A 130858-nucleotide genomic window follows, 5' to 3' on the forward strand; every position below is an offset into this window, starting at 1 on the left:
TCTTCCAAGAATTCTAAATAATTATATTAGCAAGGGTATAGATGTGTTTCCACAAAATTAGCAGCTCTTTTTGATGTGCAAACCATGTAGTTATTAACAGGTGCAGAAGATAGCATCAGGTCTCTTTCTTGTGTAAGCTATGTATAAAACACGTTTTTCAGTTTTTTTGTTTTTTCACAACATGATCTTTACGCAAAACAATGTGACAGTTTTAGGGGAGGAAGGTATATCATATTGTGCTGCCCCGTACGAGGTATATGATATTGTGATAATGTTGTGATGCTCTTCAGGTGCTGCCATTGTTCTCACAGGGGGCGAAGGATCCCTCAAGCGTGCATTACGGCTTTGCCCCCGCCTCCTGTTACACTGTACTGTGACAAATCAAATAAATCAAATCAAACAAATTTTCTGTGACTTGTTGAGAGAAGAGAAAGCAATTCTTAGCTGACTTTGATAATTTATTGTGAATTCCAGGCTACGTGCTGCGCTATAATATTTGGCTCGCGTATTGTCGGGAGCCTCTACTACCGATCGGCAGCATTTTCTGACCATCCTCGAAAAGTGTTGCAGAACCCCTTTAATACCCGTGCCACACAGGCAAAAAAAATGGCATTTACCTCATAATGCCTTCAGATTGAAGGTCATTCGCGCGGTGCCACACGGATGAACGAAATGGCATCCACCCAAATGCCATTTGTCACTTAATGCCATCGCCAGAACTCATTCGACTGAGAAATGCGTACTCTCAATGGCACAGCTGATGAAGTAATTGTATAAAACGACAATTGATTCGACTGGAAGGAAACTTTTTGTATATTTTATTTACACGGATCACTTAAACATGTCCCTAAAAACTTCTCTTCAGCTAATAAACACTGTAAAATAATTGCGCCAGGAGCCATATTGTTTTTACGCTGCACATCTGACTAGCTTCGGTTTACATTGCTACACGGACGGTTGCAACATTTTGAAACAAAGTAACGAACGAAATCTAATGGCAGCGTAATATGCTTATTTCTATAAATTATTATCGGATGTGTATGAAGCTTGTAAACGCTTGTTAATTTTTTTATTGCTGCTCACCAAATACTTACGAGGAAAGTGCTGCGATCGACATCATCAAGTCAAATGTCATTCGCTTTGGACATGTAGCAGCACCGCCAAAAAATGTCATTCCGGAATCGAATGCCTTCGCTATCGAATGTCATTTTTTATGCCTGTGTGGCACAGGTATAACAACGTAAACACCAAACATGCATTATTAAGTATGTGTAAACATTTTATTGATGTGTTTATACAAAAACAACAGACGCATGTGCACTTTCAGGTGCATTTATATGATTTCACTTTCGAAAACATGAAAACGAAACTAAGCATTTTTAGCACCACTCAAGTTTAGTAAGAATACCATAAGCACTCAACGGCCATTGAAAACTGCCATGTAGCAGCGCAACAACTCGATCGAGTTGATGGAGCTGGGGAATTTCAAGGACCAGCGAATCGATGGCCTTTCAGAAGTGTCTGTGTGACACCAGTATAAGAAAGCCACACGCTTGCCCAGCGAAACGTAGTCCTCCTCTGGCAGAAACAAAAAAGAAAATGAGTGTTGCAGTGAAAGACGCGAAGGAACGGGTCGACGGAGAAACAGACATACCAGAGTCGTGAACATCGTTAGAGAGAACCAGCCTCCAAGTGAAGTTATCCGCCTGCATGAGCTTATCCACCGAGTGGGCTTGGGCGTTGTGAGGGGCACCCTCTCCGCTGCTCGCAACGCTCGAGCCCACTCCTCACGTCGGCATCACCTCCTCACCCGTGCCAAACCGGTGTGGTGAAGCTTTGCAGCCTCAGAGATGGCAGACCACAAAAAAGACCGTCTCGAAGGCCATTTTGTAGCGACTAGGATCATTATACAGCCTTCGATACCACTTCTACGTGCATGCACATCTCTGAGGCCATACTTTAATTTTTAATTATTTTTTACCACGTCGTTTGCATGCATCGATGAGCTTCGTGTAAGTAGCATTCCTAGAGCTGCAAGCACACGATGCCAATGTGTGTCTATGCACACAATTTAATTTAGTTCTGGGCCTCCCTGAGGGAACACAATTGACGCCCTCTGCCCCCCCTCCCCAGAAAAAAATCCTGGCGCCATTCCGGCCGTGTGTTCCACAAGGGGCACTATTTTCGCAATTCCACAGCTGTACGAGTTCATCCTTCCCATTCTATGAACGTAGTGTCCCAAGTCGACACTATGTTCTGATGCCCTTTCGTGTACCAATCTCCTTTCTTTTGCATCATGCTCCCTGTAATGCTTTCGAGTGAGCCAAACAATGTTTTGTTTCCCAAACTGTGCAGGTCCTTATTAAGTAACTTTGTGAGACATTTGTGGCAGATTCGGATGGCAGGGGATGCATAGGGGGTAAACAAACAATTACGCTCTCAGGGCTGGCACTTTTTTATCAAATAAATACAATGTATATGCAAAGGTAAATGCAACAAAGGAAAAAAACAGTATTGATAATTTGATGTTGTCCGTTCACAGCAGAGTGGCGAGTCCAAGCTGAAGAACTATGGCTCCTGGTCCAGCCTAGCCCAGTCTTCAGCCAATAGCCCTGGCCAGGCACTGAAGACAGCCCAAGTGAAGGACAGCTTCCAGCAGTTCAAGAAGCAGGCCCGGGAGAAGATGGACAAGGTGAGCATATTCTCCAGGGAATGCATGAACCACTTTGTATGCAGCAGTCCCACGCCATGGTTCCTAAGCCTAAGAAAATCATATGACTTCAGGCCAGAAGGGAAAATGAAGTGGATTGATAATAAAGGGGACCTCAGCGACTTGATAAGAGGGAATAGAGGCATGCCATTTGAGGACTGATTTCATCTGAACTGAGACATCTGCAAAGAAATAAAGGGGTAAAAAAAAGTGAACTTTCACAGCTATGGCAGAGCAATGCATATGATAGCAACAAATTGTAAGGGTATACGAAGTGAGGCTAGCTAACTGTTTCTGATCCAACCTTTTGTAGCTCTACAAATTACCTGTGCAATAGGATATGGCAGCTCCATGGAGAGCAGCACTTTTTGCACAGTCTTGCCTTTTCAGTGCAGCATATAGTAGATGGGTGCACGAGCTGTCCACATATGCCTGCCGGGATAGTGCGCACACAACTACACCCAGAATCTAAGTTCAGTTGCTGCTCGAGTGACACCTCTCCCCCCCCCCTTTCCCACCTTGCATCCCTTCATGTTCGTTCAACACGGGCGGTGCATTTCCTCACTGCTTGAGCAGCATTCAACGACTGGTCTAACATATGGACGATGTTATAGCGTGCACCCGCAGAGTGATGGAGATGTACCGGCTCATTTGATCTCTGCTTCAGGCGCATTCATCGCCCTGGCTTGGGCACTTTTGTTTGCACACAGAACATACTATATGAGGGGGGGGGGTCTCAGTTTGGATTAAATATTGAATGATTTTGATGGCAACACTAGCAGCAATAAACCGTCGTGTGTGTCTTTATAATTACTAACACAATAAAAATTATGCCGTGTGAAGACTGATTATGTCAGTATTCAGACAGTAGCAAAAAACCCTCTTCTTTCTTTGCAACTTCTTCCCCACTATTTGAGCACTTAGATGAGGGCATGGGAGGGTTATGTGGGTAAACATGATTTGGTAACACCAGGGTCCTTCAATACTTTTTATTGGTGATGACACTCCCGCAAAAGTTTCATGTAGGGACAAAAGTGGCGACCGTCAGTTGAATGGCATTGATCTGCTGCACTTGCTATGGTATTAGCATGTTTGTGGAAGCGTTTGCCATCAAATATTGTTCCTAAGATAGTTTCCTTTTTCGCGTTATTGCTAACGAATTATAGCCGGGATCAGTATTGTCAGAATGGTACATCATGTGCGTTGTGCAATTGCCCAAGTCATTGATTGTTAGCAATATTCTGACTAAGGGTGTCTGTCAAGTCTCCAAATAATTTAATACAGCCAAACTCTTTTATAAAAGGCACTGATGTGAGTCAAATGGATCTAAGAGGCACCAGTGTGTACCTGAAAATTGGGGTTGATGAGAAGACTCGTACGTGGTACCCTTCCTACAAAAAACACATCATATAAAAGACAAGAATAGCAGTAGGTATTCTTGTTTGCACTAAAGGACAGGAAAAAATTAAGGCACATAGACAGAGTGCAGATTTCTTTCTGGACTGTTGAACAGGAGTACCTGGGTTAACGTCGCTGTTTTGGCACTGTAATTTAGGAGTGGTCCTGCATATTTACAATAGCCCAGAGGAGAAAACAAATAAAGGATGATTTTCTCCCCCCTTTTTGCAAGTACGACTGTGACATTCATTGCCTGGTGCCAGAATCTACGTGAAAGATAGTATGGTAGTAGGTAGTGATAGATAGTCCACGTAGATCCTAGCATATTTTGTGCTGCAATGGCTTGTCTTGCGTTGTACAAGCCATTGTTCTATGAAGCCAACGTGCATAGCTTGACCTGCAGCACTTGTAGAGCTACGGATGCTCAGTGGTGCGTGCCACTGTTGTGCAATTCACAGCAGCGGCAGCTATTTGAGGCCCAGGAGCAGCGGCGGCAGCGTGAGCTGGCCGAGAAAGAGCGCCTGCGGCAGGAGCAGGAGAAGCAGCGCTCGGTGCCGCCCCGCCTGGCCCCTTCCACCAGTGTGACTGCCGACGAGGACGAGGGCCGTCGGGCTGCCCCTGCGGCTCCACCGCCTGCCAGCCCGACTGAGAACGCTGTCAGCGAGCGGGAACGGCAGCGCCTGCGGGAGCAAGAGCGGCGGCGCCGTGAGGCGGTCAGTGCTTCTTGCATAGGAATGCTTCCGTCCCTAGGGCATGAAATATGTGAACTTGCATAGGAAACTGTTGTCCAGGCTTGACAGGTTATACAGTCAAAACCCGCTACTATGAACGCCGCTACAACGAAATTTCCGCTACAACGAAAAATTCACGGTTCCTCGTCAGCATAGGAGTCAATGCATGAATATTGTCGCCACAACGAACTTTTTTTTTCTTTTGCTGTCCTGCTTCAACGAAATTTCACGATGTGATTCCAGGCTCAGATATTTATTGCTGTACAGGAAACCCTATCTTTAACATTTTGGAGCATTTTCAGAACCTTAATGTACGTCGATGAAGTCTAAAACACGTGTTAGCACCACCAGAAACCGCCGCTGTTCAGCAAGCATGGGCGCCACTATTGCTCGATAACGATGGCAATGAGACTGCCCTGCCAGGCCCTGCTTTTGCCACTGGTTTGCTTTTGAGCCGAAGACGATCTGAAGCTGAAGCTCAGTCGCTCAGTTCGTAGTTTCCGTCATGCAGCTGCAGCAGCTGCTGGGTGCAACCACGGAGGGATGTCTTTTCCGATTCCAATGCTTATCATTTTATTCGCGCTTAGCAAATGTGGTACGTAATCAGAGCGGATGTTCATCCGTATTATCGACTAAATCAGCTAGCCGCGAGGGATAAATGATAAGAATGGCATAGAATAAGGCAAAGGTCACCGCTCCACGATACCCTGCCTCCATCTTGGCGTTGTCGGATACACTTTGATGGCGGACAGCTGCTGGTGCTAACGTGTTTATGCGAATGTTTGGTACGTTCACAAAAACTGTTGTAGGCGTTGTTTCAGCGGGGTTTTCACCATGGCCTTGCTATGCATAACTGTGAATCGCGTCGTGACGCTGCTGGGATAGAATAGGAAGCAGCAGACACTTCTTTAATTTTAAAAATAAACGTTCCTTTGTTTTGCTAGCTCAGATCAGCTATATTTTTTCTATTTCACTACAACAAAATTCTCGCTTCAACAAAATATTTTACGTGCCCCGTGAGTTTCGTTGTAGCGAGGTTCAACTGTAGTACTGTGGTTCACATTTGCTCAAAAGTTCTCCGCATACGAAGAATTTTCTTGTTAGTTCCAGATAGATCATTCTAATTTTGACGCTACAAGAATGCATGCTATGTTTTAAATGTTGCTTTATATTACGAGCTCTCAAATTACGGATCTGGGTGTTGTATGGTATCCATTCACTAAACCCTGAATATCTTGAAACAAATTGACCTCAGCTACAAAGAAAGTTGAAGTGAATTGAATCTTTATTTCAGAAGTGTATAAATCGAAACATGGCTGCGAAGAAGGGGAAGAAAAGTCCCTCAGTTCCCCCCATACATATTGGTAGAGCGGTATACACTGTGCAAAAATAGCACAGACATGAAAACTAGAAACTAAAAATGTAGAGCAAACAAGCAAGCAAACACGGTGCACAATAAAATGGGCTCTTATACAAGTGCACTATCTTTCACGGTACATTCAAAGAATGTTCTGGTCACAGAAAGAATTGAAAGTGGTGGGCAATGCAAACATTGAATAAATAGGTTTTGAAGGGAGTTGAAAGAAATTTTGCGCCAGAGTTGCTAGTCCAGACACAACACAGTAGCATCCCATTGATATATAGTTAAGGGGACCATATGACAAGCATTGCCTTAGTGCAAAACACTCGAATATATTCGGCACTTTTTCACAGTTCATGCTTGTACCCTGATATGATACTGGATGCTACTATTTGCGCAAGGAAAAAGCGTTGTCGTATTCCCCATCTGAACATGACAATTGCTTAGACAAGTGAAAGCGTTCAATCCTGTGGAAGGGGTCGGCATGGATGCACTGATAATGTTGCTAGTAGATCAGTCTACGCACACGAGCTTTCCACAACAAGGGTGGCTCTCGGTGGCTTCGTTTTGACTGTGTGCACCCTATTTCGCTCAACTCATACATGGAAAAGTTCTTGAGGATGAAGAGCTTCTTAGCAGCTGTTTGCTTGCTTGCATGAAACTTTCCTGGTATGTCAGTTTTTTATTTATTTACAGTACCTACAGCGCCCGCGAGGGGCATTAGTGTAGGGGGGAGATAACGATTTCGAAATGCAGAAAGGCGACAGTCCATTAACACTGAGCTGAGCATAAAAGAATACAGATACATAATAAAGCATCCAATGGTGACACATAATAAACATTGACGTGTGTGAAGGTAAAAAAAAAAAAAGCTGAAGCGTAGATCGCTAGAGAGATAAAACGAAAGTGTAGGCAAATTTAATGTGTGTTCAGGCTACGATAAAATATGATGTTCCAGCGCAGTGGCGAATGTTTCCCCTCCCGCCGCATCTTCCCCTCTCTTTATCGCAACTCCTTGCCCTTCTCTCGCAAGTCTGCTCTGCTCTCTTGATCACAACCCCTTTGCCCGTCTCCACCGCTCCCCAACGCCACCACGCTTGCTCGAATCAGTTTCGTTTTCTGACTGGAAACAGGCCCAAAGCTGTTCCGTGCGTTTTGGAATGTGTGTCGCGTGCGCGCGTCTTGCTCGCTCTTGGTGTGCGTGTGTGGTCATGATGGCCGATGGGAGGACTAGCACGCTTTTTTCTGCCGCTCAACAAAACGTCGAAAGTGTGACCGCTTAGCTTGAGCATAATCCGGGCTTTAGGTGCCGCATTGCGGAGCGCTTGCTTATTGCTTTTGACCACCTGATAGCCAACTTGCCGCTTCGGGCGTCCCGGTATTCAGCTGTGGAGATGGTGAATATTTCGTGGGTGGTGGTGACGGCTACATGCGCGCGAAACTGTTTTTGCGAGGCAAACTTCCTCGACGTCGGGCCCGATGCCGCGCCTGAAACTTCCGAACTGCGGCGGCGATTTGTGGCAGCGCGTCGTCGACTCCGACCTGGGAGAGTGGGTGGGACATCTGTGCGGATGGTGTAATTACGGCCGATGATGATGCCGACACTGCGGAGCCGTGCATGGATTGGGGCATTGTGAATGATGTACGGGGTGAGAGCGATTTGGAGGAATCGGATTGCAAGAACGACAAAAGTTTGGAGCCAGTGCCTCATGCAGCTTGTGCCACGGGCCTCGGCGAACGAGCACTCTGCTGTTTTAAATGAACTCTAGACCACCCTTATCGCTTCTGCTCTTCGAAACACGTGCATCACGAACTTTCTGTGGCAAAAAAGTTTGTGTTTTCACTCGCAACTCTTTTTAAAAGCTGTGCTTCATTTACTACGAACTTCGGGATACAGCGAACAGATGCCGCGTCACGCTCAAGTTCGTTATAAGCGGGCTCGACTGTATACAAATGAGACTTTTGCAGAAAATTTGTGTGGTCTTCTTGATTGTTGACGTTTGGTTAATTTGGACATTTTATTGTGATAGCAATTATATGGACACTCTCGGCTGTATTCTGCCGCCAGCGTCGGCGTCGATGTCATGCGCCACATATGTCTACATACCTATATATATGAAAACGCAAAGGAAAAAAAAAATTCAGAAAAAAACACTCTAGCGCGCGGAATCTAACATGGGGCCTCTGCGTCATGAAAGCGAGGCGTTAAACACTAAGCCAACCCGGAGCACATCCTTCACTGTTCAAACGGCAATCTACATATATCTACTACTTACTGCTGCTCACGAGGATCTCAGGGGGGAATTGTGTTTTCAGCATTACTAGCAAGATGGCGCAATGAGCGCGTCGCCTCATCGTGCGGTGGCACTTGCTCTAATCTCCCACGCGTACCTCAAGGGCCCTTATCTCGCGGCGGCGAGGATGAGAAGGTCGTATGCCTTGGCTGGCCTCGGGCTTTACCTGGAACGATTCTGTTGTAGTTACCGGGTGCACAAAGGTCACTACAATCATTTGAGTCTCCGCTTGCGAAAAGCTTGCGCTTTTCAGACACAGCAAAGTAACCAATGAGACACTTATTCGTGTGCATTCGTACCTGTGAGTACGTTTTGTGTGTCATTTGTGCGTGAGGAACGTGGGGCATGTTTCGATCTCCTTTCCATTCTGCGCGTGACCTTTCAATTTGTTGCTATCGCATTCATTGCTTCGCCTTTCCGGTAAAGCTGTGCCATTTTTTTTTTAGTTACGCTGAAATCCGAAATGATGAGACTTTGCTGCATTTAGAACGATGGCATGTGCTGCAAAATGTGTGTTCTCTCTCTTCAGATGGCTGGTCAGATTGACATGAACCGCCAGAGTGACATTATGGCAACTTTCGAGGAGATGCTGTGATTCCTGCCGCATGGCCAGGAAGCACCACCGAGCATAGCTGGTCCAAACCATTACGACTGTGCCTCGCTAGTGCTGGTGACTTGTGATATAAGACTGCTGCACTCATGTTTCCTAGCATCCTGCTGTGCACTGGTGGGGACACATTTGCCAACCTTCGCCCAGTTCTGGGGGTGCCTCTTTTTGCCAACCACTTCAGTGGCAAATGCAATGGGACAGTCCTCCCTCATTGTGTACATAGGGACTCCACAATCACCATGTGTGTGGCCAAGCTGTTATTTGTTTGTGCATGCCATTGAGGTGTTAGCTTGCGGTTGGCTTGGAGGGGACAGTTGGAACTTGGCTGCATGGTTCATGCGCATTTGAGTTTGCAGTGGCTACATGGCCATGTAGCCTCTAACACACCCTTCATTCTTTCTTTTTTAACAGAAAAGTGGCAGGGTTCACTTGTCAAGATCTTTTTTTCCCTATCCCTTGCATCCCCCCCCCCCCCCCCACTTGTGTTGTCAGATGAATTTCCCATTTGTTGCAATGTAGCCTCTAACACACCCTTCTTTCTTTCTTTCTTTAACAGAAAAGTGGCAGGGGTCACTTGACAAGCTTGTCATTTCTTTATTTTTTTCTTTAATAGAAAAGTGGCAGGGGTCACTTGACAAGCTTGTCACTTCAGTTATTTTTTTATAGAAAAGTAGTAGGGTTCACTTGTCGAGCTTCCCCCCCCCCCCCCGTGTTGTCTGATGAATTTCCTGTTTTTTGCAATGTAACCTCTAACACACCCTCCTTTCTTTCTTTTTTTTAATAAAAAAGTGGCAGGGTTCACTCGTCAAGCTTTATTTTCCCGCTATCTCTCTCCCCCCCCCCCCCCCTTCGTGTTATCTGATGAATTTCCCATTTGTTGCAATGTAGCCTCTAACACATCCTTCTTTCTTTCTTTTTTAGTTGAAAAGTGGCAGAGTTCACTTGTCAAACCTCCCCCCTCCCTTCCCCCCTTTTGGTGGCTACATGGTCATGTTGCCTTTTTCTTTTAAAGAGTGGCACATGGCCGGTGATTTTTGTCAGTATATTTTACATTTGTTTCTTGTTTCTATCAGTGGACACTGATTTTACATTTGTTTTTTGTTTCTATCGGTGGACACTGATTTTACATTTGTTTTTGTTTCTATCAGTCAACAATTTTTGCACACATTCAAAGGCTGTGTGTTCAGATCGATTTTTTGCACAATTGGTATTATGTGGACATTTTCCAAATGAATTTTTTTTTGTTTGACTGTGCCAGTGATGTCACGCTTGTGTGGAAATTGTGGTTTAGAAATTTTGTTGACTGGCCTTGTTGTTTTTGTTTATTTACACACAGGTGGGCACAATTGGTAATAGATGGACATTTTTATTTATTTTCCAAATGAATTTCTTTGTTTGATTGTGCCATTGATGCTGCACTTGTATAGAAATTGTGGTTTAGAAATTTTGTTGACTGGCCTTGTTGTTTTTGTTTATTTACACACAGGTGGGCACAATTGGTAATAGATGGACATTTTTATTTATTTTCCAAATGAATTTCTTTGATTGTGCCAGTGATGCTGCACTTGTATAGAAATTGTGGTGTAGAAATTTTGTTGACTGGCCTTGTTGCTTTTGTTTATTTGCACACAGGTGGGCACAATTGGTAATAGGTGGACATTTTTATTTATTTTCCAAATGAATTTCTTTGATTGTGCCACTGATGCTGCGCTCATATGGAAATTGTGGTTTAGAAATTTTGTTGACTGGCCTTGCTGTTTGTGCTTATTTACACACAGGTAAGCACAATTGGTAATATGTGTACATTTTTATTTATTTTCCAAATAAATTTTTTGTTTGATTGGGCCAGTGATGCTGCGCTTGTATGGAAATCATGGTTTAGAAATTTTGTGGACTGGCCTTGCTGTTTGTGTTTATTTACGCACAGGTGGCTCCTCCGATCAAAGCACTTCACTTAAAATGGCTGCCAAGATAATCAGCATTTTAGTTTCATCCCACAATACTATCTCTGGTGGGGTGCTGCAAGTCCCGAGATAGTGTGTGTGTGTCAATAATGGCTTGCATGTGTGGTGAGGCACATTTCCAGCCTTTTTGTGGTCTAACCCCTTCATCCCAATTTTTACTGCTCATATGCATCATCTTGACAAGGTCTTAACATGCACTCATTGCCATGCCTGCAGCATGTGTGAAATTTGATGACAGCCTGTGGCTACAAGTCAAGCTTTCCAGAGCATATCAGTAGCAAATGTGTGGTATGGCCACAGCATTTAATTATGGTGCGCAGATGTATTTGCAGACCGATTTCATCAAAGCGGGGGCGGGGGGGGGGGGGGGTTGTCATGTGTGCCTGGCATGTATGTAGGAGCTTCCTAGGTGTGACCAGCTGTAGGGTTATAAGAACAGATTTGTACATAGACTGTGTGCATGCTCTTTGTGTTTTTTTTTTCAGGACCTATTTATTTTGCTGTGGTTGTAACAACCTAGAGGATATATATAAATATGTTTCTATTTGCTTCGTCCCTTGTAAATATGAGTGTTGAGGCAATGGAGGCGCAATTTTTTTGCTCTTCTGATGTCTATAAGACGTGTGGAAAGTTTTTAATATACAAAGTAAGCCTCGACTTTTGTTGCACTGTCTTTTTTCATCTGGCCTGACTGTTTGAAGCAAAAGGGCCTGAGCCATCGCTACATGTGTTGTGTCGAAGCAGCAGGTGGGTCTACTTCAGTTCATCACTCTTGCCTGCTAACTCTCCCGAATAATCAGGGAGACTCCTGAATTTGGACCTAATCTCTGTATTGTACGAGCGCTATTTTTAATCTTCTGACAAGTGGCCAAATTTGAACAGCATTCGTCGCGTGGATGTTATTTTAATTCAATGTCAAATAGCATAGAAAAGCTCAGGAGAAAAAACGGAAAATAGACTGCCCTGCGACATCGACACTAGTGCTACATGTTCGGTGTGATACATTCCACAAATACCATCCTGAGTGACGATGCCCTAGTAGCGATGACGTGTACAATCCGAGTGTTCTTATTGTAGCGCCGACTGGCGCTGAAGTGCAGAAACGCACTAGCTCGCCTACGGCCGGGCTACCGCGCGCAGGTGCAGTCTAACCCGGCCGTGGCTCGTCAGGTCTGATCTTCATCGCACCGGTTTGAATGATTATGTGAAATTATCAAGATAAAAACCAGCTTTAAAAGAATATCGAAAGAAAGGAGCATGATTAAACGTGTGCTTGTCCGTCAGCATGTCGGGGAATCGTTGTTATTTACAGGCAAGTTGCAGTCGTCTAGTTTGAAGCACGGAAAAACCGCAATCGGGGTGTGTTTTCATATCACGTATGTGTTGCACATCAACACGACCGCAAGCTATCAAACGTGGAAGAGCGTGTAGTCGGATATCATCGCTAACAAGTAACACGCAGGTATCGTTGAAGTTTAGTTCATCTGTAAAATCTGCGTCCACGTAAAAGTGGTAATACCGTGTTAACCGCGGGAAGCTGGATAGGTGGAGCCATCTAGAGGCGCAATAAAGAACCTGCAAGCAGCAAACGTATTCTATTTCTCCGCCGATGCTCATTCGCGGTAGCTATATTGCATTGACCCCTGTGTGTATACCGGAATGCTTTGAACGAAAAAACACACCAATATAGCTAACTGAGACACACGAGTGAACATGGCTGAAGAGTGCATCCTCGGGCACCTCTGCAGTGCTGCTTGGAACGGCGTCTATTTCAGAATTGCTGCTCTGCAAAAAGTCGATCGAAGAAAAAATAATTCGCGACATTGCGAATCGCGGGGATTCCAAGCTTCAGACTTTCGTATTGAACACGAGTCGACACTTTGTGCGGTGACGACAGCAATGCAGGTGACAAGGCATGACTGAATGTGTCCGCCTAGCAGACGAAATGTTTGCGGAGCAGCTGAGCCTGACGTCACTCTTTTCTGTGGAAAAGTGGTCAGCTGTGTTGTGATCTGGAGGTGACCGCGAGGTAGCGCCACTGCTGGTGCTCCAAGCGCTAAAAATGGTGGGGTTGCCGGCCGTTTTTTAATAGTGCTAGGTCCCAGTGATATAAATCAATAAAAATGATAGTTTTTCATCCCTCAGTTGCGTTTTAGGTCGTGAATCGCTGCTACAGGTTCTATAGCTACTCGCTGACGCAAAAATCTTGGCATGAGTAAATTTGATGTCAGTGCTCCTTTAAACATTTTATTTCATGAAATCGCAAGGGTAAGCGGTCATCACATTGGGGGGGGGGGGAAGGGTTGGGCATGTCGTATCACAGTGTTTTATACAAAATAACCTATAAAAAAGCATTATATAGGCCGAAGAAGGGATAAATTATCAGAATAATATTTAAGAACACTGCTAGCTGATCAATGCAAAACACAAATCTTACACTACAATACAGTAACTGTGCACTTGTAAAGGCATGCAAGTTAAGTAATAATAATATTAATAATAATAATAACCAGAAGAGCATAAAGTGCAGTACGTGAAATATACCGGCGAGCAAGCATAAAAAAATCTATTCTGTTGTTTTGCAACTCTCCTGCAGAAAATGCTTGGTGGTGTTCATATGAAACATGAAGTCATGCACGCTTACATAACTAATAAACAATGTCCTGAAAAACATACTCTCAAGCTTTGTCATAATATCTGATACAAGATATTGTGACGAAAAAATAGTTTAACCATGAAAGCATAAAATATGCCAGTCGGCAGTTCCTCTCTCGCAACCTGCTGAATGGTTTCGAAAAAATGTTTAATTCAAATGTTGACTGCCATATATTCGTTTCAAATATATCCTTCCAGTCTTCCACCAGCCACTTTTTTCTCAACTTTTTTTCCACTTTTTTTTTTAGCTGTGCAAATAACCGCATGTACATGCAGCCTACTGCTCTGGCTGCGCTTTTCACAGAAACCTTGGTGACCTTGGTGGAATCGCGTGGCTCCACGGGCCAGACGATAGTTATAGCGCGAGAACAAAACGACGACACCGAGACAAGAAAGAGACAGCTCACTAGCAGCGTGACAGCGTCCACAAAAAAGGGAAAACCGATAAAAAAAAAACGAAAGAAATAACGCCGCGGGTGAAATGCGAGAAAATGGTAGGTCGGTCTAAAGGAAAACATATACTTGGCGGACTCGAGTGAGGGCACTTTTTGATTGGTTCGAACCGGGATTCAGGCAATCGACGTCGAACACGGACGGCACAGAATGAACCACAATGAAGTGGGGGAGAGGAGAGCGCTCACACCATGCAGGAAAGAGCCTGACACCGTTGGGGGCGGAGACCGGCCCTGTCGCCCCTTTGCACCCCTCGGAACTGCTACTGGGCATGGCACAGCGCTTTTGGGTGATTGAAGAGGGGGTGTAAAAGAGGAAAAGTGGAAGAAGGAACAAGATTCTGGGCGGGAGGTCCCCCCGTCGATCAGCTTGCTTCACGTGGAAGCGAGAAATTTCCCTAGATGTTGACAAATTTCCCTTTAAGTACAAGCAAAATTCCTTAGATCTCACGGAGGGAGGAAAGGTAAGGATAGCTCCCCCTGACGTCACTCATTGTGAAGCCGCGATGAAGCCGGAAGTCGGCCATATTGGCTAGGCAAATTCTCTCTTGTTTACATGTGAATGCGAAGCAGAAGGCGCGACTCCCTCTCTGTCTCAAAAAGCACGTGGCCTGCGCGCCGCGTGCGTCGGTGCTAACCGAAACCAACGGAACGGATTTCAACACGCTGTATTGCCGCGATACGGTTGACGAAATCTCTGCGTATGGCTGTTGTACTCTTGCACTGCCGGCATTAACAATAAACACGGCAAGTTGCTCGTTAAGTTTTTTTTTTTATTTGATGTGTTCTTTGTGAAAATAAAGATTATATTTCGGACATTGCCGCGCGACGAATCAGGCACCGAAATTTGTACAGCTACTTTCAGATCACTTTTTCCCTTTTTGCGCTTCTCTTTGGGTTTTATGAAATTTTTGGTCAGGCTGTAGACTAGACACAACGATAAAAAAAAAGGAAAAAAATGTCTTCCCTGCAACAAACCCGGAGGTCCGTAATTATGCCAGTAAAGTCGGCGTCCTGGGAGCTTGTGTGCGTGGCAGCCCGTTGAGTTTGCGCCGGCCTCTTTGTTTTCGCCCCTCTTTTGTCCGACGCGCACTGGTTCCTACGGATACCCCAAAGGCCATGATTTCATTAGGACGAAAGCAGCGAGGACCACCCGAAAGTGCGTGGGAACACGTCTCCAGTGTGATTCACGCGCACTAGTAGCTACGGAGAACAGAGACCAGGATCGCGTTAGGGCGAAAGGTGGGAAAGTTAGCCGAAGGAATGCGTGAGAAAAGGTCTGCGGGAAGCTTCACGCGTCGACACAGCCGCCAAGGACGGCAGGGAAAACCAGTCAAATGCGAGGGAAGGTGCCTCCGGGATAAGTGGCTAGTCATTAGAGGAAAATAAAGAAGGCGCTTGTTTCTGTCTTCCTTATCTGGAACAGAGCTCAGCGCCAACCGGTAACTGTACAGGAACATGAAAAGCAAGATTAGATTACAGTCTTAATAAGGGCCTGTGGACCGCAAATGCATCGTCCGTTGTCATAAAAAGCAACACCGCATAACTGTCACTAACCTGCAAGGCATTCATTGAACGAATTCTTGAGCATAGTCGTTTTCTATGATGGCTTTTCAGCATAATTTTGACGGACGCTGCAAATTCGGAGTACGTATACGCGCGCTCGTTCCGTGGTTTCTAGTTCAGACACCTGGTTACAACCACCACCGGAGGAAAATCGCGTAGCTAACAATGCGGCACAAAGAATGGATGCTGTCGAACACCTGCAGTACGCCACGGTTAGGTGCGAGGCCCATGAAAATGCGCACACCGCCGCTGGACTGCCTGAACGGTGCCGCACCGCACTACATCAATAAAAACAAAACGCCGCCATTGTGCCTAGTGAATATGACCGCGCGTGACGTAATTTCCGCCACATTGTTTACGCCCTCCGCCGGCTGGGCATGCCCTCTCCTTACCTTTCCTTCCTCCGTGTTAGAACTAGAGAAATTTCTCTAGAGTTGGCAGCACCTGGTGGTCACTGAATGGATGGATGGATGAAAAACTTTATTATACATATTGCTGAATGGGTGGAGTCCCTAGTCCGGGATCCCATTGGCTTTCGCCCCGGTCCTTGCGCGGGCCACCAGGGCCTCTTGGACCAGTGCCGCCTCCCATCCATCTCTACTGAAATCCCTAAAGACATCCGTTTTTGATGTGTTGCACTGGCACTCCCATGCCATGTGATAAAGTGTAGCTATATTAGTGTTGCATAGCCTGCATGTTGGTGAGGGGTACTTATCAGGGTCGATTTTGGAGAGTACGTGTGGGTTCAAATACGATAACGTTTGTAAGCGGCGCCAGGCTACCTGTGCGGCTTTACTGAGTTGAGGATGTGGTGGAGGATATTTCCTCCGCGCAAGCCTTTGGTTTTGTAATATTTCAGTGTATGTGGTCAGGTGGGCCGCCTGATCTGGAGGAGCTGGAGTCCCTACGCTGAAGTTAGAGTCCCGGGGTAAGAGAGCTCGGGCGGTGGCATGAGCTAGCTCGTTGCCTTGAACTCCCCAGTGGCCAGGTATCCATATGACTTGTTTCCAGTCTCCCTCAGTACGGCCAGAGTTCTTCAAAGCATTGAAGGACTCTGGTACGGCCTTCTGCTGCTTGTGAAAGTATTCTGCGTGCTAGAGGACTGATTTTGCCTTTAAGGTAGTTGCGATAGGCCGTCATTCAGTCCGGAAGGACGAAGGTTGACGCTGGGTTTCTGAGCGCGAGGGTGATAGCGACCTCCTCCGTGCTTGTAACATCATCCTGTATGGTAGATACGCAGTTGACACATTGCCCTTGGTTTACTACTGCCACCGTGCACTGTCCTGTGGGTGACAAGGCGGCGTCCACGAAAAAGGCGCTCTCGTCATCTCAGTATTTATCATGGACTTTGGCTCTGGCTTTGCGTCTATCTGCATGGAATGTGGGGTTCATATTCCGAGAAAGAGGCTTGATGATGATGCCTGTCCGCCATGCCTCCGGCAGCCTATGTTTGTTCTTAACATGCGTTGGTGGTGTGATGTTTAGTTTAGAAAGCACCGCCATGCCAGTTCTGGAGAGGGCTAGCATGATTATTTGATTGTCGAGATGGGCTTTGAATAGTTCTGCTGCGGTGTTGTGAAGTCCCAGTTGTTGGAGTCGTTCTGTGGACGTCCATCTAGGGAAGTTCAGTGCCTTTTTGAGGGTGTCGCGCAATATGGCGTCGATCTTTTGTTCATATGTCCTGGATATTTGTAGGTAGGGATAGCTGTATGTTACAAGGCTGACTACAAAAGCTTGAAAGAGGCGTAGGAGGTCGTGTTCCTTCAGCCCTCTGTGCTTAGCGGCAATCCGGCTAACCATAAGGGAAATTTTGAGCCACCTGTTTCTGTATTGGGATCCCGTTGTTTCCCTTGTTGCTAAAGTATGCTCCTAAGATTCTGATGTTTCTGACTACCTGGACGTAGGTGTCTTCTATCTTGATTTTGAGGGGTGTGGTTTTCGAATATCTGTGCCGGAAAACAAGCAATTCTGACTTAGAGGGTGAGCATTCCAGACCCGCTGCGTTACCGATTAACTGGACTGTCGAGGCTGCTTTTTGGAGGTTGCTCTCCATGAGTTGCAGTGAGCCCTTGGACCATATGGTGACATCATCTGCGTACAGGGCGTGGTGGATTCCCGGAATTTATTGTAAGGCATGCGGCAGTTTAAGGAGGGCAATATTAAATAAGAGTGGGGATATCACTGCGCCATGGGAGGTGCCGCAGTTACCCATGGTGATAGGTTGTGAAGATAGATCACCTATACGTATTGTGGCCGTCCGTCCTTCTAAGAAAGCTTTCACGTATGCTTACATTCTTGGTCCACAGCCGAGTTCTATCAAGTTAGCCATGATGGTGTAGTGCCTTACGTTATCGAAGGCCTTTTTAAAACCTATTGCTAGGGTGGCTCTTTCTTGTCGTCGGGCACCTGGGGTAGGTAGGTCGATTATCTCATGTTTGAGCTGTAAAAGGACGTCTTGAGCTGAAAGAAGCGGGCGAAAGCCAAACATTGTGTCAGGAAGGATGTGATGTTCTTTAAGTAGTCCGTAAAGCGAAGCTGTATGGCTTTTTCCATGACTTTGCCTGCGCATGACGTAAGGGATATCGGACGTAGATTATCTATGTTAACGGGTTTGTCTGGCTTGGGTAGGAAGATCATGTCTGCGGTTTTCTATTCTGCTATACTGCGTTCCATACATCGTGTGCAACGCTGTCAAAGCTAGCGCTCTTGTTTGCGCTGTGTACTGCCGTGACCAAAAAGTAGTGCGTCGCTTGGGGTGTACGAGAATCAATAAATGCTTCTCGGGAAACTTCTAAGCATACATATTTGTAATCAGGTTAAAAAACAAACGCCTGTGTTGTCGGATAAACAATCCAAATATGCGAGTTGGTAATTTATGTTTGTCGCTTTCGTATCAGGTTTTCGCTCTCCGCGCGACCCGCGCCGCCGTTTTTTTTTTACTTGTTGTGGCAGCTTCGAAAAAATGGCGTCCAGCTCTGCGTCCTCGACCACCTCTCCTGCGCGAATTTTTTCGAAGCTTCGCACATCAAAGCTGTCAGTGAGTAAGTTGAAGTTACTGAAAAAAAAAACAAGATTTCGAATTGAACTCGCAAAAATTATAAAAAAATGGCACCACGTGGATTCGAACCCATGCACTTCAAAACTACGGTGAACTCTCCGGAGCGACGCGTCAGACCACTGGGCTTGCCTAGCCTTCACAGCGTTGCACCTGATGTATGAAACGGAGTATAGTAGAGTGCCAGTTTCCCAGTGCCTATTAATTTGATCTGTGAGGAGCTGGGTCATGTCATCACTCAGATTGGCTAGCAGATTTGTTTACACTTGATCAGCACCAGGCGCCGTGCCTTTCCACATACAGTGAATGGCTGTTTTGATTTCTTCAAGTGAGAACTGTTTAGACAGGCTTGGGTTATCGGTCCGTTGTAAGCTGGTATTGGGGTGGGGTCTACTGCTGTGTTAACGTATTTATATGCAAGGGCCTGAAGAAGGTCGTCATTTGTGCCTTGGAAGCTATGTACTGATCGAGCAATGCTTGTAAGCCATGCGCACGCATGCACCACCGTCAACGAAACTAATCTTAGATAATGACCACACGTGGTTATCATGCTGCATACTTTATATACGCATTCCTTGTTTGAATAAACCTCTTTTGTTACTGGCTTCCACTCGTCACAGATTTGATACATGGTGTCAGAAGTGGGCACGTCGCTCTGCGGTGTAGATGAAACGGCCCACAAGCTGCAAGCAGTAACCGGTCTATGCAATTAGAAGCCACGACGGCCCGGCGAAATTGAGCATTAGCAATGGAACTTCTCAAGGCACCAGAACCCTTGCTGCTATCCGGAAACACGGCAAAGAACTGGGAGAGATTCAAACAGAAGCTTGAGCTGTTCTTGGAGGCGGCATCACCAGCGAAGGAACCCAGGACTCCAGCTGTCAAGACCGCGCTCCTGCTGAGCTTTGCGGGAGACGAAGCACTCAAGGTATTCAACAATTTCTATTTTTCTGAGAGTGAAAGCAAGCAAGATTACAAGACGGTTGTGAAGAAGTTCGATGAATATTGCCAAGGGCAGCGAAATGAGGTTTTTTGAGAGATATCTGTTCCTCATTAGGACACAAGCAGAAGGCGAACCCTTTGAGCATTTTCTACGTGACCTCAAGGGACAGGCACGCAGCTGCAACTTCTATTCCTTGACAGAATCTTTGATACGGGACCAGATAGTCTTCGGCACAAACAACGCTAAGCTGCGCGAAAAAATGTTCAAGGAGAAGGGCTTGACACTCGACAAAGCAGGACAAATATGTCGAGCTGCGGAAGTATCCGCCCAATGGAATGAAGCGTGGTCCCATGCATACAACCCGATAGACGTGGTTGAAAAATTGCAACAGCACCTTTGTGCCAAATGCAGTCGCTCTCACGCGCGTGCTAGGCGTCCAGCCTTTGGAAAAATTCGCTTCGAGTGTAAAGGAAGAAATCACTTTGCTGGGCGCTGCACGAAACGTCAAGTAGACGAGGTTAACAAAGAAAGCGATGACTTTAGCGTTTTGGATGTAAAAATTTGCAACGTCAACAGCAGGGAAGATTGGACAGTCAAAGCGCAGGTTGCGGGTGAAAAGGTGGTGCTTAAGGACACAGGCTCTCAGGCAAATCTACTGCCTCACTCTATCTACCGAAGGTGCTGTTATGCCAGCGAGTCCTCGTCAAACGTCCGTGCCTCTGAAACAGGCAATCTGGGTCACGGCCAGCCCGCAGTCCGCCGGGCGCGAACAACTCCACGGCGTGAACACGCGCGGCGCATCTCTGGCCCACGTGCATTGAGTCAGTTGCGCACGTGACAGCGAGCCGGCGGCCTCATGTCTGGTGGTCTGACGCATCGCGCGGCGAACCCCATTGGAGGAGTCGGGTCTGACGGCCAGCGGCGCTTCTGATTGGACGTTTTGGTTGGACCCGGTGCAAATAAAAGAAGCCCTGCGGCGTGTCGCGATCAGCGGTCTTAGGCGAAAGGCTGAACTATGTGTTAGAGAGAAGAGCTCGGCTCTTCGAGTCTCTGTCGGCCCCAGTGCCGAAATTGTAACGCCTCTGTATATATGCTGTACATAAACCTTGTTTGACTCACCGTCGTCTCGTCCGCTCGTCTGATCAGCTCTGCGCAGAAGCAGTCGCGAGCTGAGAAACATACGCTACCAAACGGCTGGTGACCTTCCCGGCGGAGTCGGAAGCAGTGGCGCCTTCGGCACCGTGTTGGCGTCGCCGTCTTTCGCAACAGTGGTGGCAGCGGTGGGATTCGGAGGTGGCTTCGCAACAGTGGTTGGCAGCTGCGGGATCGGCCGGCGTCAGCGACATCGATGCGGTGAGTGCCTGATGTTTTCCCCTCAGTTCACCAGACTACTCTAGCTCAGGTTGTAGTAGTTTAGAGAAGGGCTGTGTGAAGCATTAGAGTGAGCTTTGATCGTTTCAAGCAAAGTCGAAGTGCTTTGAAACCAAAGTTAATGCGGAGGGGGTAAACACGGGAGAGTGAAAAATTGCTTGCGCGTCTTGCTAGTTGACTTATAGTGGGTACGGCAAGTAAATTGTTAACAGGGGCAAACAGCAAGAGGCTAGTGTGAACGATGGAGAACCTTAAAGTGAAGGAACTCATCGAAATTTGTGAGGAACTCGGCATTACTTTGGGCCGTGCGAAACGAAAGCAAGCGATCCTTGAGATCATGAAGGATGAGGGAGTGTCGGCTGAGGAAGTCGATGAGGCCTGGGTGGATATTAAAGCACGCCGTGAGGAGGCTGAAAGGCGAGAAGTAGAAGCTCGCGAAGAAGCTGAAAGGCGCGAAGCTCGCGAACGTGAAGAAGCTGAAAGGCGCGAACGTCGCGAGGAGGCCGAGAGACAAGAGCGCCTTGAGATCAAACGACTAGAATTGGCAATCCTACAGTGTTCGCAGGCGCCTAGCGTAGCTTCTCCGACGATTCAGGTCAGCGGTTTTAGAATTCGGGACCAACTGCCACCGTTCGTAGTAGGCGAGGACATGGCGAAGTATCTCGTCAAGTTTGAACACGTCTGTGAGCGAAACGCTTTGGAGCGGCCTCTTTGGGCGCGGAACCTGCTAGCTCTTCTTCCCGGCGAAGTGTCCGACGCGATAACTTGCTTGTCGAGGGAAGCGTTTGAGAGCTATGACGAGGTTAAGGAAGTGCTCTTGAGACGTTATAAGTTGTCACCCGAGGCTTTCAGGCAAAGGTTCCGGTATGCTAAAAAGGGGAATGAGTCACACGTTGACTTCGCGTTTCGTCTTAAAGCCGATTTGATTGAATGGCTCAAGGGCGAAGGTGTTTATGACGACCGCGATAAAGTGGTGGAATGCGTTGCATTGGAGCAATTCTACCGCTGCATCGAGGAGGATGTCAAACTTTGGCTGCAGGACAGACTTGGAGACGTACAGTTAAACAAGGCAGCTGAGTTAGCTGAGGAGTATTATACTCGCCGAAAGTTGCATAGCAGGGCAGCGCGCGTTGAAAAGGATGAAAGGAAAGAGGGCTTTTCAAGGAAACCTGATCAACGGAAACCCGCTCCGCACCGTAATTTCAAGAAGGACCCGTCTCTTACGAAGGACAGTGTAGGGGAAGGGCAAACAGAAGCGGAGAAATCGAGTGAGGTTTCTACCACACATGCATTTGAATCGGAAAACAAACGGAAGCCGCTAATCTGCTACAACTGTAAAAAGGAAGGGCACATCGCGAGAAACTGTCAGGAAAAGTTTGCCTTCGCAACGATCCGAGAATCAGAAAAAAACATTCGGTTGTTGGAGCCGTATCTCCAAGAAATTAGGGTCAATGAGAAAACGTGCCGAGCACTTAGAGACTCAGCGGCAACCATGGACGTTGTCCATCCTTCATTGGTGTCTCCGGATGACTTCACAGGAGAATGCGCGTGGATCAGGCAAGTCGCCGAGGAGCAGAGTGTTCGCTTACCAATCGCCACCGTTGTCATTGAAGGCCCGTTCGGTAAGCTTTGCACCGAAGCGGCTGTGTCTGCCGCGCTAAATGATCGTTTTCCTTATCTCTTCTCCAACAACTCAGAGCAGCTTCTCAGAGAGCAGGGTAAATCGTTCTTCCCCAACTTAGCGTGCATGGCTCTCACGCGATCGCAAGCGCGAAAGCTTTCGCGAAAGCTTGACTTGGTTCCATGCGGTGAACTCTCAAGTGACCCTGTCGGCGGGTCGACGGAACCCCAGAAAGGAAAGTTTCCGCATGAGTCATGTGAGCAGTCACGCGAGCGGCCCGTCGCCGAACCTAGCTGCGCGGTTTCCGGAGAAAGGGGAGACGACATGGCGCCATTGAGTCAGAGCGAGAGGGTTGCAACGCTCTCGCCTGTAGCGGAAAGTTGGAGCGAGCTGCCGAGAGTTGATCGAGAGACGCTCATTCGAGGGCAGCGTGAGGATCTCTCGATTGAAGCGCTAGTGGAAAGCCAAATTGAAGCGCGAGTGGAAAGCCAGAAAAACGCGGCAAAAGTGCTGTCGAAGGAGCACTACGAGAAATCGGGGAAGAAGCGCACTTTTGAAGTTGATAATCAGGTAATGCGGCTGCAGCCATCCAAAAGGGACAAGCTTGAGGTTGATTGGGAAGGGCCCGCCAAAGTATTATCGAAGGCTTGCGATACAAATCATGAGGTGCAAGTAGGAAGGCGGCAGAACAAAATTTACAACTTGATGAAACCCAATGTTCAACATCAAGCGGTCGTAAATCAGCTGTTGAAGGCTTCAGTGGAAGAGGAAGCAGAAAATTTGGGTTCTAGTGAGGTGATCGAAGGGAGATCGAAAGTAATTTGGGAGCAGATAAACCTAGAGCCTAGCTTAAGTGAAGGAGGACCTGAGAAAGAGGACCTGAGAAAGATTGGTTCCGAGTTTGAAGACGTGTTTTCGGACCGCCCCGGAAACATGAGGGTGATCGAACACGATATCGAGCTAAGCGGTGAGGAGTCAATCAGTAGCAAGCCGTATCGTTGTTCCCCTGTGCAACGTCGCAAGTGTGAGCCGCTCTTGGTGCCGCATAGGTATCGTCGCCTAAAAGTGGCCGGTTACTGAGGTGGAGCATGTTGCTCCACAGCGCAACTTTGACGTTCGCTAAAGGAAAAAAAAAAGGGAAAGGTAAACGCTAATGCAGGTGCATTGAGCAGTGCGTTCCAGCTAGTAACTTCTCAACCTTTCGGTTTCTCGCTGGCGATTCGGGGCAAAATTTTGACCTCATCACGACCTGGGCTGAGCGCTCTCGTTCAGAGTGATCTCAAGGGGCCAACTTTATGTGGTATTCTAATTCGTTGCGGGGTTGTAATTGTGAAAAATTCAAGTTCTTACTTTAGGAGTCTTTTGTCCCACATGTGCCTCTTGATGTAGAGGGAACGAAATTCCGATAGACACGTAGATAGGTATATGTTGTTCTATACTTTGTCTGGTGTTCTGTTGGGTGACCGAGGACACTTGCTTGTGTCGTGTGTTGTCTGTTGTCGAACCGTTCTTAGCAAGTTGCAGAACCATCGACAAGTGCTGAAACCGAAGATGGTCGGAAGAGACGAGCGAAGTTGGCCAGCAAGTTGTGGCGACAAGCCCGTGGAGCTGGGATCCGTCGTCAAAATGGGAGGTGTTCCCGGAACAGTCTGGAGCTGTATTCTCCCCATGGCCCTGGAGGCGAACCTGGAGGGACCGGGCGAACGAGCGCACCTGACATCCGAGCCCCGTGGAAGCAGCTCGTCTTTCCGGTGCATTGTCTGGCGGCGGGGGTGCTGTTATGCCAGCGAGTCCTCGTCAAACGTCCGTGCCTCTGAAACAGGCAATCTGGGTCACGGCCAGCCCGCAGTCCGCCGGGCGCGAACAACTCCACGGCGTGAACACGCGCGGCGCATCTCTGGCCCACGTGCATTGAGTCAGTTGCGCACGTGACAGCGAGCCGGCGGCCTCATGTCTGGTGGTCTGACGCATCGCGCGGCGAACCCCATTGGAGGAGTCGGGTCTGACGGCCAGCGGCGCTTCTGATTGGACGTTTTGGTTGGACCCGGTGCAAATAAAAGAAGCCCTGTGGCGTGTCGCGATCAGCGGTCTTAGGCGAAAGGCTGAACTATGTGTTAGAGAGAAGAGCTCGGCTCTTCGAGTCTCTGTCGGCCCCAGTGCCGAAATTGTAACGCCTCTGTATATATGCTGTACATAAACCTTGTTTGACTCACCGTCGTCTCGTCCGCTCGTCTGATCAGCTCTGCGCAGAAGCAGTCGCGAGCTGAGAAACATACGCTACCAAACGGCTGGTGACCTTCCCGGCGGAGTCGGAAGCAGTGGCGCCTTCGGCACCGTGTTGGCGTCGCCGTCTTTCGCAACAGTGCAAGGGGGACCTTAGGCTTCACCCAAGCTGTGTCGTACTTCGGTCCTACAGCGGAGGTGTTATCAAACACGTCGGCGTGGCAACAGTGCAAGTTGAGACGAATGATCGGTCCTGTAGCATCCCCTTTTTCGTTGTGAAAAAGAGCAGCCCCGCTATTCTGGGATTAGCCGCAAGTGAAACTCGGGGTCTGGTGTCGCGCAACGTAAACATGGTCAGAAAAGATGGCACCAGTGACATTGTCAAAGAATTCCCGGATTTATTTCAGGAAACTGGCTGCTTGCATCAACAGTACCACATGGTTTTGCGCAAGGATTCAGCACCAGTAGTAATGCCAGCGCGGCGCGTACCATTGGCACTGCGAGGACCACTACGAGATGAGCTCGACCGGATGGAAAGAGGCAGCATCATAGAGAAGGTCAACGCGCCAACCGACTGGGTGAGCCCTCCAGTAATTGTAAGAAAGAAAAACGGAAAGCTGCGTTTGTGCATGGATCCTAGGAACATCAATCAGTGTCTAAAGCGAGAACATTATCAAATGCCAAAGCGAGAAGATATTGAGGCTGAGTTAGCAGGGGCCAAATATTTCTCGCGCCTTGATGCAAACTCCGGCTTTCACCTAATCCCTTTAGACAATGCAACGTCCAATATCTGCACGTTCAGCACACCGTTCGAGCACTACCGTTTTCTCAGGCTCCCATTTGGTATAGCTTCCGCTCCAGAAGTTTTCCAGAAGGCGATGAGCGAAATCTTCGACCGCGCAGCAGGAGTGCACGTGTATGTTGACGATGTCCTAATATATGGAAATACTAAAGATGAACACGATGCGCGCCTCCATCATGCTTTGCAATTAGCCAGACAGGCTGGTTTGACGTTCAATGCTGATAAATGCAAGTTCAGGCTGACTGAAATTCATTTCTTGGGTGACGTCATATCTAAAGAGGGAATAAAACCAAACCCTTTGTTGAGCGCATCACTGGGCGATTTACCTCACCCGGCTGACAAGGCAGCCGTACACCGGATGCTAGGCGTGGTTAATTTGGCAAATTCATACCCAACCTGGCTGATAAGACGAACCTGCTGCGCAGCCTTTTAAAGAAGCACACCATTTTTGAATGGACAAAGAACCATGCGCGTGAGTGGGCAGTTATTTGCGAGCATCTCATCAAACCACCACTGCTCGCAATCTTTAACGCGTCTAGAGAAACTAAAATATCTGCAGATGCTTTGAAAATTCGTGCTAGGATCAGCTCTTCTACAGTGTTACGGTGACGCTTGGCGGCCAGTTGCCTATGCATCTCGCGCTATGAGCGATGCAGAACAGATATTCTCAGATGGAAAAAGAGGCGATGGCAATTACCTACGGATGCGAAAAGTTTAACCAGTTTGTTTATGGACGCAAGATTGTGATTGAAACTGACCATCGTCCGTTGATTGCCATTGCTACAAAACCTATTGGTAACATGCCTCCACGACTTCAGCGTTTCTTTCTGTGTTTGTTCACCTATGACTTTGATCTTTACTTAGTGCCAGGCCTGTTGTAAGCCCGTGTGCTCAGATTTGGGTGCACGTTAAAGAACCCCAGGTGGTCGAAATTTGCGGAGCCCTCCTCTACGGCGTCTCTCATAATCATATAGTGGTTTTGGGACGTTAAAACCCACAAATTAATCAATCAATCAATTACTTCGTGCCCGGCAAGCAGCTGCTCCAGGCGGACATGCTGTCCAGGGCGTCACCAAGTGCCGCAGGAGACGTTGGATTCAACGAGGACGTGAAAGTCCATGCAACGATAATTGTGTCCGAGTTGGTAAGCAAAAAGACCATGGATCGCCTAGAAAAGGAAACTGCAGCCGATCACGAGTTTCAAGCTCTTATCGACTACTTGTGCGGCAAGGGAAAGCTCGAGGGCGCATTGAAACCGTTCGCATCCGAGTTATCACTCGTACAGGGCATTTTATTTAAGGGATGCAAAGTGGTTATCCCAAAGTCATTGAGGCGAGAAATACTCGACCGCATTCATGAAGGCCACTTGGGTATGAACAAGGTCAAAGCAAAAGCTCGACGTCTGGTTTTCTGGCCAGGGCTTAACGTGGACATCGAGAAGATGCTACAGGGCTGTACAGCCTGCCGCAAGTACGCTTATGCGCAGCAAAGTGAGCCGCTAGTATTGAGGCCGACACCGCAATACGCGTGGTACAGAGTTGGAGTCGACATTTTCCAGCAAGGTGGAAGTTCATACCTCTGCGTCTTCAATGCTTTGTCCAATTTCCCAGAAGTCGAAAAACTAACGGACTTGACCACTATATCTGTAATAGAAAAGCTGGGCGCCATTTTTGCTAGATATGGCATCCCAGTAGAAGTTTGCAGCGATAATGGTCCTCAGTTCTCATCCTATGAATTTACACGTTTTGCCTCCAGATACGACTTCCAGCATATGAGATCTAGCCCCGGATTCCCTCAGTCCAACGGACTCGCTGAAAAAGGCGTTCAAATTGTCAAACGAATCATGAAGAAGACTGCAGAAACAAAACAGGACTTCTGGCTTGGGCTATCGTTCGTCACCCCTCGAAGATGGTCGTTCCCCTGGTGAACTCCTCCAAGGCAGACGCCTACGCACGAGACTTCCAGACTTCAGCCACCACTCAAGCGTTCCCGTGACTAAGCACAAACAGTCCGATGATCGGGGCAGATGCTTGCCAGCGCTCAAGAAAGGCGAAGTTGTACGCGTAAAAGACAAGGCATGGACCAGAAAGGCGCAAGTGCTAAAACGAGTCGCACCGAGATCTTACGAGGTGGCCACGGAGGACGGCAGAAGGTTTCGACGTAACCGGCGCCACCTACTGAGGACAGGTGAGTAGTATTGGGAAGACTATGAAAGTGAGTCCTCATCGAGCGATGAACGTGATGGCCTCGATGAGCCAGGACAGGCTCGGCTTGAGCACAGTGACGAACATCGAAGACCCGGTAACAGATCATCCGAGCAGCCGCCCGCACAAGTTTCAGTTTCTCAGCAAGGCGTACTTCCTCCCCTACGCAGGTCTGTTCGGGAGACACGACCATCGGATCGACTACGCTATGATAGTAACTTTAATCAAGTTACTTAAGTTGTTTTGTTTTCCCGCGGGAAGGTGTATCGATCGAGCAATGCTTGTAAGCCATGCGCACGCATGCACCACCGTCAACGAAACTAATCTTAGATAATGACCACACGTGGTTATCATGCTGCATACTATATATACGCATTCCTTGTTCGAATAAACTTCTTTTGTTACTGGCTTCTACTCGTCACAGATCTGATACAGTTGAGAGTTCGGGGAGTGGCACCCCTGGTAGATGCTGGCTCTATGAGGTGGCGCAAAATGTGCCATGTGGCCTTCGTGTGAAGTGTGCCCCTGAGAGAGTCAGACTTAGTTAACCAGTTTTCCTTGGACAAGTGTGCAGCATACTGCTCTGCTGTGTTTGTTATGGTGGCGATGCGATTCCTATGTTTGCGGTTGTGTTTTTGCCGCTTCCAACGCCTAGTGAGTTGCCGTCGTGCTTCCCACAAATGGAGCAAGTGTGGGTTGACTGCCGGAGTTTCTGGTGTCGTCTGGATCGTTCGGGTCAGTTCTGCCTTCAGCCGTAGTATCGCGGTCGCCCACGAGCCGGGAGTGTTTTGAAATGGAAAATTTTACGCTTTTCTGAAGGAGGTCCAGTCCACTAGTTTCGCGGCTTTGAGATGTCTTTTATGCTTCCTGTATTCTACGGAAACGGGAAGGATGTAGTGGTCGCTGCCGAGGTTTTCTTGCGAGTTCCACCATTGTGTTCCCGGGAGGTTATGGCCTAAGGTTAAGTCTGGGCAGGTGTCCCGAGTGACGCTGTTGCCTGTGCGAGTCGGGTAAGCCGGTTCTGTAAGGAGTGTGAGGGGCTCCTTGGTAATGTCGTTATGTAGCTTCCTGCCTTTCTTATCCTCTTTGTGATATCCCCACGTGGAATGGTGGGCGTTGAAATCCCCTATGATTAATAGCGGGGTCTGTTGGGCTACTGTTTTGGCTTTCTTTATAATGTCTCGGAAAGATTGTTGCGTGGTTTGGGGTCTACTGTATATGTTGAGTACATATACGGACGGTTGTGATATCTTATTAGGAAGAAGCTGGATGAAGATATACTGTAGGTTGGTGTCCTCAGGCTTTAGGTCGACGGTGATTGCAGTGCATGTGTTATGTACTAATGTGCAGACTGATGTGTTATGTTCGTTGGTGTGCGTGGTATATCTAGGTATTCTTGCATCTGCGTTTGCTGTATCTTGCAGTGGTATGATATCTGGTGGTCTGGGCAGTGTATTGATGTATTGTTGAAGTGATGCTGCTTTCTTGCGAAGGCTTCTGCAGTTCCACTGTATTATTTCGAGAGTCGGATGTGTTGTCATTATATAGTTAGGGTGGAGAAAGATGTCAACGACGCAGACGAGGATGAGGAGGAGTCGTCGGTATCGCCTACGTTATATGCAATGCTTGGTGTATCTTTGCGGCCTGTGAGTTGTTTGATCGGTAGCCGGGCCTTGCTCATATCCAATTGGGACGAGTTGCGCTGATATTTGATTATTAATGCATCGAGTTCAAGTAGTTTAGGTTGTACTGCTTCTTTGACCACAATGAGGCCTTGTTCTTTGATTTGTTGAAGAGAAGTCAGTTGGAGCTCTTTTATCGCCTGTATTTCGTCATTTTGTTTCTGGATGAGCGGCATGAGTGTTTTGATGACGAGGTCGGAAATCTGTTCGACCTGAGAAGGATTCGCTGTAGCGCTAGGCAGTGGTTTGTGCGTTGTAGGATGCTCTAGTGTATCGGTTTCCATGGAGTTAGGTTCCGTAGTGCGAATTTCTTTGGCGCTCTTAGGTGTGGGGCTAGGTGTTCTAGATTTCAATGCTCTCTCGAGCTGTTCGATCTTTCGTTGCTGTTTTTCTAGGAGTAGTTGCTTCGAGGAGATGGTTTTGTGTAGTTGAGTTATGGTTTGGTTGTAATCCTGGTTAGTGGGTTGAGTGGGAGTTACGGGCTCTGCCCAGTATACCTGGGGGTTTTTGCTGGCTTGCTTTGGGCCACGGCTGCGGCTGCGGTGTTTCCTGGTAGTAGCTGCCGGAGACGCAGGTCTGGATTCCGGGTTTGGCCCCGGGGATTGTCCTTCACTATTCTGATGTTCGGCAGTCTTCGTGGCTCCGCGTTGTCGGGATGGAGACCGTGATCGAGAAGCTCGCTGATTTAGGTTCTCTTGCGTGGGTGAGGTTGAGGGGTTGCCTTCGTTGCCGTAGCGGGGGCTTTTGCTGGCTGGCCGGAAGCGTTTGGGGCACTCCCGTGCTCCTGTCGTGTGTGGTCCGTTGCATAGAAGGCACCCCGTCGGGCACTCGTGGTCCGCAAGGTTTACGTTGCTTTTCCCGCAGCTGGGACAGCTGTTTGGTGGGGCTGATGGGTTAGGGCAGACGTCGTTCCGATGTCCGATGGTACCACAGCGAGAGCATGTGGGAACTGTTTTACGATATTTCTGAACAGGGTTGTTTTCTCCGAAGATGAGCACGTTTCTTGGGATGTTCGCGTGTTCGAAGGTAAGTACCACTACGTTGGTTGTGCCGAGGCGCTTTGCCCCAATGACTTTGTTGGCAGGAGAAACGGTGCGTTCCACTATGTAGTCCGTTGAGATGTGGTTGGCGATTCTGATGACGCCCCTACCCATTTTGTCGGTAGGCTTCAGGTAACTGAACTGGCACGGACTTGTCTAGAAAGACCAGCGTTGTAATCTTCAGTATCCTGTGTATGAGGACTTCGCGTGGAGTGCTGATCACAATGATGCTTTGATCCCAGATAGGGTAGAGGCCGTATTGGGTGAAGTCGATGTGCGGTTCTGTTACTTCTGTCGCTTGAAGGAGCGCCTTGTGTATGGCTTCGGCGAAGATGCACTGCCCTTTGTACTTTGCTAGGTGACATGTGACTTTGGGTTTGATGACGGCGACGAATTCGTCCGGGTTCAGTCGGGGCGCATAGCGTGGGTGCCAGGTCTCCTGTTGGTTTGTGTTGATCGGTCGCTTATTGTTGCGGTTGGTGACCATAGTCCAGTCTTGATCTTGGGCGCTACCTTCACTTGGTGCCGTTTCTTCTGTGGTCGCGCTCCTGCGCTTGTTGATGTCTTGGATAACCCAATTTGTGTATGGCGTGAAGGTTGACGTGCTTGGGGTGCTATTTTGAGGGAACTGCATGATTTCCGGATCATAGCCTTGTGTTACATAGCCGGTCGCTGAGGTGGATGACAAGCCGGCTGCTTGGTGGCTGCGCGCTACCTAACTAGGCCTTAGGCCTAGTTAGCGTCCGCCGTGACAGTCACTATTGTCACTAGATATCTGGTGAACGAAAGGTCCCACCTGGTTGGTATGAGGATCCAATAAAAGCCCGGAGTTTGATGGATCCGACAGCGGTTTTCGCAGGGGTCTAGTCCTGGTAGTTGCGGCAAAATAATTTCCCGAAGACAGAGTGAGCGAGCGAAACATGCGTCCGCTCTCGACGCTGTCCCGAGTTTCGTGGTCACTGAAGGGTGGAGAATGATGCACTTCCTGTTGTCGCCAACAGGTGGCGCGGCTCGCAGCGTCACTTGTGACAGGGTGACAGAAAAATTTCAACAAAGAAGTGCCTTATGCACCACAATAGACAGGGGTGGATCAAGTGGCACAATGGCTCCATTTTCACAACGAGAGTGGGAAAAGGCTGAGAAGAGGGTTCCTAGTAGTACATCAACAAGCCCAGATGGCATTCAAATTATGCTGATAAAGACATTGGGTCCGAAGTCTAAACAGACTTTGAGAGAGGCAGTGATCAGAACAATAACCGATGGTGAAGTCCCTGATGGATGGAAACTTAGCAGGATGGGCATGATCTAAAAAGGAAAGGGGGACAAAGCTGACATAAACAAATATACCGTCCTATAACAGTGACATCAGTGGTCTGCAGGCTGGCGATGCAGGTTATAAAGGAAAGACTGCAGGCATGGATAGAGGATGAGGGGGTGCTGGGGGAACTTCAGAATGGGTTTCGGAAACACAGGAGGTTGGAAGACAATCTGTTCTCACTGATGCAGGGCATTGAAATAGCAGAAAAGGAACTCAGGCCTCTGTGGCTAGCATTTTTGGATATCAAGGGAGCACACGATAGTGTAGTTTAAGAGGACTTGTGGGGAATACTGGACACTCTAGGTGTGGAAGACGGAGTCACTAATCTTTTAAAGGAAATCTATAAAAGTAATAAGGTAGTTATAAAGAAGGAAAAAGAGGTATCCAAGCCCACAGAGGTGAAACCGGGGCTTAGGCAGGGGTGTTCTTTGTCACCCTTGTTATTCATGATGAACCTACAAGGATTAAAGGTCAAATTAGAGAGAAGTGGACTTGACTTCAACCTCTCTTTCGTCAAACAAGGAAAACTCAATGATCAGGCACTACCATCAATAATGTACGCAGATGATATAGTGCTAATGGCCGATAACAAGGAAGATTTGCAGAGATTGGTGGATATCTGCGGTAATTAGGGAGCTAGATTAGATTTCAGATTCAGTAAGGAAAAATCAGCAGTCATGATTTTTAATGATAATGAATGTAGTGAGCTTAAAATACAGGAAGTCACGCTAGAGATAACCGATAAATACAAATGTCTGGGCGTATGGGTAAGGAATGGGACCGAGTACCTAAGGGAACACGAAATATACGTGACGACTAAAGGTAACAGGAATGCAGCAGTGATGAAAAACAGGGCACTGTGGAATTACAATAGGTATGATGTTGCTAGAGGAACACAGAAAGGGGTCATGGTTCCTGGTCTGACGTTCGGCAATGCGGTCATGTGCATGAGATCACAAGTTCAAGCAAGATTAGAAATTAAACAACGTAGAATAGGTAGGCTTGCCTTAGGAGCTCACGGGAATACACCAAATCAGGGAGTACAAGGTGATATCGGATGGACATCATTTGAGGGCAGGGAAGCTAGCAGCAAGATAAAATTTGAGAAGCGATTGAGAGAAATGGGGGAGGAGCGTTGGGCTAGGAAGGTTTTCAGCTACTTGTACATGAAGAATGTCGATACAAAATGGAGGAAGCAAACCAGGAAATCGACTGGTAAATACTTAGAAAACAGCAGGTGGCCAAACCAAAAAGAACTATCGGTTAAGAAGAAAGTGAAGGAAACGGAGACTGACATGTGAAGAATTGGTATGATTAACAAGTCCGCACTAGAGATCTATCAAACTTTTAAGCAGGAAATTGCCAAGGAAAGGATCTATGATAATAGCCGGGGTAGTTCTCTACTGTTTGCGGCCAGGACGGGAGTATTGCGAACCAAGACATATCGGGCTAAATACAAAGGGGTAGACACGGTGTGCAGTGCATGTGGAGAGGAGGAGGAAACTGCCGAACACTTGATAATGTTCTGTAAAGGGCTTCACCCTATAGTTCAGGATGATGGCACAGAGTTTTTCAAAGCACTGGGATTTAGGGAAAGGGGGGGGGGCAAAATAGAAGTTGTCTGATTGGTGGCTAAAGTCAAGGCATGAGTGAAAATTAAACCCTTCACTTCAAAGTACCAGTCCTCAACTTCACTATTTAAAGGAAAAAAAGATAAATCTAGTGGTTAGTTCACTAAATATTATGGCTAGGTGGCGTTAGCCGCCGCCCGATCTAAAAGATACAGCCATATCCATCCATCCATCGATCCTGAAGCTTTCTGGTGCGTTCAAAGGTGCGGCTACTACACGTGGCCGTTTTGCATATAAGAAAAGTTATGCGGCTTGTGCGAAATAAATTACTCCATTTTTACTGATTTACGAAAGGTGGGTGATGTTTTAAGCGGCTACTGAATGGATGAATGCTCCTCCTTACAGCCGCTTGCTGCAGTAACAGTGCACGTATAGTTAATTGGAAGCAGTGAAGTTTTTTTATCTGCTAATTGATACGACGTTCAATGCTGTTTCACCACTGTAGTAATAACAGCAACTTCACTCCCGCCTTTCGAGCCCCACTGTGTAAATAGGAACAACGCCTCATTTTTCTTTCTTTTTTTCACATATGAGCGGGTCTAATTGGAACTAACTGAATGCTTTTTTCGCGAATCACTCATGGGAGGAATCACTTGGCTTTGTGATAAATGTATCCGCATCGTAATCTTAAGCTTTTTAATTACACATAAGAGGTTATCAAGACCAGTTGGACTCGTAGGCAAATGTGGTACTAACAGATACAATGAAAAAATATCTATGAATAATTTTAATGAGTACATAACAAGTAATATACAACATGTGCGTCCCCGTATTTTTACTACACCATAGAAATAGATTCCACCAGTTATTCAGCAGCGTGAATAGAACAGGGCATGAAGAAACACGCGAAAGCATCTCGTGCCGACAAATTTATTTTATTTACGCAATACCCTGTCAACGTATGCGCAAATGCTTGCTATATCACAATATAAATTAAAAACACAGGAAAAATTGTCAGTCGTGGTCAAAGAATAAGCAGATTCAACAAACATGAATGAGCATCTGCTACTCGACCACAAAAATGAAAAAAAATATGCAAGGAATGCTTAATGTAATTCCAAAGCCTATCAGTACAGCCTAAAGCCGTAGACAGAAATGTCGTTACTGTGACCCCAACAAAAAGCGATCGATGCTCGCGCAAAAAAGAATCTACCGCACAGGAAAGCCAATTTTTCGTCGTTTAATATGACTGGTTGGTATAGTTATCAGACAAAAGTTTCAATACAAAAAGGCCAGTCTCGAAATCTCCTACTGGCAGATTTGATTGATTGATATGTGGGGTTTAACGTCCCAAAACCACTATATGATTATGAGAGACGCCGTAGCAGAGGGCTCCGGAAATTTAGTCCACCTGGGGTTCTTTAACGTGCACCCAAATCTGAGCACACGGGCCTACAACATTTCCGCCTCCATCGGAAATGCAGCCGCCGCAGCCGGGATTCGAACCCGCGCCCTGCGGGTCAGCAGCCGAGTACCTTAGCCACTAGACCACCGCGGCGGGGCACTGGCAGATTTCTCAAGCTAAACCAAAGCATAATTATGGCTTTCCGGTCACGATCATCATGCTTTATTTTTTTCTTTTCCTTTTATTTATTTTTTATGTACTTGACACTGCAGTCACTCCCAGATTGGCCCAGCTCTTTTTCTCGTTAAACACTGCCCCGAAAATTTCTCTGCGCGTACACGACATGCTTTGTGTGCGCGACCACCGGAGGCAGTAAAAAGGGTACCCTTCCCACAGTCCAGATGTAGCGGCAGACCGTTTTTTAGACAGTTGCAATTCGCGGATAGACATAGATGCCGATACTTCAGAGAAACATACAGAAGTGCAGCGAATCGGCACGTGTGGTAATGACAAAGGTCCTTCAAACGAATGAATGGCGTGAACATGCACTGCAGCTGGACACAGTCGAATAAAAACAGCTGCTTAAACAACTTAGGCAAGTTTAAAGATAAAAAATGATAAAGACCGCTGACCCTTCTATATATGTTGTAACAAGCGTGTTCTTCGGGGTAATTCAGCAAGAGACTGGCCAGGGCAAGCAAGACAGCTGCAGCACAGAAAACAGGAGGCCGAGAGCGCGACACACGAACGTCTTCGTCTTTTCTCTCACTGGCACAGAGCTAGTGCCAATGTACACCGGTACAATTTCCTCTCCGAACAAAGAAGAACCATCCTGGCGACGGCAATTAAGGTAAAATACGCTATAGGTGAGTCATAGCAGGGTTTAGGTCGCGTGACGTGAACTGTTTCGCGGCCTCGGCGGCGATGATCGAGCGACGGGTCGACCGGCTCGACGACGTAGTTTACGGGAGATGTCTGCTCCAGTATGCGGTAAGGACCGTGGTACCGTGACAAAATCTTGATGGAAAGTCCAGGAGTTGTGGACGGGACCCAAAGCCAAACCAGCTTTCCCGGGGAGTAATGAACATCAGACGCAGAGGTGTCATTACGGAATTTTCGATGCGACTGATCTTGCGTGGTGTACGAGCGAGCCAGTTTAGGGCATTCTTCAGCGTAAGCAGCAGCTTCAAAGATGGGTTTGCCCTCAGAAACGTCCGGTTGGTATGGCAGAATGGTGTCCATATAACATGAAGGTTCACGTTCATACAGGAAAAAAGAAGGGGGAGAAGCCAGTGCATGGTAATTTGAGAAACAGAGTTGTAAGCGTAGGTGACGAAAGGGAGTACGCGGTCTCAGTTTGTGTGGTCTTCCGACATGTACATCGCCAGCATGTCGGCAAGGGTTGGATTTAAGCGTTCCATAACGCCGTTAGTCTGAGGATGGTATGCCGAAGTGGTGCAGTGTACAATGCGGCATTATTTGAGCAGAACCTCGATGGCATTTGAGGGTAAGCCGCGGCCACGGTCACTAAGTAATTCACGCGGGGCCCCATGGCGCAGAATGAGATGACAAAGAAGGAACCACGCGACGTCTTTCGCGGTGGCGGCTGGTAGCGCAGATGTTTGTGAGTACCGAGTGAGGTAGCCGATGGTGACTATTATCCTGCGGTTGCCGTCAATAGTGGTCGGGAGTGGACCGAAGAGATCAACTCCGATGCGGTCGAATGGTCGGGCAGGGCAGGGCAATGGCTGTAGAGGACCAGCCGTGCTGTTAGTAGGAACCTTGCGACGTTGGAACGCAGGGCACGACTGAACGTACCGGCGAACATATCGATACATGCCTCATCAGTAGTACCTCAGGCGAAGACGTGAGTATGTCTTGAACGAGCCAGCGGGACCGCACTGAGGGTCGTCGTGGAAGGCACTGCAAATGTCCGCGCACAAAGGACGGGGGATCACGAGGAGCCACCTGCGGCCGTTGGTCAGGTAATTGCGACAATACAGCAAGCATTCACGAAGTGCGAAGTGTTGTATTTGACGACGTAAGATGCGTTAGGCGGCGTTTTGGGCCCCTTGAGACAAAATGTCAAGCAGGGAAGCGATCCAGGGATCTTTGCGCTCTTCTGCCGGCATGTCAGTGGTGGTTAGAGATGATGAATAACAAGTGGAAGCTGGTGAGCCGGCAGAGTCGGAAGGCAGTGGCGATCGAGATAGGGCGTTAGCGTCCGAGTGTTTTCGTCCAAAGCGATAAACCACGCGTATATCATACTCCTGTCACGGCCGCTTGATCTCACCCAAAGGGAGAGATCGAGCGGCCGTGCTCCTGCATGATCGTAAAGCTCAGCGAGCCAGGCGTCCAGTCGGGTCTTTCAAGGACGACAGCCAGCATAGCGCGTGGTGGTCGGTAACATCAAACTGACGGCCATAGAGGTAGGTGCGAAATTTACCACTTGCCCAAACAGTTGCCGAACACTCCTTTTCTGCGACGGAGTAATTTGACTCCGCCTTTGTGAGGGTACGACTGGCATACACAACAACGTACTCGTCCAAGTCTGGTTTTCGCTGAGCGAGTACCGTGCCAAGGCCGACACCGCTAGCGTCCGTGTGTATTTCTGTAGGCGTGTTGGGATCATAGTGGCGCAGAATTGGAGGAGACGTGAGGAGTAGGCGAAGCGTCGTAAATGACTCGGTCATCGCAATCGGCATTACAAGCTGGGAGGTCCTTGCTGCCGGTGAGAAGCTGTGTCAAGGGGGATATAATGGAGGTGAAATTGTGGATGAAGCGCCGAAAATATGAACACAGCCCAATAAAGCTTCGGAGTTCCTTTAGAGTGCCATGGTCTTAGGATATTCGGCAACCGCTCGAAGTTTGTCAGGATCTGGCGAAATTTCTTCTTTGGTGACGCAGTGGCCTAGGATAGTAAGCTGACGGGCGCCAAAATGACATTTCTTTAGGTTTAACTGCAAGTCGGCATTAGTGAGGTACTCGAGAACTAGTTCAAAGCGAACGATATAAGATGGAAAATCTGCAGAAAAAAACACTATGTCATCTAAGTAGCATAAGCAGGTCTGCCATTTGATGCCTCTGTGAATGGTGTCCATCATCCTTTCGAAGGTAGCAGGCGCGTTGCAAAGGCCGAAAGGCATAACGTCAAATTCGTGTAAACCGTCAAGGGTGACGAACACTGTTTTCGGACGGTCGGCTCCAGCCATGGGCACTTGCCAGTAGCTTGAGCGCAGATCCACTGATGAGAAATATTCGGCTCCTTGAAGGCAGTCCAGGGCGTCGTCGATGCGGGGTAGGGGATAAACATTCTTCCGCGTAAATCTTGTTCAGGCGGCGATGTCAATGCAAAATCTTATCGAGCCGTATTTTTTCCCGCACCAGCACGACAGGAGAGGCCCAGGGACTGTTCGATTCCTGAATCATGCCACGTTTCAGCATGTCATCAACGTTGTCGCTAATAATGCGGCGTTCGGCCTGCGATACTTGGAAAGGACACTGTCGCAGGGGAGCATGATGACCGGTGTCAATAAGATGAACCCCTGCAGACGTGCGCCCCAATAATGGCTGGCCAACGTCGAAAGAGGCACGAAATCGTTCAAGCAGTTGAACAACCTTTGTGCGTGGGACTAGCGTAAGTGCGTTATCGATGCTGAACAGGAGGGTGTGTTGAATATGGGAGGTGGTAGCCGCGGCGGATGTGACGGCATTTATCGTCAATGGTGTCTTATCGCGCGTTGGATCCAAAGAGAAGATGGCGTCAAAACTATCTAAATGCACAACATATTTGCCGCGTAACAGAGTTACCGAGCAAGGAAAGGGATTGCACGCGTAGACCACACCGCCACCGTTCACAAGGGTAACAACACCGCCACCGTTCACAAGGGTAACAACGGCAAATGGGAGTATGAGGTTCCGGCGGCGTGCACTGTTTTTAGACAGTGTAAACAGGGCGGTCCAATCATGAACAGAGTCAAAGGAAACGGACACCAGGGTGGCAGAGAACGTAGAAATGATAGCGTCAGCAGCGAACACCAACTTAGGCACCGGGCTCGGAGCGTCGATGTTTGTTGTACTGAAAGGCGACAAATCGAGTCGAGCTCCACCGCAGTCAACGACCGCATCATGTGCAGAGAAGAAGTTCGATTATTTGGGACCACTAACACGCTCAAACTTTTCCAGCCAGTCTTCGACGTCAAGTTCGTGGGTGCCATTGAATATCGGAGCGTCATGTTGACGAAGCGTCCCAGCACACATAACCGTAGGTGGTGCTTGAGAAGGAGCGGCGTCCTCGGCCATTTCAGGGGCAGATGGTAAAGTCCGGTTGCGGAGCTCCAGGACGAAAACGGGAACTACCCAGCAGCGCTCCACAAATTGTAACAAGCGTGTTCTTCGGAAGAGTTTCAGCAAGAAACTCGTCAGGGCAAACAAGACAGCTGCAGCACAGAAAACAGGAGGCCGAGAGCGCACACGAACATCGTCGTTTTTTCTCTCACTGGCACAAAGCTAGCACCGATGTGCACCGGTACAATGTATACATAAACTTTTTACTCGCCTAATTGTGGGGGCCCTCTCCCCGCCTCCAATCCCGCGTTTAATACCCCGCAAACTGCAGCGTAACCGGCGACACCCCGGGGACGTGCGAACGCATTTCACACAGCGCCACAGAAGTTTTCAGGATGGATGGATGAATGGATGGATGGATGGATGGATGGATGGATGGATGGATGGATGGATGGATGGATGGATGGATGGATGGATGGATGAATGGATGGATGGATGGATGGATGGATGGATGGATGGATGGATGGATGGATGGATGGATGGATGGATGGATGGATGGATGGATGGATGGATTAATATGGCTGTACCCTTTTGATCGGGTGGTGGCTAACGCTAACAAGCCGTAATACTTAGTGAACCAAAAACTATATTTACTTTTTTCCCTTTTAAATGGTGAGGTTGAGGACTGGTACTTTGCAGTGAAAGGTTTAATTTTCACTCCTGCCTTGACTTTAGCCACCAATCAGATTACCTCCTTCTAGTTAATTATATCCGCTTAAAGTCTATTTCGACCTCCCTGTCCCTAAACCCCAGTGCTTTGAAAAACTCTGCGCCATCATCCTGAACTCTAGGGTGAAGCCCTTTACAAAACATTATCAAAAGTTCGGCAGTTTCCTCCTCCTCTACACACGCACTACATACCGTGTCTACCCCTTCGTATTTGGCCCGATATGTCTTGATTCGCAATACTCCCGTCCTCGCCTCAAACAGTAGAGAACTACCCCGAGTATTATCATAGATCCTTTCCTTGGCAATTTCCTGCTTAAAAGTTCGATAGATCTCTAGTGCGGACTTCTTAATCATACCGATTCTCCACATATCAGCCTCAGCTTCATTCACCTTCTTAACGAATAATTATTTTTGGTTTGGCCCCCTGCCGTTTTCTAAGTATTTACGCGTCAATTTTCTGGTTTGCTTCCTCCATTTTGAATCGACGTTCTTCATGTACAAGTAGCTGAAAACCTTCTTAGCCCAACGCTCCTCCCCCATTTCTCTCAATCGCGTCTCAAATTTTATCTTGCTGCTAGCTTCCCTGCCCTCAAATGATGTCCATCCGATATCACCTTGTACTCCCTGATTTGGTGTATTCCCGTGAGCTCCTAAGGCAAGCCTACCTATTCTACGTTGTTTAATTTCTAATCTTGCTTGAACTTGTGATCTCATGCACATGACCGCATTGCCGAACGTCAGACCAGGAACCATGACTCCTTTCTGTGTTCCTCTAGCAACATCATACCTATTGTAATTCCACAGTGCCCTGTTTTTCATCACTGCTGCATTCCTGTTACCTTTAGTCGTCCCGTATATTTCGTGTTCCCTTAGGTACTCGGTCCCATTGCTTACCCATACGCCCAGATATTTGTATTTATCTGTTATCTCTAGCGTGACCTCCTGTATTCTAAGCTCACTACCTTCATTATCATTAAAAATCATGACTGCTGATTCTTCCTTACTGAATCTGAAACCTAACCTATCTCCCTCATTACTGCAGATGTCCATCAATATCTGCAAATATTCCTTGTGGTCGGCCATTAGCACTATATCATCTGCGTACATCAATGCTGGTAGTGCCTGTTCAATGAGTTTTCCTTGTTTGGCGAAAGATACGTTGAAGCTAAGTCAACTTCCCTCTAATTTGGCCTCTAATCCTTGTAGGTACATCATGAACAAGAAGGGTGACAGAGGACACTCCTGCATAAGCCCTCGTTTTACCTCTGTGGGCTTGGATACCTGTTTTTCCCACTTTATAACTACCTTGTTACCTTTATAGATATCCTTTAAAAGATTAGTGACTACATGTTTCAAGCCTAGTGTGTCCAGTATTCCCCACAATTCCTCTTGAACCACGCTATCGTATGCTCCCTTGATATCCAAAAATGCCTGTGTTCCTTTTCTGCTATTTTGATGCACTGAGTCAGTGAGAACAGATTGTCTTCCAACCTCCTGTGTTTCCGAAACCCATTCTGCAGTTCCCCCAGCACCCCGTCATCCTCTATCCATGCCTGCAGTTTTTCCTTTATAATCTGCATCGCCAGCCTGTAGACCACTGATGTCACTGTTATAGGACGGTAGTTGTTTATGTCAGCTTTGTCCCCCTTTCTTTCATAGATCATGCTCATCCTGCTAAGTTTCCATCCATCGGGGACTTCACCATCGATTATTATTTTGTTCACTGCCTCTCTCAAAGTCTGCCTAGACTTCGGACCCAATGTCTTTATCAGCATAATTAGAATGCCATCTCGGCCTGTTGATGCACTACTAGGAACCCTCTTCTCAGCCCTTTCCTACTCTCGTTGTGAAAATGGAGCCATTTCACCACTTCATTCATCCTTGTCTATTGTGGTGCATAAGGCATTTTTTGTTGAAATTTTTTTTGTCACCCTTGTTCTTATATATTCAATAGCTTCGTACCTTTCTAGCCTAGCGCCTTCAGCTGTAGTTATAAACTTCTGCTCTAGGCTCGTCTCATTTTGGGGGGAATTTAGATGCTTCCGAAATTTCGCAACTACCTTTCTATCCTTTTTATGTACTTCTGCACCACTGGGCCCCCTTTTAATCTTTTCATTGATCAGAAGGGATGCTTCCCGTCTACAGTTTAGAAAGATGTCCAATTTTCTTTCAACATCATTTGTTGGTTCCCCCCGCTGCTTAGCATGTCTTTTTTCCCTGAAGGCTTCCTGACGTTTTGCTATGGTTCTCTTAACTTCCTCATCCTACCAATTCTTGGGTTTATGTCTTCATTTACGGAGTGACTTGTCACGTGCCTTAGCAAGCTCTATCTCAAACCATCTAATTAGATTCATGTATGTCCACACTGTTTTATTGTCCTCAGTGATTACTTTCTCAATTTCTTTAGTGGCTGTTTCAATTTGCCTTTCTGAATAAAAATTTTCCGGTAGTTGCTCATCTTGTCTCCTTCCCATTTTCACTGCTCTTCCAAAACTTAGCTTGATACGTTTCTGATCACTACCCAGACTTCTGGAGCCACCTTCATCTATGTGCATTCCCCTGAGCTTATCATACATCCTATGTGACATCAGTGCGTAATCTATCGTCGACTGCAGCCTTCCTACCTCCCATGTCATTTGCCCTTCACACTTCTCGGTACTGTTGCGAATGATCAAATCAAGCCTTTCACACATACCCATGATAATTTTGCCTGTCGGGTCGGTATACCCATCTATATTTTCTATGTGCGCATTCATATCTCCTAGTATAATTATCTCGCACTCTCCTCCTAACTCCTGAATGTCCTTTCATATAAACTCTACCATTGCCTAGTTTTCCTCTCTGCCCTTTGCTACCGTCCACAAGTACACGAAACCAAGGAGTGTCATTTGCCCTGCCACTTTTCCTTTTAGTCATAAATGTTCGTTGCACTCCTGCTTGGCCCTTTGCCAGTCTGTACTTTTATGAATGAATGCCGCAATACCACTCCCCTTTCTGCTACCTTCTGTTCTTTTACAATATTCCCACGTGTAGTCCGGATTGTTAGGAGGTTGTTCCATGTCCCTGAGATGTGTTTCTACAAAACCGTATACCATCGACCTCTCCTCCCTTAGCTGTTCTTCTATCTCTTCTCACTTCAGCCTGTTCCTACCATCCTGCATGTTAATATACCCTATGTCTGAATTGGCTCGGCGCTCGTGGTGTCGTCTATTTCTGCCCCGGATTCTACCTATTTTAGATACTGGTGCCACTTTGGAATCGTATCTGTCCATACCACCTGTCAAAGATTCTCCCTGGTTGTTTTCCTTGTTACAAGATATCCTGCACCCCGAAGGGTCTGCTTGCCGCCCCCCCCCCAAAAAAAAAACTACTGCGCGTCCTGCAAGTCACCAACCCACCTCATGAACTAGCCGCCCATCGAAGTGAATTCTGTCTCGTTGAAAACCACCCCACCTATGCACCTCTCTGTTTATTTCCACCACCTCAAAGCTTTTCTCTCGACTCGATCATCCGCCATATCTCTTGGTTTGCGTTGACAACCACTCCTTGCAGGTTGCTATCACGCACCGGTACCTCTGGTATTGTGCATATCACTACCTGTACCTGAGGAGAACTGGCGCGCATGTCATCGACGCTTTTCGCCAGTGTGGTTGCTATTCCTGCAGTATCTTCACTTAAGACATCGTTTAAACCACCTGAAATTATCACGAGGTTTCGTCTATCAGCTGTGGTTTTGAGTTTTGTGCTCGCTTGCCTCATGACTGCTTCCAGCTTGCGTCCTGGGAACGCCCCTACTGCAACCCTCTTGTCACCTCTTACCCTCTTTTGATGGCTTCTGTGCATCAATTTAAATTCGAGTCCCCAGCGATTATCACATGCTGTGACTTTTTGGATGGAGCGTCCTGCACCTGGGGGTTACTTGCACCTGTGTCGCCAGCTGCTTTGTCACCTCCCAGCCCCACCACTACTTCGCTGAAGCCATGGGCCTTGCGACAATTGAACCGGCTGAAACCGCTTTTTCCAAACTTGCTTGCTCTTTCTTCTCCGCCGTTCTGGTTGCCGTTTCCTACTGTTCTCTCCGAAGGCCGCTCCTCTGTTCACCTTGCCTAGTGCTTCCTCGGCGGACTTCGGCCTTTCTCCCATTGCCCTCGTTTTCTCTTGCTTTGTCGCTAACGCAGTGTCGAGCTCGGTGATTCTCATGAGTAGTTCACTAGGGCAACCACCATTTTCTCCATTTTTTCCTCATCCTCACATTGCCTACACTTCGCGTCAGCCTCTTCTCCATCCGCTTTTACACTTGGGTTCACTTTCAAACCCACCCCGCATCCTGAACACTTTACAGTCTTTTTAACCATGTCTTTCTGACACCAATTGTCCCTATGACTTGTCTCACTCGATAATTACAAACTCGAGCCCTGCCCTACGAAAAAGAGAAAGTCTAAGCTCTACTGCAAAAATTTGCGTGTTCAGTGTACGTGCGCCTCCCCCACGGGGTGGCAAAAAGCCTACTTGTTCTCGCGCCATCTCGCGGCGTCTACGTCAGATGTCTCTCCGGCGCGCTCTCCCTGATCCCACTACCCCCTTCTAGATCACTGCACTTGACTTCCGTGTCGACGGGATTGACAGAAAAGTGGCCTGACGAAAAACTAGTATTGCACCAAAAACTGCCTTTGCCTAAACAAACATTTCTGTCGCTTACTTTTAGCTGCTTCTGCGCATACTGTTGTTGGTTTCTTGCAGTGACGCTAATTAATTTCTGCTCAAGGTAATTATTTTGCTGCAAAAATTTACCCACCGTCGCCTCCAGGGCCTATACTTGACGAGTTAAGGGCACTTTTCATAAGGCGCCCTTATGACAGGATAAGGGACGTTTCTGAAACCCACCTTGTACTTTTTTTATACTTAGACTTTTCTCGTCCTTTCGTAAGCTGCCTTGCCGCGATAAGTTAAGATCGGTTCATGAATACCGTGGTAAGTCAGAGTACGTAGATACTTTGCACGTGGTGAAGTAGCCGTGCCCAAGGGTATTCCCTAAGTCGCGTCTTATTGGGCCTGGGTGCTCAGAAAACAAACCATGACCGCAACGCGCTGGGCGCGTTGTGGTCATGGTTTGTCTTTTGGGCACTCGGTTCGTGACATGACACCTAATACCTCCATAGTGGGAAACCACTGTAAAGGCAACATCAGGCCAAGACGTTCGGCAGGGTTTCAATTGAAAAAAAAATACTGACTTTTTGGCAAGTTTTAACGAGCACCATAAATCAAACAACACTGCAAAATGGTATTCAGGACGTGCTGCCATGACTGTTCGTTGTGTATGTACAGAGTAATATCATCGGCATAGGCAGTTATTTCAACATCACAGCAACCAGGGAGGGGTAAGCCACGAATATGTGGATCTCCTTCGATAGGCCTAAAAATGGTTCTAAGGCTACGGCAAACAGGATGGGAGATAGAGGACAATCTTGACGGACTCCTCGTGTAACCTGTAATGGGCGGCTCTCACGCGAATCTGCGAAAAGGGTACTCTCAGAGTTGGCGTACACAGAATGAATAAGGCGGGTGAATTTGTCAGGGAAACCGAATGATATTAAGACTTTGAATAAATAGCCATGTTCAACAAAGTCAAAGGCTTTTCTTGATCTAAAAAAAAACAGTAACCCTTCCGCGTAACCGTCCAGTGGTATACTGTATTATGTCATACGTGAGCCAAGTGTGACTATGAATGTCCCTGCCCGGAATCGAGCAGACTTGGTGGGGAGCTATGAGTGATGGAAGAGACGGACTGATTCGGCGTACCCGAATGTTAGCAAGGATTTTATAATCAACATTTAGAAGTGTGATGGGTGCCAATCTTTGGGTAATTTAAGATAATTTTATTTATGAAAGAAACATACAGAAAATATTGATCTGTTAAACTTTTTGTTCTCAAGACATTCCAATATATCATAATATACATTCAAATGTACACTGGCAACTGTTTGTACCTGCAAACAAAAATGCTAACGGGCACAAAGAAACTACGCGCAGGCTTACGTATACACCTCGTGAAGAGGAACAAAAAAACAATAAAATAAAATAAGTATATAAATAAGTACATATACCATACCAACTGCGAGTTCCAGTGAAATCACAAACACTAGCCTCCCTACTGACTTGAAACATGCGGGTTACCAGAAAGTACGTGCCACAGGACACTCGTGAAGAACGTGATTTAGGGTTTCCGTCCGGCCACATTGCGGACATGAGGTGGAGGGCGCCACAACCCTCGCAACAAGGCGGTCAGCCGCCGGCAACGATTGCCATTTTCTTAATCAAGTGAAATCTCGGACTTCAGGTGGTAGGGTTGTGGTTTTCATGAACCAGCGTTGACTTTTGCGGCATTTCTTGCGCTGATAATCACTGAAATTTTTCACTGCAATACATGCCGTTGTCAGATAGGAAGGAAACGTGGTACCGAAGGCGTTTTTACATATTTCACCGAAAATTGGGAGCTGGAGATAGTGGTGAACACCGCGACAATGCTGTCATTATGTCCTCGAATGTCACCGCACAAGTCCACTTTTGTTAAGCTGGTTTTATTATTATAATTTAAACATGCTGACAATTTTGGTTTGCGATTTTGGCAAGGACCTTCCACATGCGATAATAAATATGTCGAAAAAGACGAGCTTTTACTTTTAAATGCTCCTGGTACTTACGTTAAGCGTGCCATTAGGTATGTCACCACTTGTAAAAAACTTAAAAAAAAAACCTTCCATTTCATCGAGTCCTGGCATGACGAGCATCTCGTGTTTTGTGCTCAGAGAAACTGATGAGCTAACAAAAATGAACAACAAATGTTGTAGTCTGTTTGTTATGATTTAATTTAATAATATAAACTTATTTGAAAACAATTTGTAAGGCTTTTTTTTTCAAACGTGGTTTTAGGGGTGAAGCTCCTCAAAGGGAACTCTGGCGTTTTTTTTTTTTTTTTGATATTCACTGATTTCAACAAAACTTTGAACATGTGTTCGCCGTGGTACAGAGGGGATACGTGTCAAATTATATATAATTTGGCACATACCACCACGGTATACAAGCATAAGTCGTTTAGTTTTTCAGAAAAGAAATTTAAAATTTTGTAACTGATTTTGGAATCACTTGTAAACGCGGGCCACCCTGTGTATATGATATCAGGGCCTACTCTTGTTGCAAAAACCCCGCCTTTCCCAGCAGACGGGTGCCGCGCATGCTTTCTTTGACGAGGTGACGACAACGCGAGCACAGTTCAATTTTGTCAGCTCCATCGCCAACTTGCTTTTCGCCCATCAGAAGATCGAGGCACCTGAGCTATTGTTTACACCCTGGTCATGCGGGGTGTGATGTAGCGAATCTTGTGACGTCATCGGCGACGTCATTTTGTGACGTCATTGTATACCCACCATGGACGACAGAGCCGCTCCCTGTTTCGGTTTCCGTTTTGACTCGTCGTTTTTTGCTTAATTAAAATCATTGACAAGTGCCTGGGCAAAATGAACCACCCGAGCATTTTCAGGACTGTCAATACTACTAGAAAACAGCATTACCTCAATATGGATGAAAATACACCGGAGTTCCCCTTTAAGCCGCGAGTCGTGCATCCACGATGTATGTCAGTAGTAGGTAGCCACCTCTCGTTAAGTCCTTGGAATGTCCGCTGGATGGAGATACTTCTATATGATGAACATATGATGAAAAGATGCGAGATGGTGAGACTTGGAGTGTTCACTAGATGAACGCACGGACGCATGGACAGACAAATAAGCACATGGACGGACGGATGGAGGCGCGGACGGGCGCACAGACGGATGGACAGGTGGACGCACAGTCAGATGGACGGACAGACGTACGCACAGACGAACGCATGGATGGACATACAGACAGACGGATGCAAGGACTAGTGCACGGACAGATGCACGCACGGACAGGACGCACAGGCGGACAGGCGGACGGAAATAAGAACGAACGAATGGACGTGTGGATGGATGGATGGTCGCACGGGTGGACGGAAGCAAGAACGAACGGACGGAAGGAGCACGACAGACTGACGGATGCTTCACATGCTTTTCGCCGGAGTCTCGACTCTGTCGCAAACAATAGATGACGTCACTGCCACGTCACTCGCATGTGACGTCACTTGAAGACTTTTTTTCCCCGTAAGTTAGTTTTGACTTTCCTCCGTTTTGTCACGAAGTGCCTAGTATGTCACGTGCTTGATGAATTACGTCCCTAGTGTCATCCTCGCTACTCACGGGGCAACAATCATAGAGTTTCTCAAAATTAACTAGCGGGCACTCTGGCGCTGTGGTCGTTCAGCGACCATGGGAATGATAGGTAGACTCAGAGGTAGAGTGTACTAGAAGCTTTTGAGTGGCGCGAGTCACTGAGTGGCCTGGGAGTGGCCGTTTTGGCGTGGAATGATGCGGTGGCGCTGGCGTCGACCAATCTACCCGGACGGATGGCTGGCAGGCGTTCCGCGTACGTGTTGGTACCTCTCTGTCGCGCCTAGTGTGAAGATGATCTCCCTCTTTTTTTTTCTTATTCACATACCTCCCCTTTTTCGCGCAAAGAAAGGTTATTTGACATTATTGTTATTGAAGCTGCTGCTGACCGCACTGCAACCCGAAGCAGCATAGCACATTGTACAATATAACGAGCGCGTTTTTTTTTAATTTTGAAAGTGTACACATTTTAGACGAGAAACCAGCAGGCTGGTACACACCGGAAGCGCCCCCCCCCCAAAAAAAAAAGGAATATGGTGCACACAAAACGAAGAACTCTTGGTCCATTCCACATAAAACACCAAAGCTGGACTCAAATAAAAGGCTCATTGCTTGTGGCTGCGTGCACACACGACAAAAAAGTAGGCTTTATTGATATTATTTGAAGAACAGCAGAGTTTTTCCAAACCTCCCTTTGGTTTTGAAATATGGGAATATATTCATTGTTGTAGGACCCACAGAAATGCAAATACGTAATACTGCAAAAGAATGTCTTAGGTGAAACATAGTAGTGGAAGATTTTGAGAGTTTAAAAAACGGAACAACACTGCAAAGCAGAGTCGTAACTAATGTTAATCATAATTGATAACATAAAATGCAAGGTTTACATATTTATAAAACAATACATTTGCAATTAGGTAAATTGTAAAAAACGTAAAATATAGAGCCAGGATACAAAAGATAACATAAAGCAAAGCAAACAGAACGACAGAGTTAAGGTTGTCTTTACAAAATGCATTTAAAAAAAAGATGTTATGGTCGAAAGATCTTTTGAAGGGACACTGAAGTGCAACAATGAATTGGCTTAGATCGATGAATTATGCACCGAGATCCCTAATGCTGCTAAATTTACCATCACAGGTTTAATACAAAAAGATTCAAGATCAAAGATTTATTTTGAGATTTCGCGTCATTATTTGCACGTACTCTCGCTTACAAGCCTCTTCTAGGAAAAATTGGTTTTCTTCTTGGTGTACCGTCAAAAAATTAAGAGTGTAAGAAAATATGCACGAAAAATGACATCCTTTTTACGCCACTGTAGCAATTTATAGCCTACTCAGTTTTAGTTGAAAAAACAGGTCACTGACCAATGTCAAATAAAAACAAAGACGTTTCGGGATCCGTACGGATCCCTTGTTCACAATGGGATGACGGCTGAGCACCAGGTTCTTATGTAACGCTGAGCGCGAATCGATGCATCGATTCCTTATATTCGAAATATAAGCGAAGCCCTAGCCCGTCTATTCAGAAAACGTGGTGTACAGATCGCGCATGTTCCAGCAAGCAGACTTAAGGCTGAGTTGCTAAATGTGAAGGATCCTCTCCCTCGGCAACACTTTCCTGGTGTTGTCTACAAGATACCATGCGCCGATTGCGAATCGGTGTACATTGGCACGAGTGGAAATTACTGCAGACGTCTGATGCAACACAAGAATGACGTCGCCAAGGGCCACACAGTGACAAATGCACTCGCAGAGCATGCCGAGAAGACGGGCCACGAGATAAGCTGGGACAACGCACGCATCATGGCCACGGAGAAGAATTTTACAACCAGACTGAACCTCGAATCACTAATCATTCAAACGACAAGTAACACAATCAATAGATCATCTGGCACACTAAACCACGTGTACTCCCGGACTTTGCGTCATGCGCTCAGCGTTACATAAGAACCTGGTGCTCAGCCGTCATCCCATTGTGAACAAGGGATCCGTACGGATCCCGAAACGTCTTTGTTTTTATTTGACATTGGTCAGTGACCTGTTTTTTCAACAATGCCTTTACCTGACCAGACGGCATTCCGTCGAACTCTCGACTACTCAGTTTTAGGTGCTTCTGTGCGCTTTTGACACTGTAGAAGATTTCTCATCTTGACTTCATTTGCGCATGTAGACCGTGGGTAAGGTCCGATGGTGGCAAAAATGAAGTTTCTGCTGCTCCACAACAGAGAGACGCTTGCAACAAGCTGCAGAGCATCTGAGGCTTCTCGAACAGTTACTAAACTGGACTTGCAGAATAGTTTCTCTTGCACGAATGCTTCACATTGCACGATTCCATTGTCTGCACAGGTGAAGTATACGTCTCGTTGAATGCAAAGTTCACGAGTGCTAGGATTCAGTGAGCACGCTACGTACGACACGCCGGCAAATCCAAGAAACCCGTGCAGCGCCCATGACTTTGATGGTAGGACAAGACCACGAAGGTCACCGAGAGTGACAACCACGTCAGACGAGGGACTTGAGCTTGCCTCGTCAGCTTCGTCGCCATCTGCAGAAGTTGCACCGTTGGTATCCACAAGGAGCTGTGCAGCAGTGCTAATGCGTCGCCGTTTTCTGTTGTCATTCTCAGCCGGCACACACTGATGACGCCGCTTTGTTTGGGTCCGCGGAGCCGGAGTTTTGAGCGTCAAATATGCAGGCAGGTTGGGCAAGATCGTCAGGACTGCATCAGGGGCAAGTGTCGGCGTTCCCCTAGGAATTCGGACTTGAACACCATTGATAACGTGTACGTAGTCTCTAACAATAAAATGCGGTTTGAAATGTAACTCGAACACAGCACAATCGGCGTCAAGCGGCTTGTCAAGCCGATGGAGGTTCCGCTCCCAAAGAAGTCGTCGTTCTGCGTCTTTCGGGGCCTTGAAAAGTGATAACTTCCGACTTTGTTGCACACGCGGATATCCAGTTGTGCAACCTAGCGCGTAACAATGGTTTAGACGCTACTTCTTCGTCATTTCGCGACTAAAACCGAGATGCCGGCCATGCCGCCGAGCCAGCCGATTAAACCAAGTGGGAAGATTGGGCGATGGCAGCGCCGCCGCTACTTTCGCCACAAGTTAGGGATGGAGAAAGCAAGGGGAAAGCGTTTCGGTCGCGCCACTCAAAAGTTCTAGTACCTCTATCAGAGGTGTGCGCCGAGGAGATTTCGACCGGTGGCGGCGTGGGGGTCGTCCGGAGTCGGCGGCGGCGGCGTCGTCGGCGCGCGCCGGTTATTTCATCGGCGGCGGCGTGCGGTCAACTTTCGTCGGCGGTGGCGGCGCCGGCGGCGCGGAAACCGAAACTAAAAATTCAAAAGGGTGTTCTGGCACAGGTTACTGAATTAGTTGGAATTCAGAGATGTTCATTCAAATAGCATAAAGGACACTACACAGATGTGTCAAAATCACGACGAATGCAAAGCGTTTTGTAAAATAGTTTTGATTTCGCTTTCATAAAAAAATAACGCGCATTTCAATCTATGTCCATGTTCTACCACGAGTGTGCAGCACTTCGCTTGTTTGTTTTTTTTTAATTTAGGATGCCACAGTTTGTTGCTGTTGTTCGCTAAGTCATACTTCATACTTGCTAAGTCATACTTGCTTGTTATTCAGGTGCTGCTTCATGCTCGTGCCATCTGCGCATCGGCGTTCCCTTGTACCGAGACGCAACCAGCAAGATATGCTGCCTGGGGCACGTATCCGCCCGTGTACAGGATCGACACCAATTCTTCAAGCCTGCGCACTACTACTCCGTCCCTGGCGGCGCATCAAGTACCACCATCAGCCACGTCATCGACACCAACGGATATAAGAAGAAGCGCTCGGCCGGTACCGACCAGTGGGCACGACAGAGGCGCCGAGAGCATGATTCTCAGGAACCCCTTCTTGCTTGTTATTCAGGTGAGAGACGTACTACCGTCCGGAGCTTGAATATCGTAGTGATGATGTATGCCTTGTGCTTCTGCCGTGCCCACGGTCGCTACTACTTGTTCTTTCTGCAGTGTATGACTGTTTTGTAGACCTGCTACCTCAATGTGGGGACGTTGAGTCGAACCCTGGCCCCACAGAACCTATGTTTCAGAAGATTTTAGATGAAATTCGTCTACTCAAAGAAAGTTCAGGTACCGCCACACAACGCTTGAGTGAAACTTGTGATAAGCTCTCAGCAATTGAGAGAAAGCTAGATGAACTATCTGGCACCGCAACAAGTTACACCACTAAAGTAGACAAACTACAACAACAAGTAGACAGCCTCGTTTATAAAATCGACGACGTGGAAAACCGCAGTCGGAGGGGTAATTTGATAGTGTACGGTATCAAAGAGATGAAGGATGAAAAGGTGGAGTTGCTAGAGCAGATAGTATCGAACGACATTCTTGGTGAAATACTAAAAGTGAAGAACGTCGGAATAGAGTGTATTCACAGGATAGGTAGAAAAAAGGAAAACAAATGTAGACCAGTAATTTTCAAGCTGGTGGACGGTAGAGACAAGGCGAGGATACTAAAAAACTGTAAAAACTTGAAAGACACGGAATATGGCATATCAGAAGACTTTTCGTCTCGCGTCCAGGCTGTCCGGAAAAAACTTTGGGATAGCACTGCTGAACTAAGAAAGAAGGGGATAAAAGTGACGCAGTCGTTCGACAAGATCAAAGTCGATGGTAAGCTTTTTGTGTGGGACGACACTCTTGGAGCGAGAGTCCCTTTCGCTCCGCAGTGACGATTGCCACCAAACCACGACCGAGCTGATAGCAAAGGAAAGAGCGACTCTGATGTGCCTTCACTCACGAATTCCAAGCCCTTTTTTGTTTTGAATATAAATGCACGAAGTATTTTAAACAAGTCTGATGATCTGGAAAGCGTTCTCGCCGTATACGATCCCAACGTCACGGCTGTAACAGAAACGTGGCTAAGTGACGAAATTCCAGACACGGTAGTGATACCGAGCTCCCACGAAATCTATCGCTGTGACCGGGCTTCAAAAGGTGGGGGTGTGGCACTAATAATAAAAAAAGACCTGGACTATACCCCCCTTCCCCAACACAAAAACATTGAAATGGCTTGCATTGTTCTTCACCATCCGCAACTCAACAACTTTATCGGTGTATTTTACAGACCACCAAATTCCAACATTACAGTACTTGAAGCATTTGCAGATTATGTAGGCGTGTATGCCAAGCGCTACACGCATATGGTACTCTGCGGTGATTTTAATCTGCCCCGAATCGACTGGGATTCGATGCACGCCGTTCCTACCTGCGATCATTCCGAACTACTGCTTGATGTTGTTTTTTCTTGTAAATTAGGCCAAATTGTGCATGAACCTACTCGTGTTTCGACAAACTCAAGGTCACTACTTGACCTTGTCTTTCTTTCTGAATCCGTTCAACAGCTCAGTTTTGATGTCAATGTTCTGCCCGGGATTTCAGATCACGAAATAGTACAGTTTAAAAGTCATATGTTGCCCTCAACTTCGCGGGCAATCATTAAGCCATTTAGAGATTTTAACAGTGATGATAATGAAAGTATTTTGGACTTCCTCGAACTAGATTTCGACACCTTTAAGAGCAAATACAATAACGGGTATCTCGACGTAAACGGACTATGGTTGCACTTCAAGACGGCCGTGCATACTTGTATTAACAAATATGTCCCACAAAAACAAAGAAAGATTAACCGCCAAAGCCCGTGGATTACGCGTGACATAATTCACTTAAAACGTCGTGTTAAGCGTCTCTCCCGAGCGCCCAAAACGCCTAACGTGTTACCTTCCCCAAGGGCTGACCTACGGAAAAAAATCAAAGAATCAAAGTATCACTTTTTTAATGTTAAGATGCACGGCTTTCTTGTCACCAACCCTAAGAAGTTCCGGACTCACATCACCCAAAAGAAAGACCCAGTCGGCAAAATTAAAATAAACGACAGGGAAGTGTCCGATGCCTGCTCGATAGCTAGGGCTTTTAATGCTCTTTTTCTCGTCTGTATTTGTACGTGCAACCCAGTGCTGCACTAATTTCAATATTCCTGGCTTTGACATTCCCGATATAACTATTACCGAGCCGGGAATATTTTCGACTTTGCTCAACCTTGACCCTAAAAAGTCCGCAGGTCCCGACCGAATACAAAATGCATTCCTTTACCGGTATGCGGGGTGGTGCTCGAAATACCTTTACATTATATTTAACGAAAGTCTACTAAGCGGTGTGGTTCCAGACGATTGGAAAACTGCAAAAGTTACTCCTGTGCATAAATCCGGCGATAAACTTTCTGTAAAAAACTACCGCCCCATATCCCTTTTGTGTACAGCCGGTAAAGTTTTGGAGCAATTTATATTTAAACACCTAGTAACGTATCTTGAGAGCAACATGTTTTTTACGAGCAATCAACATGGTTTTTGGCGTGGATTTTCCACGGTTACACAACTAATACACACGACTAACGACATCTCAAAAGTTTTAGATAAGGGGGGGGCAAATTGACGCTATATTCTTGGATTTCGAAAAAGCTTTCGATCGAGTACCCCATAGCAACCTGATGTTAAAAATTCGAAACTTGGTCAAAAAATGAGAAAATAACTCAGTGGTTGGACTCCTACTTATCAAGCCGGTATCAGTACGTTCAGATAGGTGACTCTGCCTCTCACTTGTCATCAGTTGTTTCTGGAGTCCCACAGGGCTCCGTCTTAGGTCCGTTGCTTTTCATTATCTATTTAAACGATTTACAGTTCGACTGTCCGGTGCGTTTCCGTTTCTTTGCCGATGACTGCGTTGTTTATCTCCCTATTGAATCGGTAAATAACCAGAAAGTTCTCAACAAATACTTAACAGCTGTTAGTAATTGGTGTGCCGATTGGAACATGAGCCTCAACACAACAAAGTGCCGCCAAATTACAATAACGTGCAAAAAGTTTCCATTTCAATATGCTTATCAAATTAACAATGTTGAATTAGAGGTTGTTAACGAGTTCAAATATTTGGGTGTAACCATGACATCAAACCTCACCTGGAACAAACACATACAAAATATTACATCATCAGCACTGCGCAGACTTTGGCTTCTAAGACACCGACTTCAGCACTGTACAAGCAGAACGAAGACCGTTGCGTACACTACGCTGGTCCGCCCCTTGCTCGAATATGCAGACGTTGTTTGGGACCCACACACAAAGACGGATTCAGCGATGCTCGAACGGGTACAAAAGAAAGCGCTGCGATTTATTCACAACGCATACAGCAGGCGAGTATCCGTGACAGAACTGCGCAGGCGTTCTGACCTACCAACACTAGAGTCCCGCCGTAAATTACATCGACTTAAAATATTACACAGCATAGTCAATGGTTATTCAAAGCTTGACTTCAATACTTATCTCGAAATCAACATGTCATGCCCCACCCGGAACAAGCACAACAAAACAATTCTAATGCCTTTCACGAGAACAAACGCTCACCGTCTATCCTTTTTCCCGAGAACGATAGCAGAATGGAACACTTTGCCACGCGACGTTACTAACTTAACTAATCAAAATGCTTTTTCAACGGCTATTCAAAATTGTGTATGATTGGAAGTGCTGGCCTTGTTCCCCTGTCCTATTGAACTAACGTATTTCACGTGTTATCTTGCTACTATGCCACAACGCACACTGCTTGTGTTTTTTTTTTCACGCTTCCCGTCAATGCGTGTAGTGTACTTTGTGTGTTTTGCATTAGACTAGCATTGCCGGTTTTATTGTATATTCATGTAGCTATTTGTAACGAGAATTACTGCCACTTTGTGAATCGTGGGCCGTGTTACTGATTGCGTGCGCTTGTGTGTCGTGACAATCTGTAAGCTCACTGCATTGCTTCCCTGTGTACCGCGGACCGTGTTACTGGTCGCGTGTAAACTTTGTGTACAAACTCTGCACTGTACCACTCTGGCCCTGGCTGCCAAAGGGTGGCTGGCAGTATTGAATAAATAAAATAAAAATAAAAATGAAGCCTTCTTGCATTGAACAGTGAGCAAGCACCGATGCACGTCACTCGGTTAGGTATACGTTCGCTAGTTCCGAATCAGATCTTACTTTTACAATATATGCTGCACGAAAAAAGAAGCTCCTCTGCTACGAGCTTTCTTATTGCGATTGCATGAAATAGCTTTTTTGAGTACCTGTCGTTTTTTGAATGTAACTTTCCTTCAAACGGATCAAAATACCTACTTTTCATAATGTGAGAATGTTTTATGCAGCGGAAGAAAACAAATCTGCGCATATTTAGTGAACTAGTCATCAGCACAGTGTTCAATAAATGAAGCGTAGACATGGGCGTGGGCGAGGCGGGTGGTGCAAAAGGGTCACTTGACCCCCTCAAGCCACGCCAGCACTTGCTACTTGCTCTAGCGACAACAACACGACCCCCTCTCTCTTAGCCGTGATGCAAGTTGAAAGAAGGGTTTGTATACCCCCTCAAGACAAAAGACAAAATCCTGTCGATGGTCATTTGTGCAGATGAGAGCAAATGTACAGTTAGCGGGTGCGAATTGGCTCTTCGAGATCAAAGGACAAGACCAGCCACAGAAAAGACTCTTTCACTTGGGGTGCTCGTGGCGTGGGCTGCACAGCATTTTCTTAGCCAGGCACGAGAGCCACAGCAGCTCGTTCTGAGTGTCTTTCCAAAACTTCAGCACGTCGTTTACTTGGGCGCAAGGCTTACTTAACAGTGCATGACATTCTGAGTTGATCTCATTTGTCCAATGCTGTGGCGTATTGGAATGACGCCGGGCTAAGGACGTCAAAGCGTCACTGTTAGGGCGCATGTCACGTTCAGTTGTTCTTATGACATCGCATCCTTTGATATGGCGACGCACCTGCTTCGCTAGAAATTCAAGCTTTGATGTGTTCTTCTGTGCTAGGTACTCTTCAACGGCATGTAGGTTTTGGAATCTGGGATCAAGAAGTGATGCCGTGACCATAGCATCGGTAAGGGGAAACCTGTGTTCAAACCTCTGCAACATCTCTCTCTTCATTTTTTGCACGTCGCTGCTTTCTGATGTGTCCTTCAATGAAGTGAGAAGCTCGCTTCTAATGACTATGTGCAAATTAAACGTGCTGAATTTTTGCTGCGAAAACAGCTCTACTGCGCACTTAAATTGGCTCAGAAATTTTACAACTTCTTTAATTATACACCAGTCTTCAATGCCCGGGAATGGGTGCCCTAGGCCTAGCCAGCAACCTTCTAAGCGCAGCCTTATTGGCTTGGAGGCTCTCGAACATCGCCAATATGCTATGCCACCTGGTAGGCGTGTCAAGCTTCATGGTGACTGCTCCTCCCCGTGCCACTGGAGTGGCATTGTACGAGTGTTCGCTGTTTTGATAGCCTTCGTCAAGTACTGGATCGTTTTCGTCGTGTTCGAGCGTTTACGCAGTGCCTACCAACGATTGTACCGTGGCATTCAGTTCAGAGTCCGCAATCTCTTGAAGCTCCGAAACTTGATAATGCAGTCTTCACAATTTCACGACAGTTGATCAACAAGCTGTGAAGTTCTGGGACGCTTCCGAATCCGTCCTTGATGACCAAATTATGCAAGGCATGGCCTAAACATAAGTGGTGTTCTGTGCGAGCGAGAGCCGCTGCACGCCTCATGTTGGAACCAGCGTCGGTAACTGCGTACACTTCTTTTTCTTCCATACCAAACTCTTCTATGCACCATTGAAATTCATTCATTATTGCAGTGCCTGTGTGCCTTTCATTCATATGCCTGGTTCTCAGAGTCAACGATACAAGTTCGAAGTTCTCTGAAATAAAAACAGCAACCATGCCTAAAACCTGGTGAAAATAACCTAAATGAAGATTATCACAAGAAATATTCTGTTATCATTTAATGATTCATGATTCACACCTCTTTCCACAACCAAGTTAGGCACATTTTCGTGTTCAGTGCGTCCAGTATAAATTCTAAATCTCATGCTTGTTTCAAGGCATGGTATGGGCGGAACACAAACACTCAGGCACCAGCTTTCCACTCGTGACGTTGCAGCACTACGAAATCTTCAATCGTATATTGAGCAAATTTTTTGCTTTTTTATAGTGCTGAGGTGTACAGCCACATGCGAGTAAATGTTTACACTCTTCGTATTTTATCATCTCATGCCGCCACGGGCCAGTTTCGTAATAATTAAAATGAAATTGGGTCGTACAAGCCAAAGTAAATGAAATATCAAGGAAAGGTCTTTGTCATGATGCATAGAAATAGACTGTAGAAGATTAAGTTAAATAACTAGGAGCTTACTAGAATATTAAAGGATTCGTAACCACAAGAGATAAACGGAAAGATAAAATGGCCATGATCAACGAAACATGGGCAACGTGTTATTCCACGTAAAATGTAACGACCTGGTCATGGCCTGGTCACGACCGGGATGTTAATATACCACGCACAAAAACTAAAGGAAGCATTCAATACTGGCAAGGCATTCTTCGACGAAAAAAAATATATATCAAGGCTGTTCTTGTGAATTCATATGCAGGTGCATTGAAAAAGCTGGTACGCGATACCAAAAGTGCTTACAAGAAAAGCGAAGAAAAGTACGACCCATACAGCTTTTACAAACGAAACTACTTTTCTGCACGGCATATTGTCCTTCGTGAACACCTCTCGCACATATGTGTTGATACACGTGCTCATATATATTGCAGCATAAGCAAAAAACTTATGGTTAACAAGGTGACAAGTGAATGTGATGTAGGCTCGCCGCCTGTAGCTGTCGGTCCACAGGTCGTACGTGACGGCACAGAACCTCGGCCCCTGAACCAGCGTCTTCTTCACCTGCCCGTGCATTGACCGGTACACGTCATCCAGCGCTGACCTCGACAAGGTGGTCCGGTCAGGAAGCTCTTGGAGCTCCTTTATCACCCCATGTTTCATGAAGAAGTCCTATAGAGGAGAGATCACTCTTTGTTCACACCTATCCCGACATTAAGAAAAACGAAATGCAGCCACGGCGCTATTGTCTATACACCCACCTGTAGTTCTTCACCGTTGACCAAGTTAAAAGGCAGCAGGTCTCTGGCAATCAAACGAACCAGGTCCCTGGCGAGCAAATTCTTCCTAGACGATGATGTCGTGTTACGCCTCGGAATCACTTGGAAGTAATTTTTTACTGTCACCCTAGATGCACCCTTGCTGTCATCCTGCAGTTTGTGCTCATCCACCAAGTGTCTCTGCATGTTCGACGTGCTCACTGTTGACGCGTAGCGTTTTATCTTGCATCTGCAGCAGAACCAGAAGAATAATGAACTCTCACTATGAAATTATCAAAGGCCTAAGCCCAAACATTTTAGCAAAATAAATAACCAAAGACGCTTTACTCACGATTCAAATGGCTTTGAGTCGTCGTCATTTGATGATTTCGTCAAGCACTTCTCACAATAATAGTCGGTTTTGATTTTCTTCAGCTTTCCTCTGGTGATATACGTCAGGTGCCCAAAATGTTGTCAGACATAGCTAGTCTTCACTTTCGAGTGTAACGGCATAATGCGGAAATTACCAACCGGCATCTTAAATATACTGGGGCCGGCAATTTCCATCTTGTCATTAGCTTCATCTCTTGGGACGGATGCGGTTTCAGACATATCGGATGTATTATCCACACAGGCAGTGCTTTCGAGACTGCAGAAATCGCGATTACTCCCACGCTGCGAGTTCACGGTTCTTGCTGTGCCATACTGCGTTTTTAAAGCCTAAGGCCATCGACTGAGAGAGAGAGAGAGAGAGAAAGCTTGTTGAGCTGATTATTACTTTCGATGGTGTCCAATGAGTGAAGCGGATGCTCGTTCGTCTTTCCTCAACCAGCTAATCAGCGCGAACTGGGAGTGACAATAGGGTCTTTTAGCAGTAACACCTGTATGGTATTACTGCACCACTCCTCCTTTCTCACTCACTAGACTTTAGTTGCACCCTTTACCAGTCAGTGGCGTTTCCTCCTCAAAGGCGGATGCACACACGCCTGCACCAATGGGTGTATACTCCAGAGTCCATACTGGTCACGCCCGTTGACCACGCCTGCAGAGAACGTTGACTCCCTGACCCCTTTGTTCTTGGTTAGGGGAGAGGGACACCCCTTGCAAGTGCGCTCCCTTAAAATTTCTCTTACAAAACGTCACAAATAAGGATGTTTGATAAGTGTGTATAAAACATTCAACTTTTTAATGTTTTTTTGTAGCGTGTACCCGCGCTGAATACTCATCAGCTGTGTGAGACAATTAAAATCGCAACTGCCACTCTCGACTGGTTCCGGAAAAGACTCAATAGAAGAATGCAATTACGTGTGCTGGAAACCTATGTTCGTTTGTCAATTTGATTACTAGGCATGATTTTAATTCCTATATAAACAAAAATAAAACCTGCAACATATTAAAACAAAATGGCTGCTATTGCAAAACGTGTGTCCCCCTTCGTGATTTTTTTTAGACTTACGCCTTGCAAGCCACATCTGGTGTCACAAACTTGCAAGTGTACCCTCTCCACCCCACGACATTTCCCGATCTCCCCCCCCCCCCCCTTCAATAAAAAGGCACCAATAGGCCTCCATGATTGCCTACTGGCGCGTGGCGGGCCATTTTGGAGGCAATAGGGCCAACAGTACCGATTTCGACATGCCTTATTGGAGGTGCTGAAGGATCAAGAAAAGGCCGATCGTCGTAAATTTCTTCAAAGTTCAGTAATAGTTTATTTGTGGATACCATGGATTATTGAACCTGACTTTGTGTATAATGCTCCAATGAAAAAAGAATGGTTTCACCCTGTGGCACTGCAGAGTCAGAAGCCATCACATGTGCAGGCATCATTAAGCTTCTACATAACATTGCTAATGTTCTGTACATTTGTACAAATAATTGTCGTTAAGTGAACATTTTGAGTATAATGTTTGCCTGGGTTAATATGTGTAAAACAGGAATTTGAGATATAAAAATTCTCATAGTGGGTTTCTGCAGCAAAGACACATTGGTTAAAACTGATGGTTCCGGAGTTAGGGCAAAGGCAACCTACGTTATATTTTTTTCGGTTAATGTAACGGCAATGCGTTAGCTTATTTATATATATATATATATATATATATATATATATATATATATATATATATATATATATATATATATATATATATATATATATATATATATATATATATAACGTAGAGCCGTGAAGCGTTCCCCCTTTTTATTAGAGTAACAAGTAACGTATTTAGTTACTTTTTACTGTAACAAATACAACACTAAATAGACCTACTAGAGTGATGTCAGCCCACACCGCCAGTTGTGGTTGCGGTCTATAGGCTGGCTGTTAACATTACATGGATATATTCCTTTGACCCAGCACGCTATAGTGAAGGGTTGCTCGACCATTGGGGATCTCGACCTTTGAGGAATACACAACAGCTTCTTTATGCATATTATCCCACCGAAGCATGCACTTTGTTTCGCTAAAATTTACAGCCAACGTGAGTGCTGTCGTCACGCCGTATGTTTTAGGTAGAAATTTAGCCTACGGAAATTACCCAAAGACGTCGATCCACCTTGCAACGCGTGGTTATACTCGCTGACTGTTCTGTATGAAAATGGCATCCACAGTGAAAGCTGTTGCATCTGCTGTAATTTTATTGCAACATTATTATACTGCAACGCTCGCTTGTATTTTTATGTCACTGTCTTGCGCAAAGGCACCGCCGTAGCGGTTCAGTGGCTAAGGTACTCGGCTGCTGACCCGCAGGTCACGGGATTTAATCCTGGCTGCGGCGGCTGCACTTTCGATAGAGGCGAAAATGCTGTATGCCCATGCGCTCAGATTTGGGTGCATGTTAGAGAATCCCGGGTGGTCAATATTTCTGGAGTCCTCCACTATGGTATATCTCTCATAATCATATGGTGGTGTTGGGACGTTAAACACTACATATTAACAATTGCCTTGCGCAAAGCACGCTCGGCTGCCTGCGAAAATTCTAGATTATTTTATAGTCTTCATATAAGCTTGAGATACCTACGATATGGATGATGTTCGATGCCATGTGTAGAAATGGCGACGTACCTTCGCGCAGATCCTATTACCGACGACCAATTCTCTGATTACCGCTATCTGCGTAAAGCGCGAATTTCTAGTACTTTGTACTTTCCTACGCACATGTTCACTCAAGAAAAAGTGTCGTCTTGGGCAACCCAAGTACCATATTTTTTTGCCGTCGCAAGTACGTGACAATACCGTAAGAGAAATGAGAACGGTGAAATGATTGATACAAAACAGTGAGATTGGGCGTAAGTGCACGCCCAAGTTTTGTTTAATATGCGTATACCACAAGCCATTTTCTTCTATAGAACCAATATGATGCGGACTTGTTAAAATACTGTGAAGTTGAATGTCAAGAAAGGAAGAACATGAACTTATAGAGAGACAGTGGAGACGAAAAGTGATAGGCATCGACGTAAAGTTTGAGCGGTCGTTCTCCGCCAAACGTCCAAAACGTTTTGTCGACTATCTCAGGTGCATTAAAAAAAAGTCGGGCTGATTTACTCCATTGAAATCAGTCTATCGCGAAAATTCTTTCCAGAGAAAAATATTTTTGGTGACATATATGTGACTGAAATTTCAGCTATAGGCTGGGCCCTATATTGAGTCTTAAGATAAAAGCATATTTACTGAGAGAGTCTATGTATAGGCTCTATTTATTTTGCCGACCTATGGTTTCGAATGTTTAAAACCTCCCAGTATGGCGTGCCTTGGTGTCGTATTGACGTTCTGACTTGTAAAGCCGAAAATTTTATTTTTCAAATTATAAACTGTTCATATCTTCCCCCCTCCCCTATCCGGCACTCGTTCTAGAGTTGGTCCTTTGATAAACACCAGTCAGATATCTTTAAAAAAATGCTTGGATATCAACTATTCATAACTCTCATTTAAGGATGTGGAAATGAAATGACGTCACTAAATTACCGATGAGGTGAAATATTAACTTTAAAAGCACAGTAAACGTGACTAAAAAGCTAATTCAATGCTAAAACAATGTAACCTGAACTAATAATGTCACCACACTTCTAAAACATCATGCAATGTATATTGAATACCTGCAAGGTGCAGTTATTCGAGCGCTTTTTTGCAGTAAAATTTGACCATGGAGTTAATCCCGTTCATGGCGGTGCTATTTCTAAGTTTGACGTTTGAATATCTAACGAGGCATTAGGAGTTTCTTTCGGTGAAACCCGTGTTTTTTTTTTTTTTTTGCGATGTAATTGAGGATTTTATGCATTGTGCTGGCACGAAGTTTATTGTAGCCCCGCCGCGGTGGTCTAGTGGCTAAGGTACTCGGCTGCTGACCCGAAGGGCGCGGGTTCGAATCCCGGCTGCGGCGGCTGCATTTCCGATGGAGGCGGAAATGTTGTAGGCCCGTGTGCTCAGATTTGGGTGCACGTTAAAGAACCCCAGGTGGTCTAAATTTCCGGAGCCCTCCACTACGGCGTCTCTCATAATCATATAGTGGTTTTGGGACGTTAAACCCCACATATCAATCAATCAATCAAATCAACGAAGTTTATTGTAGATGGTGTGTTTACAGAGTACACCGTTCAATGACTGTGGTGAAATAGAAACAGCAATTTATGTTAATCCATGCTACACAACTCTCGTGATATGCTCCCAGATAACAGAAAACCGCAAAACGAAGTACATTACTAACGAACGGAAAAATTGAATATTTCTCGGTCTTTTCATGTTGTTTCTGTAGTCCAATCTACAAACGTTCGTATTAAACGAGCATGACGGTACGAAGGCATGGAATTGGGTTCTGCAGCATGTTGTGACACATGTGCCACTCCAGGTCACCTTTATTACATGACATCGGAATCCACACTGAGCTTGATCTATGAATATGTACCTAATACACGGAGAATAAGAGGTAAGCTCCGGATTCATTATTAACGTGGCTTCAAAGACGAGAAAACAGCGCGATTCGCGAGCAATCGAGCGCCCGTTCTCTCTCTCTATTTCGTTGAACTGCTTGTGCCCTGAGATGCCACTTCAATTTCTTTTTGAATACATATGGCGATCTGGAAAGTTGTGAGCGCCAAACAAGGCGCTAACAAGAATGAGAGAGACAGGACGGGTGCTTGTGAACGTCGTGTGGAGGCATTAGTTAGCGCTCGAAATTTCCCGATAGCAATGCGCCATCTGGCAGGATTTCAAGTTTTGTTAAAATGTAGCGATGACACAGATCATGGGTTTTTGTCATGTCATTTGCTACCAATTAAACAGTGGCTGCGTAATTTAGGCTACCATGAAAATTGTCTCGGCTATTTAAAGAAGGAAGGAGGCAGAAACGCACCGTTCATGCCATACGTGATCCTTCATCACTCGCGGAAATAGATTTATTCAAGCTGTAACGTGATTGCAGAATTCTGTTACTTCTCGGCAATCAGAGTGGCTTTTAATTCTCCAGTCTCTTTATGAGATATTGCTGCCATATTTTTCCAACAGGCCTGCAGTTCTGTTGTACCGACATAGCAACACCCATGTTTTTGAAGATTTTTTTTCATTCCCATTCAAAAACGTTTCCATTCATAGTCATTTCTGAAGCGCATAAGAACTGAATTCCTGTCGTTCGTCACCCGTCGCTGCGTTCGTCCAGTACACACTGCAAAAGGCTTGATGGCAAAGTCGTTTTCTATGTTCAAGTTCCTCGTACCCAACCTTTCGCGCTCTTTGTGCACTTCAAGGAATTCAGAAAGACTACAATACAACCCAACAGGCTGTACACCATGCCGTCGGGACTGGTATGCATGGCGCGAACATGTTGCGAGTGGTCTCGCAGTGTTCTGCCATTGCGCTCCATTCGCTGTTCCCAGAGCTCAAGTTGGGTCGACACGCGCCGTCGTTGCGGCGCCATTGGTGTCATGTTTCCCGCGTCTTTTCTTATACACAGTGTTCTGCGAATAAATGCCACTGTGTAGCCGCTGGTGCCGAGGTCACGGATTACATTTTTCCTTCCTTCCCCAGCTGTGGTGACAATTGGTGGTTGGATTATCGGTTATTTCTTTATTTATTTTAGTTTTCTCGTTTGGCTAGTTTTCTGTATTCTTGCCCAAGAAAGGTGATCTAGAACATTTTTTTTCGTAGGCATGTGCGTATGTGGTTGCAGCTCCACATTTCCAAGTCATGCGATTCGGACTGTCCTGCCAACGGCCCCTGTTTTTTTATTTTTTTTATTTATTTATTTATACTGTCAACCTTCACTTGAGGGTCATTACAGGGAGGGAAGCATAGGATATGGAAAGTAAATACAGACATTGATAATTTCAGCAACTTTGAACAATAACACAATAGCATATTCATTGCTCGGCAAAGTAAACATCAAGAGCACATTCAAATTTTTTAACGTCAGAATTTTCAACAATATGTCGCGGCAATTTGTTCCACGCTTCTATAACATCAGGGAAAAAAGATTTGCGAAAGACGTCCGTGCGAGAACCGAAGGGGCGAACTGCCGCGTCATGATTGATCCGGCTGCTGAGCTTATGCGGGGGGGGGGGGGGGTACGTAAATTGTTTTATCTATTTTTATTTGACCATGCAATATGTGAAAAAATACTTTTAGGCGCTGCTTTTGTCGTCTAATTTCTAGAGATTCCAAACCACTTAGTTTTAACATCTCGGTAACCGAATCAGTCCTTTTATACTTCGAACATATAAATCGCGCGGAAAGTCTCTGAATTCGTTCCAGTTTATCTATTAAATCCTTTTGGTGGGGGCTCCAGGCAGCACAAGCATATTCTAAAACAGGGCGCACAAATGTTTTATATGCAAGCAGCTTGACGTCTTTCGTAGCATTCGGTAATTTAGCACGCAAGAAACGCAGTTTTCTGTAAGAGGCACAGCATACATTCTCGACATGTGCACGCCATTTCAAATCATTCGTAATATGCACTCCCAAATATTTAAATGCACACACCTGCAGTAAATAATTAGGTCCAATGCTGTACGTAAATGGTAAAACGTGTTTCTTGGTAGTTATATGCGTATATGTTGTCTTAGAATAATTTATTTTCATCTCCCATTTATCGCACCATGTTTGAAAATCATCAAGACAATCATTAATTACAATTTGGTCATTCGCACACGTCACTGGGGCATAGATTAAACAATCATCAGCAAACAATTTAATTTTTACAGGAGGGTTAACAATGTCAACAACATCATTTATATACACCAAGAACAGCAATGGGCCCAACACGGAGCCTTGGGGCACACCGGAATAAACATCAAGTGATTCAGACTCAAACCCATCAATTCGTACCAACTGCTTGCGGTTCGTTAAGTATGCTTCAATCCACTTCAGGATATTTTCATTTACGCCTGTTCGTTTGAGCTTGAAGAGCAATTTATGGTGGGAGACCTTATCGAAGGCTTTTGCAAAGTTTATGCATATCACGTCGACTTGTTCTCTGTTATCTACGGCAGCGGCAAAATCGTGGAGAGTTTCAATCAGTTGGGATAACGTGGAAAGCCCTTGCCTAAACCCGTGCTGTTGCCTACATATCAGCCCATTTGTCTCCAAGAAAATAGCCATCTGTTTGGCAATGGCGTGTTCAAAAACCTTACAGCAAACACACGTCAGAGACACTGGCCTGTAGTTGGTAAAAAGCACCCTGTCGCCACTTTTAAATACCGGTTTCACAATGGCGCTCAGCCAGTCTTTTGGAAGCGAATGTGTCAAGAGTGATTTTTCGAAGATAATGACTAAGTAAAACGACATCCACTCCGCATACCGCCTCAAAAACACAGTTGGTATTCCATCCGGTCCATTAGCCTTCTTTTCGTTCAAATTAAGTAGCTGCTGAAACACGCCCGCTTGATCAAATGAAACTGGATCCATGGCGCATGTGCAAGTATCGGCCATTTCCTTATCTTCATCCGTGAATGCCATCTTTGTAAATACAGATTGGAAAAAGCGATTGAAACCATAAGCTATATCTTGTTTCTGGGTTACAACATCAGAGCCAACCGCGATATGTTCAATCGCTTCTTTCCGATCGCTCAAGTATAGCCAAAATTTTCTAGGCGAAGTGCGCAAGAACCCAGAAAGCGTTTCATTGAATAACTTTTTTTTGGACTTGGAGATTTGGATTTTTAACGCTGCTCGTAGTTGGGAAATCTGCTCAGAGTGGCCTTGTCTTTTGCGTAATCTCTTTATTTTGCGTTTAGTGTGGATAACATCTCTAGGGATCCACTGGTTAGTCTTCCTTGTTTTTTTCAATCGAATGGGAACAAACCTTTCTATACAGCTGTTAATTATTGATTTCAATTTCTGCCACAAACAATCAACTGGCTCGCTATCAGAGGCTTGCTTGAAATCATCAAAAGCAGTTTCCAAAAAGTCTAATATTGACGTGTCATCTGCCCGGCCGTAGTCACTAACAGGCACCCGAACGAAGGGTCGTATTCCAGGTTTTGTACCACATAGAATATCAACCGAAATCAGTTTGTGGTCAGATATGCCGTCTTTGACCGTAACACTGAAGTACTCCATAGTGCCCGAAAGGAATACCAGGTCTAGCAGTGACTGAGAACCCGATGTTACTCTAGTGGCCTGTTGAACAATTTGGGTTAGGTTATGGCTGATCATTATTTCAAATAACTTTTCGCTGCTAGTAGCATCCTTATTACCGGCCGATAAAGAAATCCAGTTTATATTTGGTAGGTTAAAGTCTCCGGCCAGGACTAATTTTGTTGCCTTGTTTACATTTGAGTTCAAAAACGTCTGAAGGTCTTCCAGGAACTCGGGCGAAGTGGCAGGTGGTCTGTATACGGCTCCGATAAGGTAATTGGTGTTCGCGTACGTAAATTTACACCATACAGATTCCGATAAATTGCAATTAATTGGAACTGCTGAGATACATTTTTTTATGACAATTGCAACGCCCCCACCACGGGAATTTCTGTCCCAGCGAAACACTCGTACCCAGGAGGAACAACCACATCATTCGGAATATCGTTGTTTAGCCAAGTCTCTGTTACGATCACCACAGAGGGAGATCTCGACAGCAATAAATGTTCGAGTTCAGTTACCTTATTAACAAGACTACGAGCATTGAACAGGAGAAGCACTAGCTACGCATGTGACGGTGCAGCCACAGCCCCTCCCACCGGGGCGCCGCCAACGCTGTCAGAGTTGCGCGTTACTGCTGGCGATCCTTTAGCATATCGCTCCTTACGACATGGTTGGCGTTCATCTCGGTTGTAGTCCCAAGTAAATAAGCTTTCGCCTACCTTCAATTTGTCATAAACTAGCGATACCTTCTTTCCGCTGCCCCTGTCCGCAGCTGCGCTGTCCCACAACTTTTTCCGCACCGCGACCGTCTCCTTCGAATAATCATTGCTCACGCTAATAGAAGTTCCCTTTAGTTTGCTGCAGTTTCGGAGTATAGCATCTTTCTTTAGCATTTTCTTTCTGCTCTAGCAGCCATGGCCGTCACGTTCTTCCAAATCTTCTCCTCCTACCTACTTCTAAACTCTTTTCTCCTCCCCCCCCTCCTCCCTTCAACGCGCTGAGCAGTGCTTTCGCAAGGAAAGATAGTGTCTCTTTCCTTTTCTTCAATCACAGAGTCATCCATTCAGGGGAAGCTTGCTTGCCTTGACTGGTTTGTAAGGCAGGTATAGTTCGCGGAAACTCACCTCACCCTGAGCTGCCGAGCACAAAACAAAGCTTATCCGAGAGTCATGAGAAGGCAAGGAGATTCCACAGCAAGAACAAAAAGAGATGATATTTTGCCTAATGAAGTATTGCGAAAGCCACTACGGCAACCCTTTCCTTTACCACCATCCCCACTTCTAGTCGTACATTGAAGTAATGAGAAAACTCCAGCTAAAATATATTAAAAAAAACCGACGTTTTGAAGCCAATCTCTCACCCCTGAGGAAGAAGCCAAACCAGCTTCGAAACATCGGGTTTTTTTTCCTAAATTTATTTTAGTTGGAGTTCTCATTCCTTCAGTTTCTATCCAAAACAGGCAGACTTATGTCGAACGTTCACCTTTGATTCCAGTCGTACGTGATATCCTCGCAGCTCCGACAAACCCCCTCACACTGAAACATTTAGAGAAAGAATGACAAGTGCACAACCATAAACAGCCCCTATTCCTTCTTGGACGCTTATAGCTCTGGTGTGCGTGTGTGCGCGGGGAGGGGGGGGGGGTAGAAAGAGGAGTACTGACGGAAAAAAATGTTGCATCTTGTTTTTTCGTCTCAGCAGGTAGCTAATATTCTAGTCATTATTTTCTTTTTGAGAAAGCAGCACACAATACAACACAATCATGCCCGTCTAAAAAGACGCAAACACAGGTGCTGTATTGCAACTGACGTGTTATTGTCGCAAGACTAAGCTTATGTAGGATAACGCGTACACGTGCACTAACACCAGTGCATACAATGAAGATAGTTTTTCTTGCAGTGTTTTGCAGGAAGACTTGATGAATGATGAACCATGAATGTACCTTACCTGATTCAAAACTTGGGACAGGTAACAAACCTATTACAGAATGCAACCCTGTCAAGTCATGGTTCTCAGATTTTCTGCTGACAAAAATTTTATAGTACAGAATTCCGCACAATGACCAAATTACAAGCGTGGACGAATGTATTGACCAGCATAGTATCACCAAATTTCTAAATAGCACAGGTATTTACAGCAGCCAATTCATGTCGTACTCATTGTATTTAGTTTTATCAGCGCGCATGTGCCTGTTGCGGAAATTGCCTGTAATGTTAAGTTTCTCTTTATATAATATTTAGAGGCACGGGAAATAACTTGTTTTTGCATGTTGAAAGCTATCATGTATATTTTTTTCTAGGTTGCTCTGCAATTGCAATTTTTTCACATGTGTTTTTGAATGGTGCTTTTTCGATGTTTATTGTACGAGCCGGAACAAGTCAAATATCGCTCATTTTTGGTCTGAGTGCGTCTGTTTTAGAAACATTTGGAGAGTCTATGAGTCCGAGCGAGTCCTTTTCAGGGAAATTTTGGTGAGTATGAGTCTGCCAGAGTTATATTTTTGTTTTATTTTGGTGAGTTTAAGTCCGAGTGAGTCCGCTGGAGGAACGTTTTGATGAGTCTGAGTATGAGTGGGTATATTTGAGAAAAGTATTAGTGGATCCGGCTGACAAAAACATCGGTGAGTCTGAGTCCGAGTGAGTTTATTTAGAGTGAAATTTCGATAGTCTCAGTCCGAGTGGGTCCAGAGCAAAGTATTTTTATACATGGTTATTGAGTTAGTCTGAGTGAGTTCCATTTATTTTGCCAACCTATGCCGTACGTGGGATGTTTCCGTTTTTGCAGAGTGTAGTGTGAATGTTGTTTGCAAAATTTATTATAACCTTGCTCGTTTGAATGGCGAATTCGGTTTTCATGTTAAGCAAAATTGTTTGTGCCTGGTGCTGAAAGCTGAACTTTATGTGGCAAGTGTTATCACTAGGCTATTCCACGCCATCTCTCCAAACCTTGGTGCTCGACCATTAGAGATTAGCTTTAAAAAACGGAGGATCATCTATTTATAGAGCAAGGGGTTTTCCCGTGAAATGTTTCTTGACATACATTTTTCAGTACCGTAAGACGCATGCGAACTGTTTTCGCGAAGCTTGAAGCTTGACTCGTAAAGTGTATTGCCAAAAAATCTGTTCCACATTCTCAACAAAATTTTTACTAACTCACTCCTATATTAAAATGGAGAAAAGTTTGTCCAATTGCCCAGGGGTGTCCTTTTAACTTGAAATAATTTTCACGAACCCTTACATGGGTGTTTCTTGCTGCCTTAAGGAAGAGAAATATGGCCCATATTGGAGATTTTTTCCATAGACAGATAATAGTGAAAAGAAATAGATTGTATTAAAGAATTGTCGAGTAGTTTTCCTGTAGGCGAAAAATAATTTTAAACGTACGTAATGCAAAATAGTGAATACAACTGGCGACAAAATTTGCTAAAAAATCTTTTCTTTGCTCATAAGTAACATTGACGTGGTCCAAGTAAAAATATACTGAACAGTTCATTTAGTAGTGATTTTCATTGCGTACTGACTGAAAGCTTTTGTTTACGTTTTGCTTTAGGTGAGAAAATTAAGCACTAGTTATCTTCGGCTTATCTAAGTTATCTGTGTGCTTGCACGTGTCCATGCCTTGTAACAATGGATCTTAGCATGAAGTACACGCTGCGTGGACATGAGGGCTGATTGGAGTGATTTATTAGAGAGTATAAGCTTGGGTCTCTATCAAAATGCCGAAAATCAAGACGCCGATTTATTAAAAGGTCGAATGTCAGAAAGCTGAAAAATTTAAATGCCATAAAATTGAAACACCCAAAACAACGAATGCTGGAAAATAAAAGTGCTCGAAAGACATATCGCCGAAAATTCCTTGAACCATGCACGTGAATACCCCAGATTTGAAGGGAACTGGACGAAGATGTGGCGGGATGTGTTCCCAAAAAGGAAAACCAATACTTCGTTGCAGTTGTGGTTATGTTTATGTGTTTGACAAGAAGGTGTATTATAGGCACTATTGAAGGTGCGAAAAGTGAGGAAACTGCAACTCCAGAGTGGCTACCGACCTTCCTGTAGAAGGTACTCGCAAGGCAATCTCGAAGAAAGTGATCTACGACAGCCATGCACTTTCGGCTTATTGCTACCATGAAGAGGAAGCAAGCCAGACTCGACGACATCGTCAAGGGAGTGACAACCCCACCGTTTACAGAGGAAGAATCAAGGGTTACGCAAAATCGCTTGATGCTGCTCTGGGCGACCCGGACAATGACGTTTAAAGTTTTCGACAACGAATTGCACACAAGCTGTTTGCGATAAGCAAGGAATCACTATGATGTGCGATTGGAGGTGAAAAAGTATATAGTTTGCTATTTGTATGAAGGCTTGAGATAAATGTAAAAGGACAACTGGAAATGAGGGCGAAAGAGTGGGCTGGCGTAACCTCTAATTTAGCTAGATACTTCATCTTCCAGTGTAGCTAGGTGACGCAGACATTTTGATATTTCGGCTCTTGGATGGTTCGGTGTTTTGATTTTTTGACATTTTATACTTTCAGTGTCTTGTATAATCGGCTTTTTGATTTTTTGGTGTTCTAAATTTCGGCATTTCAATAGTTCGTCCTTTTGATTTTCGGCGTTTCTAGCGCCACATTATCCTAGCTTTAGTCATAAAAATACGAACCCTGCCCGGGTGTATTTAAACCACGCGCAACTCTCCGCTTACTGGGAAGTGATACCAACCTGTGCGACAAAAGCAAAGAATCCATGAAAATAAAAAAAAAAGTGTTGCATGGCAGAGAAGCCGCAGTTATGAAATAACTCAATAGTATATGAGTGACCATGTTTAATTACCCAGTAATCATGTGTTGGTTTATTATTGCAACTTATCCGTCGCGAAGCATACCTTTTTTATTTTCGTGGATTCCTTGATTGATCGTTGTGCTCTATGAATTTATAAATCTTCGGGTGTAATTAATGAGGTGCTTGACACGTCGGTATCCTTTCACAGTGTCACGAGAGGTCCACGTGGCGCACTCTAAATGTATTCGGATTTCTCATTGACTAAAACTAATACTTGCACGGAAATAATTGGAATAAGTACTTAGAGAGCTAGATATGCTGTCTAAATGTTTCTCGCGTCCGCTCAGCTTGCACCTAATGCTAGGATGCATTGCTTAAAGTATAAACTAACCCCCTTTATGTAAACACATGCGAGGACTGGGATTAGTAAAACGCCAATTCAAAAGTATTTAACTCACTAAAAACAAAAAAAAAGTTTTTTTTTGAAACTTACAGCCGGTACACAGGGCAGGCTAATGCGCTGTTAGAATATTTCTGTCTGAATATCTGAAGATAGATATATCAGCACTAGCGAAGCTGAACAAAGAAGCGGCCTACGTAGAGAACAGTAGAGAACCGGCAACCAGAACGGTGGAGAAGGAAGAGCAAGCAAGTTTGGAAAAAACAGGTTTAGCCGGTTCAACTATCCCAAGGCCCAGCTTCAGCGAGGTAGTGGTGGGGCTGGGAGGGGACAAAGCAGCTGGCGTCACAGGGGCAAGTAGCCCCCAGGTGCAGGACGCTCCAGCTGAAAAGTCACAGCATGTGATAATCGCCAGCATGTGATAGTCACAGCATGTGATAAAGTCACAGCATGTGATAATCGCCGGGGACTTGAATTTAAATCGATGCACAGAAGCCATCAAAGAGAGGGTAAGAGATGACAAGAAGGTTGCAGTAGGGGCGTTCCCAGGACGCAAGCTGGAAGCAGTCATGAGGCAAGCGAGCGCAAAACTCAAAACTACAGCTGATAGACAAAACCTCGTGATAATTTCAGGTGGTTTAAATGATGTCTTAAATGAAGATACAGCAGGACTAGCAGCCACACTGGCGAAAGGCGTCGATGACATGCGCGCCTCTTCTCCTAAGGTACAGGTAGTAATATGCACGACACCGGAGGTACCGGTGCGTGATAGCAACCTGCAAAGAGCGGTTGTCAACGCAAACCAAGAGATATGGCGGGTGAGTCGAGAGAAAGGGTTTGAGGTGGTTGAAATAAACAGAGAGGTGCATAGGTGGGGTGGTTTTCAACGAGACAGAATTCACTTCGATGGGCGGCTAGGTCATGAGGTGGGTTGGCGACTTGCAGGACGCGCAGTAGCTTTTTGGGGGGGCAAGCGAGCCCTTCGGGGTGCAGGATAGCTAGCAACGAGGAAAACAACCAGGGAGACTTTTCGACAGGTGTTATGGACAGATACGATTCCAAAGTGGCACCAATGTCTAAGATAGGTAGAGTCCTGGGCATAAATAGACGTAGCCACGAGCGCCGAGCCCATTCAGACATAGGGTATATTAACATGCAGGGTGGTAGGAACAGGCTGAAGTGGGAAGAGATAGAAGAACAGCTAAGGGAAGAGAGGCCGATGGTATACGGTTTTGTAGAAACACATCTCAGGGACATGGAACAACCTCCGAACAATCCGGACTACGCGTGGGAATATTGTAATAGAACAGAAGGCAGCAGAAAGGGGGGTGGTATTGGGGCATTCATTCATAAAAGTACAGACTGGCAAAGGGTCAAGCAGGAGTGCAAGAAACATTTATGGCTAAAAGGGAAAGTGGCAGGTCAAATGATACTCCTTGGTTTCGTGTACTTGTGGACGGGAGGAAAGGCCAGAGAGGAAAACCAGGCAATGGTAGAGTGTATATCATCATTCATCATTTCATCCTTTATTTTACCCTTAAGGGCCTCTTTCGGGGCATTACATAAGGGGGGGGGGAACAATCCAAGTACAAATTTCAATGAAAATGCAGTTCATGGTTACAGTTTTTGAATTACTAAAACATATAGGTGGCAACAAAAAACAAAAAGAAAACAGATCATGTCAAACGAAATATTCAACAGTCAATTCGCGGTCCAAAATATACAGGCGGCAGAAAACAAACAACAAAGAAAGACAAGCAGCAATTAAGAGTCAAGGGTAGCTAGTAATAAATCTCTAAATTTAACAGCAACTTGTTCGCTGACAATAGCATCCGTCAAACCGTTCCACTCATCAATAGCCGTAGGAAGATATGATTTATTAAAAGCGTTAGTAGAACCAAACAGACGTTGGATACTCAGGGAATTAAATAGGCGACGAGATGTTCGGACAGGCGGAAGTAAAAGTGAACCATGTAGGTGAGGAAAGCTGTAGTAAAGTTTGTGAAAAAGACAGAGACGTGAAATTTTGCGTCGAGCTGACAAAACAGGGAGACCGAGGGATGATTTGATTTGACTGATGCTTGCTCGTTTGTCGTAATTTGCGGAGATGAATCTGGCGGCACGATTTTGGACGGATTCAAGAATGTTAATTAGGTATATCGGATGAGGGCTCCAAATTGCAGATGCGTATTCCATTTTAGTACGAACAAAAGTTTCAAAGGCCAATTTGCGAAGGCTTGCAGGTGATAATGACAATGATCTCCTAAGATAGCCAAGAGTTTTTGAGGCATCGGCAGCTAGTTTGCTAATATGCTCGGTCCAGGTTAGTCTGCTTGTAATTACAATGCCCAGGTATCGGTAAGAATCCACTTGGGATAACACTGTTGAGTTTAATGAATACGGATGGATGACGTTAGTGTGTTTTCGTGAGACAGGCATGAACTTACATTTGGAAGTATTCGGCCTCATCATCCACTGAGCGCACCAGTTATCAATGATGTGTAAATCTTGCTGTAGTATTAGCTGATATTCGGGAGTTGATATGCGACGATAGATGACGCAATCGTCAGCAAAAAGCCGAACCGTTGATGAAATGCCGGAAGGAAGGTCATTTGCGTAGATTAAAAAGAGGAGCGGGCCGAGAACCGAGCCCTGAGGGACGCCAGAGATTACTGGAGTAGTATCAGAATGGGCACCACCGATAACAGTGAATTGCGACCGGTGGGTTAGGAAGCACTTAATCCATGATAAGGTCAGGGGATCGAGGGAAAGTGAAGAAAGTTTGTTGATTAGTCGTTGGTGAGGGACGAGATCGAAGGCCTTTGAAAAGTCGACAAAAGTAACATCAGTCTGAAATGACGAATCAAGGTTCAGATGAAGATCAGTCGTAAATTCAAAAAGTTGAGTTTCGCATGAGAGCCCTGAACGAAAACCATGCTGCTTATGAAAAAAGAAAGAGTGATCATCGAGGTGACGAGCAACATGTGAATATATTATATGTTCCATAAGTTTGCAAGCGATGCACGTTAGTGAAATGGGGCGATAGTTAGATGGGTCAGTTCGCTTGCCAGACTTGAAAACTGGTACAACCTTCCCAAGTTTCCAATCATCTGGGATGAAACCTTCAGAAATGGACTGTTTAAAAATTATCTCCAAAAATTTACTAGAAATGCTATTATATAGTAGCCTTTAAAACTTTGGCAGGAATATTGTCAGGTCCGGGGGAGCTGGATATTTTTAATTTCTTTATCAGACTGCTGATGCCTTCGGAGGTAATGTCAATGGGCGGCATTTGTGAAAAATTAGATCTCGGCATGACTGGAATACTATGGAGTGGTTCAGAAGTGAAGACTGAAGTGAAGTAAGTATTCATAACGTCCGCCCGCTGTGGGAGAGGAACGTGAGAACCATCGGAGTTGGTTAAAGATATATTGTACGTGTTATTTTTAGGGTTGAGAAGTTTCCAAAACTTCTTTGGATTAGTTCGGGCAATGTTAAGCAAGTCATTATGAAAAAAATTCTTTTTGGAGCGCTTCAGCAAGTGAGTGTATTCACGAAGGCATGCGAAATATCTGTTCCATTTTGATATTGACTCAAAGTTTTTAGCAGCGCGAAAAAGACGTTTTTTCTTTTGAGATAGTTTCTTTAGGAGATTAGAATACCAGAGTCGCTGAGCATCGCCTGGAACACGAATAAGGGGGACGTGGTTATCGATAAGGGTTAATAATTTCCGCTTGAACAATAACCAGTTTTGGTCAACTGTTCGGGTAGAAGCAGACAGGGTGAAGGAGACCAAAAATTTATTAAGTTCAGAGTTAATCGTCGAGAAGTTGGCGTTGTTAAAGTCGCGTATTAATTTTTTCGAAAGTCTTCGCGAAGGTAAGGCAATGGACAATGAAAACAATACAACATTATGGTCACTCAGACCGGGAATGCATGACACTGACTGAATTAAATCTGGGTTGGAGACAAGAACAAGATCAAGAGTGGTTGTGCCACGAGTTGGCATTGTGACTGATTGCGATAAGTTAAAAAGGAGACACAGTTCGAGGAAATCTCTGAATTGTCGTGAACTAGCACACAAGTTGTCCCAGTCAATATCATGGTAATTAAAGTCCCCGCATAGCAAGAAGTTTGCGTGAGGAAACCGGGATGTCAGATCAAAAAGAACATTTTGAAGGTCATCTGTGAAAGAGTGGTCGCAGTCGGGTGCGCGGTAACAGGCTATAAGAATGTTTTTGCACGTGGGAAGGATTATTTCAACGCAAAGAATTTCAAAATTCGTACTGATTGTCCCAGTTTGGGAGGGTAGGCTGTCTTTCACGAAAACTAAAATACCACCCCCTCTGCGTCTGTTCCTATCAAGTCTGTAAGACGTGAAATGGGTGTTGCTGTGACGTAATTCATTGTCGTGAATATCAGGGGTTAGCCATGACTCAGTTGGGATTGCGATGTCGGTGCTGGTGTCCTCAAAGAGAGTTTGCACAGCTTCCTTTTTGGGCATATAGCTACGGATATTCGTAAGCAGGATAGATGTAGTTTGATAAACTGGAGGAGCGATTCTAGTTGGGATGGACTCGAAAGGAGGGGAGGACGGAACCCTGGAAGCACACAGTGAACGCTATGCTTTCAGTTCTATAACTCTGTTCGATTCAGCATCATAAACGAAAGGCTTTTTTGTCAACGATAAGCTTGTCGAAATGGATTTTGAAGGACAAAAATTTGCTTTCCTGCGCATACAAGAAAAGCTTCTTCCTTGCCAATTTTACACGCGCTGAATAATCCCCACGTACAGAGAATAACGAGTCCTTCAGTTTCGGGCCAGCGGAAAGTATTCTAGCCTTATCCTTAAATCTGGACAGGGTGACTATAATCGGGCGGTTTTTATAGGCTTGAAAGCGGCCTAGTCTGTGTGCTCTTTCAATATCTATGGAAGTAATTGGAACTTCAAGTTTTTCGGTGCAAAACGAGATTATACGCGATTCTGATTCGGCCCATGTTTCGTTAATGACGTCGGGTATTTCAAAAAATAGCAGGTTGCACCGGCGGAGGCGATTCTCTGAGTCATCGCATTTTTCGGCTAGCGTTTTAATGCTGGAAGAAAGGTTAGATAGGGTATTACCATTCTCGGTAGTGGGATCAGTGGCACGGGCTGCGTTAATTTGCTCAAGAGCGTCAACACGGGAGGAGAGGCGATCGACCAAGCCTTCCATGTTTGATTGTGTTGCTCGGATAAGGGCCAATTCAGAGAGCACTGTGTCTTGCGATTTTTCAACGCGAGCGATGGCTTCAGCAATACTTTCAAGTGTGGGGGAAGGACCAGGGTTAGATTCAATGTCTCCCACGAGCATGAGCAGAAGGCAAACTAAATGGGCATTCACGGCGAAAGAACACAATGATTGACACAATAATCTACGCCACCTACGCCAGCAATCAAGGATGTCAGGGGGGCACGACACCGCAAGTAAAAAGGAATCACTTGATCGAAAGGAATTAGCGTGTTGCAAGTAACTGACCTGCATTAGGAAGGGCATTTTCATGATCGCGTTCGATGCGGTGGCATGCCCCAACTGGCCTCCGGGCGAAGGCGGCTTTTGTAGGGATGCGGCGCTAGTAGATGTCCGAGGTTGCCAGGCGATGAAGTGGTCGGCGACTGAAGGTGGCGGATCCGGTTCGGCTTGACATTCATCATTCTCGTCGGTGAACAGAAGTGGCGGCTTGTTGGTGAGGTAGGCAGGAGGTAATCCGGGTGGACTTTCGGGCAGCCGGAAAACGCAGGATGTAGTCTAGATGAACCCGAGTAGAACAACCTGCATTAGGAAGGGCATTTTCATGATCGCGTTCGATGCGGTGGCATGCCCCGGCCAGTGGCATATCAAAGGACATTCATGAGTTAGGAAGAGAGTGCGAGATAATTATACTAGGAGACATGAATGCGCACATAGAAGATATAGATGGGTATACCGACTCGAACGGCAAAATGATCATGGATATGTGTAAAAGGCTTGATTTGATCATTTGCAACAGTACCGAGAAGTGTGAAGGGCAAATAACATGGGAGGTAGGAAGGCTGCAGTGGACGATAGATTATGCACTGATGTCACATAGGATGTATGATAAGCTCTGGGGAATGCACATAGATGAAGGTGGCTCCAGAAGTCTGGGTAGTGATCACAAACGTATCAGCAGTGAAAGTGGGAAGGAGACAAGATGAGCAACTACAGGAAAATTTTTATTCAGAAAGGCAAATTGAAATAGCCACTAAACAAATTGAGAAAGTAATCACGGAGGATAATAAGACAATGTGGACATAAACGAATCTAATTAGACTCTTTGAGCTAGAGCTTGCTAAGAAGCGTAACAAGTCACCCCGGAAAAGAAGACACAAACACAAAAGTTGGTGGGATGAGGAAGTTAAGAGAGCCATATCAAAACGTCAGGAAGCGTCTAGGGAACACAGACATGCTAAGCAGCGGGGTGAACCGACAGATGATGTTGCAAGAAAATGGGAAACCTTTCTAAGCTGTAGAAGGGTTGCATCCCTTCTGATCAATGAAAAGATTAGAAGAAAGGGAGCTCAGTGGCTGGCAGAAGTACATAAAAAAGATAGAAAGGCAGCGGCGAAATTTTGGAACCATCTAAACTCCCTAAGAAATGAGACGAGCCTAGAGTAGAGTTCTATAACTACAGCCCAAGGTGCCAGGCTAGAAGGGGACGAAGCTATTGAATATATAAGAACAAGGGTGTCAGAAAAATTTCAACAAAGAAGTACTTTATGCACCACTATAGACAAGGACGAATCAAGAGGTGCAATGGCTCCATTTTCACAACGAGAGTGGGAAAGGGCTGAGAAAAGGGTTCCTAGTAGTACATCAACAGGTCCAGATGGCATTCCAATTAGGCTGATAAAGACATTAGGTCCGAAGTCTAAGCAGGCTTTGAGAGAGGCAGTGAGCGAAATAATAACCGATGGTGAAGTCCCTGATGGATGGAAACTTAGCAGGATGGGCATGATCTAAAAAGGAAAGGGGGACAAAGCTGACATAAACAAATATACCGTCCTATAACAGTGGCATCAGTGGTCTACAGGCTGGCGATGCAGATTATAAAGGAAAGAGTGCAGGCATGGATAGAAGATGAGGGGGTGCTGGGGGAACTGCAGAATGGGTTTCGGAAACACAGGAGGTTGGAAGACAATCTGTTCTCACTGACGCAGTGCATCGAAATAGCAGAAAAGGAACACAGGCCCCTGTGGCTAGCATTCTTGGACATCAAGGGAGCGTACGATAGCGTGGTTCAAGAGGAATTGTGGGGAATACTGGACACACTAGGCGTGGAACATGTAGTCACTAATCTTTTAAAGGGTATCTATAAAGGTAACAAGGTAGTTATAAAGTGGGAAAAACCGGTATCCAAGCCTGCAGAGGTAAAACGGGGGCTTAGGCAGGGGTGCTCCCTGTCACCCTTTTTATTCATGATGTACCTACAAGGATTAGAAGCAAAATTAGAAGAATTAGAATTATTTCGCTCACTGCCTCTCTCAAAGCCTGCTTAGACTTCGGACCTAATGTCTTTATCAGCCTAATTGGAATGCCATCTGGGCCTGTTGAAATTAGAAGGAAGTGGGCTGGGCTTCAACCTCTCTTTAGTCAAACAAGGAAAACTTATTGATCAGGCACTACCAGCGTTAATGTACGCAGATGATATAGTGCTAATGGCCAACAACAAGGAAGATTTGCAGAGATTGATGGACATCTGCGGTAATGAGGGAGATAGGTTAGATTTTAGATTCAGTAAGGAAAAATCAGCAGTCATGATTTTCAATGACAACGAAGGTAGTGAGCTTAGGATAAAGGAGGTCACGCTTGAGATAACAGATAAATACAAATATCTGGGCGTATGGATAAGCAATGGGACCGAGTACCTGAGGGAACACGAAATATACATGACGACTAAATGTAACAGGAATGCAGCACAGATGAAAATAGGGCACTGTGGAATTACAATGGGTATGATGTTGTGAGAGGAATATAGAAAGGGGTCATGGTTCCTGGGCTGACGTTCGGCAATGCGGTCTTGTGCATGAGATCAGAAGTTCAAGCAATATTAGAAATTAAGCAACGTGGAATAGGTAGGCTTGCTTTAGGAGCTTACGGGAATACACCAAATCAGGGAGTACAAGGTGATATGGGGTGGGCATCATTTTAGGGCAGGGAAGCTAGCAGCAAGATAAAATTTGAGAAGCGATTGAGAGAAATGAAGGAGGAGCGTTGGGCTAGGAAGGTTTTCAGCTACTTGTACATGAAGAATTTCCATACAAAATGGAGGAAGCGAACCAGGAAGTTGACTGGTAAATACTTGCAAAACAGCAGGTGGCCAAACCAAAAAGAACTATCGGTTAAGAAGAAAGTGAAGGAAACGGAGACTGACATGTGGAAAATGGGCATGATTAAGAAGTCCGCACTAGAGATCTGTCGATTTTTTAAGCAGGAAATTGCCAAGGAAAGGATCTATTATAATACTCGGGGTAGTTCTCTACCATTTGAGGCAAGGACGGGAGTACTGCGAACCAAGACATATCGGGCCAAATACGAAGGGGTAGACACAGTATGCAGTGCGTGTGGAGAGGAAGAAGAAACTGCCGAACACTTGATAATGTTCTGTAAAGGGCTTCACCCTATAGTTTAGGATGATGGCGCAGAGTTTTTCAAAGCACGGGGGTTTAGGGACCGGGAGGGCAAAATAGACTTTAAGCAAGTAGACTTAACTAGAAGGAGGTTAGCTGATTGGTGGCTAAAGTCAAGGCACGAGTGAAAATTAAACTCTTCACTGCAAAGTACGAATCCTCAAACTCACTTTTTGAGGAAAAAAAATAAATATAGTTTTGGGTTCATTACGTATTGCGGCTTGGTGGCGCTAGCCACCGCCCGATCTAAAGGGTACAGCCATATCCATCCATCCATCCATGGTTTCTTGGTGTCACAGGTGCAGTGTGGTGGCCACGCCCCAATCAAAGATCTTGACTTGAGCGCATGTGGGTCGTGAGGTGCGCTGCGAAATCACCGACCTCGCAGCGCACCTCACGACCCACATGCAAGAGCTCTTCAATCCCACACATGACGAATCGACCTCAGCAGTAAACGGCGACCCGGATGAGCCTCACCAGCCAAGCGGAGAGGACCATAGGCAGATAACGAGGATCGCTCTTGAGCGTGCACTCCCGCGTATCAGTGCAAGCACTGCTACCGGACTGGATGGCATACCGGCGGGCCTTGTGAAATGCTTGTGGAAGTCTGCTCGAGAACACCTCGCGGGAATTTTCAATACCATCCTCAAGAGCGGCCCAATCCCACCTGACTGGCAATGCGGCAAAGTAAGCCTCGTGTGCAAGAGAGGAGGCGACGCTGGACTGCTGGGCGACTATATACCAATCACGGTGCCGAGCGTCCTATACAGACTCTTCGCTCAAGTCTTGAAGGTGTGGATGAGCGGCTGGGCGGAGAAGAGGGGCATACTGTCGGAACTCCAGAATGGCTTCCCACGGAACCGACGCTTGGAAGACAACCTTTTCATGCTCACCCAGACCATCGAGGTGGCACGGAGAGAAACCAGAGGTCTGCTTGGATGCTTTCTGGATGTCGCCAAGGCTTATGATAGTGTGCCACACGAGTTTTTCCACCAGTTAGACCAACGACAAATGCCGAGCGTGTGGACAGACTTTCTCCGGCGGCTCTATGCAGATAGCTCGGTGGTAGCATGCTTCAGAGGCACCAGAACACAGCCTGTGAGAGTGACAAGAGGACTCAGGCAGGGCTGCCCTTTGTCTGCGCTGCTATACATGCTATATGTGGCGGGACTCGAGCAGGCACTCGTGGAATCGGGAGTTGGCTTCGCGTTCCGCCTCATGATTGGTGGGGTGGCGCAGACATGGATGCTGCCCGGCTTGGTGTTCGCGGATGATCTAGTATTACTGGCTGAGCGCAGCAGTGACCTTCAGAGGTTGGTAACACTGGCGGCCGACCACCTGAAGAGTCTGGGCCTTCACTTCAATGCCAAAAAATCGGCCATATTGCAGTTTTCAGGCGTGGAGACCATTGATGTGCAGCTTCCCGACGGAGGAAGCATTCCGGTATCAAACCAGTGCCGGTATCTCGGTGTCAACCTTTGCACCTCCGCAGATATCTATGACAAGCAAGAGGAGCACGTTCAACAGGCTTCTGTGAGGGCCGCCAACGTGCTGAGACGGCGGAGTCTGTGGGGGTGCAACCGGTTTGTACTGGTGCGCGAACTGTGGAAGGCAGTACATGTGCCAGTGCTGACATTCGCCAACGCCGTCATCTGCTTGTCTGCAGCAACACGCCAGTGGTTGAAAAGAGGTCAACGTGAGGTCGGGTGACTGGCGCTGGCGTGTCATGGACGTGTGGCTGTCGAAGCTATACAAGGCGACCTCGGATGGTCAAGTTATGAGGCACGCGAGGCAAGGAGCAAGGCGGCCTACGAAGGACGTCTTCGCCTCATGAACGACCAGCGGTGGAACCGTCGTGTATTTAGATACACAGCTATCAAGGGCATGAACACACCATGGCGCAGGCGTCTCCACAATCTGTGCCGCAAGTACTCCCTTTTTACTGACCCTGTCCAGGAGGACATTGAGAGGAAATGGGCAGTAGGAGTACGGAATAGAGTGCAGGAAGCTGAGACGTCGATGTGGCAGGCGGCTATGGAGAAGAAACCCAGCCTGGCCCTATACAGAGCTCACAAGATCACCATCTCCGCCGAACGATTATACGACAATAATGTCGGCAATGCGCTTCTGTTTGAGGCGCGTGCTGGAGCGCTCCGTACTCTGGTGTATCGCCGTCACTTCGACCCGTCGTTGGCCGACGGCACTGTGCAGTGCCGGACATGCGGGAAAGACGAGGAGAACATTGAACACCTGGTGCTTCACTGCGAATGCCTGTGTCCCCGTCAGACAGATGGCGCCACACTACCGGAGGCACTCGGCTTTGTGAAAGACTGCGGCGCACCTGGAGGCGACAGCCGCGATACCAACGTGCACCCCCTGGCAGCGACAGCAATAACCAAAGCAAGGCTTCTACAGTGGTGGTCAAAGAGACAGTGAACAATTGTGATGTTCATGGACCTGGTGTGATTTTTCTTGCCTTTTTTTTTTCTCGTTCCGGTCCGGACACTAAAAGGTGCCCCCCCCGGTAAAAAGGGGAAGACCACAGAGATCATCATCATCATCATGGGAGTGATCATGGGAGTTCACCTTTTCACTCCGCTTCTGTGTTGGCTGTGTGTCGTCGTCGCTGCAGGTTTACGGCCGAGCAGTGCTTTGTCAATACGTTCCATTTTTCAGTTCTTATAGTTGTGAATAATGTAGATTGGTACCCAAGTAACCACGGATATCCGTCGGCTGTCCGCTATGAATCCAAAGGTCGAAAAATTCGGATATCCAGAGCGGACCTAGCACGGACATTCGCTGGACGTACAAGGAAGGTCCATTGACGGGATGTACTAGGTGGCTTTCTGGTGGATATCCGAACAGGATTTCAGTCGGACAGCCAGTTGCGAATGTCCACTGGCTATCCATCAAAGGGCCCCAAAGAACACATGAGAATGGAAATTAGTTTTGGAGTACTGCAGTGCATGAGCATATTCTATGCTCGCAGTCATCAGAAATTTTCTAAATCTTGTGATAATAGTGGGGCTTTAATTGCGTATGGTGATCCACAAGTGATCTGCTTTCAGATCTAGAGCTCATATCTCCTTGTATAGCGGCCGTAGTAGTGGCGTATGTGTGTATCTGTGAGCAGACAGTTTCCGTGGATGGCATGAGCTGACTCGCATGCCGATGCCCAGGCCAACACACACGCTGGGGAAACCAGAAAGCCCTTCAAGGATGAGGTATTGTTTTTTTAATTTTCACGGCATTGTGAACTGAATGCGACGGTTATTTGAAACGTAAAGGTCGCGGGATCAAATCCCGGTGGCGGCGACTGCATTTCCGATGGAGGCAGAAATGTCGGCCCGTGTGCTCAGATTTGGGTCACGTTAAAGAACCCCAGGTGGTAGAAATTTCCGGAACCCACCACTACGTAGGCGTCTCTCATAATCATATGGTGGTTTTGGGACGTTAACCCCACATATCAATCTTATTTTGAAACGTAAAAAAAAAATATAGCATCTAGTTCAGGGTTTTTTAAGGCATGTGCACTTTTTGTCAGGGTTAAAAATATATGTGCTCGTATAACTTATGTTGTATACTGTGCATTGCTTGTAGTATATCGTGCACTTATCTTACTAGTTTTTGTCAGCGGAAAGTGACCAACAGTTTTTAAAATAATTGTTCCATGAAATCAATTAAATTTTTTTATCCCGTTGACCACTATAGCAAAAGATATACAATGAAACCATACACTCACTCTATCACTGAATAGACTAACTTTTCACTGCTGAACGTTTATTACAAATCACGTGTAAGAATACTTTAGGTAAATAAATGCCACGGAGCGAGCGCAACCTGACAACCCGACAAATGTAATAGTTACATGCGGTACACCACGGAGGAAGGTGATACACACGGTGCTAGCGATGACACTGCTGCCGCGTCGCAAATGTCTCTCTCAAAAACTGAAACAAGTCACAAAAATGGCGTTTCCAATTCAGGTTATTTGATAATAATGATCATCAAAAACGGTTGTAATACACCGCCTAATTGTGAAATATTATAAAGCTACTTTAACGACGTTGTTTATATTGACGGTGATCTATCCGGCAAGGTTCTATTTGGCGTTGCATAAGTGGTTGCCAGACTGGAAGGGTGGTTGTTGCCAGACGGCTGCTAAATATGGCAGAAAATTTTTTTTCTGTAGTTGTGGCTTCTCCGCAAGAGTTTGGTGCTATCCGCGGTGCACTTCTTCGCTACGGAGCCTAGCAGAAGTCGAGCGCGGTGCTGATGTGCAATTAAGAGGCCGTTTCAATTCCGTTTTAATTAACGGAAGGAACCAAGCCTAGCAGAAGTCGAGCGCGGTGCTGCCGTGCAATTAAGAGGCCGTTTCAATTCCGTTTTATTCAACGGAAGGAACCGAGCCTAGCAGAAGTCGAGCGCGGCGCTGCTGCGCAATTAAGAGGCCGTTTTAATTAACGGAATAAACCTCCCATTACAGAAGTCGAGGCGCGTTCTCTTGCTGTGTGCGCAGCTGTGCGATTAAGATATCGCGTCTCAGTATTAGGGATTACGGGGAAACTGATTAGAGTCGCAGGAGGGGATGCGCTGCCCCCCTTCCCCCTTACTTTTCTTTTTTTTTTCTCTCTCAGCTGATCGTGTCGCGTCGACCGCGCGCTACGACGGGGGACGCTACGCTTCCGCGGATAGCACCAAACTCTTACAAAGAAGCCACAACTACAGAAGAAAAATTTTCTGCCAAATTTAGCGACAGTCTGGCAACAACCGCCCCAAAGTCTGGCAACAGACTTATGCAACGCCAAATGGAACCTTGCCATCTATCCAAACAGTGGAGAAAAAAAAAGTTTCGTTTGGCGAGCCATCGCCCAGTCAAGCCAAGCCACTGGATTTGTTCTGTTAGTCCTGTGGATAATGGCGGCGTGCTTGTAGTGCCAGTGCAGATACGATTGTATTTTCTTCCCCAGCTACGGAGGTAAGACAGCTACATTTATTTATTTATTAAGAATACAGTCAAAGACTTCAAAACTTCGTATGAGTACTACAATGTGTTTCCGTCGCAGGTGCCAGCATGCCTAAAGCGAAGGAAAAGTCTTACACGCGCAAGAAAGCGTCATTGCAAACAAAGGTAATATTTCGGGATTTCGGATTTCAAGCCGGCAGCCAGCCGTCAACGTCTGAAGGAATCGGGAACTTCGAACAATGCAGTAGTGCGTGTGGTACACTACGCGCATGTAGTAACACAGGCTGTGCCAGTGAGTGTGCGAGCATTTGCGTGCCTGGGGCTGACGAAAACACTGCGGCTACATCAGCAGCTACTCAGGCGGATTGCTGCAGCTCGGCGCCCCCTGAGGGCAGTTCGCCTTGCGTCACCGAAAGTGACTCAACGGACACATCGCCTACAAAATGTTCACCCTGTTCGTCCACGGGAGCATCGCACACTGAACTCGAAGGCTCGCCAATGCAACTCAGCGATGTGCCTTCTCCTGTAAGCGGAGTCCCGGAGGTACCTGTTTGTTCATCTTCCACTGATGCATTGTCAAAGCACAAAGATTTTGTTGTGTCACTGCGCAGTTGGGTCATCAAAAAAAAATGTTACTCATACAGCTTTGTCCGCTCTTCTAAAAATTCTCAAGGTCAGTACTTTCGATTCTTCATCTCTGCCTAGCGACGCTCATACTCTTCTCGCCACGCCTAGAGATGCACAGCGTGCACCTGTTGTCAGTTCAATGGTACCGGGACATTACTGCCACTTTGGGCTACAGAAAAGCCTCGAGAATGCTTTGTCAAAAGCACGTTTTGAAGGCAGTCATGTTTCTCTTGCCTTTAACATTGACGGGCTGCCAATTTCCAAAAGCTCCACCATGCAGTTGTGGCCCATACAGTGCATGATTCGTGAAGATCGAAGAATACCACCCTTTGTAGTTGGAATTTTCGCAGGCCCAGGAAAGCCTGCTTCAGCCAAAGAGTTTCTCAACAAACTTGTCAGTGACCTGCAACAGCTTCTTTCCCAAGGAATGATTTTTCATGGGCACCTGATTGATGTTTCTTTGAAGTGTTTTGTTTTGGATGCCCCAGCACGATCATTTGTGTTTCAGATTAAAGGACATACAGGTTATTCTGGGTGTCCTAAGTGCACAGCTGAGGGTACATACAGAAACAGTCAACTCAGCTTCCCTACTACGTCATCCACTTTGCGTACGAATGATTCTTTCAGGCGTCAGATTGACTCTGACCATCACCGGGGCGCATCAGTATTAACATCACTGCCCATATACTGTGTGACCTCTGCACCACTGGACTATATGCACCTGTTGTGTTTGGGGATTGCGAAAAAGCTGCATAATGCTTGGCTAAGTAGTCCTTTAGACATAACGCCTTGGGCCTGCAAAGCGCAGACAATTCTCTCACCTTAATGTGTTGTTAGCACCATATGTAACGAAAGGTGCCCTGCATCATTGGCCGTGAATTCAAAGTAAAAGAAAACTTGTATGAGAAGCCATTTATTTCTGGCACCATTGATGTTTTTGTGGTTTCACAGCTATCTGGTGTTAAATGTTGGCCATTAATAAATGTACGCAAGGTTGCTAGGTTACCCTGGCACGTAAAATTTGTTACTATTCCACTGCTTCATCTGTCTTGAGGGCACTAAAAGAAGAATTGATTGCATTTAGGATAGATTACCCTTCAACAGTTTTTGACACACCGCTTTGCTATGAAGAGATGCTTTGTTTTCTTAAAGGGGAACTCCGGTGCATTTTCGACCATACTGAGATAATGTTGTTTTCAAATAGTATTGACAATCCTGCAAAGGCTAAGGTGGTTAATTTTGCCCAGGTACTCGTCAGTAATTTTAATTAAGCAATAAGCGACAAGTCAAAACAAAGACCAAAACGGGAAGCCGCTCTGTCATTCATGGTGGGTATCAGATGACGTCTCGAGAATTCGTCGCTGATGACGTCACGAGATCGGCTACACCCCGCCACGGCTTGCTAGGGTGCACACATAGCTCACATTCCTCTTCTGATGCGCGAAAAGCAAGTTGGCGATATCGACGCAGAAGCAAGCTGTGCCAGAGCGTCTGAACTTACTGGTGACAAGTTCAGCAATGATTGCAGCTACTATCTCAGCGCAGAAGCATCGCTTTTTGATTTCGACTCGCCGGCGCGTGAAGCATCTGACATGCCCCGAATCGATTTTCTTGTTGCTCAATATTGTAAGACCGACATCAACGATGACGAACACGTTGTATACAGCTGACAAAACTGAACTGTGCTAGCGTTGTCACCTCGTAGAAGAAAGCGCACGTTGCATCTGTCTGCCGGGGAATGCAGGGTTTTCCAAAAAGAGTAGGCCCTTACGTCACATGCACAGGGTGGCCTGCGTTTACTAGTGTGATTGCAGAATCGGTTACTAATTTTAAAAGTTGTTTTCCAAGAAACTGAATGACGTAGGGTGCATAATTTGGCACATATTATCACGGTACCAATGAAAACACATGTTTAAAGTTTTATTGAAATCAGTTAATATTGAAAAAACGCAGGAGTTCCCCTTTAAGTGGTTGTTACATGAAAGTTTTAATTTGTTGTTTTCTTGCGTTAAATGATATGTGGGCTTTAACATCCCGAAACCACCATATGATTATGAGAGACGCCGTAGTGGAGGGCTCCGGAAATTTCGACCACCTGGGATTCATTAACGTGCCCCCAAATCTGAGCACACGGGCGTACATTTCCGCTTCCATCGGAAATGCAGCAGCCACAGCCGGGATTTGATCCCGCGACCTGCGGGTCAGCAGCTGAGTACCTTAGACACTATACCACCGTTGCGTTAAATGTTAAGCCAAGCCCTGCTTATCCTAGAAAATAAGTGTAAGTGCTCCCTAAAAAAGTAATTACAACATGTTATTAAAAACTAGTCTTGGTTCCTACTGTACTCTCAAGTCGCGATATGAGCTCTTCACATGCTGGAGCAAGAAATTGTGATGTTCCCATGGCCAGGCGAGTATCCTGTATGATGTCGCCAGAATTAGTACTGTAGCCTGACGTCAAGCTAGTGTCGATGTCGCGAGGTGCACCTTGGGAAAATTGGCTTTACTAGTACTGAGGGAAAAATGGCACTAAATTGGGACGAAGAAAGAATGACCGCACAACACTGAGGAACAATGGAACTGAGGAACAACTGTGTGTGTGTTTATTACACGGGAAAATATAGAGCTGCAAAAACAAATAGGACTACAACACTTGCTCATAAAGATGAAAAGCAAGATGAATCTCTCACGAGTCAAAATGTCCAAAGTTAACAGCTCAGAAACATGTTCTCTTTTTCGAGGAGGGCAAGTGGAGGCTCACTGACACACGTGTCCTTTCTTCCTAATATGGAAGGCTTCGTTGATTTCGCACTCGATCTTGTTACGATATCGTGAAAGCATCTTTCAATTATGGAAGAGCTGGGTGCAGCTGCACGAGGAACAATGGGCTGCTAAGGTGCTGCTTGTTGAAGTCTTGAGATTGAACGGGTGCTCATTCAGGTGATTGTTCAAACATTGACTGGTCTGTCCAGCATAGGTGTAGCCACATGACAACGGAATGTTGTAATACATTGTTAATGCATTCCTCGTACTGTGTCCTGTGCTTCTTTATGCACGCATGCTCTTTGGGGTAACTTTACTTTTTCGCATAGGCTGCCGAGAAAGCCTTACGCCTGCTTTGCTAACGATCTTGAGTGCATGGCTCGCACCGCGTGCGTAAGGGATGGCGGAAATTTTTTGTCTTGTGCTGGGTATTTCCTGGTGCTTTGCTCAGCACAGGAAAGACAATAAATTTTTGTCGTCTCTTAGGTACATAGTTTGAGTCATGCGCTCATGCAAATCGTGTATCAACTGGCCCTTCAAGACACCCTTCTGGCTTTAATTCCAAAATAATCTATCTCGGCATTTGCTGTACTTCACACTTGCTCCGAGCTATCTCTATACACAGGAGATTTGTAGGGCAGAGTAAACTGTCCTTCAAAAAAAAATGGTGGCACTACCCCTTTAATATGACAGTTATTTGGTCACCATATTGTGCTAGCAGTGAAACGAAACAGCCACTATTGTGCAATAAACATTCACATTCTCCAAAGATAAAGAGGTGTATTGATTGTGCTTGAATTAAAACTGATGTCTATGTGAGGACTGTTCATAGTGTTGAAGAGATATCCATGTCATAAGGGTATCTTAATTGTCCCATTGCATTGTTCTATGTAGAGCTCTAAAATGCTTCTGGGCGAATGACAGTTTTATGTATGATTAATGTTTATTGTACTTAATAAACAATAAAACTGTGTCATCCATTTTCAGCATGTGATGGAATTGAGCCCTGTGCTTTCCATGATGTGAATTTGTCTTATACATTTTTTTGGCATTTCCCATTTCATGTTTGTTTTTGTATTTTTGCAACAGTCATATTTGTCGCCTGTTCTGCAGTATTGTATTGGAATGGTGTTTTGCATCATACTGGATTTTGTCAGTTTTTAACTTAAACCTTTTTTATTTCTTGCTAAATGTTCTTGACATTTTTTGTTTGTACCAAAGCTTGTGTCTTTATGACCCTGTAAGTTTTAATTTTGATATTACAAAATGAAATAATCACAGTTAACTTCTTTCATTGTATTACCTTCACTGCTAGAATTGTGTGGAGCTGTGCTTCTATTCTCATCATTGTGTTCACACTTCAACTTGAACATCGTACTTGATTTAATTAGTGTTTGCTTAATTTATTTATTCATTATTACTAGAGTACATGATTTGACCTAATGATAATAAACATTTTATTGCATCTGAGACCTTGTGTGAGCCCAATCTTCTTACGCTTTAGCACTTGTTCCTGGGCAAGTTGATGCCTAAGTTTGCCAAACATATGTTATTCTGTTTTATCGATGGTAAAAGCTTGAAAACAAATAAGCTTCTAAGCATGCACAGTGGCACGAAAGTTCGCTGTACTCTTTCACGTCGCTGTGCATGATTGTTTTTTCTAGCTTATACCATCAATACACAGCTGGTAATTGGCACTCCGGATCCCTAGTCGTCACCTTATTTGTGTCCATGAATCTTGTTTTAATTTAGCATTGCACCAGAAATAATTTTAGCGCTTTGATATTTAATCTGCAGCAAAAGGGTTCTTGTGAAAGATGTTCAAGCATCAATTGCGAGAGTGCACAAAACCTCAAGGACCCTCGATATTACCACACACACACACACACACACACACACACACACACACACACACACACACACACACACACACACACACACACACACACACACACACACACACACACACACACACACACACACATATATATATATATATATATATATATATATATATATATATATATATATATATATATATATATAGCTAGGTATTTGTGCTCACTCAACATCAGCCTCGGACAGGCCGCATGGACATTTAAAGGACCATTAGGGGGTAGATTATTTATGCACAATGAATAAGAAATCAATATACATATCTATTATGAACATATATGTACCTGTGTATATGTATAATATATCCCCTGATGGTCCTTTTAATGTCCGTGTCGGCTGTCCAAGACGGATGACGAGCGAACGTACAAATTTGTTACCTTTGTACATTCACAGTATGTCCATTGGACGTACATTGTACGTCCGCGGATATCTGATGGATGTCCAGAATATCCGAGACGGACGTCCCGACGTATTCCTAACGGATATCTGTGGTTACTTGGGTAGTGAACACCTCGCGGTTATCGACACTTAGTGCGGAATGGCACCACGTCGCCAGAACCACTGTTATGCGCCCGGATGCCAGTCGGGCTACGTTCACGTGAAAGGTGCTCCAAAACCGTCACTGTTCGTCGTCCCCAAGGATGAGAGACTCAGAAGACTGTGGGAGAATAATTTACACCGTGCGGACAAGCCACTTGAAGACACAAGTGCGGTTTGTGAACTCCACTTCGAGCCTCGGTACGTAATTCGCGATTATGTACACACCATCGGCGGTAAAGAAGTGCGGATCCCACGCGGGAGGCCTATGTTGAGCAGTGACGCTGTTCCCACTATTTTGCCAAATTTGCCATCGTATTTCACCAAAAAAGCAGTGAAAGAAAGGCCGCCTCGAAAAAGGAAGTCTGAGAGTCATGCTTCGCCAGTGAAGCGCTGGCTGTGCACGAGTGGCAACTCGACGGTGTTGCACACAAACGCCGTAAATACTCCGGATCCAGACACTGCAGCATCGAGGCCAGAAGACGAACAGCTGGCCATCGATGTAGAAGTTTCTTCTTCAGAAAATCCGCAGGAAGACCGCAAGTCTATGTCGTTATTTAGCTGTCTTGAGGTACTATCGCCGCACTGGACTAAGCACATCGTTCCAGATCACAAAGGCATTGTGTACTGTACGTCTGTGTTGACACCGAAGAATGAAGTACGATCGGAAAAAGTGGTCATGTTTTTTGAGTCACGCATTGCGAGCTACTGCAAAGTGTTCATCAGAGGTACCCTGTTAAAAGAAGGCACCGTGGAAACAGAGGCAGCAGCAGAAGAAGTGCTGAAAACAAGTGATCATATGTGCACTTGCGTTGGAGCAATATCTCACGAAGACTATGAAGAACGATTTTTTACGAAGAAGCTAAAGGACCATGTGGTTACATGCAACGAAATGTACTTCAGCATTAAGTGTCTTGGCCAGGTTGATGAAAAGGTATTTATAATGTGCATTTTTACTAGTATGACAGCTATAACTCTTGTCGCTACGAAAGATTTCTCTGACCCGCAGGTCGCGGGTTCGAATCCCGGCTGCGGCGGCTGCATTTCCGATGGAGGCGGAAATGGTGTAGGCCCGTGTACTCAGATTTGGGCGCACGTTAAAGAACCCCAGGTGGTCGAAATTTCCGGAGCCCTCCACTACGGCGTCTCTCATAATCATCAGTGGTTTTGGGACGTTAAACCCCACATATCAATCAATCAACGAAAGATTTCTTGCCAGTTATTGCAACCTAATTCACTGCACCTTTCTTTCAGGTGCACAATGTGTGTCTTGCCGCTATTTGAAACGAGCACTGCAAATTCGATGAGCCCGGGTGAAGCGAACAGCAACAAGGAATTGCCAATATGCAGTGCTGAAGTTGCTTGTTGTGGCCAAAAGAAACACTAGATTGTTTTCTCGCTTGAAAAGTGTGAAAAAGAAGCTGGAACAAATGCAAATTAGGAATGCTGCTATAAAAACAAAAACTTTAGAAGCACAGATTGCAAGGCTTCCACCAAGACAGCAGGAAGCTGTACGACAGTGCTTTGCAGCTTCAAGAGTAAAACCCAATGGGTTGCGCTATACGAAAAGCTGGGTTTTAGATTGTTTAATCATGAAGATGAAGAGCCCTCACCTGTATGAACATCTTCGTCGCAATAACATCCTAGCCCTTCCATGTAAATCAACCCTGAAGCGCTATGTACATACATACCGCACTGTGTTTGGCTTTAGTGAGAGAGTTCTAAAGCAGCTAAAGGAAAAGACAGCGGAGCTTGATGTTTGGAAGAAACACGGTGGATTGGTCATCGACGAACTGAAACTGTCAGAACATTTTTCAGTGAAGAAGTCGGGTGCAATTGAGGATTTTGTGGATTTAGGTCCATTTACAACTTCCAAGGACAAAGGTGTACCATGTGACCACAGTATGGTTATCCTTTTCGTCCCATTTCAAGGCAAATGGAGTCAAGTTATTGGTTACTTTGCTACACATGGAAACATGAAAGGGGACACACTCGCCAAAGTTGTCATTGAAGCAACCATACTAGCTGAAAAGAGTGGGCTCTTTGTGGATTTTATTACTTGCGATGGTGCAAGTTGGAATAGAAATATGTGGAAAGTACTTGGGATCCAAGCGACAGCTGACTCTACTACTTTGAAAATTGAACACCCCTGTGATGCATCACGGCACCTATATTTTATATCTGACTTCCCACATCTCATCAAATGCCTACGGAACTCGCTGCTGAAGTCTGGATTCAACACCCCTGCAGGTCATGTAAGTCTGATGTTTTGTTTTTCACGCATAAAACACATTGAATTTCATATATGCTTACATTATCTCCAAGCTTAACCAGGTGCATTTCAATATGGTCCACTTAATTTCATTGCAGGTTGATGTGCAACATGTAAGGGAAGCTCACAAAATAGACTCCTCCAACGTGACCCTTAAAGTGATGCCGGGCATAACACGGTGTCACCTGCATCCTAATGGATTTGAGAAGATGAGGGTCAGCTATGCCTTCCAGCTTTTTAGGACAAAAGTCCTCCAAGCTTTCCACCTATACAAAGACAAGTTGGAAGCAACACTTGGAAGGATGGATGTAACACAAGAGTTCTTCAGGTGAGTCGTCTCTTGTCATATGCTGGTTAAAATTAGGTAGTGAAATGTCTGATATAACCAACTTGTAAATGAAAATTATATCTTAATAGAATGCATCATTAGCACCGACATTTGGGCGAGTTGGGTTTGGTTCATAGTTATGAACGGCGCAAAACACACGAGACACAAAATGACGTCCTTGTGTTTTTCGTCATTTTGTGTCTCGTGTGTTTTGCGCCATTCATAACTATGAAGAATGCATCATGCAATGTAAACTACAAAATTATGAAAACAGCTGTTTTGCATATTTCAGCAAAATCCACCAGCTCATAAGAGTGATGACACCGCGGTTCCCTGCTGAAGCCCTCAGACCGTGTTCATCAGGAACAGCAGTGCTGCAGGATTTTCTGTCCTACCTCAAAGCATGGGAGCAGCATACGAAAGATGGAGGAGGCTTTCTGAGCAATTCCACTGCTGCTGGCCTACGTGTGACCATTTCGAGTACACTAGAGTTGCTTGACTATCTCACTGAAAATGTTGGCTTAAATACCTAATGACTGCAAAAACTAGCCAGGATCCTTTGGAAAACCTTTTCGGTATTATCAGGCAATCTTCTGGCAGTAATGATCATCCAACACCAACTAAGTTTTTGATTACAGTAAACTGCATGTCATTCTATGGTTTAGTTAAAGGTGTCAGTCATGGAAACTGCAAAGAGGGCATGCTAGGTTCCCTTTTGGAAGTTAGTAGCCCACGAGACACATCGCAAAATGCAGCAGGCATGGATTTGGCACCGAGCTCTTCTCCGAATGCGCAGGCGTTGGTTATACCTTCCCAGGACCACAGCCAGCATGTTGCGAGGAGCGACTCGAGAATTACATTTTACATTGCTGGCTACGTGGCACGAAAGTGCATTTTGAAAAGCAATTGTAAAGATTGTTTGATACTACTTACCGTGCCTGCCCCAGACGAAAGCTTTCAGCTTGCAAGGTTGACACTATTTCGTGACAGCGGTGGACTCCTCTACCCAAGTGCTTGCCTATTTCGGTTCATAAAGAAGCTTGAAGACTTGTTCACGGGCTGCTTTTCTTGTGTACAACTCCATGCAGACAGCATTTTAGGTGTGCTGACCATTGTGAAAGCAAGGCTTTGGCAAGAGGTTGGGTGCCTAAGCCATGTCTCAATGCTCTCTCAAAAAATAATACAATTCTATGTTGTTACACGACTTCATTTTTACATTAAGGGGCTAAATACAGACAGAGCAGGCAAATTCCAGAAAGCAAAGCACTTAAAGATAAGCCGCTGCTATTAAATATTTTTTCCTTGCTGTAGAAGATTTTTAAAATTTTAATATTGTTCCTGTATGGATTTTACAAGTGTAGGTTAAACTTGATGTATGAATCTTTCTGAATATTCTTTTTCTGTTTCACTGACCCAAATACAAGAGAATGCCAGATTTGAAAAACAAGCAAAATAGTATGTTGTCACTCGCCACGCATACTATAGCAATAAACCCTTGACTAAGTGGCAACTCTGCTTAATTCAATTGTGAATGGTGACTTTGGTCTTTGGCGTACCATCAACAGTGTGATTAATATGATCTACGAGAACATCTGTAGATCTCTATAAAAATGCATGTTATTTGAATGGAAATGTGTCTATTACTTGTCATTTCCAGTATTTCTTCTGATTCAGTGTCTTTACTTATTGTGTGAAGAATATGTGTTGAGTGTTCATGTGTTTTTGTGAACTTTTTTATGCCAAGTGTGCTATTGAAGATATTTAGCATCTCTTTGTGATTATTTGTAGTTGTGAATATTTTTCTAGCATCTATTGGGCTGTTTTAGGAGACATGCTCTTTGTCGCACACGCTGATAAGTACATAATGGGGCAAGGCCCTCTTCAAGCTATTTCAGCTTTTTCCATCTGCTTTCACTTTGAGAAAAAAAAATGAAAGTGATTGATATGCATGGCTTTTGTGGAGTACGGTCATTGTGCTGCCCCACCAAATAAACTTTTAACTTATTCCCGTGAATTATTGTTGTCTATATTTTTTTCCACACCTTCATTACAAATTCACTTTTATTTCTTGGGAATGATTAGGATAGGTCTTTCCTTCTGTGCACTACCACACATTTTCTTGCACTTTTCAGGAGAATATATCAGCTGAGAGCACGTAAGGTGCTTAAGTTTGTAGTATTATTGTTTTATTTAGTGAGAGTACGTCTTCAGTAAAGTTACTGTTGAGTACAAACGCTAGCATATTGGTGGAGAAATGTGAGCCGCTTATATGCCACTCTGCGACTTATTAAATTAGTGATCATGAAAACATTAGTCTCTTTTATCTAAAGGCAATCGATGTCAGTGCACGTTAAAATTTCCGAAGTCCTCCACTACGGCGTGCTTCATAAGCAGAAAGTGGTTTCATAAATCAATTATCTAAAGGCAATAAAACTGCGAGAGCGCAATACAAAACTGGCTGTTTACAGTGTATATTGCATCCCGCTGATGACGTGCTCATGTTTAGCGATACTTCATGCGCCAGAACGACGGCCAAAGCAAAAGTATGCTCAGGCAAAAGAAGAAGAGCAACGAAAATGGCAATGAACAGGGGTTGCACAAGAGTAGTTTGTGCTTGAAGCGCTGGCAAACTAACCTTCGCGCTGCGTTGGCCGAGAGCAGCAATGCGTCGCTTCCATTGCAGGTGGTGGTGGCGCCATCTACCAGGTGAGACATAAAGTGCGTCAGTGCACGGCCTCCAGTCAGCCCCCCTTTCTAGAACACTTTACCCATGCTCACTGAAGCGCCGTGTGTTGCAGCTCCCATAGACACTAGCGCCAGAGTTCCTTCTAGTGTATGTTAAGAAACTCTATGGCAACGATAGCATGCCGTGGGTAATTGAATTACAATGGCGCACGAAAATCTACAAATGCAGGTGCTCGCAACTATGTCCGTTCTTGTTCACTCCGCTTTGGAATGGCGCAGGTCAACTGTGATCGAGCTGTCACTGACGACGAAAGCCGTCGTTGCGAGATTTGCAGTATGTTGTTCAATAAGAGGAAAAGCATGCTTCGGCGTGTCAGGGACGTCCATAAAGTAACCCCAGAAGTTAATACGCGCGTGAAATGTGGCGTTTGTGGCGTTGGCCTGTCTTCACTGCACCACATCGCAACGCACGAATTCGTCGCCGAGTACGTGTAGCGCACGTTCCTCAACGATAAAGGTGAGTGACCCATGCTTTAACCAGTTGATAGTTGTTAGGAAAAGCAATTCTAGTACATTATTAACCCTTTGTATCCCATGCTGTTCGTAGGCACAACAGCAAGCGTTTATTGGCTGATTCTCTATTAAAATGTCCCAAATAACACAGAAAAAATATGTGTCCTTCAACAAAACCTTATTTATTGAAGAAAAAGAACGTACGCTAGGAACACGAAGTCACTCAGTGTGGAACCTTTCAAAACAGTTTGCTGGTCCATCTTCTTCGACGCACAGGTACACCTTACACTTCTTACACGGGAGCCTTGTTCTCCGTGAACACTGCGGTAGCTTGCACCTTGGGGCACTTTTCTGCGGCACTTTGACAGGCAGATGATTTACCCCATCATACCTGACGGAAGTGGGTACATCCGAAGCTCGGTTCGACAGCCAATTTTCGGTCAGAGTACGGTCATGGAGGGGAGCTTCGTGTGACTTTTCCGACTTCATTAGCCCAAAGGCGACCTGAAGCTTGAATTCTGCGAGCTGGATTTCCGAATCCTTTACGGCGCGGTACGACAACCAGCTGTTCACAACAGCGAGGTCTAGCAAGTGAAAAATGATCCTCTTGTACCACTTCTTCGTCTTCAACTCATTGCGGTAGAAAGAAAGCAGCTGGTCCACTCTGTCGACACCACCCATGCTTTGGTTGTATACTCTTACCAAGCTCGGTCGGGAAACTTCGGTGTATGTTTTTGCTTTTTTGTCGTATCGCCGGCAGACGCCCACAGGACCTACACTATGGGTATTCGATCCAATCATGACGCTGCGGTTGTCATGCCAGTGACAAATAATAATGCCACTGTCCTTTTCTGATCGGAAATCAAAGGATCCACGGCCTTCCCTCTTCAGGCATTTTTCGGTTTTTAGGGGGCAGCGTCCAATTCTGCCGTTTCTCATGGTTGCTGTGCATCCTAATCCGCGACGCTCCATTTCAACTATAAGATCTGCTGAAGCGAAGAAGTTGTCACAAAATATTTCTTTCCCTTCACAGCCCTCAGAGAGTCGCACAACAATTTTTCCACTTTCTCCGATGTCATTTTACAAATCCGTTGGGTCAATGACTAAATTGTCTCCGTAAAGCTCAATTTTTGTACACATAGCCGGATCTCCCAGCCAGTGTCCACACTTTGTAGCCCCACTTTCTAGGCTTTTTGTTCATGTACACCTTGAGGCTGTGTCGGCCTTTGAATGGTACTATCATTTCATCCACGGCAAGGCAATCTTCCATTTCTGCAGCACCCTGGAAATTATAATTCAGCCGGCTGAGCAACGGACGGACCTTGTAAAGCTTGTCGTAGCCATCTTCTTCCTTTTTCTTCTCGGTGTCGTTGTTGCACGCGTGGAAAAGTGAGATCACTTCGTCAAAGCGATTTCTTGGCATGCAGTCCGCAATGTGGGATTGGCGCAATAACCGGGACCAGTACATGCGCCTGAATGGCATGGACACTACAGACATGTACAGGATCATACCGAGAAATTCCCTCATTTCTTCAAGCGTCACAGGTTTTACTCTCGTGCGGTTGCTCTGGACCCGGAATCGGTTTGTTTCGAACGTCAGATGTTCGATCAAATCCTCATCTACCAGCTTAGTAAACATACTCAAAGGCGTTTTAGCCTCTGCCGCAGAGACTCTTGGACTTGGAATGCTAGTAGGAAAGCCTTCGTTGACGTCAAGGTCCTTCTTTACCCAGTGCCAGGTCTTTTTTATCTTGTTCTTCATAGTAGTGGACTCTTCGACATCAAGACCGTCGGTGTCTGACAAGCTAGACGAATCTGTCCCACTACAATGTTGACTTGCGGTCCTTTCCGCCTGGTCATCGTCGGAGCTTTCCAAATCGGAGCATTCGCTCCCACTTGGCCAGTCGAACAAAATTGCCTGGATTTCGGTGTCCGTTAATCCACGCCTGCAGAGAGATATTGTGTTGCATTAGAAACCAAAATTTTTGTGGCAAACCGCGGCGTTTTATAAAACGAAGCGAACGAAAAGCAGCCCCACAGACCAATTCGTGAAACTCAGGAGCCCCGTATTCCTGACGGCAACATATGTGTGCGCAACACAGCACGGACGAAAAATAAATACTTCTAATGGGTTTTTCCTAGAGCAATTGACATCAAAATATTCCTTGTGAATTCTTCTATTACACCAGAAGTATTTTAAAGGAAGAAATAGCAGATAAATAGTGAGATATCACTGTAACGCGGAGGTACTTACCGTGGCGGGCATTTTGAGGAAGACGCCATTCTTTTTTGTGTTGTGGTGGAGTTGTCAATACAGGTAGCGCCATCTAGTTAGCATATTTTGAAACTTCAATATAGCGCGAAATTAAAAAAACGAAATTTTAATGTTGGGCGACTCACACGGGATTTTTAGCGCCAATTTATGTAATGGCAACATTTGTTGCCGCTGGGATACAAAGGGATCTTTTGTGGTGCGGTTGTACAGCACATGATCGCTTGTACGAGTATTAACTGAGTCAGCTAGGTAATTTTCGTGTGCTTGTCGCGTCGAAAATAAAAGAATGCACAGAAGAGCTAATTGCCACTCGCGATCGCACTGGAAGTAATGTGGCTTGCATCACTTATTGTTTTTCTCTCAAAGATCACATGCCTTTTGGTGTTGGACAGGATGCACGTCCTCTTGTGAATGGTATCGTCGATTTCATGGCGTAATTCTGGCAAATGTTTGAAAGCATTGATTGAGGCTTGATTGAGCTCTTGTGGTGCGCCATACTTCACCGGTGATTTTGCGTCAAGGCAACGAGAAAATAACGTTTTTATGAAGTAGTTATGCGGGGAACAATACACAGGCTTAAGCAGCCAAGCTAAGGAAAAATGCGCTCGTCTCTTTAACACAATGTAATATTAATCGGTCATTTGAGTCAAATATACAGTAAGCTCGAGCGCAGTTCGAATTATAGTATGGTCTACTTAATATTTTTTTAACCAATTTGTGGGTTCAGCCGTACTTTCTGCATGTTAACTGGAAATATATTGGCATTATATTTAAAGAAGCAAAAAATTGTGCGAATAACTTATCGTACACCTACCTCCACTACTTAAAAAAAATGCAGAGCAAATATATCTGATAGACTTACGATGTATTGAAACAGGTGAGCACACCAGAACGGGACAGCGAAAATGACCCACAAAGGGCTGCTTCCAACTAACATTTATTGCAACTGAAACACACCATATATGTGGTTCCTTCACTCATAACGTGGTAATATCGAGTGCTTCAGAACATGAACATGAAAGAAACTTTTCTATTGTTCCTCAAGCTTTTATTACTCGCCGAAAATTACAGGAGTTAACATGCCCATTGAAACTTAGGAGAAAAAAAAATGCTTAAAAGGGCCGACACTTTTGCAACTGCCTTTTTTAAGACTGGAATGTGTGTAGCAATGTAAGCCCAGATGAACTCAAAAAGAATGATGCAGATTGTTGCACTAAAAGCGAAGTTAGACCTCAAAACTTGAGCATGTGATGACAAGATGCGTTCCATGTCGCATTTCACTCTCCCGCTGATGTTTGTGTCAGTTTCCAATCACTCCGTGCCTCTTACAGAGGCAAACCAGAAGACTCGCCTCGCAGTGGCGGTTGTGCAGCACTCGTAGCATCATTTTTTAATTGTTTTCAAGTTAGTATTTAAAAGAACAACTCCTTTTGTATTCAATGAAGTATAAGGAATGCTTTTTAATTTTTCATGCACAATTGTGTGGCATATCTGGAACCTTATGAATATTACATGAGACTTATTACGTTGAACCAATCAAAATTCACAAACAGTGTCGTCACTTCCAATCATAAATATAGCCATTGTGTGTGTCACTGTATTTCAAAAACAATATAGTTTCTCCATTGAAATAAAACTATAACTGCTTTGTTTTTCGTGTTTTCACTCGCGCAACGATATCTGTGCAATCCACAGTTCGACAGGAAGTGGTGAAAACTACCCGCTTAATTTGTGTCACAGGTACCCTTTAATACCATACCAGAGAAGTTGCTGACCGAGCTCATGGATGCGCTGTTAACAAAATAATTCCGGCAGATCCCATGGGCTGTAAGAATTGATGTAATGCGAAGCAGCCAGCAAAGGGATGTATACATTGCCTTGTATGTCTTTTGGCAAATGAAGTCATCCATGTCATGGCACTCAGTTTCTTTGTCATGCACGCATCAGTGTACAATCTTGTAACACCATTCTAGCCAAACGTATACTCTAGTACGTACAATGCATGACCAGTCATTATATTCATCACGCACTTATGTCATGAGATTCATATTTTCACGTTAACACCTGTAGTTTATGTTTGTCATACAATCGCGTTCTGCAATACTAATTTTGGTGTGTCAAACTAGTGAGACGGCTGCGAGGAAATTCATGCGGATTTCTCAGAAAGAAAGCTTTTTATTTGCCAAAAAATTTGTCTTGGTCCAAGTTGGAACTCGGGATCAATACCTTTTCGGGGCGGTCACTCTATCATCTGCACTAACTAGGAAGCTAGCAGATGGACGTGTGAAAATGAATTCATTGACAACTCGATGCTCAGGGGCAAAAAGTGAAGCTTGGATCAGGTTAAATTTTTTTTTGGCATCTAAGAGGCATTCTTTCTGAAAAATTCGCGTAGATTTCCTTGTGGCTTTGTGCTAAAAACGGGAGGTTGTCTGTTGTCCTTTTCTTGAACCCCCCTCCCGCCGCCTTGCAGGATTCCGCAAAACTCATTTCCATTACCCTGATTTAATTTTTTTTCTGTAATACTGTGTCTTATTTGCATTGCAGAATTCAGTGAATGGAAAGCTCAGGAAGAGGCCAACGAGAAATGTTGGTTTGTACATCGCACTGCTCCCAAAAACAAGGACGCACTACTATTGTAATAGATCAGGAGTGGCTAGACGAAAAGAAGGTCATGGTAAACGTTGAGAGAAAAGTCGGGGTACCAGCAAGTCCGGTAAGATATGTCTCATTTCTTACTGTGACGAAGCAGGAAAACACTCAGTGCACAGCAGCTGAAGATATCTGCATAAATGTTAGGTACCAAAAGAAGCACTACGGCCATCAAGCAGAAATTTGGCACTTGAGGATGACTGACGAAGAAAAGGCCAACATAGCGGAGCACCTGGAGCGCGGTGTGCCCATTAAAACCGTATTGAAAAATATAAAAACATCTGTTGCTAGCAAGCTAAGACCAGCATTTTTGGCAGAGCGCATAACTCTGCATAACATCAAGCGGCAGTTTCACATTGCTGCTCCTGAACAGTGTCACCCTAATGATGCTGTTAGCGTAGATATGTGGGTGCAAGCAGTGAGAGACAAAAGTGAAACTCTTGTCCTTTTGGTGCTCTCTGATGACAGAGCCACGAAAAGAGTTGTTGGAAGAATTGGACACGGGAACTGTGTCTCGACTCCACACATGGAACTACAGGGTACCAGTTTGAGCTGACCACTCTTCTTGTGGTAGATGAAGTGGGACCAGGTATACCTATAGCCTGTTTCATGTGCAATAAGATGAATGAGGAATACTTGGCAGCTTTTTTCAGGTCCCTTGAGTTTGCCATCAGCAAAAAAGTGGAGGCTAAAACATTTATGTCTGATGACGCCTCACAATTTTATAAGACATGGTCATCAGTTATGGGTGCTCCTCAACAGAAACTTCTTTGCGCCTGGCATGTGGATAGGAATTGGCAGAAGAAAATACATGAGTGCGTTGAAAAGCAGCTGAGGCCGGACGTCTACCACAATGCGAGACTCTTTTTAGAGTTCCTTAACTAGGAAGAATTTAAAGAGTATCTTCAGTCATTTCGTGACATTCAAGAAGCAAAACTGAAGGATTTTCTGAAGTACTTCAAGAATAACTATGCGGTTAAATCTCAAGAGTGGGCCTACTGCTTTAGGACTAAGACAGGTATCAACACCAATATGCACTTTGAGAGTATGCACAGAACGTTAAAGCACAGCATGTTGGAGGGAAGGACGAATAAGCGTGTTGATAAACTAATATCTACCCTAATGGATTTGACATATCATTTTTTGATGAACAGGGCAATTCGAATGATCAAAGGAGCAAAGGGCAAAAAGTTAAGTGCAAACGAAAGGTACCACAGGTCTGGCACTGAAATGGTAGGCTGTGCAAAATTAAACAAAGATGGCATGTGGACTGTGCCTTCTCAGTCTACTAAAGGGCACTCTTATACCGTGAAGACGCTTGCAGTCCCTTGAGATGCAAGGAATGTGCAGTGTGTGTGCATACTTACAGGTGCACTTGCTATGTGCACCTGATACATTTCACTGTGCAAGCACATTTGCTGTGTCGTCATTACTAATACACGATCAAGCAGTGACAATAATGACTATGAGGGCCCACCTGAAACAGCAAGTGAAATGAGCCAGGCATTGCACATAATGGAAAGCATTACAAAGCTCGACGCAGCCACAAAAGTGTCAAGTGCAGCATTATTCAAAGCGAAGATGGAGTTTGTCAAACAAGCAATAGTGGATAGCGAAGTGTTGGAGGAAGTGATTGAGAAGGCGAATAAGTTGTTTGAGCCAGTCTAGCAGCTTGTTGAAGACAACAAGAGACGAAAAATGCCAGACCAATCTAATGAACCAGCAAACAAGAAAGCCGAGCATCAAGTCAGATTCTATTCTACAAAGAAGCCTAGATAATACCAACTTTCATCAAGTCTTTCAAAGCCTACCGAAGCTCAAAAAGAAGTTCTGAAACGCAGCTCATGGACAGAAATGTGGAGTCTGCACAGATATTCACATCAGCAGGGCATGACTACAGTTAGCAAAAGAAGCTGTCAAAATGGTGAAGTGCTCAACCAATATTGGGTTACTAGGACTTATGAATAATGAAGCAAGTTGTGTGCTCATCCACTAGCACGCTTATCATGGCAGCCATTCTCTTATGACCAGTGGTTTCCCTCCTTTGTGGTGGTGTGCAACCGTACAAAACAGCTGGATGATACGTGTGTTAGAGCACGAGAGGTGCCTCCATGCTTATTGTATGAGCTGTTGGTAAGTGTATAGTGAATAGATACGATTTCGGAATTCATAGCTTTGGTGTGCAGCCATACATAACAGCTGGATGGTACGTGTGTTAGAGCACAAGAGGTGCCTCTAAGCTCGTTGTATGAGCTGCTGGTAAGTATTACTGTAAACAGTGTAAGTGCATTTGATGGTGTATGTAGTTATATTATATATCTTCTAACGTGTTTTGTTGCTTATAAACGTGAGTAAAGTCCCTGTGGTTGCACAGTCGCTGTGCAACCACACCACAGTGGCTGTGGTGTGGTTGGACAATGTGCTACAGAGCTTAAACTTGTGGTACAATTCCGGGCTTAACAAGTGTATTTTGATGGGACACAAATGCACAACTGCTTGTGTATAGGAATTCCTAACAGTTCTAACATACGAGGCAGAAACTCGGAAGAAGCTAAAAACTCTAGAGTGTGCAATTGAATGAAAAATTGTAGGCGTAATTCTAAAAGATGGGAGGACAGCAAAATGTATCTGAGAACACACAGGAGCAACCAATATTCTAGTAGATCTTAATAGAGTACAAAGTGAACCTGAACAGTTCACGACATGAGGAAAGACTGTTGATTGGAGCCAAAAAATGTATACCAAGCGATAGGAAGAGCAGCAAACTGCAAAAGGCAATTCAGAAATAGAGGATTAAAATGAAATCTGCTCACGCGGGACAGGGTGGGTTGGAGATCATTGAGGAGCCACCAATCTGCAGGGGACAGGAGGCAGGTTCAAAATAATGGCTTCAATTTAGGATGTAAATGTGTGCTTACCAATTTTTATTTCTACTGCCTCATCAAATAAATTATTTTTCAGATTCCAAAACTTGGCGGTACCTGCTATGGTGATGTATGCAGTGCTGTGGTTGTGAGCACTCTGTTAATGCATTTACATATTTGACTTGCCAAATTTACAAATTCTTGCTTAAAACGAATCCGCTCCAGAGATGCAGTGCTTAGGTTGTTTGGCTGCTGACGACGCAAAAGCCAAAGGTCTGTACTATTCGCGGCGGTCACATTTCGATGGAGGCGAAATGGTGAAAACTGTAGTACGTGCAATGTCGGTGCACGTTAAACAACTCCAGATAGTCAAAATTTACGGAGCCCTCCACTGGTGTGTCTTATCATATTGTTTGGGCACGTAAAACCACAAAAATTACAATTGCCAATGATGACCACTGCCTGAACAGGTACACTGATTACAAGTACACTGTGTTGACATTGGAACTGGACTGAGGCTTCCACTAATGATAAAATTTTATTCTCTCATCTGCTCTATCTGATACAGCTGCTTAATTATTTAATGTATTGCCTAGTGTTTAGGTAGTGAATTTCCTGACCTGCAATTACTCACGGACTATTTATCATTTCAGATTTTGTAGATTTTCCAAAGCTCTGGAAAAACCAACATATCAAAAGCCTGGCCAAAGTTTTATGTTCTTTCGGAGTGAAGGCCTAGCACTTACAACCAACAGCATCATAATAAAAGCTTATTGTCAAAACGTGACCTGGTAGTCTTCCTGTGTAGATAATGCATGAATGCGGTGTCTGCACTAGCAGCACTGCTTTCATAATGGTGATGCAATGCAGTTACATTTCAAGCCGCGTGGATTAGGTGCATGGCGCGTCAATTGAAGTTTACGGAGGAGTCTAAATCAGTTTAATATATTAGTTTTTGATTGTTTAGATTATTAATATTGCTGCGGTATTTGTACGTTTTTTACGCCGCTTTGCTACAGTGTACTAGAAAAGGGCAGTGGGCTTACTCCGCCGCTCCTTTGACGCAGTTGGTGCCGCATAGGAGAGGTGGCGCCACAGGCATCTTCGATGGAAGCTTCACCTGCAGAAGCTGCTCGCCCCTGGCAGCTTGTACAAGTTGCGACGCACGTTTTTTTTATATTAAATAAATAAACTTGCTTGTATTGACTTGCCGTTAACTGTACTGAGAGCGTATGTTGCTCTCGGTTTACCATTATTTCCTCTTTTTTTCTTGCGATAGATTTGCCGAAAGTCAGTCTGATGGCAGCTTATGCAGATATGCTTGCTCCTTTCAAGTGCGACGCAGTTAATGATTATTTTTTCTTGGGGGCGGGGAAGCTTGAGGTCTTTGCACATTTTGACAAGCACATTTATTCAGGCCACATCGTATTTTGCCCAATATAGCACCTCGCCGAGCCCAAAAGGACGGTGTGCAACTCAAAATATACGGCTTCATACAGTGACCAGCCGTGTACTTCGATCAAGGTGCATGTTGAAGATCCCCAGATGGTCGAAATTTTCAGAGCCCTCCACTACTGCGTCTCTGATAATCATGTAATGGTTTTGGGACGTTAAACCCCAAATATTATTACAGTGACCAGATATACAGTTACATGCTGCGTAGACCTAACCTAAAATGATTTTCCTGCCTTCCACCAGATAATTAGAAAACGGTGCACGCTCGCTTCCTAGCCGAGCTTTAACATGCAGGCGTGCTGGCAGAGTTTGTGCCTTTGCTACGATGAAATGAAATTGTAGCTGAAATATGTTTTGTTCTAATTTGGTTGTTGCTCATGGCACAGTAGTTGTCATGGGGTTTTAATAAGTAATTACGCAGTTATCTGTTAGGCCTATGTACAAGCTCTTGTCCCTGACAAGAAGCTCTTATTTTCAAAACTGAAGCACAATATTCAACCACTGATTTACACACACTTTATTCACTTCATCATGTGCAATGGGTGAGCTTCAGCTGCTTGGCCCTTTGCCGCTTTCCTTCTTTGTCACTGTTCAGTCCTTTCACATAAAAATTAAGACGTGTGACATCGTAAAAACTAATTACTTTCGCTGTGAGAGTAGCCGCATTTACACTGCAACCAATTTCGATGGAAAGTCTGTGCTGAACAACTGCCAGCATGTCCATAATGCTGCCAGAGTGCAGCTCACTCTGGCAGAAACAATCTGTGAATATATCTTCGAGCTTATTCACAAAGCCGTACAGCTGACTAGAGGGATGGAGGAGGCCTCCTTGGTCACAATAGTTTGTTAGCCGAGCAAGCTGAAAACTTCACCAGGTGAGGTCACGGTGAGCAGCTTGACGCAATCTTGACACTTTGTTCTAGCATTGACAATGCATTTTCATGCAACATAGCCGAAATATGGTAAATGAGCCTGGAGTTGCTTCTGACCACGTGCTGGTTGTGGTCATCTGAAGCCTGCGGGCCAGCATTATGCTGGCGTATCATGATTTTTTTGTTTTCTTTTCAGATGCAGTGGTAGCAGCACATTGAATGCACTCCTCTTTATCAGTTGATGATTCGAGTGAATCAACTTCCAGCAAGGAGGCCAAGGTACCCTTCTTCTAGTTTTCATTGCTAACAGACCTAACCAGACCACAAAATGAAAGGCAATTCACAGTGACTAGGAACTGTGTTGGAGTTGGGTGATCATTATTGCCAGAAGCTTGTCTTACGATTCCGAAGAAATTCTCGAGTGGGTCCCGGCTGGTCCTTGATGTCATAAGGTACTTGTATCCAACCTTGGATGTTAAGTAGGCAAGCAACTCGAGAGTGCTTGAAATGGTGACACGCAAGCCGGCTGATGTTGAGTCACTTAAAAATCCACCAGTTCCTTTGGCATGCCTTTCTCACTGATCAAGCTACACCAGGAAGTCCTTCAGAATTTCTTCTTTCAAAGAGCCTGGCCGGAAAGCTTCAGAAGCATACCGTGATGTCATCACTGACATCAACAGGCTCACCTTGTTGAAAAAATAGAATAAAACAATATTGCTTCAATTCTTGTTGAGATGGCCTCTCGGATTACAACCACCGTGATGCCGTGGGGCAAAAAAACTGCAAACTCCCTCATTTTCACTTTAAGGAATGTTTACTAAAAACATTCTATAAGCTGGCTGGCAGAGAGATTGGTTAGTCTGGGGCACGGTGTTGGCTGGGGTGAAGGCCTCGTCAGGATACATACGGGTCATCTTTTGTCTAAGCTCGAGGACATAATTCACAGTGTGAATTTATGTCTGAACAAACGAGCCCGGAGAATTGGTTTCCCACGAGGTATCCGCACTTCTTTTCCCTCAATAATATGTGCATAGTCTCTGAGCATATAACGCGGCTCGAAGTAAAGCTTGCACACTGCGCTGGTGTCTTCCAGGAGCTTGTCCTCCACTCTGCACAGGTTCTTCTCCCAATGTTTACGCCTGTTCCCATCCTTGGGGACGCCAAACAACGACAGCTTCGGCCCACCTTTCACGAACATATAGCCTGTTTGGCACCCAGGCACGTAGAAGTGGTTTTGCCGATATCGCGGCATGGCTTATGCACTAAAGCACATACCGATTTCTTGAGTGGTGCATAGGTCTCACAGCTGACTGCAAAAACTCGGCGCTACAATAGCCACAGCAATAGCACGTCACTTGACAACTGCTGCTGCGTAAGAGCTGGCCAGCACTTTTAGCTGCCACCATAAAGAAATAAAAAAAAAAGGTTAAGAGTGGACACTCCCGTAGACCCCAGCGGCCCAATCGACCCTAGCACACCTGGTGGTTGGTGAGAGCAAGTGGCGTGCGCTTCCTGTTTCGGTTTCACTGGCGCAAGTTTTGAATTACTTTGCGTAACCGACGTTTGGCTATGACGAAAGTTCATGATTTCAGACCACTTTTCATCGCCCAAATGGATAGTTTTTGTAGGTCGTTTTGATTTAGTGATTCCCTGTTTTGTTTTCTTCAGTGGTTCGTGCGAATTGGTCGTGACGAAATTTTTATTTCGATTAAGTTATAATGAAAAGAGATGCAGGTAATAATAATTCACTACGGTTTTATTCATCGCGCTTGTGTTTTTCTTTTAGAACAAGTGATCAATGTAATATCAGTCAAAGAGACAGAGTATCCACAATGTTTCATTCAAAGGCAAGGTAGAGTCGGAGAATATAAAAAGCACAATATGACAAAGGTAGGCAACAAATGCATCTCGCCTTACAAATAAATTGTAACAAATATTGTAACAAATACAGAGAGAACACAGACAACGCACACATCGCTAGAGTTGGCAGAAGCCGAGAAGCTGGTGAAGTATGACACACCGGGCCAGAGGGTAAGTAAGAATCTATGGCAAAAACACAGCGCACAATGCTGATGAAGAAGGAAGAAGTGACATATACACAGCAATGAAGTCGCGAATCACGTCTGGGGTTAACCGAAATGATGCATAGAAAAAAAGAGCGCACAGAAACCACACGACACAATGTAGCGGAAAGGCAAAGGTGCAGTGTGCTGGCTGTGCTTAAGAACAGCTAGCCCAAAATGAAAAAAAAAACAGACTTGATGCCTGCTGGTCCTCAGAAAGGTAGGGCTTTGCAGCTTGCTCACTACGTGAAAGACAAACTTTATGCTACAACACTGGCAGTTCTTGTGGCTCTTCTCATGCGTCGCCTTCATCAAAAACTTAAGATCCCAAGTTATTTGCGTCTGGGTGTTGCTGTGACGCTTGCGAGCTAAAATAGATTGTAGTCATCACTTATCCAGAATTGTGGACCTTAATTGGTGCTACGAGAGCAGTATTACAGGGCTAATAAATAGCAGAAAGAAACCACTTTGGCTCATTATTTTTCACAAAGGTTCTACATCGTATGTTATCACTCACAAGCTATATAAAAATAAAATGGCAGCGTCCGCAGCCCCATCAAGCACTACAAGTTTGGGTATTCTTTTGAAAATTTTGATGGGCGAGATGAGGAGGTTGATAAGAAGCTAAAATACGAAAAGCGTGATAACGTGAACAGTGCCCACTTCATACTGTGTTCCTTACCCGCTCGAAGACATTTCAACAAGCGGTTTTGTTATCGATATATTACTTGAGCTGGAGAGATAAAGCATACACAGTGACCAAGCGACCCACAGTAAACTGTACAGTTCGCCCGCATTTGCTACAAAAATACAGACAGGATAACCAACATTCTTTTTAAGGTTATGCAAATCCCTTCGAGCGAATACAGAGTGTCCCTACTCCTCATAGCGGGTAACCAAAACAATGTATGCAACGAAGGAGTGGTTAGTCCAGTTGAACTGAATATAAGCATATAAGACCATAATGAAGTCTGCTGTAACGAAGTAATAACATAACAAAGCTATTGCAGGATACGGCTCAACTCGAATACTTTAGTGTAAACCCGCAGCTAATTGCTAAGCTTTGAACTTGTCAAGCTGTATGCCTGAGATTGAAGACTGGAAGCTAACCCTATCTAAGTTTAGAATTCACAAAACGCACATGCCAACATAAACGAACCCGGCAAAACATCTTCAGAAACTTCGCGCGACACCCAGCAGAGCAGAAATGAAAATCGCCAACACTTGACAGATGGTGATACAAAACATCGCACACTTTCAGGTGATGTGCAGTGGCCTCAATCATGGCAAGAAAGTGAGATTCAAGTTGTTGTACGTATGCAAAAGCTGCTTCTGATGGCACAGTGAGATTCCCAAAAAGTTTGCTAAGGACGTGGTATGCTTTGAGCATTGTGAAATACTGGTGGGTACCCTTAAGCGTCTCACTGTCGTCTTTCAGTAACTGTGGGCAACTGCAACCGTCACATGCATTCCGAAGGAAGTGTTTGATGAGAAAACCAGCTACATAATATGCAGCGGAGTCATCGATAATATGGGAGTGAATGTTGGCCGCAAGTTCAGAGACATCGTCTAGAACGGGAAAGTCGTCAGGCTGTGGCTGTGCACACTCCTCATTATCCGCAAGAGACGCACTGGTGAGGGAGAATGGCGAGAGCTGGTCCTGGAGGAGGTCACATTCATCATCCTCGACATTTCCGTATTCCGACAGCTTGAAGAGTTTTCTTATGCAGATGTGCTTCAGGCCACAAATAAATTGTGCTACATTGGGGTTGGTGTTGCAACCCTGTTTTTGCCTAATGTGGCCAAATATGTTCTCCAGAGGATCCTGTTGAAGCCTGCGTGTTAACAGGTAATCAAAATTGTAATTTTTGGAGAGGTCGTCCCATAGTTGACAAATAGCCTGAATTGTAATTTGCCAACCTACGATGGTTTGTGGTCGACGTCTGCCAACAAACTGCCATGATGCAATCCAGAGAAGCTGGCCTCGGAGGAAGTCAATCAGCTCTGAATCATTTTTCATGATTGCATGCCGCAGCTATTGCGAAGTTCTTTTTTTTACTCGAGCTGTTCAAGGCATTGAAAATCCTGTCCATACGATCACAAATTTGAGCTGTAGTGATGGCCGAGGCAGGCAGCACCTTCGCATACATTATTGCCGTGATAGCAATCGAAACTGATGCACTGAGGACCTGAGTTGCTCTGTTGACCTTCATATTAGAAAAAGGTTTCTGATGAACGTGCCGTTCAGTCAACTTTGGAGCCAATCGCAATCGCAACTCATGTGAGGATTGGTAAAGGCTTACAATGTGCGACCAGTTACCGATGTCATCCCCAATGTATTGATTGATTGATATGTGGGGTTTAACGTCCCAAAACCACTATATGATTATGAGAGACGCCGTAGTGGAGGGCTCCGGAAATTTAAACCAATCCCCAATGTATAACTTGTGTGCTTGGACATTATTGTGCGTTGTTTTAATTAAATGCGGAACATCAAAAATGTAATACACCCGCTCACCATTAACTTAAAAAAAAGGCTTTGCTAAAGTCACTCTTAGTTGGCTAGCGAGACTTACATTTGAACTGCCATGGTCACAAATGACTGCTTTCACTGCAATATTAATGCTCCTAAGCTCCAAAATGAGTGGCACCAACAAGTTATGCATAACAGATGATGGTGTTGATGTGTGCCCTATAGTAAAAGCAACCGGTTGAACCCACTTTCTCGAAACACCAACAAGAAGAAAAACCAGTGCTCAATCAGCAATGGTTGAAGTGCGATGAGTGCCATCATCTGTAAAACCCTGGACAACGTCTCTTGCAGCATCATAGTACAAATTCTCTTTGAGTGCTATTTCGTCGAAAACTAAAGTGCACACTCGGTCCCGTTCATTCCAAGCTTGAGTATTTGTTGCAATGGAAGAAAGGATTCCTGGAATTATTCCTGGAGCCATCTTTACATTAGCTAGCCACCTCCTTAATGAACGCCGGGAGGGCAAAAAAAATATGGAGCCAGAAATCGGTATGCTCGCGGACCTCTGAAGTTTAAGTGAAGAGCGAATTTCTTGAACCACACGGGAAACCGCTTGCCCTTGCGTTTGGGCCTCAAGCCAACATGTGCAGAAAGAAGTTTAAAAACCTTCTCGGTGACGTGCGGTCGGATAACTCCAAGGGCCTTTGAAGCCGATGAAGGTGCTTGGTGAGGCTGTCTCCGCAGTCTTTTGATAGTTTTCTGCTGTGCTGCTACTTTGGCTTGCAGATGTTTAATGGTTTGCTTGTACTTCATTGATGAAGACACTGTCGCTGGCACACAGAAACGCACTGCAATAAACAAAAAAATGGATGTAAAAGCGAAGAACAACTAATCCCATACGAGCACTTTCCTCGCTCTTTCAGACCCAAGGTGCACAACTTTCTGTGGTGCAAAGTTTTCGATTCCACTACCTAAAAACAAACCATTCACAATGTTGACAATGCAAAAAAAATGAATATCACTGAGAGCCCACCCTTAAATTTTGAAAGTGCACACGTAGTGTCCTTTTGAGGATAGTTTCCTGAGAATATCCTAAACATAAAATAGCACATTAAAAACAGCTGCAATAAAAGCATAGTCACCATTTTCTCTAGGGCACTCAGGCGTGGTACTGTTGGTGGAGACGTCTTCTGGAGGGTCTTGTGAAGCTTGTTCAGTGCCTCGGACAGTGCTGTCGGAAAAATCTTGCGAGGGGCCTGCGGAAGTCTCTATATCAATCCACTCTGGTGTTGAAGTGAAAATACAACTTACCGGTCACACAAGTTCCTTTTGTGACAGCTGAACGATTGGTTAAGGTTTTCTCCCGCAACACGAAGTCAGCAGAAATTCTTTCACCAGCTACAAGGGAGCTGCCACCTGCAGAGGTTTGGTCAATAGTCAATTTGGGTAAAAAAAAGAAATCGCGACACTGAACGCACCCTGCTCATCGGGACACCTCAATGTGTGGGAGCCGCTTTTTGAAGCCTCTACCGCAGGTCCTGAAGAAATGAAATTACGACAATGTGTCAGTAAGAGGCTTAAAATAACACAAACTGAAGCTCATCCGCACCTTGCAGTGCAGCTTCTGCAGTCATGTCACAGTCACTATTTGAAGCGATGCTCAGAGAGCCTGCATATATGTGCAGTTGGTACAAGTTACAAAGCTTGCAGCATGGGGAAACTTAAACAGCTCTTTCAAACGCATAAATTGGTCGAACGTGGAAGAAAAGAGAAGGCACCAACTAGTAAACAAGTAATTTGGATTTTTGGAATTATCAACAGTGCCAGCTTTCACTGATGAAAGGTATATGTACATGTGCACTCAGGCTTGAAGATAACGTGAAATAGCCCTTTAAAGTCTTTCAAAACAAGTTGCGCAGGTCAAGAGCATCAAAAAACAACAGAAATGTAAAGCTGCTGTTAGGAAGGTAATAGCCCGCAATTCACAAAATATAAGACTTTCCAAGTGTTACTTCTATAGTGCGGTTTCTCCATCGGCTACAAAGATCTTCGCGGTTAACTGTGGCCACTGATTCAATACAAGTGGCTGCTATTGCACATATTTGAGTTTCAGTCAATCACTTACATGGTGCAGCTGGTTGCACACTGGGAACAGCCATTCTTGTAAGCCTTGTGTGCCCAGGGTCCATGAAACTTTGAGCAGTAAAATGGTCGCTACAAACCCTGTACGTTGTGTACAATAGGCTGGCCGGCTTACTCAGAAGATCATCGCGTCCAGCATGCTGCATCCATGCTTTAATCCTGCATTGGCAATGAACTATCAGCTGAAAGGGGAAGTGCTTGAATAAGGATTTTTTATTGTTACCTTCACTGAGCAAGTACGAACAGTAAGCCTAAAGACATGCAAACCATACAAAAGCTTTAACACACCTGCCATCCCGTGGCATGCGGAAGAAACTCGTCCCAGGCTTCTTGTGGGTTCTGCCATTGTTGAAGCACCACGATAAACAGCAGTAGCTGCCGTAGCCTGGACCACCGGACGGCATGGCATCAGCGCGGTCTGAAAATGTTAGTAAGTGCATGCTTCGCTGTCAAATTACGAAAAAGATATGTGCATGTCATAAGTGTACCAGCAAACCCCTTTGAATGATTAGCTAATCGATGCACAATACAAAACCAGTGATACATCTCTGACCCATAAAACTCTGACTTGCAAAGATATACGTCAAGACCACGTACAAAGATCTTCAGAAGTTTCCAGGCCGCTATCCCTTGTAATGCAATAGTATCGCGGCCTGGAAACTTTAGAACACCTTTGTGCGTACGCAGTATCAGCAGTACATTGGGAAGAAAAATTGTAGTTGAAATTTGTGCGGTAAGATTATATTGGAAACGTCAAAAAAATTTGTGGGCAGCTTGCACTAGTGGCACAAGGCTAGCGAAGAAACGAAGATGATGTCCACTTGGCTAGTCCAGATTTGCCTCCGGCACACCAAGAATTATTTGTGTTCCGAGTCTTCGGGAAACGCGTCGTGAAGCATGCGAGGCCCAGCGAATGCTTCTCAATATTTTGCACCGAGCCACCGAGCCTATGACCTAGCTGCCCAGCTATGCTCAGCGCACAGACGCTCGCGTCCGTGGCAGACGCAGCACGCGTCGCCTCGGCTTGACGCCATGCCGCCTTTGCTATACTGCATACGTTGCACAATGTTCCCGTCTGGCCGCCGCATAGAGCCGCAAACTTTTTTTTAGCGAACCTCCCCGTCCTTACAAGCTTGAGAAAAAAAAGGTTACAACTGCGTGAATGAGACGCCACGTAAGAAACAAACTCGCACACATGAAGCGCAACGTGTGTGCGTGCATCTTTCTATGATTGTTGCATGGTGTTTTATTCGCGCAGATGTAATCGTTTACTGAAAACATAACCCAACAAGCCCAACAACATGTCATTCAACAAGCTTCGCCTGAAAACGTGCCTCACCTGTTATCTCACGCACGAAAACGCCGCCGCAGCCGACGTTGACGAAAGCGACGAAAGCTTCCCGCTGTCATGCATGGGCTTGTCGCTGGGTGGATGGTGTTCATGACAGTACGGCTGAAGAAAAATAATCGCGTAAGGTACGTGTGTTGAATAATATGTTTTTATGTATAAAAACATACCAGATTTGGGCGTATAATTATTATTTTGTAAAAACAATTCTGTTGCATTGATTATAACTGTTTTTTTTTCGCGCTTGCGTCCTCTGACGTTTGGTGAGAGCACTAGTTCGTTACGTAGCCGTGACGCACTTCTTGAGGCCAGGTTTCGCGGAGTGTTTTGTTTTGTTTTGTTTCCCTGGGAGGTTGGCTCATACCCACTCAGGGGGATTGGCCAAGAAAGTGTAGTGCAGTTTTTCTGTGATAATTTTAACTACGTGTAAGGAATTGGAATTATAATAAGACTAATGTAAATATAAAAACAACATAAAGAGAGCAAACGAAAAAGAAAATCAAGTTGAGCAATTTTGAGATTGGAGGTGTTATGATTACCACTCAGCTGCGTTGACTTCACTCTGCCCTGGGGAGTAATAAATAATTTTTTTTGATTGAAGATCACAAAGGTATACGCTTGGTTGCCTGAATATAATCGCAAACGGCATTGAAAGCATCCCTGTGGCAATGTCCCGAAGCTGAGGCGCCAAAGCTTAGCGCCGTTTCCGCCGTCAATCTAAGGCCTATTTTCCGAAATGGCATAACTAGTAACCTTTTTCTAAGTATCTCGTAGCGGCGACAATACAAAAAATAATGATCTAGTGATTCTATTTCTCCGCAGAATGCGCAGAGGGGTGATGTTGTCTGACCAGCTCTGTGTAGATACAGGTTTAGGGGGGGGACACGACATCGAAATTTAGTAATTAAGACTTCGAGCTTTCTGGACTGACTCCAGTGGTGTTGCCATGGAAACATGAGATGGTTATAGTCTGTCCATGTAGTTACTTTTTCTATCGTATCAGTGGAGATTGCTGATTTACGATATCTTATAGCCGTGATATATTCAACATCTGGCAGTATGGACAAAACTGGCCCATCAAGTGCGGCTCGTGCTAAGGAATCGGCCAATTCATTTAATCTTAATCCACAGTGTCCCGGAACCCATAGTAATCTCAGGAGTTTCAACTGCGGGGGTACTAATGTTTTGAATGTGCTTAGAATTCGAGAGTTCTCTGAAGCTGTCAGAGCTGCACAAACTGAAAGAGAATCCGTCATTATTACTGCGTTGTTTTGATTTAATGGAAGTTTTCGAAGAGCTAAAATAATCGCCAAGAGCTCCGCTTCAAAAACTGGAGTAAAATCAGGCAGTCTCACTGAAAAGGACCAGTCAAGCAAATCAGAGGCAATGCCTACGCCTGCCTTTTGATTATTTACGGAAGCATCTGTGGCTATTATATTTTTAATTCCTGCATGCTCCAAGTAATCTAATAATATGTTATTTAAAAATTTGAGGGATTGTAATTTGGCGTTTTGGGGGAATATATCATCATACTCAATAATAACATGACAATTCGAGTCATTAGTCTCAATTACATTTCTAATGTTCACATTTATACTTTGTAGATTTTTTTGTACAAACATTATCTGAGGTGTGTGAAACCGTGGCCAATGAGCAAGAAAGAAGGCGTCTGGGTTTGCGATAAAAGCATATTGAGATCTTCTTGCCGGTAAGCTATAAAATTTTAAAAATGCTTGTACGGTCAAAATTCGAAATCGACGCGCGAGCTGTATTCGGCTCTCTAAATCAGCATGGGCACACCAAATTGAGAAATCACTACGAAAGCCGATTTGGTTCGGTTTTATTACTAAATTGTCTGCCATCCAGATACTTACTCGGCTATGTAGGACCCTTTCTACTAGTTTGACCATGTTAGATGTTAGAGAGATTGGTCTGATATTATCGACTGTTAATCCTCCACCCGGATTTTTTTTTAGTATAGGAATCACCTTTGCTATCCTCCAATCCTGCGGCACCCATGAGTTTTTAAGGAGTAGTTAATAACATTGGCTACGTCTCGAGGCGATAAATTGAACAGAATTTTAATCATGGGTACTGTGATTCCATCTGGGCCAGGAGATGCACAGGGTAAATGTTTAATCACGTTGGATACTTCAGTCTGTGTCACTTCTTCAAAGTCAGACTTTGTCGTCGACTTGTGCCAGTTGTTTGGCACTACTGAAGTGAATCTGCTTTCCAGACCTTTACCGATTGCCTCTGAGGTAGTGGTCATTTCTTGTGCCGACAGATTATCACAAGCTACATTAACTGGTGATGGCAAGATTTTCCGAGCTCTCATATATCGGAACAGCGCTTTCATATGTTTAGGCTTCGACAGGTATTCATAATGTCTTCTGTCCTAATCTTGTTTAGCTTGAGCTACCGTTCTTTTAAAGCCCGCAGCAATGAATTTATAATCGGCCCAGTTTTGTGGGGATTGATTATGTGAGAGCTGCTTCCAAGCTGCCTGACGTCGTCGGTGCTCTCTTGTACATTCATCATTCCACCAACGGCTATATACTCTTTTTGTGGATTCAATAGTAAATTCGGCTCTTTTGTAGGATCGTTTATTGACTGCGTTTATTTTCAGTGCTTTTTTATCATCGCTCTCTTCCGAGTGAACAGCCAGTGCTGACTTCAGGTCATTCCTAAATTTAGTGTAATTTACAAATACTCTTACATTTGAACAAGATGGAATTATCGGACAAGAAATTTCAAAACTTATCGGTAAGTGGTCACTGTTGGTGCCACAGTCCAGCGCTTTCCAAGAAGAAGTAGTAATGGCTGAACTGACAAAACTTAAATCTAAGGCCGACCTTGAGTGATTACGAATAAATGTGGGGGTTCTGACGTTGAGGCACGTCAGGTCATTAGCCATTGTCCACTCCCACAAGCGTTTCCCACTAAGATCAGTTCTAAAACCCCAACTCGTGTGGTGGGAATTAAAGTCTCCAACTAAAACTTTGTCTTTGCACCACGATTTTGTAGCTAGATCCAAACTTCATGTGTCTTGAACTCCATCCGGAAAATACATATTAACTAAAGTGAAAGGAGTGCAGTTGGGCAGTGTAATGTCTACTGCCAAAATTTCGCATTCTGGCGACATATGTTTGTATGAGCATTTGGCTTTCATACTAATGCTATTATTAATAAAGAGAGCTAGACCCCCACCTCTCGATGAACGGTCTAATCGAAAAGATTGGAAGTTATTTAAATGGAACAAATTATGTACAGATAGCCATGTCTCTTGTAATGCTATAATATCAGGAGCGAATTTAGAAGTCAAGTATACCAAATCCGTAGATGCAGAATGGATTGATCGGCAGTTCCAATGGAGAATCTTAAGCGACCCTATGGTTTCGAAAGAGCTGCTTCCGCTATAGCTTTCTCTAGAATGCTTTCTTTCAAGAAATCCCTCTTTGAAAGGCTCTCCTTTTCTTTCAGATACTTTTTGTTCTTTGTTTGTTTCGGTGAGTTAGTTTTCTTTGACACAGGGGATCTAGATCTCTTCAGGGACCTAGGGTCCAAATCCATGTCATAGGAATCTATTGTATATGCAGCTTTGTCCTCACTTACACTCTGTATATCTACTGCAGAGGGTGCTGTAGACGGAGAATACGATGGTGCGGTTTCAAATTCCTCATTTTGGCTGTGGACGCCTATTGCAGAGGCTCCTGCGGGCTGATAATACGATGGCGCAGTTTCAGATTCACCGTCAGCTATTGGTCGTGAACTCTCAACATGTTGGGATACTAGGCCTGACTCTCCCGCTGTACCAAATATGCGAGTCATCTGGTTAGCCAAAATTTGAGATAGAGAATCGCAAATGTTAGAAGTCAGTCGTTCCATGGCTTTTTCTAGAGCCTTTTCTATGGCCTCCGCTATATTCAGGGAAATCGACCCATTTATTTCCGAGAGATGTCGTGCTGCAACACTGGCATACCCCTGAGTTCTAGTCTGTATTTCCGCTAGGGCTTCTCGTCGAGAACAGCGCCTACGCCCTATAATTTCAAGAATTTGCATTTCTCGAGCCTTTGCAGAACAATCAGGATTATCTGCACAGTGTTGTTCGTTGCAGAGACAACATTTCTCTTCTTTAGCTTTGCAGTAATTTGTTTCGTGGTTGTCACCACACACTCGGCATCTGAGTTCTGACCTGCATCCTTTAATAGTGTGACCGTATCGCCAGCACTTCGTACACTGGAGTGGTCGCGGTGATAGCGGTTCCACTCTGTATATTAGTGGCCATGCCTTGATTTCGCTTGGGAGATTCGCTCCAGCAAAGGTTACAATTACCGACTCCGTCGGCGTCTTCTGCTTCTCTACTAGTCGTGAACACCTATAAACGGAAATAGCACCAGTCACGGCAAACATCTCTAATACCTCAGACGGGGTCAAGTTAACATCGACACCGCGAACAATACCCTTCACACATGCCAGATGCGGGGGAATAAAGGCGCTCACTGGATTGGTCGCAAAACTCGAGCACTTCAATAGGTCTTGGACACAGAGCTGATCAGATGAAAAACATAGAATACCACCTCTGCCGAACTGGCGGACCTCTGTGATGCTGTGAAAGTGAGACGTCGCAGCTCTAAGCTCCGCCTGGATCACTTTCGGATTCTTCATCCGAATGAAGCCGTCATTGCTAGGGACGAGGGCCACAGGAACTGCGGGAATGCCGTTGCGTAGAAACTGATCCACTGGTATTTCCTGTGGCGGAAGTGAAGCAGACCAGAGGCAAGCCCCTGGTCCAGGTGAAGAAAACTGCATCTAAGTGAACTTTCTAGCGCTAAAAGCGCTTACTTAAGCTGTAAAAGCACTATAGGAACACCTAATAAAGACAAAAAAACCACAGCCACTACACAAACTTTGGCCAAAACCCTAGAGCAAGCACGACCAGCTACTTGCGTGTTCGAGCGATGTTCGAGCTACTTGCGTGTTCGAGCCTTCTAACCGGAGTGTCCTCTCTTGCGGAGTGTCCTCTCTTGTCTTTTTCTTTCTCTATGCTGCCACGCTCACTCAAAGCTTTATGATGATGATGACGATGATGATTTGTGGCTTTGCCCTTTGTAACTGGTGAACCTATATATGTGTGTTCTAGCCTAGGTATATAAAGAAAAGAACAAAAAATCAGAAGCACAAAGAGGAGTTCACTTTTGGCACCACTTCCACCATTGTTGGAGCCTTGTCTTAGTGGTGGAAACTGCTTTTGCATTCCTGTGATCCTGTCCGCCAAGGTAGGGTGGCTAGATGAGGAGGTGTGAAAAGCGGCTGCTGAAACCGGAGTTAGACGCAGGCCCGTAGACGGGGGGGGGGGGGGGAGAGCTAGGGGCCCCTTGCCTTCTAGTTTTTAGCAAGTGCGCCTTCCCCCGGAAAAAATTTCTGGCTACGGGCCTGCTCTCACACTATAAGGCGGTCACCTATTTTCGGTCCAAACCTTTTTTATTGAGTCAATGTACGACAATACTAAAGATACTCAAGGCATGTAATGTCTTACGTGGCTTAAGTATCTCTATATTTTCTCGCCTCTGAAAACAATTCTCGAGAAGGCGTATGAGCGAGACCCGACACCAACTTTTGTGAATTTCGTAATATTGTGGTTACTCACGGCAGAACTGCAGGTGTGTTACAAGACGTTGCGATTACTGGAAGGCTTCATATTACTTAGAGCATGTTAAGTTCCTTCATCCACGAGCACAAACGTCGGTACAAGAGCCTCGTTTTGCTGCTCCGCCGCGAACGCACAATCTTGTGTCAGTCGCAGCTTGAATTCTCACTTGGCATTCAATTATTGGTTTCCGAACGTAGAAGTTTTAACAGCCTACAATTGCTGATTAACTTAGACGAGTAACAAATTAAGAGTGCTAAAACTTACGTATGTCGCGAAGCCTCTGACACGAGAATCGTCCCCATGCATCAGAAATAGAGGAGACACTTTTCAACAAAAACGTAAATTTATTTCCATGCATGCCGAGGTATTCATGCTCTGCCACTAGAGTACACATGGCTTAACTCTCCGCCCTTTCTTTTCGTTTTCTTTTTGGGTCATGCCTTTAAAAAAAAGTGGACACGAGTGAGGCAATAAAATCGCATCCCACTTTTGGTCAAGAGAGCACCATGCTTTGGGCAGCCGATTTGTTGTGTCTCACCAATCCCCTTCAGCGTCTAAGGCCGACTTGGCGTGAAGACGTGCTGAGCTCAAGAAACGAGTGATTTTGTCCTCAAGGTTCAGGATGACGGTATAAAGGGAATTCAACGGATGCAAAAGTGCGCCCAGATCCCACAGCTTGCTTGCCTGGGCTGGGAGATTTCCTGGCACATTTTCTCTCGAGACAAGACAGGCGTTCTTGTACTCATCACAATTATTGCCAAGTATACGCTTTCTCGCAACGTAGCCTGCGACATAATATACAAGGCGGAAGTCACTTCGCTCAGCAGTGTACGATGCATGATCTATCGACACTATAGGCACCCAGACACAAAGCACCAACGCTGGGTCTTTTTTTTTTACCATTGACATCCTCGGGCATTTCAGAGGGACCTAGCGCAAACACTAACTGATGGCATACTTGCAATGTAGCGACTGCTTGCGAAGATAATCCCAGCGCACCTGCAGCAAACACAGGGAAGTGCACCGCTCCCTCCCCGCGCCGCTGCCATGAGCGCCCCTTGCGGCATCGGCGCGATGAGTGACCCTCTTCGACAAGCGAAAAGCGCCCCACTCATCACACCTCCCCATTCCAGCCACCCTAGCCAAGGGCAGCGGATGGATGTATGGATGGATATGGCTGTACCCTTTCGATCAGGTGGTGGCCAGCGCCACTAAGCCGTAATACTTAATGAACCAAAAACTACATTTATTTTTTTTCCTTTAAAACGCGAGTTTGAGGATTCGTACTTTGCAGTGAAGAGTTTAATTTTCACTCGTGCCTTGACTTTAGCCACCAATCAGATAACCTCTTTCTAGTTAAGTCTACCCACTTAAAGTCTATTTTGCCCTCCCGGTCCCTAAACCACAGTGCTTTGAAAAACTCTGCGCCATCATCCTTCACTATAGGGTGAAGCCCTTTACAGAACATTATCAAGTGTTCGGTAGTTTCTTCTTCCTCTCCACATGCACTGCATACTGTGTCTACCCCTTCGTATTTGTCCCGATATGTCTTGGTTCGCAGTACTCCCGTCCTGGCCTCAAACAGTAGAGAACTACCCCGAGTATTATCATAGATCCTTTTCATGGCAATTTCCTGCTTAAAAGTTCGATAGATATCTAGTGCGGACTTCTTAATCATGCCCATTCTCCACATGTCAGTCTCCGTTACCTTCACTTTCTTCTTAAGCGATAGTTTTTTTTTTTTTTGGTTTGGCCACCTGCTGTTTACTAAGTATTTACCAGTCGATTTCCTCGTTTGCTTCCTCCATTTTGTATGGAAATTCTTCATGTACAAGTAGCTGAAAACCTTCCTAGCCCAACGCTCCTCCCCCATTTCTCTCAATCGCTTCTCAAATTTTATCTTGCTGCTAGCTTCCCTGCCCTCAAATGATGTCCATCCGATATCACCTTGTACTCCCTGATTTGGTGTATTCCCGTGAGCTCCTAAGGCAAACCTACCTATTCTACGTTGTTTAATTTCTAATCTTGCTTGAACTTGTGATCTCATGCACATGACCGCATTGCCGAACGTCAGACCAGGAACCATGACCCCTTTCTGTGTTCCTCTAGCAACATCATAGCTATTGTTATTCCACAGTGTCCTGTTTTTCATCACTGCTGCATTCCTGTTACCTTTAGTCGTCACGTATATTTCGTGTTCCCTTAGGTACTCGGTCCCATTCCTTACCCATACGCCCAGATATTTGTATTTATCGGTTATCTCTAGCGTGACTTCCTGTATATTAAGCTCACTACATTCATTATCATTAAAAATCATGACTGCTGATTTTTTCTTACTGAATATGAAATCTAATCTATCTCCCTCATTACCGCAGATTTCCATCAATCTCTGCAAATCTTCCTTGTTGTTGGCCATTAGCACTATATCATCTGCGTACATTAATGCTGGTAGTGCCTGATCAATAAGTTCTCCTTGTTTGACTAAAGAGAGGTTGAAGCCCAGTACAATTCCCTCTAATTTGGCCTCTAATCCTTGTAGGTACATCATGAATAATAAGGGTGACAGGGGACACCCTTGCCTAAGCCCCCGTTTTACCTCTGCAGGCTTGGATACCTGTACTTCCCAGTTTAAACTACCTTGTTACCTTTATAGATATCCTTTAAAAGATTAGTGACTACATGTTCCACGCCTAGTGTGTCCAGTATTCCCCACAATTCCTCTTGAACCACGCTATCGTATGCTCCCTTGATATCCAAAAATGCTAGCCCCAGGGGCCTGTGTTCCTTTTCTGCTATTTCGATGCACTGCGTCAGTGAGAACAGATTGTCTTCCAACCTCCTGTGTTTCCGAAACCCATTCTGCAGTTCCCCCAGCACCCCCTCATTCTCTATCCATGCCTGCAGTTTTTCCTTTATAATCTGCGTCACCAGCCTGTAGACCACTGATGTCACTGTTATAGGACGGTAGTTGTTTATGTCAGCTTTGTCCCCCTTTCCTTTATAGATCATGCTCATCCTGCTAAGTTTCCATCCATCAGGAACTTCACCATCGAATATTATTTTGCTCACTGCCTCTCTGAAAGCCTGCTTAGACTTCGGACCTAATGTCTTTATCAGCATAAATGGAATGCCATCTGGGCCTGTTAATATACTACTAGGAACCCTTTTCTCAGCCCTTTCCCACTCTCGTTGTGAAAATGGAGCCATTGCACCACTTGATTCGTCCTTGTCTATTGTGGTGCATAAAGTACTTTGTTGAAGTTTTTCTGTCACCCTTGTTCTTATATATTCAATAGCTTCGTCCCCTTCCAGCCTAGCACCTTGGGCTGTAGTTATAAAACTCTGCTCTAGGCTCGTCTCATTTCTTAGTGAGTTTAGATGGTTCCGAAATTTCGCAGCTGCCTTTCCATCTTTTTATGTACGTCTGCCAGCCACTGAGCTCCCTTTCTTCTAATCTTTTCATTGATCAGAAGGGATGCATCCCTTCTACAGCTTAGAAAGGTTTCCCATTTTCTTTCAACATTATCTGTCGGTTCACGCCACTGCTTAGCATGTCTGTGTTCCCTAGAGGCTTCCTGACGTTTTGCTATGGCTCTCTTAACTTCCTCATCCCACCAACTTTTGGGTTTGTGTCTTCTTTTCCGGGGTGACTTGTCACGCGTCTTAGCAAGCTCTAGCTCAAAGAGTCTAATTAGATTCGTGTATGTCCACACTGTCTTACTATCATCCGTGATTACTTTCTCAATTTGTTTAGTGGCTATGTCAATTTGCCTTTCTGGATAAAAATTTTCCTGTAGTTGCTCATTTTGTCTCCTTTCCACTTTCACTGCTCTTCCAAAACTTAGCTTGATATGTTTGTGATCACTACCCAGACTTCTGGTGCCACCTTCATCTATGTGCATTCCCCTGAGCTTATCATACATCCTACGTGACATCAGTGCATAATCTATCGTCGACTATAGCCTTCCTACCTCCCATGTTATTTGCCCTTCACACTTCTAGGTACTGTTGCAAATGATCAAATCTAGCCTTTCACACATATCCATCATCATTTTGCCTGTCGGGTCGGTATACCCATCTATATCTTCTATGTGCGCATTCATGTCTCCTAGTATAATTATCTCGCACTCTCTTCCTAACTCCTGAATGTCCTTTGATATACACTCTACCATTGTCTGGTTTTCCTCTCTGGCCTTTCCTCCCGTCCACAAGTACACGAAACCAAGGAGTGTCATTTGACCTGCCACTTTCCCTTTTAGCCATAAATGTTCGTTGCACTCCTGCTTGACCCTTTGCCAGTCTGTACTTTCAAGAATGAATGCCCCAATACCACCCCCCTTTCTGCTGCCTTCTGTGCTATTACAATATTCCCACGCGTAGTCCGGATTGTTCGGAGGTTGTTCTATGTCCCTGATATGTGTTTCTACAAAACCGTATACCATCGGCGTCTCTTCCCTTAGCTGTTCTTCTATCTCTTCCCACGTCAGCCTATTCCTACCACCCTGCATGTTAATATACCCCATGTCTGAATTGGCTCGGCGCTCGTGGCTACGTCTATTTATGCCCCGGACTCTACCTATCTTAGATATTGGTACCACTTTGGAATCGTATCTGTCCATACCACCTGTCAAAGATTCTCCCTGGTTGTTTTCCTTGTTACAAGCTATCCTGCACCCCGAAGAGTCTGCTTGCCCCCCCCCCCCCCCCAAAAAAAAGCTACTGCGCGTCCTGCAAGTCACCAACCCACCTCATGAACTAGCCGCCCATCGAAGTGAATTCTGTCTCGTTGAAAACCACCCCACCTATGCACCTCTCTGTTTATTTCCACCACCTCAAAGCTTTTCTCTCGACTCGATCATCCGCCATATTTCTTGGTTTGCGTTGACAACCGCTCTTTGCAGGTTGCTATCACGCACCGGTACCTCCGGTATCGTGCATATCACTACCAATCCCTTAGGAGAAGTGGCGCGCATGTCATCGACGCCTTTCGCCAGTGTGGTTGCTAGTCCTGCTGTATCTTCATTTAAGACATCGTTTTAACCGCCTGAAATTATCACGAGGTTTCGTCTATCAGCTGTAGTTTTGAGTTTTGCGCTCGCTTGCCTCATGACTGCTTCAAGCTTGCGTCCTGGGAACGCCCCTACTGCAACCCTCTTGTCACCTCTTACCCTCTCTTTAATGGCTTCTGTGCATCGATTTAAATTCGAGTCCCCGGCGATTATCACATGCTGTGACTTTTCAGCTGGAGCGTCCTGCACCTGGGGGCTACTTGCACCTGTGACGCCGGCTGCTTTGTCCCCTAGCAGCCCCACCACTACCTCGCTGAAGCTGGGCCTTGCGACAATTGAACCGGCTGAACCTGTTTTTTCCAAACTTGCTTGCTTTTCTTTCTCCACTGTTCTGGATGCCGGTTCCCTACTGTTATCTCCGCAGGCCGCTTCTTTGTTGAGCTTCGCTTTGTGCTTCCGCGGCCGACTTCAGTCCTTCTCCCATTGGCCTCGTTTTCTCTTGCTCTGTCACCAACGCAGTCTCGCGCTCATCGATTCTCACCAGCAGTTCACTTTGGGCAACCGTCATTTTCTCCATTTTTTCCTTAACCTCACATTGCCTACACTTCGCGTCAGCCTCTTCTCCATCCGCTTCTACGGTTGGGTCCATTTTCAAACCCACTCCACATCCTGAACACTTTACAGTCTTTTTAACCCTGTCTTTCTGACACCAATTGTCCCTATAATCGACAATTACTAAACTCGAGCCCTGCACTACGAAAAAAAAGAAAGTCTAAGTTCTACTACAAAAATTTGCGTGTTCAATGTACGCGCACCTTCCCCACGGGGTGGCAAAAGAAAAAAAAACAAAAAATTCAAACACACACACACACCCGCACTAACTAATAAATACCTGGTGACTGGCCCCCGAAAAAGCCGCACCATAAAATAAGTGCTACGAAGATTTCAACCGCTGCCTTATAATTGTAAGGACAAGCTCAAAACATGCAAAAACACTTATTTGCGCAGTCGATCCGGAGCACTCAAAAAACACGTACATCCACCGTGACAGCCCGAACTGATAATGGATGGATGGATGGATGGATGGATGGATGGATGGATGGATGGATGGATGGATGGATGGATGGATGGATGGATGGATGGATGGATATGGCTGTACCCTTTAGATCGGGCGGTGGCTAGCGCCACCAAGCCGTAATACTTAATGAACTTAAAACTATATTTATTTTTTTTTCCTTAAAAAGTGAGTTTGAGGATTCGTACTTTGCAGTGAAGAGTTTAATTTTCACTCCTGCCTTGACTTTAGCCACCAATCAGATAACCTCCTTCTAGTTAAGTCTACTTGCTTAAAGTCTATCTTGCCCTCCCGGTCCCTAAACCCCAGTGCTTTGAAAAACTCTGCGCTATCATCCTGAACTATAGGGTGAAGCCCTTTACAGAACATTATCAAGTGTTCGGCAGTTTCTTCTTCCTCTCCACACGCACTGCATACTGTGTCTACCCCTTCGTATTTGGCCCGATATGTCTTGGTTCGCAGTACTCCCGTCCTAGCCTCAAACAGTAGAGAACTACCCCGAGTATTATCATAGATCCTTTCCTTGGCAATTTCCTCCTTAAATGTTCGATAGATCTCTAGTGCGGACTTCTTAATCATGCCCATTCTCCACATGTCAGTCTCCGTTTCCTTCACTTTCTTCTTAACCGATAGTTCTTTTTGGTTTGGCCACCTGCTGTTTTCTAAGTATTTACCAGTCAACTTCCTGGTTCGCTTCCTCCATTTTTTATCGACATTCTTCATGTACAAGTAGCTTAAAACCTTCCTAGCCCAACGCTCTTCCCCCATTTCTCTCAATCGCTTCTCAAATTTTATCTTGCTGCTAGCTTCCCTGCCCTAAAATGATGCCCACCCCATATCACCTTGTACTCCCTGATTTGGTGTATTCCCGTGAGCTCCTAAAGCAAGCCTACCTATTCCACGTTGCTTAATTTCTAATCATGCTTGAACTTCTGGTCTCATGCACAAGACCGCATTGCCGAACGTCAGCCCAGGAACCATGATCCCTTTGAGCCATAATCCGGAGGTAGTGTTGTGGCCTCTGGCGGGCAGGGTGAGAGTTTTTGGCATTTTAGCACCAAGTGCTCAACTATCTCATGTTACGCTCCGCACACTCTGCATAGGGTAGTGTATAGGTGTTCTGTGATAGGCATAAAGTTTCCTATGTTGATGGGGTCGAGTGGATAACGTGGTTGCTTGGGCGAGTTGGTACGACATGATTCACTTAAAAAAAAACAGCGCCAATAACGAGAGACAAGAGAAAGAAGGAGACAGACACCGGCACTGACTTACAACAAGATTTATTTGCCAGAACCGCACAATATATACTTGGGCAGTATCTAACAAAAAAGAGAAAAATACAAAACAAACAAAACAGAATCCAACTAACAACCACGTAGTCATCTCCACAACGCACCATGAACAACACGTGTGCTAACGTGCCGAAGGAAATCTATTTCTTTTAGTGATAGCGCAATCGAAGGCCATCGTGGTGTCGAGTGGATGTTTGGGTCGAAGTGGCTATGGTATGGAAGCGTGCGAAGCGCTCCCGCGCGCGCTTCGAACAGTAGGCTACTTCCCCCACTGTTGTCATAGGCAAATATCGGGACAATGACCTCTTTGTATGTACGATACAGCTGAAGTGTACTCTTCTGCTTCATCGAGATTTCCCATTGCGCATTCTCCATTTCGCGTATCCGTTTCCGGACTGCTGCGGAGAACTTGTGCTCCGTGGTCTTGATTGTTGAGAGGTCCAACATGTCGTACTTGCTTCGCAGAGAGTAGACTCTGTTCGACCACTGTGTCCTGAGTCCCACGAAGTGCAGGTAGCGGAACATGCGACGGGCCCACCGCTGATCATTCATGAAGCGTAGGCGCCCTTTATAAACGATCTTGCTCGTGGCTTCCCGCGCCTCGTACGTTGACCAACCCATGTCCCCCTGGATGGCCTCCACTGCAACCCTTCCATGGCAGCCCAATGCCAACCGGCCCACCTCCCTTTGGCCTTGCTCCAGCCACTCACGGGTCTTGCTGAACAGGCATATGATGGCGTTTGCAAAGGTAAGACCTGATACATTGATCAATTTCCACAGACCTCGCACTAACACATATCTGTTGCAGCCCCAGAGGCTTCTCTGGTGCAGAATGCAGCTCGCACGCTGGGAGGCCATCCGCAGTCGATCCTCGTGCCCCAAGAGTGGGTCTTTTCCCGTGATATGGTCACCCCCAGATAACGATATTCTGTTGAGAAAGGCAACTTGTCTCAATTAGGAAGTTCTAACGGGAGGTTTGTGTCCACTTCTCCAGAAAATTGGATAACAGCCAACTTTTGAAAGTTAAGCCGGAGGCCTAGGTCTGCCAAATGGAGAACTGATATTGTCCCCAGCTGTTGTAGCTGATGTCGGTCTTCTGCAATAAGAACAATATCATCTGCAAAAACCAGCCCTGGCAGTGTCCATACTTCGGGCTGCCCTTCCGACAGGAATTTCATTTGGAAACCGATATTTGACTGGATGAGCGCACTTTCTAAACCTGATGCATATAGCATGTAGAGCAGTGGCGAGAGTGGGCACCCCTGCTTGAGTCCTTTGCGGACCGTTACTGGCTCAGATGCCGTATCTGCCAAGCGTGCCACCACCGTGCAATCGGCATAAAGGCGACGCAGAAGGTCTATCCATTTTTGTGGCATGTCCAGCTAGGTCATGTGCTGCAGC

At 45.3% G+C, this 130858-nt stretch overlaps 2 protein-coding genes and 4 long non-coding RNA genes across 43 annotated transcripts in view; 3 read left to right on the forward strand and 3 right to left on the reverse strand.

The window, feature by feature from the left end:
* The window catches only part of LOC119160802 (bromodomain-containing protein 3), a 329355-nt gene extending 317631 nt beyond the window's left edge, over positions 1–11724 (forward strand). For all 36 annotated transcript variants that reach the window (XM_075881428.1, XM_075881432.1, XM_075881431.1 and 33 more), the window contains 3 exons: positions 2543–2692; positions 4567–4821; positions 9023–11724. In XM_075881428.1, the coding sequence (XP_075737543.1) occupies positions 2543–2692; positions 4567–4821; positions 9023–9088 (471 nt within the window). In that variant the 3' untranslated portion in view covers positions 9089–11724. The remainder of the gene's footprint in view (positions 1–2542; positions 2693–4566; positions 4822–9022) is intronic.
* LOC142777121 (uncharacterized) lies at positions 2438–4642 on the reverse strand. The gene is made up of 2 exons (XR_012887934.1): positions 4506–4642; positions 2438–2892 (listed from the first exon to the last, which is right to left on the reverse strand). It is a non-coding gene; the product is annotated as an uncharacterized LOC142777121 (long non-coding RNA).
* Positions 11725–58195: 46471 nt separating the features above from the next.
* Positions 58196–97790, reverse strand: LOC142776700 (uncharacterized). The gene is made up of 4 exons (XR_012887728.1): positions 97722–97790; positions 78528–78821; positions 59266–59512; positions 58196–59176 (listed from the first exon to the last, which is right to left on the reverse strand). It is a non-coding gene; the product is annotated as an uncharacterized LOC142776700 (long non-coding RNA).
* LOC142776697 (uncharacterized) lies at positions 86446–91523 on the forward strand. The gene is made up of 2 exons (XR_012887724.1): positions 86446–86675; positions 86764–91523. It is a non-coding gene; the product is annotated as an uncharacterized LOC142776697 (long non-coding RNA).
* Positions 97791–97836: 46 nt separating the features above from the next.
* On the forward strand, positions 97837–107277 carry LOC142776699 (uncharacterized). Of its 2 annotated transcripts, XR_012887727.1 has the most exons (3): positions 97837–98288; positions 103107–105344; positions 107143–107277. It is a non-coding gene; the product is annotated as an uncharacterized LOC142776699 (long non-coding RNA). The 2 variants fall into 2 exon arrangements; XR_012887726.1 differs by lacking the exon at positions 107143–107277 and having other exon boundaries at positions 97840–98288; positions 103107–106862.
* A 2863-nt stretch (positions 107278–110140) lies between these two features.
* LOC142776698 (uncharacterized) lies at positions 110141–116627 on the reverse strand. 2 transcript variants are annotated; one of them, XM_075880859.1, is made up of 8 exons: positions 116420–116627; positions 115369–115498; positions 115064–115239; positions 114548–114607; positions 114417–114476; positions 114250–114354; positions 114081–114194; positions 110141–113786 (listed from the first exon to the last, which is right to left on the reverse strand). In XM_075880859.1, the coding sequence occupies exons 2-8, from the start codon at positions 115482–115484 to the stop codon at positions 113443–113445; spliced, it is 975 nt and encodes a 324-aa protein (XP_075736974.1). In that variant the 5' UTR covers positions 115485–115498; positions 116420–116627; the 3' UTR covers positions 110141–113442. The 2 variants fall into 2 exon arrangements, with proteins under 2 accessions (XP_075736974.1, XP_075736973.1); XM_075880858.1 differs by lacking the exon at positions 116420–116627 and having other exon boundaries at positions 115369–116387.
* Between the last annotated feature and the right edge of the window lie 14231 nt (positions 116628–130858).

The sequence above is a fragment of the Rhipicephalus microplus genome, chromosome X, assembly GCF_043290135.1.
Source record: "Rhipicephalus microplus isolate Deutch F79 chromosome X, USDA_Rmic, whole genome shotgun sequence".
In the NCBI taxonomy this organism is placed as follows: domain Eukaryota; kingdom Metazoa; phylum Arthropoda; class Arachnida; order Ixodida; family Ixodidae; genus Rhipicephalus; species Rhipicephalus microplus.

Excerpts from the sequence above, each read along its gene's own strand:
- LOC142776698 (XM_075880858.1), bottom strand. The coding sequence starts at position 115,520 with ATGCACTTACTAACATTTTCAGACCGCGCTGATGCCATGCCGTCCGGT. Across the intron at positions 115,240-115,368 it reads CGCATGCCACGGGATGGCAG|GATTAAAGCATGGATGCAGC; the intron begins GTGTGTTAAAGC and ends TTGCCAATGCAG. Across the intron at positions 114,195-114,249 it reads AAAAGGAACTTGTGTGACCG|GCCCCTCGCAAGATTTTTCC; the intron begins GTAAGTTGTATT and ends AGACTTCCGCAG.